The sequence below is a fragment of the Ascaphus truei genome, unplaced genomic scaffold (genome assembly GCF_040206685.1).
Source record: "Ascaphus truei isolate aAscTru1 unplaced genomic scaffold, aAscTru1.hap1 HAP1_SCAFFOLD_636, whole genome shotgun sequence".
Taxonomy (NCBI): Eukaryota; Metazoa; Chordata; class Amphibia; order Anura; family Ascaphidae; genus Ascaphus; species Ascaphus truei.
The window spans coordinates 1-103,538 of NW_027456969.1; the positions used below are offsets into that span (position 1 = coordinate 1).

The 103,538-nt window shown below is 58.7% G+C and overlaps 2 protein-coding genes across 4 annotated transcripts; both read left to right on the plus strand.

Moving 5' to 3' along the window:
• The first annotated feature begins 1,396 nt into the window (after window positions 1–1,396).
• Window positions 1,397–85,328, plus strand: HDAC6 (histone deacetylase 6). 3 transcript variants are annotated; one of them, XR_012798697.1, is made up of 16 exons: window positions 1,397–1,505; window positions 36,444–36,550; window positions 40,940–41,007; window positions 42,064–42,250; window positions 44,488–44,616; window positions 55,142–55,310; window positions 55,848–55,990; window positions 56,515–56,583; window positions 57,141–57,333; window positions 59,432–59,581; window positions 72,492–72,666; window positions 72,945–73,705; window positions 79,167–79,265; window positions 82,732–82,878; window positions 83,772–83,961; window positions 84,479–85,328. XR_012798697.1 is itself a non-coding variant. In XM_075584539.1 (16 exons), exons 1-16 carry the CDS (start codon window positions 1,422–1,424, stop codon window positions 84,542–84,544), a joined length of 2,676 nt encoding a protein of 891 aa, XP_075440654.1. In that variant the 5' UTR covers window positions 1,397–1,421; the 3' UTR covers window positions 84,545–85,328. The 3 variants fall into 3 exon arrangements, 2 of the variants coding, with proteins under 2 accessions (XP_075440654.1, XP_075440655.1); XM_075584539.1 differs by having other exon boundaries at window positions 83,833–83,961; XM_075584540.1 differs by having other exon boundaries at window positions 72,945–73,687; window positions 83,833–83,961.
• A 9,972-nt stretch (window positions 85,329–95,300) lies between these two features.
• LOC142485756 (LHFPL tetraspan subfamily member 3 protein-like) lies at window positions 95,301–101,933 on the plus strand. The gene is given in 4 exon segments (XM_075584541.1): window positions 95,301–95,440; window positions 99,309–99,561; window positions 99,564–99,704; window positions 101,591–101,933. Coding segments are annotated over 4 exon segments (648 nt in total). The 5' UTR covers window positions 95,301–95,431; the 3' UTR covers window positions 101,836–101,933.
• The last annotated feature ends 1,605 nt before the right edge of the window (window positions 101,934–103,538 follow it).

The following is a 103,538-nucleotide window of genomic DNA, read 5'->3' on the forward strand; positions in this document are numbered from 1 at the left end:
TGTATGTATGTGTGAGACACTGTGTGTGTGAGACACTGTGTGTGTGAGACACTGTGTGTGTGCAGTGACAGGAGGGGACAGGCTGCGTGTCCGTGTGTGTGTGTATGTATGTGTGAGACACTGTGTGTGTGAGACACTGTGTGTGTGAGACACTGTGTGTGTGCAGTGACAGGAGGGGACAGGCTGCGTGTCCGTGTGTGTGTATGTATGTGTGAGACACTGTGTGTGTGAGACACTGTGTGTGTGAGACACTGTGTGTGTGTGCAGTGACAGGAGGGGACAGGCTGCGTGTCCGTGTGTGTGTGTATGTATGTGTGAGACACTGTGTGTGTGAGACACTGTGTGTGTGCAGTGACAGGAGGGGACAGGCTGCGTGTCCGTGTGTGTGTGTACTGTATGTGTGAGACACTGTGTGTGTGAGACACTGTGTGTGTGTGCAGTGACAGGAGGGGACAGGCTGCGTGTCCTGTGTGTGTGTGTGTATGTGTGTGTGAGACACTGTGTGTGAGACACTGTGTGTGCAGTGACAGGAGGGGACAGGCTGCGTGTCCGTGTGTGTGTGTATGTATGTGTGAGACACTGTGTGTGTGAGACACTGTGTGTGTGAGACACTGTGTGTGTGCAGTGACAGGAGGGGACAGGCTGCGTGTCCGTGTGTGTGTGTATGTATGTGTGAGACACTGTGTGTGTGAGACACTGTGTGTGTGAGACACTGTGTGTGTGTGCAGTGACAGGAGGGGACAGGCTGCGTGTCCGTGTGTGTGTGTATGTACAGTATGTGTGAGACACTGTGTGTGTGAGACACTGTGTGTGTGAGACACTGTGTGTGTGCAGTGACAGGAGGGGACAGGCTGCGTGTCCGTGTGTGTGTGTATGTATGTGTGAGACACTGTGTGTGTGAGACACTGTGTGTGTGCAGTGACAGGAGGGGACAGGCTGCGTGTCCGTGTGTGTGTGTGTATGTATGTGTGAGACACTGTGTGTGTGAGACACTGTGTGTGTGAGACACTGTGTGTGTGCAATGACAGGAGGGGACAGGCTGCGTGTCCGTGTGTGTGTGTATGTATGTGTGAGACACTGTGTGTGTGAGACACTGTGTGTGTGAGACACTGTGTGTGTGAGACACTGTGTGTGTGTGCAGTGACAGGAGGGGACAGGCTGCGTGTCCGTGTGTGTGTGTATGTATGTGTGAGACACTGTGTGTGTGTGCAGTGACAGGAGGGGACAGGCTGCGTGTCCGTGTGTGTGTGTATGTATGTGTGAGACACTGTGTGTGTGAGACACTGTGTGTGTGAGACACTGTGTGTGTGAGACACTGTGTGTGTGTGTATGTGTGTGTGAGACACTGTGTGTGTGTGTGTGCAGTGACAGGAGGGGACAGGCTTGGTTTGTTAGTGCTCTTTTTTGCTCCATAGGGAGAGATGTCTGCTTCCCCAGCATGCTTTGCACACCTCACACATCTGCTGATGCCATTGGCTCAGGGGCGAATCGTACTGTCCCTTGAGGTAAGCTGGGTATATGGTCATAGTGGTTGAGCATTGCTATCTGTTGTCGCTTATTATAAATCAGCCTGAGGTTACATGCAGCCCCGGTGTGTGCGGCACTGTCCCGGGGTTACATGCAGCCCCTGGTGTGCGGCACTGTCCCGGGTTACATGCAGCCCCCGGTGTGCGGCACTGTCCCGGGTTACATGCAGCCCCGGTGTGTGCGGCACTGTCCCGGGTTACATGCAGCCCCCGGTGTGTGCGGCACTGTCGGGTTACATGCAGCCCCCGGTGTGTGCGGCACTGTCCGGGTTACATGCAGCCCCCAGTGTGTGCGGCACTGTCCCGGGTTACATGCAGCCCCCGGTGTGCGACACTGTCCCGGGTTACATGCAGCCCCGGTGTGCGGCACTGTCCCGGGTTACATGCAGCCCCCGGTGTGCGGCACTGTCCCGGGTTACATGCAGCCCCCGGTGTGCGACACTGTCCCGGGTTACATGCAGCCCCCGGTGTGCGGCACTGTCCCGGGTTACATGCAGCCCCTGTGTGCGCGGCACTGTCCCGGGTTACATGCAGCCCCCGGTGTGCGGCACTGTCCCGGGTTACATGCAGCCCCCGGTGTGTGCGGCACTGTCCCGGGTTACATGCAGCCCCCGGTGTGTGCGGCACTGTCCCGGGTTACATGCAGCCCCCGGTGTGTGCGGCACTGTCCCGGGTTACATGCAGCCCCCGGTGTGCGGCACTGTCCCGGGTTACATGCAGCCCCCGGTGTGCGGCACTGTCCCGGGTTACATGCAGCCCCCGGTGTGTGCGGCACTGTCCCGGGTTACATGCAGCCCCCGGTGTGCGGCTCTGTCCCGGGTTACATGCAGCCCCCGGTGTGTGCGGCACTGTCCCGGGTTACATGCAGCCCCCGGTGTGTGCGGCACTGTCCCGGGTTACATGCAGCCCCCGGTGTGCGGCTCTGTCCCGGGTTACATGCAGCCCCCGGTGTGCGGTACTGTCCCGGGTTACATGCAGCCCCCGGTGTGTGCGGCACTGTCCCGGGTTACATGCAGCCCCCGGTGTGTGCGGCACTGTCCCGGGTTACATGCAGCCCCCGGTGTGTGCGGCACTGTCCCGGGTTACATGCAGCCCCCGGTGTGCGGTACTGTCCCGGGTTACATGCAGCCCCCGGTGTGTGCGGCACTGTCCCGGGTTACATGCAGCCCCCGGTGTGTGCGGCACTGTCCCGGGTTACATGCAGCCCCCGGTGTGTGCGGCACTGTCCCGGTTACATGCAGCCCCCAGTGTGTGCGGCACTGTCCCGGGTTACATGCAGCCCCCGGTGTGTGCGGCACTGTCCGGGGTTACATGCAGCCCCCGGTGTGTGCGGCACTGTCCCGGGTTACATGCAGCCCCCGGTGTGTGCGGCACTGTCCGGGGTTACATGCAGCCCCCGGTGTGCGGCACTGTCCCGGGTTACATGCAGCCCCCGGTGTGTGCGGCACTGTCCGGGGTTACATGCAGCCCCGGTGTGTGCGGCACTGTCCGGGGTTACATGCAGCCCCCGGTGTGCGGCACTGTCCCGGGTTACATGCAGCCCCCGGTGTGCGGCACTGTCCCGGGTTACATGCAGCCCCCGGTGTGCGGCACTGTCCCGGGTTACATGCAGCCCCCGGTGTGCGCGGCACTGTCCCGGGTTACATGCAGCCCCCGGTGTGTGCGGCTCTGTCCCGGGTTACATGCAGCCCCCGGTGTGTGCGGCACTGTCCGGGGTTACATGCAGCCCCCGGTGTGTGCGGCACTGTCCCGGGTTACATGCAGCCCCCCCTGTGCGGCTCTGTCCGGGGTTACATGCAGCCCCCGGTGTGCGGCACTGTCCCGGGTTACATGCAGCCCCCGGTGTGTGCGGCACTGTCCCGGGTTACATGCAGCCCCCGGTGTGCGGCACTGTCCCGGGTTACATGCAGCCCCCGGTGTGCGGCACTGTCCCGGGTTACATGCAGCCCCCGGTGTGTGCGGCACTGTCCCGGGTTACATGCAGCCCCCGGTGTGCGGCTCTGTCCGGGTTACATGCAGCCCCCGGTTGTGTGCGGCACTGTCCCGGGTTACATGCAGCCCCCGGTGTGTGCGGCACTGTCCCGGGTTACATGCAGCCCCCGGTGTGCGGCTCTGTCCCGGGTTACATGCAGCCCCCGGTGTGCGGTACTGTCCCGGGTTACATGCAGCCCCCGTGTGTGCGGCACTGTCCCGGGTTACATGCAGCCCCCCGGTGTGTGCAGCACTGTCCCGGGTTACATGCAGCCCCCGGTGTGTGCGGCACTGTCCCGGGTTACATGCAGCCCCCGGTGTGCGGTACTGTCCCGGGTTACATGCAGCCCCCGGTGTGTGCGGCACTGTCCGGGGTTACATGCAGCCCCCGGTGTGTGCGGCACTGTCCGGGGTTACATGCAGCCCCCGGTGTGCGGCACTGTCCCGGGTTACATGCAGCCCCCGGTGTGCGGCACTGTCCCGGGTTACATGCAGCCCCCGGTGTGTGCGGCACTGTCCCGGGTTACATGCAGCCCCCGGTGTGCGCGGCACTGTCCCGGGTTACATGCAGCCCCCGGTGTGTGCGGCTCTGTCCCGGGTTACATGCAGCCCCCGGTGTGTGCGGCACTGTCCGGGGTTACATGCAGCCCCCGGTGTGTGCGGCACTGTCCCGGGTTACATGCAGCCCCCTGTGCGGCTCTGTCCGGGGTTACATGCAGCCCCCGGTGTGCGGCACTGTCCCGGGTTACATGCAGCCCCCGGTGTGTGCGGCACTGTCCCGGGTTACATGCAGCCCCCGGTGTGCGGCACTGTCCCGGGTTACATGCAGCCCCCGGTGTGCGGCACTGTCCCGGGTTACATGCAGCCCCCGGTGTGTGCGGCACTGTCCGGGTTACATGCAGCCCCCGGTGTGCGGCTCTGTCCCGGGTTACATGCAGCCCCGGTGTGTGCGGCACTGTCCGGGTTACATGCAGCCCCCGGTGTGCGGCTCTGTCCCGGGTTACATGCAGCCCCCGGTGTGCGGTACTGTCCCGGGTTACATGCAGCCCCCGGTGTGTGCGGCACTGTCCCGGGTTACATGCAGCCCCCGGTGTGTGCGGCACTGTCCCGGGTTACATGCAGCCCCCGGTGTGTGCGGCACTGTCCCGGGTTACATGCAGCCCCCGGTGTGCGGTACTGTCCCGGGTTACATGCAGCCCCCGGTGTGTGCGGCACTGTCCCGGGTTACATGCAGCCCCCGGTGTGTGCGGCACTGTCCCGGGTTACATGCAGCCCCCGGTGTGTGCGGCACTGTCCCGGGTTACATGCAGCCCCCGGTGTGTGCGGCACTGTCCCGGGTTACATGCAGCCCCCGGTGTGTGCGGCACTGTCCCGGGTTACATGCAGCCCCCGGTGTGTGCGGCACTGTCCGGGTTACATGCAGCCCCCGGTGTGTGCGGCACTGTCCGGGGTTACATGCAGCCCCCGGTGTGCGGCACTGTCCCGGGTTACATGCAGCCCCCGGTGTGTGCGGCACTGTCCCGGGTTACATGCAGCCCCCGGTGTGCGCGGCACTGTCCCGGGTTACATGCAGCCCCCGGTGTGTGCGGCTCTGTCCCGGGTTACATGCAGCCCCCGGTGTGTGCGGCACTCGTCCGGGGTTACATGCAGCCCCCGGTGTGTGCGGCACTGTCCCGGGTTACATGCAGCCCCCCCTGTGCGGCTCTGTCCGGGGTTACATGCAGCCCCCGGTGTGCGGCACTGTCCCGGGTTACATGCAGCCCCCGGTGTGTGCGGCACTGTCCCGGGTTACATGCAGCCCCCGGTGTGCGGCACTGTCCGGGGTTACATGCAGCCCCCGGTGTGCGGCACTGTCCCGGGTTACATGCAGCCCCCGGTGTGCGGCACTGTCCCGGGTTACATGCAGCCCCGGTGTGTGCGGCTCTGTCCCGGGTTACATGCAGCCCCCGGTGTGTGCGGCACTGTCCCGGGTTACATGCAGCCCCCGGTGTGTGCGGCACTGTCCGGGTTACATGCAGCCCCCGGTGTGTGCGGCACTGTCCCGGGTTACATGCAGCCCCCGGTGTGTGCGGCACTGTCCCGGGTTACATGCAGCCCCCGGTGTGTGCGGCACTGTCCCGGGTTACATGCAGCCCTCGGTGTGTGCGGCACTGTCCCGGGTTACATGCAGCCCCCGGTGTGTGCGGCACTGTCCCGGGTTACATGCAGCCCCCGGTGTGTGCGGCACTGTCCGGGGTTACATGCAGCCCCGGTGTGTGCGGCACTGTCCGGGGTTACATGCAGCCCCCGGTGTGCGGCACTGTCCCGGGTTACATGCAGCCCCCGGTGTGCGGCACTGTCCCGTGTTACATGCAGCCCCCGGTGTGTGCGGCACTGTCCCGGGTTACATGCAGCCCCCGGTGTGCGCGGCACTGTCCCGGGTTACATGCAGCCCCCGGTGTGTGCGGCTCTGTCCGGGTTACATGCAGCCCCCGGTGTGTGCGGCACTGTCCCGGGTTACATGCAGCCCCCGGTGTGTGCGGCACTGTCCGGGGTTACATGCAGCCCCCGGTGTGTGCGGCACTGTCCCGGGGTTACATGCAGCCCCCGGTGTGCGGCACTGTCCCGGGTTACATGCAGCCCCCGGTGTGTGTGCGGCACTGTCCGGGGTTACATGCAGCCCCCGGTGTGCGGCACTGTCCCGGGTTACATGCAGCCCCCGGTGTGCGGCACTGTCCCGGGTTACATGCAGCCCCGGTGTGTGCGGCTCTGTCCCGGGTTACATGCAGCCCCCGGTGTGTGCGGCACTGTCCCGGGTTACATGCAGCCCCCGGTGTGCGGCACTGTCCCGGGTTACATGCAGCCCCCGGTGTGCGGCACTGTCCCGGGTTACATGCAGCCCCCGGTGTGTGCGGCACTGTCCCGGGTTACATGCAGCCCCCGGTGTGTGCGGCACTGTCCCGGGTTACATGCAGCCCCCGGTGTGCGGCACTGTCCCGGGTTACATGCAGCCCCCGGTGTGCGGCACTGTCCCGGGTTACATGCAGCCCCCGGTGTGTGCGGCACTGTCCCGGGTTACATGCAGCCCCCGGTGTGTGCGGCACTGTCCCGGGTTACATGCAGCCCCCGGTGTGCGGCTCTGTCCCGGGTTACATGCAGCCCCCGGTGTGTGCGGCACTGTCCCGGTTACATGAAGCCCCCGGTGTGTGCGGCACTGTCCCGGGTTACATGCAGCCCCCGGTGTGTGCGGCACTGTCCCGGGTTACATGCAGCCCCCGGTGTGCGGCTCTGTCCCGGGTTACATGCAGCCCCCGGTGTGTGCGGCACTGTCCCGGGTTACATGCAGCCCCCGGTGTGCGGCACTGTCCCGGGTTACATGCAGCCCCCGGTGTGTGCGGCACCTGTCCCGGGGTTACATGCAGCCCCCGGTGTGTGCGGCTCTGTCCCGGGTTACATGCAGCCCCCGGTGTGTGCGGCACTGTCCCGGGTTACATGCAGCCCCCGGTGTGCGGCTCTGTCCCGGGTTACATGCAGCCCCCGGTGTGCGGCTCTGTCCCGGGTTACATGCAGCCCCCGGTGTGCGGCTCTGTCCCGGGGTTACATGCAGCCCCCGGTGTGCGGCACTGTCCCGGGTTACATGCAGCCCCCGGTGTGCGGTACTGTCCCGGGTTACATGCAGCCCCCGGTGTGTGCGGCACTGTCCCGGGTTACATGCAGCCCCCGGTGTGTGCGGCACTGTCCCGGGTTACATGCAGCCCCCGGTGTGTGCGGCACTGTCCCGGGTTACATGCAGCCCCCGGTGTGTGCGGCACTGTCCCGGGTTACATGCAGCCCCCGGTGTGCGGCACTGTCCCGGGTTACATGCAGCCCCCGGTGTGCGGCACTGTCCCGGGTTACATGCAGCCCCCGGTGTGTGCGGCACTGTCCCGGGTTACATGCAGCCCCCGGTGTGTGCGGCACTGTCCCAGGTTACATGCAGCCCCCGGTGTGCGGCACTGTCCCAGGTTACATGCAAGCCCCGGTGTGCGGCACTGTCCCGGGTTACATGCAGCCCCCGGTGTGTGCGGCACTGTCCGGGGTTACATGCAGCCCCCGGTGTGTGCGGCTCTGTCCCGGGTTACATGCAGCCCCCGGTGTGGCGGCACTGTCCCGGGTTACATGCAGCCCCCGGTGTGTGCGGCTCTGTCCCGGGTTACATGCAGCCCCCGGTGTGCGGCACTGTCCCGGGTTACATGCAGCCCCCGGTGTGTGCGGCACTGTCCCGGGTTACATGCAGCCCCCGGTGTGTGCGGCACTGTCCCGGGTTACATGCAGCCCCCGGTGTGCGGCTCTGTCCCGGGTTACATGCAGCCCCCGGTGTGTGCGGCACTGTCCCGGGTTACATGCAGCCCCCGGTGTGTGCGGCACTGTCCCGGGTTACATGCAGCCCCCGGTGTGCGGGCACTGTCCCGGGTTACATGCAGCCCCCGGTGTGTGCGGCACTGTCCCGGGGTTACATGCAGCCCCCGGTGTGCGGCACTGTCCCAGGTTACATGCAGCCCCCTGTGTGCGCGGCACTGTCCCGGGTTACATGCAGCCCCCTGGTGTGCGCGGCACTGTCCCGGGTTACATGCAGCCCCCGGTGTGTGCGGCACTGTCCCGGGTTACATGCAGCCCCGGTGTGTGCGAAACTGTCCCGGGTTACATGCAGCCCCCGGTGTGCGGCTCTGTCCCGGGTTACATGCAGCCCCCGGTGTGCGGCACTGTCCCGGGTTACATGCAGCCCCCGGTGTGTGCGGCACTGTCCCGGGTTACATGCAGCCCCCGGTGTGTGCGGCACTGTCCCGGGTTACATGCAGCCCCCGGTGTGTGCGGCACTGTCCCGGGTTACATGCAGCCCCCGGTGTGCGGTACTGTCCCGGGTTACATGCAGCCCCCGGTGTGTGCGGCACTGTCCCGGGTTACATGCAGCCCCCGGTGTGCGCGGCACTGTCCCGGGTTACATGCAGCCCCCGGTGTGTGCGGCTCTGTCCCGGGTTACATGCAGCCCCCGGTGTGCGGCACTGTCCCGGGTTACATGCAGCCCCCGGTGTGCGGCACTGTCCCGGGTTACATGCAGCCCCCGTGTGTGCGGCACTGTCCCGGGTAACATGCAGCCCCCGGTGTGTGCGGCACTGTCCCGGGTTACATGCAGCCCCCGGTGTGCGCGGCACTGTCCCGGGTTACATGCAGCCCCCGGTGTGCGGCACTGTCCCGGGTTACATGCAGCCCCCGGTGTGCGGCACTGTCCCGGGTTACATGCAGCCCCCGGTGTGTGCGGCACTGTCCCGGGTTACATGCAGCCCCCGGTGTGTGCGGCACTGTCCCGGGTTACATGCAGCCCCCGGTGTGTGCGGCACTGTCCCGGGTTACATGCAGCCCCCGGTGTGCGGCACTGTCCCGGGTTACATGCAGCCCCCGGTGTGTGCGGCACTGTCCCGGGTTACATGCAGCCCCCGGTGTGTGCGGCACTGTCCCGGGTTACATGCAGCCCCCGGTGTGTGCGGCACTGTCCCGGGTTACATGCAGCCCCCGGTGTGCGGCACTGTCCCGGGTTACATGCAGCCCCCGGTGTGCGGCACTGTCCCGGGTTACATGCAGCCCCCGGTGTGTGCGGCACTGTCCCGGGTTACATGCAGCCCCCGGTGTGTGCGGCACTGTCCCGGGTTACATGCAGCCCCCGGTGTGTGCGGCACTGTCCCGGGTTACATGCAGCCCCCGGTGTGTGCGGCACTGTCCGGGGTTACATGCAGCCCCCGGTGTGTGCGGCACTGTCCCGGGTTACATGCAGCCCCCGGTGTGTGCGGCACTGTCCCGGGTTACATGCAGCCCCGGTGTGTGCGGCACTGTCCCGGGTTACATGCAGCCCCCGGTGTGTGCGGCACTGTCCCGGGTTACATGCAGCCCCCGGTGTGTGCGGCACTGTCCGGGGTTACATGCAGCCCCGGTGTGTGCGGCACTGTCCCGGGTTACATGCAGCCCCCGGTGTGTGCGGCTCTGTCCCGGGTTACATGCAGCCCCCGGTGTGTGCGGCACTGTCCCGGGTTACATGCAGCCCCCGGTGTGCGGCACTGTCCCGGGTTACATGCAGCCCCCGGTGTGTGCGGCACTGTCCCGGGTTACATGCAGCCCCCGGTGTGTGCGGCTCTGTCCCGGGTTACATGCAGCCCCCGGTGTGTGCGGCTCTGTCCCGGGTTACATGCAGCCCCCGGTGTGTGCGGCACTGTCCCGGGTTACATGCAGCCCCCGGTGTGTGCGGCACTGTCCGGGGTTACATGCAGCCCCCGGTGTGCGGCACTGTCCCGGGTTACATGCAGCCCCCGGTGTGTGCGGCACTGTCCCGGGTTACATGCAGCCCCCGGTGTGTGCGGCACTGTCCGGGGTTACATGCAGCCCCCGGTGTGTGCGGCACTGTCCCGGGTTACATGCAGCCCCCGGTGTGTGCAGCACTGTCCGGGGTTACATGCAGCCCCGGTGTGTGCGGCACTGTCCGGGGTTACATGCAGCCCCCGGTGTGCGGCACTGTCCCGGGGTTACATGCAGCCCCCGGTGTGTGCGGCACTGTCCCGGGTTACATGCAGCCCCCGGTGTGCGGCACTGTCCCGGGTTACATACAGCCCCCGGTGTGCGCGGCACTGTCCCGGGTCACATGCAGCCCCCGGTGTGTGCGGCTCTGTCCCGGGTTACATGCAGCCCCCGGTGTGTGCGGCACTGTCCGGGGTTACATGCAGCCCCCGGTGTGTGCGGCACTGTCCCGGGTTACATGCAGCCCCCCTGTGCGGCTCTGTCCGGGGTTACATGCAGCCCCCGGTGTGTGCGGCACTGTCCGGGGTTACATGCAGCCCCCGGTGTGCGCGGCACTGTCCCGGGTTACATGCAGCCCCCGGTGTGCGGCACTGTCCCGGGTTACATGCAGCCCCCGGTGTGTGCGGCACTGTCCCGGGTTACATGCAGCCCCCGGTGTGTGCGGCACTGTCCCGGGTTACATGCAGCCCCCGGTGTGCGGCACTGTCCCGGGTTACATGCAGCCCCCGGTGTGTGCGGCACTGTCCCGAGTTACATGCAGCCCCCGGTGTGTGCGGCACTGTCCCGGGTTACATGCAGCCCCCGGTGTGCGGCACTGTCCGGGGTTACATGCAGCCCCCGGTGTGCGGCACTGTCCCGGGTTACATGCAGCCCCCGGTTTGCGGCACTGTCCCGGGTTACATGCAGCCCCCGGTGTGTGCGGCTCTGTCCCGGGTTACATGCAGCCCCCGGTGTGTGCGGCACTGTCCCGGGTTACATGCAGCCCCCGGTGTGCGGCACTGTCCCGGGTTACATGCAGCACCCGGTGTGCGGCACTGTCCCGGGTTACATGCAGCCCCCGGTGTGCGGCACTGTCCCGGGTTACATGCAGCCCCCGGTGTGTGCGGCACTGTCCCGGGTTACATGCAGCCCCCGGTGTGCGGCACTGTCCCGGGTTACATGCAGCCCCCAGTGTGCGGCACTGTCCCGGGTTACATGCAGCCCCCGGTGTGTGCGGCACTGTCCCGGGTTACATGCAGCCCCCGGTGTGTGCGGCACTGTCCCGGGTTTCATGCAGCCCCCGGTGTGCGCGGCACTGTCCCGGGTTACATGCAGCCCCCGGTGTGCGGCACTGTCCCGAGTTACATGCAGCCCCCGGTGTGCAGCACTGTCCCGGGTTACATGCAGCCCTCGGTGTGCGGCACTGTCCGGGGTTACATGCAGCCCCCGGTGTGCGGCACTGTCCCTGGTTACATGCAGCCCCGGTGTGCGGCACTGTCCCGGGTTACATGCAGCCCCCGGTGTGCGGCACTGTCCCGGGTTACATGCAGCCCCCGGTGTGTGCGGCTCTGTCCCGGGTTACATGCAGCCCCCGGTGTGTGCGGCACTGTCCCGGGTTACATGCAGCCCCCGGTGTGTGCGGCTCTGTCCCGGGTTACATGCAGCCCCCGTGTGTGCGGCTCTGTCCCGGGTTACATGCAGCCCCCGGTGTGTGCGGCACTGTGCGGGGTTACATGCAGCCCCCGGTGTGTGTGGCACTGTCCCGGGTTACATGCAGCCCCCGGTGTGCGGCACTGTCCCGGGTTACATGCAGCCCCCGGTGTGTGCGGCACTGTCCCGGGTTACATGCAGCCCCCGGTGTGCGCGGCACTGTCCGGGGTTACATGCAGCCCCCGGTGTGCGGCACTGTCCCGGGGTTACATGCAGCCCCCGGTGTGCGCGGCACTGTCCCGGGTTACATGCAGCCCCCGGTGTGCGGCACTGTCCGGGGTTACATGCAGCCCCCGGTGTGCGCGGCACTGTCCCGGGTTACATGCAGCCCCCGGTGCGCGGCACTGTCCGGGGTTACATGCAGCCCCCGGTGTGTGCGGCACTGTCCCGGGGTTACATGCAGCCCCCGGTGTGCGCGGCACTGTCCCAGGTTACATGCAGCCCCCGGTGTGCGGCACTGTCCGGGGTTACATGCAGCCCCCGGTGTGCGCGGCACTGTCCCGGGTTACATGCAGCCCCCGGTGTGCGCGGCACTGTCCCGGGTTACATGCAGCCCCCGGTGTGTGCGGCACTGTCCCGGGTTACATGCAGCCCCCGGTGTGCGGCACTGTCCCGGGTTACATGCAGCCCCCGGTGTGCGGCACTGTCCCGGGTTACATGCAGCCCCCGGTGTGTGCGGCACTGTCCCGGGGTTACATGCAGCCCCCGGTGTGCGGCTCTGTACCGGGTTACATGCAGCCCCCGGTGTGTGCGGCACTGTCCCGGGTTACATGCAGCCCCGGTGTGTGCGGCACTGTCCCGGGTTACATGCAGCCCCCGGTGTGCGGCTCTGTCCCGGGTTACATGCAGCCCCCGGTGTGTGCGGCACTGTCCCGGGTTACATGCAGCCCCCGGTGTGTGCGGCACTGTCCCGGGTTACATGCAGCCCCCGGTGTGCGCGGCACTGTCCCGGGTTACATGCAGCCCCGGTGTGCGGCACTGTCCCGGGTTACATGCAGCCCCCGGTGTGTGCGGCACTGTCCCGGGTTACATGCAGCCCCCGGTGTGTGCGGCACTGTCCCGGGTTACATGCAGCCCCGGTGTGTGCGGCACTGTCCCGGGTTACATGCAGCCCCCGGTGTGTGCGGCACTGTCCCGGGTTACATGCAGCCCCCGGTGTGTGCGGCACTGTCCCGGGTTACATGCAGCCCCCGGTGTGTGCGGCACTGTCCCGGGTTACATGCAGCCCCCGGTGTGTGCGGCACTGTCCCGGGTTACATACAGCCCCCGGTGTGCGGCACTGTCCCGGGTTACATGCAGCCCCCGGTGTGCGGCTCTGTCCCGGGTTACATGCAGCCCCCGGTGTGCGGCACTGTCCCGGGTTACATGCAGCCCCCGGTGTGCGGCACTGTCCCGGGTTACATGCAGCCCCCGGTGTGTGCGGCACTGTCCCGGGTTACATGCAGCCCCCGGTGTGCGGCACTGTCCCGGGTTACATGCAGCCCCCGGTGTGTGCGGCACTGTCCCGGGTTACATGCAGACCCCGGTGTGCGGCACTGTCCCGGGTTACATGCAGCCCCCGGTGTGTGCGGCACTGTCCCGGGTTACATGCAGCCCCCGGTGTGCGGCTCTGTCCCGGGTTACATGCAGCCCCCGGTGTGTGCGGCACTGTCCCGGGTTACATGCAGCCCCCGGTGTGTGCGGCACTGTCCGGGTTACATGCAGCCCCCGGTGTGCGCGGCACTGTCCCGGGTTACATGCAGCCCCCGGTGTGTGCGGCACTGTCCCGGGTTACATGCAGCCCCCGGTGTGTGCGGCACTGTCCCGGGTTACATGCAGCCCCCGGTGTGTGCGGCACTGTCCCGGGTTACATGCAGCCCCCGGTGTGCGGCACTGTCCCGGGTTACATGCAGCCCCCGGTGTGTGCGGCACTGTCCCGGGTTACATGCAGCCCCCGGTGTGTGCGGCTCTGTCCCGGGTTACATGCAGCCCCGGTGTGCGGCACTGTCCCGGGTTACATGCAGCCCCCGGGTGTGCGGCACTGTCCCGGGTTACATGCAGCCCCCGGTGTGCGGCACTGTCCCGGGTTATATGCAGCCCCCGGTGTGTGCGGCACTGTCCCGGGTTACATGCAGCCCCCGGTGTGTGCGGCACTGTCCCGGGTTACATGCAGCCCCCGGTGTGCGGCACTGTCCCGGGTTACATGCAGCCCCCGGTGTGCGGCACTGTCCCGGGTTACATGCAGCCCCCGGTGTGCGGCACTGTCCCGGGTTACATGCAGCCCCCGGTGTGCGGCACTGTCCCGGGTTACATGCAGCCCCCGGTGTGTGCGGCACTGTCCCGGGTTACATGCAGCCCCCGGTGTGTGCGGCACTGTCCCGGGTTACATGCAGCCCCCGGTGTGTGCGGCACTGTCCCGGGTTACATGCAGCCCCCGGTGTGTGCGGCTCTGTCCCGGGTTACATGCAGCCCCCGGTGTGTGCGGCTCTGTCCCGGGTTACATGCAGCCCCCGGTGTGCGGCACTGTCCCGGGTTACATGCAGCCCCCGGTGTGCGGCACTGTCCCGGGTTACATGCAGCCCCCGGTGTGCGCGGCACTGTCCCGGGTTACATGCAGCCCCCGGTGTGCGGCACTGTCCCGGGTTACATGCAGCCCCCGGTGTGCGGCACTGTCCCGGGTTACATGCAGCCCCCGGTGTGTGCGGCACTGTCCCGGGTTACATGCAGCCCCCGGTGTGCGCGGCACTGTCTGGGGTTACATGCAGCCCCCGGTGTGCGGCACTGTCCCGGGTTACATGCAGCCCCCGGTGTGCGGCACTGTCCCGAGTTACATGCAGCCCCCGGTGTGCGGCACTGTCCCGGGTTACATGCAGCCCTCGGTGTGCGGCACTGTCCGGGGTTACAGCCCCGGTGTGCGGCACTGTCCCGGGTTACATGCAGCCCCCGGTGTGCGGCACTGTCCCGGGTTACATGCAGCCCCCGGTGTGCGGCACTGTCCCGGGTTACATGCAGCCCCCGGTGTGCGGCACTGTCCCGGGTTACATGCAGCCCCCGGTGTGCGGCACTGTCCCGGGTTACATGCAGCCCCCGGTGTGCGGCACTGTCCCGGGTTACATGCAGCCCCCGGTGTGTGCGGCACTGTCCCGGGTTACATGCAGCCCCCGGTGTGTGCGGCACTGTCCCGGGTTACATGCAGCCCCCGGTGTGTGCGGCACTGTCCCGGGTTACATGCAGCCCCCGGTGTGTGCGGCTCTGTCCCGGGTTACATGCAGCCCCCGGTGTGTGCGGCTCTGTCCCGGGTTACATGCAGCCCCCGGTGTGCGGCACTGTCCCGGGTTACATGCAGCCCCCGGTGTGCGGCACTGTCCCGGGTTACATGCAGCCCCCGGTGTGCGCGGCACTGTCCCGGGTTACATGCAGCCCCCGGTGTGCGGCACTGTCCCGGGTTACATGCAGCCCCCGGTGTGCGGCACTGTCCCGGGTTACATGCAGCCCCCGGTGTGTGCGGCACTGTCCCGGGTTACATGCAGCCCCCGGTGTGCGCGGCACTGTCTGGGGTTACATGCAGCCCCCGGTGTGCGGCACTGTCCCGGGTTACATGCAGCCCCCGGTGTGCGGCACTGTCCCGAGTTACATGCAGCCCCCGGTGTGCAGCACTGTCCCGGGTTACATGCAGCCCTCGGTGTGCGGCACTGTCCGGGGTTACATGCAGCCCCCGGTGTGCGGCACTGTCCCTGGTTACATGCAGCCCCGGTGTGCGGCACTGTCCCGGGTTACATGCAGCCCCCGGTGTGCGGCACTGTCCCGGGTTACATGCAGCCCCCGGTGTGTGCGGCTCTGTCCCGGGTTACATGCAGCCCCCGGTGTGTGCGGCACTGTCCCGGGTTACATGCAGCCCCCGGTGTGTGCGGCTCTGTCCCGGGTTACATGCAGCCCCCGGTGTGTGCGGCTCTGTCCCGGGTTACATGCAGCCCCCGGTGTGTGCGGCACTGTGCGGGGTTACATGCAGCCCCCGGTGTGTGTGGCACTGTCCCGGGTTACATGCAGCCCCCGGTGTGCGGCACTGTCCCGGGTTACATGCAGCCCCCGGTGTGTGCGGCACTGTCCCGGGTTACATGCAGCCCCCGGTGTGCGCGGCACTGTCCGGGGTTACATGCAGCCCCCGGTGTGCGGCACTGTCCCGGGGTTACATGCAGCCCCCGGTGTGCGCGGCACTGTCCCGGGTTACATGCAGCCCCCGGTGTGCGGCACTGTCCGGGGTTACATGCAGCCCCCGGTGTGCGCGGCACTGTCCCGGGTTACATGCAGCCCCCGGTGCGCGGCACTGTCCGGGGTTACATGCAGCCCCCGGTGTGTGCGGCACTGTCCCGGGGTTACATGCAGCCCCCGGTGTGCGCGGCACTGTCCCAGGTTACATGCAGCCCCCGGTGTGCGGCACTGTCCGGGGTTACATGCAGCCCCCGGTGTGCGCGGCACTGTCCCGGGTTACATGCAGCCCCCGGTGTGCGCGGCACTGTCCCGGGTTACATGCAGCCCCCGGTGTGTGCGGCACTGTCCCGGGTTACATGCAGCCCCCGGTGTGCGGCACTGTCCCGGGTTACATGCAGCCCCCGGTGTGCGGCACTGTCCCGGGTTACATGCAGCCCCCGGTGTGTGCGGCACTGTCCCGGGGTTACATGCAGCCCCCGGTGTGCGGCTCTGTACCGGGTTACATGCAGCCCCCGGTGTGTGCGGCACTGTCCCGGGTTACATGCAGCCCCGGTGTGTGCGGCACTGTCCCGGGTTACATGCAGCCCCCGGTGTGCGGCTCTGTCCCGGGTTACATGCAGCCCCCGGTGTGTGCGGCACTGTCCCGGGTTACATGCAGCCCCCGGTGTGTGCGGCACTGTCCCGGGTTACATGCAGCCCCCGGTGTGCGCGGCACTGTCCCGGGTTACATGCAGCCCCGGTGTGCGGCACTGTCCCGGGTTACATGCAGCCCCCGGTGTGTGCGGCACTGTCCCGGGTTACATGCAGCCCCCGGTGTGTGCGGCACTGTCCCGGGTTACATGCAGCCCCGGTGTGTGCGGCACTGTCCCGGGTTACATGCAGCCCCCGGTGTGTGCGGCACTGTCCCGGGTTACATGCAGCCCCCGGTGTGTGCGGCACTGTCCCGGGTTACATGCAGCCCCCGGTGTGTGCGGCACTGTCCCGGGTTACATGCAGCCCCCGGTGTGTGCGGCACTGTCCCGGGTTACATACAGCCCCCGGTGTGCGGCACTGTCCCGGGTTACATGCAGCCCCCGGTGTGCGGCTCTGTCCCGGGTTACATGCAGCCCCCGGTGTGCGGCACTGTCCCGGGTTACATGCAGCCCCCGGTGTGCGGCACTGTCCCGGGTTACATGCAGCCCCCGGTGTGTGCGGCACTGTCCCGGGTTACATGCAGCCCCCGGTGTGCGGCACTGTCCCGGGTTACATGCAGCCCCCGGTGTGTGCGGCACTGTCCCGGGTTACATGCAGACCCCGGTGTGCGGCACTGTCCCGGGTTACATGCAGCCCCCGGTGTGTGCGGCACTGTCCCGGGTTACATGCAGCCCCCGGTGTGCGGCTCTGTCCCGGGTTACATGCAGCCCCCGGTGTGTGCGGCACTGTCCCGGGTTACATGCAGCCCCCGGTGTGTGCGGCACTGTCCGGGGTTACATGCAGCCCCCGGTGTGCGCGGCACTGTCCCGGGTTACATGCAGCCCCCGGTGTGTGCGGCACTGTCCCGGGTTACATGCAGCCCCCGGTGTGTGCGGCACTGTCCCGGGTTACATGCAGCCCCCGGTGTGTGCGGCACTGTCCCGGGTTACATGCAGCCCCCGGTGTGCGGCACTGTCCCGGGTTACATGCAGCCCCCGGTGTGTGCGGCACTGTCCCGGGTTACATGCAGCCCCCGGTGTGTGCGGCTCTGTCCCGGGTTACATGCAGCCCCGGTGTGCGGCACTGTCCCGGGTTACATGCAGCCCCCGGGGTGCGGCACTGTCCCGGGTTACATGCAGCCCCCGGTGTGCGGCACTGTCCCGGGTTATATGCAGCCCCCGGTGTGTGCGGCACTGTCCCGGGTTACATGCAGCCCCCGGTGTGTGCGGCACTGTCCCGGGTTACATGCAGCCCCCGGTGTGCGGCACTGTCCCGGGTTACATGCAGCCCCCGGTGTGCGGCACTGTCCCGGGTTACATGCAGCCCCCGGTGTGCGGCACTGTCCCGGGTTACATGCAGCCCCCGGTGTGCGGCACTGTCCCGGGTTACATGCAGCCCCCGGTGTGTGCGGCACTGTCCCGGGTTACATGCAGCCCCCGGTGTGTGCGGCACTGTCCCGGGTTACATGCAGCCCCCGGTGTGTGCGGCACTGTCCCGGGTTACATGCAGCCCCCGGTGTGTGCGGCTCTGTCCCGGGTTACATGCAGCCCCCGGTGTGTGCGGCTCTGTCCCGGGTTACATGCAGCCCCCGGTGTGCGGCACTGTCCCGGGTTACATGCAGCCCCCGGTGTGCGGCACTGTCCCGGGTTACATGCAGCCCCCGGTGTGCGCGGCACTGTCCCGGGTTACATGCAGCCCCCGGTGTGCGGCACTGTCCCGGGTTACATGCAGCCCCCGGTGTGCGGCACTGTCCCGGGTTACATGCAGCCCCCGGTGTGTGCGGCACTGTCCCGGGTTACATGCAGCCCCCGGTGTGTGCGGCACTGTCCCGGGTTACATGCAGCCCCCGGTGTGCGCGGCACTGTCTGGGGTTACATGCAGCCCCCGGTGTGCGCGGCACTGTCCCGGGTTACATGCAGCCCCCGGTGTGCGCGGCACTGTCCCGGGTTACATGCAGCCCCCGGTGTGCGGCACTGTCCGGGGTTACATGCAGCCCCCGGTGTGCGCGGCACTGTCCCGGGTTACATGCAGCCCCCGGTGCGCGGCACTGTCCGGGGTTACATGCAGCCCCCGGTGTGTGCGGCACTGTCCCGGGGTTACATGCAGCCCCCGGTGTGCGCGGCACTGTCCCAGGTTACATGCAGCCCCCGGTGTGCGGCACTGTCCGGGGTTACATGCAGCCCCCGGTGTGCGCGGCACTGTCCCGGGTTACATGCAGCCCCCGGTGTGCGCGGCACTGTCCCGGGTTACATGCAGCCCCCGGTGTGTGCGGCACTGTCCCGGGTTACATGCAGCCCCCGGTGTGCGGCACTGTCCCGGGTTACATGCAGCCCCCGGTGTGCGGCACTGTCCCGGGTTACATGCAGCCCCCGGTGTGTGCGGCACTGTCCCGGGGTTACATGCAGCCCCCGGTGTGCGGCTCTGTACCGGGTTACATGCAGCCCCCGGTGTGTGCGGCACTGTCCCGGGTTACATGCAGCCCCGGTGTGTGCGGCACTGTCCCGGGTTACATGCAGCCCCCGGTGTGCGGCTCTGTCCCGGGTTACATGCAGCCCCCGGTGTGTGCGGCACTGTCCCGGGTTACATGCAGCCCCCGGTGTGTGCGGCACTGTCCCGGGTTACATGCAGCCCCCGGTGTGCGCGGCACTGTCCCGGGTTACATGCAGCCCCGGTGTGCGGCACTGTCCCGGGTTACATGCAGCCCCCGGTGTGTGCGGCACTGTCCCGGGTTACATGCAGCCCCGGTGTGTGCGGCACTGTCCCGGGTTACATGCAGCCCCCGGTGTGTGCGGCACTGTCCCGGGTTACATGCAGCCCCCGGTGTGTGCGGCACTGTCCCGGGTTACATGCAGCCCCCGGTGTGTGCGGCACTGTCCCGGGTTACATGCAGCCCCCGGTGTGTGCGGCACTGTCCCGGGTTACATGCAGCCCCCGGTGTGTGCGGCACTGTCCCGGGTTACATACAGCCCCCGGTGTGCGGCACTGTCCCGGGTTACATGCAGCCCCCGGTGTGCGGCTCTGTCCCGGGTTACATGCAGCCCCCGGTGTGCGGCACTGTCCCGGGTTACATGCAGCCCCCGGTGTGCGGCACTGTCCCGGGTTACATGCAGCCCCCGGTGTGTGCGGCACTGTCCCGGGTTACATGCAGCCCCCGGTGTGCGGCACTGTCCCGGGTTACATGCAGCACCCGGTGTGTGCGGCACTGTCCCGGGTTACATGCAGACCCCGGTGTGCGGCACTGTCCCGGGTTACATGCAGCCCCCGGTGTGTGCGGCACTGTCCCGGGTTACATGCAGCCCCCGGTGTGCGGCTCTGTCCCGGGTTACATGCAGCCCCCGGTGTGTGCGGCACTGTCCCGGGTTACATGCAGCCCCCGGTGTGTGCGGCACTGTCCGGGGTTACATGCAGCCCCCGGTGTGCGCGGCACTGTCCCGGGTTACATGCAGCCCCCGGTGTGTGCGGCACTGTCCCGGGTTACATGCAGCCCCCGGTGTGTGCGGCACTGTCCCGGGTTACATGCAGCCCCCGGTGTGTGCGGCACTGTCCCGGGTTACATGCAGCCCCCGGTGTGTGCGGCACTGTCCCGGGTTACATGCAGCCCCCGGTGTGTGCGGCACTGTCCCGGGTTACATGCAGCCCCCGGTGTGCGCGGCACTGTCCCGGGTTACATGCAGCCCCGGTGTGCGGCACTGTCCCGGGTTACATGCAGCCCCCGGTGTGTGCGGCACTGTCCCGGGTTACATGCAGCCCCGGTGTGTGCGGCACTGTCCCGGGTTACATGCAGCCCCCGGTGTGTGCGGCACTGTCCCGGGTTACATGCAGCCCCCGGTGTGTGCGGCACTGTCCCGGGTTACATGCAGCCCCCGGTGTGTGCGGCACTGTCCCGGGTTACATGCAGCCCCCGGTGTGTGCGGCACTGTCCCGGGTTACATGCAGCCCCCGGTGTGTGCGGCACTGTCCCGGGTTACATACAGCCCCCGGTGTGCGGCACTGTCCCGGGTTACATGCAGCCCCCGGTGTGCGGCTCTGTCCCGGGTTACATGCAGCCCCCGGTGTGCGGCACTGTCCCGGGTTACATGCAGCCCCCGGTGTGCGGCACTGTCCCGGGTTACATGCAGCCCCCGGTGTGTGCGGCACTGTCCCGGGTTACATGCAGCCCCCGGTGTGCGGCACTGTCCCGGGTTACATGCAGCACCCGGTGTGTGCGGCACTGTCCCGGGTTACATGCAGACCCCGGTGTGCGGCACTGTCCCGGGTTACATGCAGCCCCCGGTGTGTGCGGCACTGTCCCGGGTTACATGCAGCCCCCGGTGTGCGGCTCTGTCCCGGGTTACATGCAGCCCCCGGTGTGTGCGGCACTGTCCCGGGTTACATGCAGCCCCCGGTGTGTGCGGCACTGTCCGGGGTTACATGCAGCCCCCGGTGTGCGCGGCACTGTCCCGGGTTACATGCAGCCCCCGGTGTGTGCGGCACTGTCCCGGGTTACATGCAGCCCCCGGTGTGTGCGGCACTGTCCCGGGTTACATGCAGCCCCCGGTGTGTGCGGCACTGTCCCGGGTTACATGCAGCCCCCGGTGTGCGGCACTGTCCCGGGTTACATGCAGCCCCCGGTGTGTGCGGCACTGTCCCGGGTTACATGCAGGCCCCGGTGTGTGCGGCTCTGTCCCGGGTTACATGCAGCCCCGGTGTGCGGCACTGTCCCGGGTTACATGCAGCCCCCGGGGTGCGGCACTGTCCCGGGTTACATGCAGCCCCCGGTGTGCGGCACTGTCCCGGGTTATATGCAGCCCCCGGTGTGTGCGGCACTGTCCCGGGTTACATGCAGCCCCCGGTGTGTGCGGCACTGTCCCGGGTTACATGCAGCCCCCGGTGTGCGGCACTGTCCCGGGTTACATGCAGCCCCCGGTGTGCGGCACTGTCCCGGGTTACATGCAGCCCCCGGTGTGCGGCACTGTCCCGGGTTACATGCAGCCCCCGGTGTGCGGCACTGTCCCGGGTTACATGCAGCCCCCGGTGTGTGCGGCACTGTCCCGGGTTACATGCAGCCCCCGGTGTGTGCGGCACTGTCCCGGGTTACATGCAGCCCCCGGTGTGCGGCACTGTCCCGGGTTACATGCAGCCCCCGGTGTGCGGCACTGTCCCGGGTTACATGCAGCCCCCGGTGTGCGGCACTGTCCCGGGTTACATGCAGCCCCCGGTGTGCGGCACTGTCCCGGGTTACATGCAGCCCCCGGTGTGTGCGGCACTGTCCCGGGTTACATGCAGCCCCCGGTGTGTGCGGCACTGTCCCGGGTTACATGCAGCCCCCGGTGTGCGGCACTGTCCCGGGTTACATGCAGCCCCCGGTGTGTGCGGCTCTGTCCCGGGTTACATGCAGCCCCCGGTGTGTGCGGCTCTGTCCCGGGTTACATGCAGCCCCCGGTGTGCGGCACTGTCCCGGGTTACATGCAGCCCCCGGTGTGCGGCACTGTCCCGGGTTACATGCAGCCCCCGGTGTGCGCGGCACTGTCCCGGGTTACATGCAGCCCCCGGTGTGCGGCACTGTCCCGGGTTACATGCAGCCCCCGGTGTGCGGCACTGTCCCGGGTTACATGCAGCCCCCGGTGTGTGCGGCACTGTCCCGGGTTACATGCAGCCCCCGGTGTGCGCGGCATTGTCTGGGGTTACATGCAGCCCCCGGTGTGCGGCACTGTCCCGGGGTTACATGCAGCCCCCGGTGTGCGCGGCACTGTCCCGGGTTACATGCAGCCCCCGGTGTGCGGCACTGTCCGGGGTTACATGCAGCCCCCGGTGTGCGCGGCACTGTCCCGGGTTACATGCAGCCCCCGGTGCGCGGCACTGTCCGGGGTTACATGCAGCCCCCGGTGTGTGCGGCACTGTCCCGGGGTTACATGCAGCCCCCGGTGTGCGCGGCACTGTCCCAGGTTACATGCAGCCCCCGGTGTGCGGCACTGTCCGGGGTTACATGCAGCCCCCGGTGTGCGCGGCACTGTCCCGGGTTACATGCAGCCCCCGGTGTGCGCGGCACTGTCCCGGGTTACATGCAGCCCCCGGTGTGTGCGGCACTGTCCCGGGTTACATGCAGCCCCCGGTGTGCGGCACTGTCCCGGGTTACATGCAGCCCCCGGTGTGCGGCACTGTCCCGGGTTACATGCAGCCCCCGGTGTGTGCGGCACTGTCCCGGGGTTACATGCAGCCCCCGGTGTGCGGCTCTGTACCGGGTTACATGCAGCCCCCGGTGTGTGCGGCACTGTCCCGGGTTACATGCAGCCCCGGTGTGTGCGGCACTGTCCCGGGTTACATGCAGCCCCCGGTGTGCGGCTCTGTCCCGGGTTACATGCAGCCCCCGGTGTGTGCGGCACTGTCCCGGGTTACATGCAGCCCCCGGTGTGTGCGGCACTGTCCCGGGTTACATGCAGCCCCCGGTGTGCGCGGCACTGTCCCGGGTTACATGCAGCCCCGGTGTGCGGCACTGTCCCGGGTTACATGCAGCCCCCGGTGTGTGCGGCACTGTCCCGGGTTACATGCAGCCCCGGTGTGTGCGGCACTGTCCCGGGTTACATGCAGCCCCCGGTGTGTGCGGCACTGTCCCGGGTTACATGCAGCCCCCGGTGTGTGCGGCACTGTCCCGGGTTACATGCAGCCCCCGGTGTGTGCGGCACTGCCCCGGGTTACATGCAGCCCCCGGTGTGTGCGGCTCTGTCCCGGGTTACATGCAGCCCCGGTGTGCGGCACTGTCCCGGGTTACATGCAGCCCCCGGGGTGCGGCACTGTCCCGGGTTACATGCAGCCCCCGGTGTGCGGCACTGTCCCGGGTTATATGCAGCCCCCGGTGTGTGCGGCACTGTCCCGGGTTACATGCAGCCCCCGGTGTGTGCGGCACTGTCCCGGGTTACATGCAGCCCCCGGTGTGCGGCACTGTCCCGGGTTACATGCAGCCCCCGGTGTGCGGCACTGTCCCGGGTAACATGCAGCCCCCGGTGTGCGGCACTGTCCCGGGTTACATGCAGCCCCCGGTGTGCGGCACTGTCCCGGGTTACATGCAGCCCCCGGTGTGTGCGGCACTGTCCCGGGTTACATGCAGCCCCCGGTGTGTGCGGCACTGTCCCGGGTTACATGCAGCCCCCGGTGTGTGCGGCACTGTCCCGGGTTACATGCAGCCCCCGGTGTGTGCGGCACTGTCCCGGGTTACATGCAGCCCCCGGTGTGCGGCACTGTCCCGGGTTACATGCAGCCCCCGGTGTGTGCGGCACTGTCCCGGGTTACATGCAGACCCCGGTGTGCGGCACTGTCCCGGGTTACATGCAGCCCCCGGTGTGTGCGGCACTGTCCCGGGTTACATGCAGCCCCCGGTGTGCGGCTCTGTCCCGGGTTACATGCAGCCCCCGGTGTGTGCGGCACTGTCCCGGGTTACATGCAGCCCCCGGTGTGTGCGGCACTGTCCGGGGTTACATGCAGCCCCCGGTGTGCGCGGCACTGTCCCGGGTTACATGCAGCCCCCGGTGTGTGCGGCACTGTCCCGGGTTACATGCAGCCCCCGGTGTGTGCGGCACTGTCCCGGGTTACATGCAGCCCCCGGTGTGTGCGGCACTGTCCCGGGTTACATGCAGCCCCCGGTGTGCGGCACTGTCCCGGGTTACATGCAGCCCCCGGTGTGTGCGGCACTGTCCCGGGTTACATGCAGGCCCCGGTGTGTGCGGCTCTGTCCCGGGTTACATGCAGCCCCGGTGTGCGGCACTGTCCCGGGTTACATGCAGCCCCCGGGGTGCGGCACTGTCCCGGGTTACATGCAGCCCCCGGTGTGCGGCACTGTCCCGGGTTATATGCAGCCCCCGGTGTGTGCGGCACTGTCCCGGGTTACATGCAGCCCCCGGTGTGTGCGGCACTGTCCCGGGTTACATGCAGCCCCCGGTGTGCGGCACTGTCCCGGGTTACATGCAGCCCCCGGTGTGCGGCACTGTCCCGGGTTACATGCAGCCCCCGGTGTGCGGCACTGTCCCGGGTTACATGCAGCCCCCGGTGTGCGGCACTGTCCCGGGTTACATGCAGCCCCCGGTGTGTGCGGCACTGTCCCGGGTTACATGCAGCCCCCGGTGTGTGCGGCACTGTCCCGGGTTACATGCAGCCCCCGGTGTGTGCGGCACTGTCCCGGGTTACATGCAGCCCCCGGTGTGTGCGGCTCTGTCCCGGGTTACATGCAGCCCCCGGTGTGTGCGGCTCTGTCCCGGGTTACATGCAGCCCCCGGTGTGCGGCACTGTCCCGGGTTACATGCAGCCCCCGGTGTGCGGCACTGTCCCGGGTTACATGCAGCCCCCGGTGTGCGCGGCACTGTCCCGGGTTACATGCAGCCCCCGGTGTGCGGCACTGTCCCGGGTTACATGCAGCCCCCGGTGTGCGGCACTGTCCCGGGTTACATGCAGCCCCCGGTGTGTGCGGCACTGTCCCGGGTTACATGCAGCCCCCGGTGTGCGCGGCACTGTCTGGGGTTACATGCAGCCCCCGGTGTGCGGCACTGTCCCGGAGTTACATGCAGCCCCCGGTGTGCGCGGCACTGTCCCGGGTTACATGCAGCCCCCGGTGTGCGGCACTGTCCGGGGTTACATGCAGCCCCCGGTGTGCGCGGCACTGTCCCGGGTTACATGCAGCCCCCGGTGCGCGGCACTGTCCGGGGTTACATGCAGCCCCCGGTGTGTGCGGCACTGTCCCGGGGTTACATGCAGCCCCCGGTGTGCGCGGCACTGTCCCAGGTTACATGCAGCCCCCGGTGTGCGGCACTGTCCGGGGTTACATGCAGCCCCCGGTGTGCGCGGCACTGTCCCGGGTTACATGCAGCCCCCGGTGTGCGCGGCACTGTCCCGGGTTACATGCAGCCCCCGGTGTGTGCGGCACTGTCCCGGGTTACATGCAGCCCCCGGTGTGCGGCACTGTCCCGGGTTACATGCAGCCCCCGGTGTGCGGCACTGTCCCGGGTTACATGCAGCCCCCGGTGTGTGCGGCACTGTCCCGGGGTTACATGCAGCCCCCGGTGTGCGGCTCTGTACCGGGTTACATGCAGCCCCCGGTGTGTGCGGCACTGTCCCGGGTTACATGCAGCCCCGGTGTGTGCGGCACTGTCCCGGGTTACATGCAGCCCCCGGTGTGCGGCTCTGTCCCGGGTTACATGCAGCCCCCGGTGTGTGCGGCACTGTCCCGGGTTACATGCAGCCCCCGGTGTGTGCGGCACTGTCCCGGGTTACATGCAGCCCCCGGTGTGCGCGGCACTGTCCCGGGTTACATGCAGCCCCGGTGTGCGGCACTGTCCCGGGTTACATGCAGCCCCCGGTGTGTGCGGCACTGTCCCGGGTTACATGCAGCCCCGGTGTGTGCGGCACTGTCCCGGGTTACATGCAGCCCCCGGTGTGTGCGGCACTGTCCCGGGTTACATGCAGCCCCCGGTGTGTGCGGCACTGTCCCGGGTTACATGCAGCCCCCGGTGTGTGCGGCACTGTCCCGGGTTACATGCAGCCCCCGGTGTGTGCGGCTCTGTCCCGGGTTACATGCAGCCCCGGTGTGCGGCACTGTCCCGGGTTACATGCAGCCCCCGGGGTGCGGCACTGTCCCGGGTTACATGCAGCCCCCGGTGTGCGGCACTGTCCCGGGTTATATGCAGCCCCCGGTGTGTGCGGCACTGTCCCGGGTTACATGCAGCCCCCGGTGTGTGCGGCACTGTCCCGGGTTACATGCAGCCCCCGGTGTGCGGCACTGTCCCAGGTTACATGCAGCCCCCGGTGTGCGGCACTGTCCCGGGTAACATGCAGCCCCCGGTGTGCGGCACTGTCCCGGGTTACATGCAGCCCCCGGTGTGCGGCACTGTCCCGGGTTACATGCAGCCCCCGGTGTGTGCGGCACTGTCCCGGGTTACATGCAGCCCCCGGTGTGTGCGGCACTGTCCCGGGTTACATGCAGCCCCCGGTGTGTGCGGCACTGTCCCGGGTTACATGCAGCCCCCGGTGTGTGCGGCTCTGTCCCGGGTTACATGCAGCCCCCGGTGTGTGCGGCTCTGTCCCGGGTTACATGCAGCCCCCGGTGTGCGGCACTGTCCCGGGTTACATGCAGCCCCCGGTGTGCGGCACTGTCCCGGGTTACATGCAGCCCCCGGTGTGCGCGGCACTGTCCCGGGTTACATGCAGCCCCCGGTGTGCGGCACTGTCCCGGGTTACATGCAGCCCCCGGTGTGTGCGGCTCTGTCCCGGGTTACATGCAGCCCCCGGTGTGCGGCACTGTCCCGGGTTACATGCAGCCCCCGGTGTGCGGCACTGTCCCGGGTTACATGCAGCCCCCGGTGTGCGCGGCTCTGTCCGGGGTTACATGCAGCCCCCGGTGTGTGCGGCACTGTCCCGGGTTACATGCAGCCCCCGGTGTGTGCGGCTCTGTCCCGGGTTACATGCAGCCCCCGGTGTGTGCGGCACTGTCCCGGGTTACATGCAGCCCCCGGTGTGCGGTACTGTCCTGGGTTACATGCAGCCCCCGGTGTGTGCGGCACTGTCCCGGGTTACATGCAGCCCCCGGTGTGCGGCACTGTCCCGGGTTACATGCAGCCCCCGGTGTGTGCGGCACTGTCCGGGGTTACATGCAGCCCCGGTGTGCGGCACTGTCCCGGGTTACATGCAGCCCCCGGTGTGCGCGGCACTGTCCCGGGTTACATGCAGCCCCCGGTGTGCGGCACTGTCCCGGGTTACATGCAGCCCCCGGTGTGTGCGGCTCTGTCCCGGGTTACATGCAGCCCCCGGTGTGTGCGGCTCTGTCCCGGGTTACATGCAGCCCCCGGTGTGTGCGGCACTGTCCCGGGTTACATGCAGCCCCCGGTGTGCGGTACTGTCCTGGGTTACATGCAGCCCCCGGTGTGTGCGGCACTGTCCCGGGTTACATGCAGCCCCCGGTGTGTTGCACTGTCCCGGGTTACATGCAGCCCCCGGTGTGTGCGGCACTGTCCCGGATTACATGCAGCCCCCTGTGTGTGCGGCACTGTCCCGGGTTACATGCAGCCCCCGGTGTGTGCGGCACTGTCCGGGGTTACATGCAGCCCCCGGTGTGTGCGGCACTGTCCCGGGTTACATGCAGCCCCGGTGTGCGGCACTGTCCCGGGTTACATGCAGCCCCCGGTGTGTGCGGCACTGTCCCGGGGTTACATGCAGCCCCCGGTGTGCGCGGCACTGTCCGGGGTTACATGCAGCCCCCGGTGTGCGCGGCACTGTCCCGGGTTACATGCAGCCCCCGGTGTGCGCGGCACTGTCCCGGGGTTACATGCAGCCCCGGTGTGCGGCACTGTCCCGGGTTACATGCAGCCCCCGGTGTGTGCGGCACTGTCCCGGGTTACTTGCAGCCCCCGGTGTGTGCGGCACTGTCCCGGGTTACATGCAGCCCCCGGTGTGTGCGGCACTGTCCCGGGTTACATGCAGCCCCCGGTGTGCGGCACTGTCCCGGGTTACATGCAGCCCCCGGTGTGTGCGGCACTGTCCCGGGTTACATGCAGCCCACGGTGTGCGCGGCACTGTCCCGGGTTACATGCAGCCCCCGGTGTGCGGCACTGTCCCGGGTTACATGCAGCCCCCGGTGTGTGCGGCACTGTCCCGGGTTACATGCAGCCCCCGGTGTGCGGCACTGTCCCGGGTTACATGCAGCCCCCGGTGCACGGCTCTGTCCCGGGTTACATGCAGCCCCCGGTGTGCGGCACTGTCCCGGGTTACATGCAGCCCCCGGTGTGCGGCACTGTCCCGGGTTACATGCAGCCCCCGGTGTGTGCGGCACTGTCCCGGGTTACATGCAGCCCCCGGTGTGCGGCACTGTCCCGGGTTACATGCAGCCCCCGGTGTGTGCGGCTCTGTCCCGGGTTACATGCAGCCCCCGGTGTGCGGCACTGTCCCGGGTTACATGCAGCCCCCGGTGTGTGCGGCACTGTCCCGGGTTACATGCAGCTCCCGGTGTGCGGCACTGTCCCGGGTTACATGCAGCCCCCGGTGTGTGCGGCACTGTCCCGGGTTACATGCAGCCCCCGGTGTGTGCGGCACTGTCCCGGGTTACATGCAGCCCCCGGTGTGTGCGGCACTGTCCCGGGTTACATGCAGCCCCCGTTGTGTGCGGCACTGTCCCGGGTTACATGCAGCCCCCGGTGTGTGCGGCACTGTCCCGGGTTACATGCAGCCCCCGGTGTGTGCGGCACTGTCCCGGGTTACATGCAGCCCCCGGTGTGCGGCTCTGTCCCGGGTTACATGCAGCCCCCGGTGTGTGCGGCACTGTCCGGGTTACATGCAGCCCCCGGTGTGCGGCACTGTCCCGGGTTACATGCAGCCCCCGGTGTGCGGCACTGTCCCGGGTTACATGCAGCCCCCGGTGTGCGGCACTGTCCCGGGGTTACATGCAGCCCCCGGTGTGTGCGGCACTGTCCCGGGTTACATGCAGCCCCCGGTGTGCGGCACTGTCCCGGGGTTACATGCAGCCCCCGGTGTGCGGCACTGTCCCGGGGTTACATGCAGCCCCCGGTGTGCGGCACTGTCCCGGGGTTACATGCAGCCCCCGGTGCACGGCTCTGTCCCGGGTTACATGCAGCCCCCGGTGTGCGGCACTGTCCCGGGTTACATGCAGCCCCCGGTGTGCGGCACTGTCCCGGGTTACATGCAGCCCCCGGTGTGTGCGGCACTGTCCCGGGTTACATGCAGCCCCCGGTGTGCGGCACTGTCCCGGGTTACATGCAGCCCCCGGTGTGTGCGGCTCTGTCCCGGGTTACATGCAGCCCCCGGTGTGCGGCACTGTCCCGGGTTACATGCAGCCCCGGTGTGCGGCACTGTCCCGGGTTACATGCAGCCCCCGGTGTGTGCGGCACTGTCCCGGGTTACTTGCAGCCCCCGGTGTGTGCGGCACTGTCCCGGGTTACATGCAGCCCCCGGTGTGTGCGGCACTGTCCCGGGTTACATGCAGCCCCCGGTGTGCGGCACTGTCCCGGGTTACATGCAGCCCCCGGTGTGTGCGGCACTGTCCCGGGTTACATGCAGCCCACGGTGTGCGCGGCACTGTCCCGGGTTACATGCAGCCCCCGGTGTGCGGCACTGTCCCGGGTTACATGCAGCCCCCGGTGTGTGCGGCACTGTCCCGGGTTACATGCAGCCCCCGGTGTGCGGCACTGTCCCGGGTTACATGCAGCCCCCGGTGCACGGCTCTGTCCCGGGTTACATGCAGCCCCCGGTGTGCGGCACTGTCCCGGGTTACATGCAGCCCCCGGTGTGCGGCACTGTCCCGGGTTACATGCAGCCCCCGGTGTGTGCGGCACTGTCCCGGGTTACATGCAGCCCCCGGTGTGCGGCACTGTCCCGGGTTACATGCAGCCCCCGGTGTGTGCGGCTCTGTCCCGGGTTACATGCAGCCCCCGGTGTGCGGCACTGTCCCGGGTTACATGCAGCCCCCGGTGTGTGCGGCACTGTCCCGGGTTACATGCAGCCCCCGGTGTGCGGCACTGTCCCGGGTTACATGCAGCCCCCGGTGTGTGCGGCACTGTCCCGGGTTACATGCAGCCCCCGGTGTGTGCGGCACTGTCCCGGGTTACATGCAGCCCCCGGTGTGTGCGGCACTGTCCCGGGTTACATGCAGCCCCCGGTGTGTGCGGCACTGTCCCGGGTTACATGCAGCCCCCGGTGTGTGCGGCACTGTCCCGGGTTACATGCAGCCCCCGGTGTGTGCGGCACTGTCCCGGGTTACATGCAGCCCCCGGTGTGCGGCTCTGTCCCGGGTTACATGCAGCCCCCGGTGTGTGCGGCACTGTCCGGGTTACATGCAGCCCCCGGTGTGCGGCACTGTCCCGGGTTACATGCAGCCCCCGGTGTGCGGCACTGTCCCGGGTTACATGCAGCCCCCGGTGTGCGGCACTGTCCCGGGGTTACATGCAGCCCCCGGTGTGTGCGGCACTGTCCCGGGTTACATGCAGCCCCCGGTGTGCGGCACTGTCCCGGGGTTACATGCAGCCCCCGGTGTGCGGCACTGTCCCGGGGTTACATGCAGCCCCCGGTGTGCGGCACTGTCCCGGGGTTACATGCAGCCCCCGGTGTGCGGCACTGTCCCGGGGTTACATGCAGCCCCCGGTGTGCGGCACTGTCCCGGGTTACATGCAGCCCCCGGTGTGCGGCACTGTCCCGGGTTACATGCAGCCCCCGGTGTGTGCGGCACTGTCCCGAGTTACATGCAGCCCCTGGTGTGCGGCACTGTCCCGGGTTACATGCAGCCCCCGGTGTGTGCGGCTCTGTCCCGGGTTACATGCATCCCCCGGTGTGTGCGGCACTGTCCCGGGTTACATGCAGCCCCCGGTGTGTGCGGCACTGTCCCGGGTTACATGCAGCCCCCGGTGTGCGGCACTGTCCCGGGTTACATGCAGCCCCCGGTGTGTGCGGCACTGTCCCGGGTTACATGCAGCCCCCGGTGTGTGCGGCACTGTCCGGGGTTACATGCAGCCCCGGTGTGCGGCACTGTCCCGGGTTACATGCAGCCCCCGGTGTGCGGCACTGTCCCGGGTTACATGCAGCCCCCGGTGTGTGCGGCACTGTCCCGGGTTACATGCAGCCCCCGGTGCGCGGCACTGTCCCGGGTTACATGCAGCCCCCGGTGTGTGCGGCACTGTCCCGGGTTACATGCAGCCCCCGGTGTGCGGCACTGTCCCGGGTTACATGCAGCCCCCGGTGTGTGCGGCACTGTCCGGGGTTACATGCAGCCCCCGGTGTGCGGCACTGTCCCGGGTTACATGCAGCCCCCGGTGTGCGGCACTGTCCCGGGTTACATGCAGCCCCCGGTGTGCGGCACTGTCCCGGGTTACATGCAGCCCCCGGTGTGCGGCACTGTCCCGGGTTACATGCAGCCCCCGGTGTGCGGCACTGTCCCGGGGTTACATGCAGCCCCCGGTTTGTGCGGCACTGTCCGGGTTACATGCAGCCCCCGGTGTGCGGCACTGTCCGGGGTTACATGCAGCCCCCGGTGTGTGCGGCACTGTCCAGGGTTACATGCAGCCCCCGGTGTGCGGCATTGTCCGGGGTTACATGCAGCCCCCGGTGTGCGGCACTGTCCGGAGTTACATGCAGCCCCCGGTGTGCGGCACTGTCCCGGGTTACATGCAGCCCCCGGTGTGCGGCACTGTCCCGGGTTACATGCAGCCCCCGGTGTGTGCGGCACTGTCCCGGGGTTACATGCAGCCCCCGGTGTGCGGCACTGTCCCGGGGTTACATGCAGCCCCCGGTGTGCGGCACTGTCCCGGGTTACATGCAGCCCCGGTGTGTGCGGCACTGTCCCGGGTTACATGCAGCCCCCGGTGTGCGGCACTGTCCCGGGTTACATGCAGCCCCCGGTGTGCGGCACTGTCCCGGGTTACATGCAGCCCCCGGTGTGTGCGGCACTGTCCCGGGTTACATGCAGCCCCCGGTGTGTGCGGCACTGTCCGGGGTTTCATGCAGCCCCTGGTGTGCGGCACTGTCCGGGGTTACATGCAGCCCCCGGTGTGTGCGGCACTGTCCGGGGTTACATGCAGCCCCCGGTGTGCGGCACTGTCCGGGGTTACATGCAGCCCCCGGTGTGCGGCACTGTCCGGGGTTGCATGCAGCCCCCGGTGTGTGCGGCACTGTCCGGGGTTACATGCAGCTCCCGGTGTGCGGCACTGTCCCGGGTTACATGCAGCCCCCGGTGTGCGGCACTGTCCGGAGTTACATGCAGCCCCCGGTGTGCGGCACTGTCCCGGGTTACATGCAGCCCCCGGTGTGCGGCACTGTCCCGGGTTACATGCAGCCCCCGGTGTGTGCGGCACTGTCCCGGGTTACATGCAGCCCCCGGTGTGCGCGGCACTGTCCGGGGTTACATGCAGCCCCCGGTGTGCGCGGCACTGTCCCGGGTTACATGCAGCCCCCGGTGTGTGCGGCACTGTCCGGGGTTACATGCAGCCCCCCGTGTGCGCGGCACTGTCCCGGGTTACATGCAGCCCCCGGTGTGTGCGGCACTGTCCGGGGTTACATGCAGCCCCCGGTGTGTGGCACTGTCCCGGGTTACATGCAGCCCCCGGTGTGCGGCTCTGTCCCGGGTTACATGCAGCCCCGGTGTGCGGCACTGTCCCGGGTTACATGCAGCCCCCTTTGTGCAGCACTGTCCCGGGTTACATGCAGCCCCCGGTGTGCGGTACTGTCCGGGGTTACATGCAGCCCCCGGTGTGCGGCACTGTCCCGGGTTACATGCAGCCCCCGGTGTGTGCGGCACTGTCCCGGGGTTACATGCAGCCCCCGGTGTGTGCGGCACTGTCCCGGGTTACATGCAGCCCCGGTGTGTGCGGCTCTGTCCCGGGTTACATGCAGCCCCCGGTGTGTGCGGCACTGTCCCGGGTTACATGCAGCCCCGGTGTGTGCGGCACTGTCCCGGGTTACATGCAGCCCCCGGTGTGCTGCACTGTCCGGGGTTACATGCAGCCCCCGGTGTGTGCGGCACTGTCCCGGGTTACATGCAGCCCCCGGTGTGTGCGGCACTGTCCCGGGTTACATGCAGCCCCCGGTGTGTGCTGTACTGTCCCGGGTTACATGCAGCCCCCGGTGTGTGCGGCACTGTCCGGGGTTACATGCAGCCCCCGGTGTGTGCGGCACTGTCCCGGGTTACATGCAGCCCCCGGTGTGCGGCACTGTCCCGGGTTACATGCAGCCCCCGGTGTGCGGCACTGTCCCGGGTTACATGCAACCCCCGGTGTGTGCGGCACTGTCCCGGGTTACATGCAGCCCCCGGTGTGCGCGGCACTGTCCCGGGTTACATGCAGCCCCCGGTGTGCTGCACTGTCCTTGGTTACATGCAGCCCCCGGTGTGCAGCACTGTCCCGGGTTACATGCAGCCCCGGTGTGTGCGGTACTGTCCCGGGTTACATGCAGCCCCCGGTGTGCGGCACTGTCCCGGGTTACATGCAGCCCCGGTGTGTGCGGCACTGTCCCGGGTTACATGCAGCCCCCGGTGTGTGCGGCACTGTCCCGGGTTACATGCAGCCCCCGGTGTGTGCGGCTCTGTCCCGGGTTACATGCAGCCCCCGGTGTGTGCGGCTCTGTCCCGGGTTACATGCAGCCCCCGGTGTGCGGCACTGTCCCGGGTTACATGCAGCCCCCGGTGTGTGCGGCACTGTCCCGGGTTACATGCAGCCCCCGGTGTGCGGCTCTGTCCCGGGTTACATGCAGCCCCCGGTGTGCGGCACTGTCCCGGGTTACATGCAGCCCCCGGTGTGCGGCACTGTCCCGGGTTACATGCAGCCCCCGGTGTGTGGCACTGTCCCGGGTTACATGCAGCCCCCGGTGTGTGCGGCACTGTCCCGGGTTACATGCAGCCCCCGGTGTGTGCGGCACTGTCCCGGGTTACATGCAGCCCCCGGTGTGCGGCACTGTCCCGGGTTACATGCAGCCCCCGGTGTGTGCGGCACTGTCCCGGGTTACATGCAGCCCCCGGTGTGTGCGGCACTGTCCCGGGTTACATGCAGCCCCCGGTGTGCGGCACTGTCCCGGGTTACATGCAGCCCCCGGTGTGTGCGGCTCTGTCCCGGGTTACATGCAGCCCCCGGTGTGTGCGGCACTGTCCCGGGTTACATGCAGCCCCCGGTGTGCGGCACTGTCCCGGGTTACATGCAGCCCCCGGTGTGTGCGGCACTGTCCCGGGTTACATGCAGCCCCCGGTGTGCGGCACTGTCCCGGGTTACATGCAGCCCCCGGTGTGCGGCACTGTCCCGGGTTACATGCAGCCCCCCGGTGTGCGGCACTGTCCCGGGGTTACATGCAGCCCCCGGTGTGTGCGGCACTGTCCGGGGTTACATGCAGCCCCCGGTGTGCGGCACTGTCCCGGGTTACATGCAGCCCCCGGTGTGCGGCACTGTCCCGGGTTACATGCAGCCCCCGGTGTGCGGCACTGTCCCGGGTTACATGCAGCCCCCGGTGTGCGGCACTGTCCCGGGTTACATGCAGCCCCCGGTGTGCGGCACTGTCCCGGGTTACATGCAGCCCCCGGTGTGCGGCACTGTCCCGGGTTACATGCAGCCCCCGGTGTGCGGCACTGTCCCGGGTTACATGCAGCCCCCGGTGTGTGCGGCTCTGTCCCGGGTTACATGCAGCCCCCGGTGTGTGCGGCTCTGTCCCGGGTTACATGCAGCCCCCGGTGTGTGCGGCTCTGTCCCGGGTTACATGCAGCCCCCGGTGTGTGCGGCACTGTCCCGGGTTACATGCAGCCCCCGGTGTGTGCGGCACTGTCCCGGGTTACATGCAGCCCCCGGTGTGTGCGGCACTGTCCCGGGTTACATGCAGCCCCCGGTGTGTGCGGCACTGTCCCGGGTTACATGCAGCCCCCGGTGTGTGCGGCACTGTCCCGGGTTACATGCAGCCCCCGGTGTGTGCGACACTGTCCCGGGTTACATGCAGCCCCCCGGTGTGCGGCACTGTCCCGGGGTTACATGCAGCCCCCGGTGTGTGCGGCACTGTCCGGGGTTACATGCAGCCCCCGGTGTGCGGCACTGTCCCGGGTTACATGCAGCCCCCGGTGTGCGGCACTGTCCCGGGTTACATGCAGCCCCCGGTGTGCGGCACTGTCCCGGGTTACATGCAGCCCCCGGTGTGCGGCACTGTCCCGGGTTACATGCAGCCCCCGGTGTGCGGCACTGTCCCGGGTTACATGCAGCCCCCGGTGTGCGGCACTGTCCCGGGTTACATGCAGCCCCCGGTGTGTGCGGCTCTGTCCCGGGTTACATGCAGCCCCCGGTGTGTGCGGCTCTGTCCCGGGTTACATGCAGCCCCCGGTGTGTGCGGCTCTGTCCCGGGTTACATGCAGCCCCCGGTGTGTGCGGCACTGTCCCGGGTTACATGCAGCCCCCGGTGTGTGCGGCACTGTCCCGGGTTACATGCAGCCCCCGGTGTGTGCGGCACTGTCCCGGGTTACATGCAGCCCCCGGTGTGTGCGGCACTGTCCCGGGTTACATGCAGCCCCCGGTGTGTGCGGCACTGTCCCGGGTTACATGCAGCCCCCGGTGTGTGCGACACTGTCCCGGGTTACATGCAGCCCCCGGTGTGTGCGGCACTGTCCCGGGTTACATGCAGCCCCCGGTGTGTGCGGCACTGTCCCGGGTTACATGCAGCCCCCGGTGTGCGGCACTGTCCCGGGTTACATGCAGCCCCCGGTGTGTGCGGCACTGTCCCGGGTTACATGCAGCCCCCGGTGTGTGCGGCACTGTCCCGGGTTACATGCAGCCCCCGGTGTGTGCGGCACTGTCCCGGGTTACATGCAGCCCCCGGTGTGTGCGGCACTGTCCCGGGTTACATGCAGCCCCCGGTGTGTGCGGCACTGTCCCGGGTTACATGCAGCCCCCGGTGTGTGCGGCACTGTCCCGGGTTACATGCAGCCCCCGGTGTGTGCGGCACTGTCCCGGGTTACATGCAGCCCCCGGTGTGTGCGGCACTGTCCCGGGTTACATGCAGCCCCCGGTGTGTGCGGCACTGTCCCGGGTTACATGCAGCCCCCGGTGTGTGCGACACTGTCTGGCTTTAAGCCCCATGGAGCTGTGAGTGTGACGGGGTTTCAGGCCTCGCACTGAGGCAGCTGTGGGGACAGGGATTGGTTCTGAGCTGTGAGTGTAATCACCGCCCCCTAATACCGCAGGCCCAGCGGCTGTTTTTGAATTTGTATTTATTTTCCCCCTTTAGTACGCGCATCAATACAATACGCACAATGATCAGTAATTATCTACGTTCTCCTGTGAACGATCGGTGAAGAACCGGCTCGGGGGCTCACTAAATGGCTGTCAGTGCAGCAGAAGAGGACCAAAGATGCAAAGTTCTGTGGGGAACATCATGTGACCAGGCAGTCTAAAAGGGATGTCTGAGCCTGTTTTAGAAGAGGAAGGGAATGTGACATTGTAAATGTTTGCTATAGAAACAAAAAATGCTTGTTACATTATAATACATTAAAAATGTCATTCAGAGTTGTTGTTGTTAAAAAAAATGCTACAAGTATTTTCTCATAGTACAGAACTAATTTATTAAAACACACACATGTGGGATATTGCTGAGTCTGCAGCTTTAATGTCTCTGCAGGGAGGGTACAACCACCGCTCACTGGCAGAAGGAGTCTGCGCCTCCCTGAAGACCCTTCTGGGGGACCCCTGCCCAAGGCTGACCCTGCCCTTCGCCCCCAGCCAAAGGTGAGAGGTCAGCAATATTGAAAGGGCTGCCGCTCTTGGTGGTGTGATGTCACGTGTCATTTCATGGTGCTTCATGATGACACTTGTCACTTGCTGCTTGTGACAGTGTGACGTCATTGTCACAGAAGACAAGATCAGGACACAATACAATATCACAAGCCGGGGGGTATAGGAGACGACTTCGTGGTCTTAGGTGCCCGGCTCCCCCGCTCCTGTGCGGTTCGGAGTGTCGGGGCAGCGCTGGGTGCCAGTCTCAAGGCAGCGCTGGGTGCCAGTCTCGGGGCAGCGCTGGGTGCCAGTCTCGGGGCAGCGCTGGGTGCCAGTCTCCGGGCTGCGCTGGGTGCCAGTCTCTGGGCAGCGCTGGGCGCCAGTCTCGGGGCAGCGCTGGGTGCCAGTCTCCGGGCAGCGCTGGGTGCCAGTCTCTGGGCAGCGCTGGGTGCCAGTCTCGGGGCCGCGCTGGGTGCCAGTCTCGGGGCAGCGCTGGGTGCCAGTCTCTGGGCAGCGCTGGGTGCCAGTCTCTGGGCAGCGCTGGGTGCCAGTCTCGGGGCAGCGCTGGGTGCCAGTCTCGGGGCAGCGCTGGGTGCCAGTCTCGGGGCAGCGCTGGGTGCCAGTCTCTGGGCCGTGCTGGGTGCCAGTCTCTGGGCAGCGCTGGGTGCCAGTCTCTGGGCAGCGCTGGGTGCCAGTCTCGGGGCAGCGCTGGGTGCCAGTCTCCGGGCTGCGCTGGGTGCCAGTCTCGGGGCAGCGCTGGGTGCCAGTCTCTGGGCAGCGCTGGGTGCCAGTCTCGGGGCAGCGCTGGGTGCCAGTCTCTGGGCCGTGCTGGGTGCCAGTCTCCGGGCAGCGCTGGGTGCCAGTCTCTGGGCAGCGCTGGGTGCCAGTCTCCGGGCAGCGCTGGGTGCCAGTCTCTGGGCCGTGCTGGGTGCCAGTCTCCGGGCAGCGCTGGGTGCCAGTCTCTGGGCAGCGCTGGGTGCCAGTCTCTGGGCCGTGCTGGGTGCCAGTCTCCGGGCAGCGCTGGGTGCCAGTCTCGGGGCAGCGCTGGGTGCCAGTCTCGGGGCAGCGCTGGGTGCCAGTCTCCGGGCCGCGCTGGGTGCCAGTCTCGGGGCAGCGCTGGGTGCCAGTCTCCGGGCAGCGCTGAGTGCCAGTCTCCGGGCAGCGCTGGGTGCCAGTCTCGGGGCAGCGCTGGGTGCCAGTCTCGGGGCAGCGCTGGGTGCCAGTCTCTGGGCAGCGCTGGGTGCCAGTCTCCGGGCAGCTCTGGGTGCCAGTCTCGGGGCAGCACTTGGTGCCAGTCTCAGGGCAGCGCTGGGTGCCAGTCTCTGGGCAGCGCTGGGTGCCAGTCTCTGGGCCGTGCTGGGTGCCAGTCTCTGGGCAGCGCTGGGTGCCAGTCTCTGGGCAGCGCTGGGTGCCAGTCTCCGGGCAGTGCTGGGTGCCAGTCTCTGGGCAGCGCTGGGTGCCAGTCTCCGAGCAGCTCTGGGTGCCAGTCTCGGGGCAGCACTTGGTGCCAGTCTCAGGGCAGCGCTGGGTGCCAGTCTCGGGGCAGCGCTGGGTGCCAGTCTCGGGGCAGCGCTGGGTGCCAGTCTCTGGGCAGCGCTGGGTGCCAGTCTCGGGGCAGCATTGGGTGCCAGTCTCCGGCAGCGCTGGGTGCCAGTCTCGGGGCAGCGCTGGGTGCCAGTCTCGGGGCAGCGCTGGGTGCCAGTCTCCGGGCAGCGCTGGGTGCCAGTCTCGGGGCAGCGCTGGGTGCCAGTCTCTGGGCAGTGCTGGGTGCCAGTCTCTGGGCAGCGCTGGGTGCCAGTCTCTGGGCAACGCTGGGTGCCAGTCTCTGGGCAGCGCTGGGTGCCAGTCTCTGGGCAGCGCTGGGTTCGGGGTCTCACACTTTGTGTTGCCCCCGCAGTGCTCTGGATTCGGGGTCTCACACTTTGTGTTGCCCCGCAGTGCTCTGGATTCGGAGTCTCACACTGTGTTGCCCCCGCAGTGCTCTGGATTCGGGGTCTCACACTTTGTGTTGCCCCCGCAGTGCTCTGGATTCGGGGTCTCACACTTTGTGTTGCCCCCGCAGTGCTCTTGATTCGGAGTCTCACACTGTATTGCCCCCGCAGTGCTCTGGATTCGGGGTCTCACACTTTGTGTTGCCCCCGCAGTGCTCTGGATTCGGGGTCTCACACTTTCTGTTGCCCCCGCAGTGCTCTGGATTCGGGGTCTCACACTTTGTGTTGTCCCCGCAGTGCTCTGGATTCGGGGTCTCACACTTTGTGTTGCCCCCGCAGTGCTCTTGATTCGGAGTCTCACACTGTGTTGCCCCCGCAGTGCTCTGGATTCGGGGTCTCACACTTTGTGTTGCCCCCGCAGTGCTCTGGATTCGGGGTCTCACACTTTCTGTTGCCCCCGCAGTGCTCTGGATTCGGGGTCTCACACGTTGTGTTGCCCCCGCAGTGCTTTGGATTCGGGGTCTCACACTTTGTGTTTCCCCGCAGTGCTCTGGATTCGGGGTCTCACACTTTGTGTTGCCCCCGCAGTGCTCTGGATTCGGGGTCTCACACTTTGTGTTGCCCCGCAGTGCTCTGGATTCGGGGTCTCACACTTTGTGTTTCCCCGCAGTGCTCTGGATTCGGGGTCTCACACTTTGTGTTGTCCCCGCAGTGCTCTGGATTCGGGGTTCCACACTTTGTGTTGCCCCCGCAGTGCTCTGGATTCGGGGTCTCACACTTTGTGTTGTCCCCGCAGTGCTCTGGATTCGGGGTCTCACACTTTGTGTTGCCCCGCAGTGCTCTGGATTCGGAGTCTCACACTTTGTGTTGCCCCCGCAGTGCTCTGGATTCGGAGTCTCACACTTTGTGTTGCCCCCGCAGTGCTCTGGATTCGGGGTCTCACACTTTGTGTTGCCCCCGCAGTTCTCTGGGTTCGGAGTCTCACACTTTGTGTTGCCCCCGCAGTGCTCTGGATTCGGGGTCTCACACTTTGTGTTGCCCCCGCAGTGCTCTGGATTCAGAGTCTCAAACTTTGTGTTGCCCCCGCAGTGCTCTGAGTTCGGAGTCTCACACGTTGTGTTGCCCCCGCAGTGCTCTGGGTTCGGAGTCTCACACTTTGTGTTGTCCCCGCAGTGCTCTGGATTCTGGGTCTCACACTTTGTGTTGTCCCCGCAGTGCTCTGGATTCGGGGTCTCACACTTTGTGTTGTCCCCGCAGTGCTCTGGATTCGGGGTCTCACACTTTGTGTTGCCCCCGCAGTGCTCTGGATTCTGGGTCTCACACTTTGTGTTGCCCCCGCAGTGCTCTGGATTCTGGGTCTCACACTTTGTGTTGTCCCCGCAGTGCTCTGGATTCGGGGTCTCACACTTTGTGTTGTCCCCGCAGTGCTCTGGATTCGGGATCTCACACTTTGTGTTGCCCCCGCAGTGCTCTGGATTCGGGGTCTCACACGTTGTGTTGCCCCCGCAGTGCTTTGGATTCGGGGTCTCACACTTTGTGTTTCCCCGCAGTGCTCTGGATTCGGGGTCTCACACTTTGTGTTGTCCCCGCAGTGCTCTGGATTCGGGGTTCCACACTTTGTGTTGCCCCCGCAGTGCTCTGGATTCGGGGTCTCACACTTTGTGTTGTCCCCGCAGTGCTCTGGATTCGGGGTCTCACACTTTGTGTTGCCCCGCAGTGCTCTGGATTCGGAGTCTCACACGTTGTGTTGCCCCCGCAGTGCTCTGGATTCGGAGTCTCACACTTTGTGTTGCCCCCGCAGTGCTCTGGATTCGGAGTCTCACACGTTGTGTTGCCCCCGCAGTGCTCTGGGTTCGGAGTCTCACACTTTGTGTTGTCCCCGCAGTGCTCTGGATTCGGGGTCTCACACTTTGTGTTGCCCCGCAGTGCTCTGGATTCGGGGTCTCACACTTTGTGTTGTCCCCGCAGTGCTCTGGATTTGGGGTCTCACACTTTGTGTTGTCCCCGCAGTGCTCTGGGTTCGGAGTCTCACACTTTGTGTTGTCCCCGCAGTGCTCTGGATTCGGAGTCTCACACGTTGTGTTGCCCCCGCAGTGCTCTGGGTTCGGAGTCTCACACTTTGTGTTGTCCCCGCAGTGCTCTGGATTCGGGGTCTCACACTTTGTGTTGCCCCGCAGTGCTCTGGATTCGGGGTCTCACACTTTGTGTTGTCCCCGCAGTGCTCTGGATTCGGGGTCTCACACTTTGTGTTGTCCCCGCAGTGCTCTGGATTCGGGGTCTCACACTTTGTGTTGCCCCGCAGTGCTCTGGATTCGGGGTCTCACACTTTGTGTTGTCCCCGCAGTGCTCTGGATTCGGGGTCTCACACTTTGTGTTGTCCCCGCAGTGCTCTGGATTCGGGGTCTCACACTTTGTGTTGCCCCCGCAGTGCTCTGGATTCTGGGTCTCACACTTTGTGTTGTCCCCGCAGTGCTCTGGATTCGGTGTCCGACGCTATCGCTGCACATTCCAAGTTCTGGAGGATACTGCAGGATCGTGGTGAGTGACTAGATATCCCTCCTTCCGTGTTGTCTGTCTGTAACTACACATAGACGGGGCGAGCATGGCGTCCGAGCATGAGGTGAGGAGCTTGGGTGTTAGAGCGTGGCGTGTCGTCATCGGGGTGGGGGAGTGTGGGGTCCAGGCATGACTTTGAAGAGTGTGGGGTGCGTATGGTCCAGGCGTGGCGTTGGGGAGTGTGGGTTCCAGGCGTGGCATTGGGGAGCGTGGGGTCCAGGCGTGGGGAGAGTGAGGTCCAGGTGTAGCATGGGGAGCGTGGGGTCCAGGCGTGGTGTGGGGTCTAGGCGTGGCTTGGGTAGCATGGGGTCCAGGCGGGGCGTGGGGAGCATGGGTTCCAGGTGTGGTGTGGGGAGCGTGGGTTCCAGGTGTGGTGTGGGGAGCGTGGGTTCCAGGTGTGGTGAGCGTTGGTTCCAGGCGTGGTGTGGGGAGCGTGGGTTCCAGGTGTGGTGTGGGGTCCAGGTGTGGTGTGGGGAGCGTGGGTTCCAGGTGTGGTGTGGGGTCCAGGTGTGGTGTGGGGAGCGTGGGTTCCAGGTGTGGTGTGGGGTCCAGGTGTGGTGTGGGGAGCGTGGGTTCCAGGTGTGGTGTGGGCAGCGTGGGTTCCAGGTGTGGTGTGGGGAGCGTGGGTTCCAGGTGTGGTGTGGGGTCCAGGTGTGGTGTGGGGAGCGTGGGGTCCAGGTGTGGTGTGGGGTCCAGGTGTGGTGTGGGGAGCGTGGGGTCCAGGTGTGGTGTGGGGTCCAGGTGTGGTGTGGGGAGCGTGGGGTCCAGGTGTGGTGTGGGGAGCGTGGGGTCCAGGCGTGGTGTGGGGTCCAGGTGTGGTGTGGGGAGCGTGGGTTCCAGGTGTGGTGTGGGGAGCGTGGGTTCCAGGTGTGGTGTGGGGAGCGTGGGGTCCAGGTGTGGTGTGGGGAGCGTGGGTTCCAGGTGTGGTGTGGGGAGCGTGGGTTCCAGGTGTGGTGTGGAGTCCAGGCGTCGCTTGGGGAGTGTTTAATCAATTCGTTGGGACCGACCGGGGTCCTGAGGTTTGGTTTCTTATCTCAGAGGGTGGTGGAGACCCCCCTGAAGAGTCGGAAAACAGGGGAGACCCCCCCACAGAGATGGTGGGAGAGCCTGGTCTGGACGCAGCGCTGGACGCAGTGATGGAGGAAGTGATGCGGTTGGTACCGGAGCAGCGCACAGGCCTGGTGTATGATGAACGCATGAAGGAGCATTATAACTTATGGGACAGGTGAAGGGAGAACAGCACAGACCCTGCCTCAAACACATCGCCTCTCGCTCTCTTGTTCTCGCCTCTCTCTCTTGTTCTCGTCTCTCTCCCTCGTTCTCTCCTCTCTCTCCCTCGTTCTCTCCTCTCTCTCTTGTTCTCTCCTCTCTCTCTTGTTCTCGCCTCTCTCTTGTTCTCGCCTCTCTCTCTTGTTCTCGCCTCTCTCTCTCTTATTCTCGCCTCTCTCTTGTTCTCGCCTCTCTCTCATGTTCTCGCCTCTCTCTCTTGTTCTCGCCTCTCTCTTGTTCTCGCCTCTCTCTCTTGTTCTCCCCTCTCTCTCTTGTTCTCTCCCCTCTCTCTTGTTCTCGCCTCTCTCTCTTGTTCCCGCCTCTCTCCCTCGTTCTCGCCTCTCTCTCTTGTTCTCGCCCCTCTCTCTCTTGTTCTCGCCCCTCTCTCTCTTGTTCTCGCCCCTCTCTCTCTTTTTCTCGCCTCTCTCTCTTGTTCTCGCCTCTCTCTTGTTCTCGCCTCTCTCTCTTGTTCTCGCCCATCCCTCTTGTTCTCGCCCCTCTCTCTCTTGTTCTCGCCTCTCTCTCTTGTTCTCGCCTCTCTCTCTTGTTCTCGCCTCTCTCTCTTGTTCTCGCCTCTCTCTTGTTCTCGCCTCTCTCTCTTGTTCTCGCCTCTCTCTCTTGTTCTCGCCTCTCTCTCTTGTTCTCGCCTCTCTCTCTTGTTCTCGCCTCTCTCTCTTGTTCTCGCCTCTCTCTCTTGTTCTCGCCTCTCTCTCTTGTTCTCCCCTCTCTCTCTTGTTCTCGCCTCTCTCTTGTTCTCGCCCCTCTCTCTCTTGTTCCCGCCTCTCTCCCTCGTTCTCGCCTCTCTCTCTTGTTCTCGCCCCTCTCTCTCTTGTTCTCGCCTCTCTCTTGTTCTCGCCTCTCTCATGTTCTCGCCTCTCTCTCTTGTTCTCGCCTCTCTCATGTTCTCGCCTCTCTCTCTTGTTCTCGCCTCTCTCTTGTTCTCGCCTCTCTCTCTTGTTCTCCCCTCTCTCTCTTGTTCTCTCCCCTCTCTCTTGTTCTCGCCTCTCTCTCTTGTTCCCGCCTCTCTCCCTCGTTCTCGCCTCTCTCTCTTGTTCTCGCCCCTCTCTCTCTTGTTCTCGCCCCTCTCTCTCTTTTTCTCGCCTCTCTCTCTTGTTCTCGCCTCTCTCTTGTTCTCGCCTCTCTCTCTTGTTCTCGCCCCTCCCTCTTGTTCTCGCCCCTCTCTCTCTTGTTCTCGCCTCTCTCTCTTGTTCTCGCCTCTCTCTCTTGTTCTCGCCTCTCTCTCTTGTTCTCGCCTCTCTCTCTTGTTCTCGCCCCTCTCTCTCTTGTTCTCGCCTCTCTCTCTTGTTCTCGCCTCTCTCTCTTGTTCTCGCCTCTCTCTTGTTCTCGCCTCTCTCTCTTGTTCTCGCCTCTCTCTCTTGTTCTCGCCTCTCTCTCTTGTTCTCGCCTCTCTCTCTTGTTCTCGCCTCTCTTTCTTGTTCTCGCCTCTCTCTCTTGTTCTCCCCTCTCTCTCTTGTTCTCGCCTCTCTCTTGTTCTCGCCCCTCTCTCTCTTGTTCCCGCCTCTCTCCCTCGTTCTCGCCTCTCTCTCTTGTTCTCGCCTCTCTCCCTCGTTCTCGCCTCTCTCTCTTGTTCTCGCCTCTCTCTCTTGTTCTCGCCTCTCTCTCTTGTTCTCGCCCCTCCCTCTTGTTCTCGCCCCTCTCTCTTGTTCTCGCCCCTCTCTCTCTTGTTCTCGCCTCTCTCTCTTGTTCTCGCCTCTCTCTTGTTCTCGCCTCTCTCTCTCTTGTTCTCGCCTCTCTCTTTCTTGTTCTCGCCTCTCTCTCTCTTGTTCTCGCCTCTCTCTCTTGTTCTCGCCTCTCTCTCTTGTTCTCGCCTCTCTCTCTTGTTCTCGCCTCTCTCTCTTGGTCTCGCCTCTCTCTCTCTTGTTCTCGCCTCTCTCTCCCTCGTTCTCGCCTCTCTCTCCCTCGTTCTCGCCTGTCTCTCCCTCGTTCTCGCCTCTCTCTCTCTCCCCCTCGTTCTCGCCTCTCCCTCTCTTTCTCTCGCCTCTCTCTCTCTCGTCTCTCTCGCCTCTCTCTCTCTCGTCTCTCTCGCTTCTCTCTCTCTCTCGATCTCGCTTCTCTCTCTCGATCTCGCCTCTCTCTCGTCTCCCGCTCTCTCTCGCCTCTCTCTCGTCTCCCGCTCTCTCTCGCCTCCCGCTCCCCCCTCCCTTTCACATACTCCCTGTCTCTCGCGTGCAGTCATCACCCTGAGCTGCCTCAGCGGATCTCCCGGATATATCAGCGTCACGACGAGCTGCGGATATTACAGCGCTGCAGTCGCCTGCACCCCCGCCTGGCAACTCAGGAGGAACTGCACATGTGCCATGGGTGAGTAACAGAACCAGAACCTCCCAGGGGATCCAGCAACAGCCTAGGTACATATAGCTCTGTGTGTGTGTGTGTGTGTATATATATATATAGATATGTGTGTGTGTGGTAGTGTGTATATATATATATAGATGTGTGTGTGTGTGTGTGTGTGTGTGTGTGTGTGTGTATATATATATATTAGAAATAGCCGTGTCAGTCCAGTTGCGATAGTGCAGAATAAATGAGTTCTTCAGTATTAGGCAATATATATATATATATAGCTGTGTGTGTGTATGTATATATAATGTATATATAGCTGTATGTGTGTGTGTATGTGTATATATATATATATATATATATATATATATATACACACACACACAGCTATATAGCTACACACACACATATATATACACATAACTATATAACTACATTACAGTTGTGTGAAAAAGAAAGTACACCCTCTTTGAATTCTATGGTTTTACATATCAGGACATAATAACAATAATCTGTTCCTTAGCAGGTCTAAAAATGAGGTAAATACAACCTCAAATGAACAACAACACATGACATATTACACCGTGTCATGATTTATTTAACAAAAATAAAGCCAAAATGGAGAAGCTATGTGTGAAAAACTAAGTACACCCTTCCTGCTTCCATAGGAATAAGATGCTAAGTAGCAGACAGGCGCTGCTAAGGATCTCTGTTGTTCTAACAGCAGCCCACTGCGCTATAAATGTACCATCAAAACAAACACTCATTAAAAGAGTCAATTAAATTAATGGAAAAGCTTTCAGCTCAACTGAATCAAAAATGAGATCAATGTTATCGGGTCTGGGAAGTACGGCCTCCGTTCTGCAGAGAAAACCCCACCTCGGGCGCTTATTATCCCTGATCTCCTTTACCTTTTAGCCTTTAAACATACACATAGTTCTAAACTAACGTTTCCATCCCCCCCCCCACCCCCACACTTTCCACTCCTTTCCTCTCCGGACCCGTCTTTATCCTTTTTCTTTATCTTTTCTATGTTATAAAATAAAAAATAAGAATAATTGGTAATTAAAAGAATCAAAAAAGATTTAAATATATAGTTTGGATATGGAACATATAGAAAACTGTAAAGAAATCATATAGCGAAGATAATTGTATTTGCTAAGATAGATATATATAAACATATATTAAAAATGTAAAGGGATAAATATTGTTCTATTATCAAAATTGTATATGTCAGTAAGATGTTAATATATTCATATAAAAAATAATGAAACAAAACAACAAGAGAGCTGTGCATAAACAAATGCCCACAAACCTCAAACCTCAGTGAACTGAAGCAACGTTGTGAAGAAGAGTGGGCCAAAATTCCTCCAACGATGTGAGAGACTGATAAAGTCATACAGAAAACGATTACCTCAAGTTATTGCTGCTAAAGGTGGTTCTACAAGCTATTGAATCATAAGCTGTACTTACTTTTTTTTAGACTGCATGTGCTGCCGTGCTGTGAGAGAGAGAGACTGCATGTGCTGCCGTGCTGTGAGAGAGAGAGACTGCATGTGCTGCCGTGCTGTGAGAGAGAGACTGCATGTGAGGCCGTGCTGTGAGAGAGAGACTGCATGTGCTGCCGTGCTGTGTGAGAGAGACTGCATGTGCTGCCATGCTGTGAGAGAGAGACTGCATGTGCTGCCGTGCTGTGAGAGAGAGAGAGACTGCATGTGCTGCCGTGCTGTGAGAGAGAGACTGCATGTGCTGCCGTGCTGTGAGAGAGAGACTGCATGTGCTGCCGTGCTGTGTGAGAGAGAGACTGCATGTGATGCCGTGCTGTGTGAGAGAGACTGCATGTGTTGCCGTGCTGTGTGAGAGAGACTGCATGTGCTGCCGTGCTGTGAGAGAGAGACTGCATGTGCTGCCGTGCTGTGAGAGAGAGAGACTGCATGTGCTGCCGTGCTGTGTGAGAGAGACTTCATGTGGTGCTGTGTGAGAGAGACTGCATGTGCTGCCGTGCTGTGAGAGAGAGACTGCATGTGCTGCCGTGCTGTGAGAGAGAGAGACTGCATGTGCTGCCGTGCTGTGAGAGAGAGACTGCATGTGCTGCCGTGCTGTGAGAGAGAGACTGCATGTGCTGCCGTGCTGTGTGAGAGAGAGACTGCATGTGATGCCGTGCTGTGTGAGAGAGACTGCATGTGTTGCCGTGCTGTGTGAGAGAGACTGCATGTGCTGCCGTGCTGTGAGAGAGAGACTGCATGTGCTGCCATGCTGTGAGAGAGAGACTGCATGTGCTGCCATGCTGTGAGAGAGAGACTGCATGTGCTGCCGTGCTGTGTGAGAGAGAGACTGCATGTGCTGCCGTGCTGTGTGAGAGAGACTGCATGTGTTGCCGTGCTGTGTAAGAGAGACTGCATGTGCTGCCATGCTGTGAGAGAGAGACTGCATGTGCTGCCGTGCTGTGAGAGAGAGTGACTGCATGTGCTGCCGTGCTGTGTGAGAGAGACTGCATGTGTTGCCGTGCTGTGTGAGAGAGACTGCATGTGCTGCCATGCTGTGAGAGAGAGACTGCATGTGCTGCCGTGCTGTGAGAGAGAGAGACTGCATATGCTGCGGTGCTGTGAGAGAGAGACTGCATGTGCTGCCGTGCTGTGAGAGAGAGAGACTGCATGTGCTGCCGTGCTGTGAGAGAGAGACTGCATGTGCTGCCGTGCTGTGAGAGAGAGACTGCATGTGCTGCCGTGCTGTGTGAGAGAGAGACTGCATGTGATGCCGTGCTGTGTGAGAGAGACTGCATGTGTTGCCGTGCTGTGTGAGAGAGACTGCATGTGCTGCCGTGCTGTGAGAGAGAGACTGCATGTGCTGCCATGCTGTGAGAGAGAGACTGCATGTGCTGCCATGCTGTGAGAGAGAGACTGCATGTGCTGCCGTGCTGTGTGAGAGAGAGACTGCATGTGCTGCCGTGCTGTGTGAGAGAGACTGCATGTGTTGCCGTGCTGTGTAAGAGAGACTGCATGTGCTGCCATGCTGTGAGAGAGAGACTGCATGTGCTGCCGTGCTGTGAGAGAGAGTGACTGCATGTGCTGCCGTGCTGTGTGAGAGAGACTGCATGTGTTGCCGTGCTGTGTGAGAGAGACTGCATGTGCTGCCATGCTGTGAGAGAGAGACTGCATGTGCTGCCGTGCTGTGAGAGAGAGAGACTGCATATGCTGCGGTGCTGTGAGAGAGAGACTGCATGTGCTGCCGTGCTGTGAGAGAGAGAGACTGCATGTGCTGCCGTGATGTGTGAGAGAGACTGCATGTGCTGCCGTGCTGTGAGAGAGAGACTGCATGTGCTGCCGTGCTGTGAGAGAGAGACTGCATGTGCTGCCGTGCTGTGAGAGAGAGAGACTGCATGTGCTGCCGTGCTGTGAGAGAGAGAGACTGCATGTGCTGCCGTGCTGAGTGAGAGAGAGACTGCATGTGCTGCCGTGCTGTGAGAGTGACTGCATGTGCGGCCGTGCTGTGTGAGAGAGACTGCGTGTGCTGCCGTGCTGTGAGAGAGACTGCATGTGCTGCCGTGCTGTGAGAGAGAGACTGCATGTGCTGCCGTGCTGTGTGAGAGAGAGACTGCATGTGCTGCCGTGCTGTGTGAGAGAGAGACTGCATGTGCTGCCGTGCTGTGAGAGAGAGACTGCATGTGCTGCCGTGCTGTGTGAGAGAGACTGCATGTGCTGCCGTGCTGTGTGAGAGAGACTGCATGTGCTGCCGTGCTGTGAGAGAGAGACTGCATGTGCTGCCGTGCTGTGTGAGAGAGAGACTGCATGTGCTGCCGTGCTGTGTGCGAGAGACTGCATGTGCTGCCGTGCTGTGAGAGAGAGACTGCATGTGCGGCCGTGCTGTGAGAGAGAGAGACTGCATGTGCTGCCGTGCTGTGTGAGAGAGAGACTGCATGTGCTGCCGTGCTGTGAGAGTGACTGCATGTGCGGCCGTGCTGTGTGAGAGAGACTGCATGTGCTGCCGTGCTGTGAGAGAGAGACTGCATGTGCTGCCGTGCTGTGAGAGAGAGAGACTGCATGTGCTGCCATGCTGTGAGAGAGAGAGACTGCATGTGCTGCCGTGCTGTGAGAGTGACTGCATGTGTGGCCGTGCTGTGTGAGAGAGACTTCATGTGGTGCTGTGAGAGAGAGACTGCATGTGCTGCCGTGCTGTGAGAGAGAGACTGCATGTGCTGCCGTGCTGTGAGAGAGAGAGACGGCATGTGCTGCTGTGCTGTGAGAGAGAGAGACTGCATGTGCTGCCGTGCTGTGAGATAGAGAGACTGCATGTGCTGCCGTGCTGTGAGAGAGACGGCATGTGCTGCCGTGCTGTGTGAGAGAGAGACTGCATGTGCTGCCGTGCTGTGTGAGAGAGACTGCATGTGCTGCTGTGTGAGAGAAACTGCATGTGCTGCTGTGCTGTGAGATAGAGAGACTGCATGTGCTGCCGTGCTGTGTGAGAGAGACTGCATGTGCTGCCGTGCTGTGAGAGAGAGACTGCATGTGCTGCCGTGCTGTGAGAGAGAGAGACTGCATGTGCTGCCGTGCTGTGAGAGAGAGAGACTGCATGTGCTGCCATGCTGAGAGAGAGAGAGACTGCATGTGCTGCCGTGCTGTGAGAGAGAGACTGCATGTGCTGCCGTGCTGTGTGAGAGAGAGACTGCATGTGCTGCCGTGCTGTGTGAGAGAGACTGCATGTGCTGGCGTGCTGTGAGAGAGAGACTGCATGTGCTGCCGTGCTGTGAGAGAGAGACTGCATGTGCTGCCGTGCTGTGAGAGAGAGAGACTGCATGTGCTGCCGTGCTGTGAGATAGAGAGACTGTATGTGCTGCCGTGCTGTGAGAGTGACTGCATGTGCGGCCGTGCTGTGTGAGAGAGACTGCATGTGCTGCCGTGCTGTGAGAGAGAGACTGCATGTGCTGCCGTGCTGTGTGAGAGTGACTGCATGTGCTGCCGTGCTGTGAGAGAGAGAGACTGCATGTGCTGCCGTGCTGTGAGAGAGAGACTGCATGTGCTGCCGTGCTGTGTGAGAGAGAGACTGCATGTGCTGCCGTGCTGTGTGAGAGAGACTGCATGTGCTGCCGTGCTGTGTGAGAGAGACTGCATGTGCTGCCGTGCTGTGAGAGAGAGACTGCATGTGCTGCCGTGCTGTGAGAGAGAGAGAGACTGCATGTGCTGCCGTGCTGTGTGAGAGAGACTGCATGTGCTGCCGTGCTGTGAGAGAGAGAGACTGCATGTGCTGCCGTGCTGTGAGAGAGAGAGACTGCATGTGCTGCCGTGCTGTGAGAGAGAGACTGCATGTGCTGCCGTGCTGTGAGAGAGAGACACTGCATGTGCTGCCGTGCTGTGAGAGAGAGACTGCATGTGCTGCCGTGCTGTGTGAGAGAGACTGCATGTGCTGCCGTGCTGTGAGAGAGAGAGACTGCATGTGCTGCCGTGCTGTGAGAGAGAGAGAGACTGCATGTGCTGCCGTGCTGTGTGAGAGAGACTGCATGTGCTGCCGTGCTGTGAGAGAGAGACTGCATGTGCTGCCGTGCTGTGTGAGAGAGACTGCATGTGCTGCCGTGCTGTGAGAGAGAGACTGCATGTGCTGCCGTGCTGTGAGAGAGAGAGACCGCATGTGCTGCCGTGCTGTGAGAGAGAGAGAGACTGCATGTGCTGCCGTGCTGTGTGAGAGAGACTGCATGTGCTGCCGTGCTGTGAGAGAGAGACTGCATGTGCTGCCGTGCTGTGTGAGAGAGACTGCATGTGCTGCCGTGCTGTGAGAGAGAGACTGCATGTGCTGCCGTGCTGTGAGAGAGAGAGACCGCATGTGCTGCCGTGCTGTGAGAGAGAGACAGTTTTTTATTTCAAATTCTCAGCGCTCCCGCTGCATCTCTGAAAAGGGAATTGGCAAATTGCCAAAAATTCCAAATGCTAACCAATCAGATTGCAGGGATTTCAGTAATGCCCGCAAATTTACTGCTTTAGCCTATACTGAATAATCTCAATTATTAGGGGGTGTTACTCCTGTATCTCAGCTATTGGGGGGCTGCTCTTTATCTCAATTATTATTGGGGGCTGCTCCTGTATGTGTTATTAGGGGGGGTGCTCCTGTTTCTCAGTTATTTTGGGGTGCTCCTGTATCTCAGTTATTAGTGGGGTGCTCCGTATCTCAGTTATTGGGGGGTGCTCCTGTATCTCAGTTATTGGGGGGTGCTCCGTATCTCAGTTATTAGGGGGTGCTCCGTATCTCAGTTATTAGGGGGTGCTCCGTATCTCAGTTATTAGGGGGTGCTCCGTATCTCAGTTATTGGGGCGTGCTCCTGTATCCCAGTTATTGGGGGGTGCTCCGGTATCTCAGTTATTGGGGGGTGCTCCTGTATCCCAGTTATTGCTGGGGGGGCTCCTGTATCTCAGTTATTGGGGGGTGCTCCTGTATCTCAGTTATTGAGGGTGCTCCTGTATCTCAGTTATTGGGGGGTGCTCCTGTATCTCAGTTATTAGGGCGTCCTCCTGTATCCCAGTTATTTGGGGGTGCTCTGTATCCCAGTTATTGGGGCGTGCTCCTGTATCCCAGTTATTGGGGGGGGTGCTCCTGTATCTCAGTTATTGGGGCGTGCTCCTGTTTCTCAGTTATTGGGGGGTGCTCCTGTATCTCAGTTATTGGGGGGTGCTCCTGTATCCCAGTTATTGGGGGGGGCTCCTGTATCCCAGTTATTAGGGGGGGGGGGCTCCTGTATCTCAGTTATTGGGGGGTGCTCCTGTATCTCAGTTATTGGGGGGTACTCCTGTATCTCAGTTATTGGGGGGTGCTATTGTTTCTCAGTTATTAGGGGGTGCTCCTGTATCTTAGTTATTAGGAGGTGCTCCGTATCTCAGTTATTAGGGGGTGCTCCGTATCTCAGTTATTAGGGGGTGCTCTGTATCCCAGTTATTGGGGCGTGCTCCTGTATCTCAGTTATTGGGGAGTGCTCCTGTATCTCAGTTATTGGGGGGTGCTCCTGTTACTCAGTTATTGGGGGGTGCTCCTGTATCTCAGTTATTGGGGGGTGCTCCTGTATCTCAGTTATTGGGGGGTGCTCCTGTATCCCAGTTATTTGGGGGTGCTCCTGTATCTCAGTTATTGGGGGGTGCCTGTCTCTCAGTTATTGGGGGGTGCTCCTGTATCTCAGTTATTAGGGGGTGCTCCTGTATCTTAGTTATTAGGGGGTGCTCCGTATCTCAGTTATTAGGGGGTGCTCTGTATCTCAGTTATTGGGGGGTGCTCCGTATCTCAGTTATTGGGGCGTGCTCCTGTATCCCAGTTATTGGGGGGGGGGCTCCTGTATCTCAGTTAGTGGGGGGTGCTCCTGTATCTCAGTTATTGGGGGGTGCTCCTGTATTTCAGTTATTGGGGGGTGCTCCTGTTCCTCAGTTATTGGGGGGTGCTCCTGTATCTCAGTTATTAGGGGGTCCTCCTGTATCCCAGTTATTAGGGGGTGCTCCGTATCCCAGTTATTGGGGCATGCTCCTGTATCCCAGTTATTGGGGGGTGCTCCGGTACCTCAGTTATTGGGGTGTGCTCCTGTATCCCAGTTATTAGGGGGGGGCTCCTGTATCTCAGTTATTGGGGGGTGCTCCTGTATCTCAGTTATTGGGGGGTGCTCCTGTATCTCAGTTATTGGGGGGTGCTCCTGTATCTCAGTTATTGGGGGGTGCTCCTGTTTCTCAGTTATTAGGGGGTGCTCCTGTATTTTAGTTATTAGGGGGTGCTCCGTATCTCAGTTATTAGGGGGTGCTCCGTATCTCAGTTATTGGGGGGTGCTCCGTATCTCAGTTATTGGGGCGTGCTCCTGTATCTCAGTTATTGGGGGGTGCTCCTGTATCCCAGTTATTGGGGGGTGCTCCTGTATCTCAGTTATATGGGGGTGCTCCTGTATCCCAGTTATTGGGGGGTGCTCCGGTATCTCAGTTATTGGGGGGTGCGCCGTATCTCAGTTATTAGGGGGGGGCTCCTGTATCTCAGTTATTGGGGGGTGCTCCTGTATCCCAGTTATTGGGGGGTGCTCCTGTATCCCAGTTATTGGGGGGTGCTCCTGTATCTCAGTTATTGGGGCGTGCTCCTGTATCTCAGTTATTGGGGGGTGCCTATTTCTCAGTTATTGGGGGGTGCTCCTTTATCCCAGTTATTGGGGGGTGCTCCTGTCTCCCAGTTATTGGGGTGTGAAAGTGAAGAAATAAAATCAATGAGTCAAGGGTTCAAAGTAACAAGTGAGTTTATCAGCACCAAGGTACAATTTGAGAGAAAAGAATTCCAAAAAAGAACTCAGGCCTCTGCCAACATATTGATTGGTATCACATTTTTATACATTTCAAAAATGAGTAATACGCCCTTTAAGGGGGCTGGCTTAGAGATAAAAACAATATGATGACATACAAAAATACATATTGATATATCAATATGCTTTACATTGCTATATTCTTATCCTATATATCACCATAATGTGGGCCGCCCTTAACCTGCTGACTTTAAGGTTTAGCCCTGTGTGTTACTGTATCTGTCAGATAACAGAACCTAAGGTCAGCAGAAATATATAAGACAGAAAAAACCTCTTACGAATGCTATTTCAATTTATTACATGAGTCGTAGGAATTACACAAGGGCGAGTTACATCTAGAAGCGATACACAGCAGAATCAAACAAACATTCACAGATCATACACGAATAAAACAGAAGCAAACACTCAAAATGGCGGTTAGGCCAAAATGGAGGTGGGTGATAGTCTGTCTTCATATAGCCTGAGCCACACACATTATCTCAATCTTCACAGTCCTCTTTTTATTCTTAAAACATAGTCTTTTAAGAATAATTCAGATAAAACTCAGAAGCGTTGCACTGGCCTGGAGGGTCCAAATTTGCATGGCTTTGATAGTTCTGGAAACTCACAGAGCTGCTGGCTATCATATCAGCCAGGTTGGTCTTTCTGCCATCATCTTCATCTGTATTCCATTGAGGAGGACTGACTTTTCCTTCTGAGATGGCATCTTCTGTGGAGTCGTCTGTGATCAGTGGCATGGCCTGGGTAGAGGGTGTTACACACCTTTGCAGTATGGATTTACTGCACATGACACAGACATACAAAACAATCAGAACTGCAAGCACACAGACAAATTCATTCATCAGTTTCGCTTCTAGGAAACCAACCAACTTGGTAATTCCTAACAAATCCCACCTCTTATCTCCGCCTTTCCTTAATCTCTCCTGTATCTCTGCGATCTGCTCTAGCTCATGCTCAATCTTACCACTTTGATCGTTAATAAAAACACAACATTGCTCTTTAACTAGGGCACATACGCTAAAATATAGCCCAGAGCCATTCTATTCTGTAGGGCCATTAATCTAATCTGTACCTGTTCTTAAGTAAATTAATGGATAAAATTAAGGCCCTTTCCTCCCTATACATTTTTAGTTCAGGGCTGTAAATACATTTTCATACAAGTTTCATTGGTTGGTGGAGACACCTGACCCATAAATTGATTTGTTGTTCCAGTGTAAAATCCACCTACAGGAATCTCATTCACCAGTGGAATTCGGTTTAGAAGTTTAGAAAAGTTCCCTGTAAACAAATTCAAATTAACATTTCATTTTTTAAATTTGGCATTAGTGTAAGGTATCACTACTCAAGGGGTTAAATGTAATTCTCTCTTACGTCATTGGGGGCCACTAGAGTATGGCAGGGATTCATTGTATATATTCCCATGTGACCCATTAACCTGTGTAGCATTGTGCAAGATTGTATGATTGTCTGCAAAATGATGTGACCACAAAACATTAAACATTACAAATATTTCAAAACTGATCATCCCTTGTCATCATCTGGATGGCGTAGGCTGATCTTGCCTATGGGGCATACATCTTAAAAACACACTCTAAAGCATAAAAAAATAATATTGAGTCCTGAAAAAACAAATTGTTCGTTTAAGTCCGGGCCTTGCCTGAAGTCTTAATTCCTCGGTGGTTAAATGTTCTAGGATTATTGTGCCTAGATACACTAACAGTTGGTAAAAAACGCTGGCTTGATGAATTTTTGTCTTTGTTAACTGTTTACGGTGGTGCCGGCACTTTTTTCTTGCGATGATGCTGCTTTGTATTCCCAGTTATTGGGGGGTGCTCCTGTATCCCAGTTATTGGGGGGTGCTCCTGTATCTCAGTTATTGGGGGGTGCTCCTGTATCCCAGTTATTGGGGGGTGCTCCTGTATCCCAGTTATTGGGGGGTGCTCCTGTTTCCCAGTTATTGGGGGGGGCTCCTGTATCCCAGTTATTGGGGGGTGCTCCTGTATCTCAGTTATTGGGGGGTGCTCCTGTCTCTCAGTTATTGGGGGGTGCACCTGTTTCCCAGTTATTGGGGGGGGGGCTCCTGTATCCCAGTTATTGGGGGGTGCTCCTGTATCCCAGTTATTGGGGGGTGCTCCTGTATCCCAGTTATTGGGGGGGGGCTCCTGTACCCCAGTTATTGGGGGGTGCTCCTGTTTCCCAGTTATTGGGGGGTGCTGCTGCATGATCCCCCCTCTTGCTTCCCAGGCTGGCGTACATTAAGAAGATGGCGGCCTCTGTGTGTATGAAGCCGCGGGAGCTGCACAGACTCGGCTCAGAGTTTAACTCCATTTACATGAACTCCAAGTCTTACAGCAGCGCCTGCCTGGCCGCCGGCTCCACGCTCAGTGTGGTGGAGGCCGTGATAATGGGGAAGGTGAGAGGGGCCGGTCTCCTACCTCTCTCTTCCCCTTTCCCTCCCTTATCTTCCCTCTGTCACTGCCCCCTTCTCAGTGCCACGTTTGCTCCCTATCTGTCTCCCCCCTCTCTCTGTCTCACTTTATCACATATTCCTTCTTTCCCTCTCTCTCGCTCCCCTTCTCCCTCTCCCCCTTCTCATTCTCTCCTCCCCTTCTCTCCATCTCCCCCCTTCTCTCCCTCTCCCCCTTCTCATTCTCTCCCCCCTTCTCATTCTCTCCTCCCCTTCTCTCCCTCTCCCCCCTTCTCTCCCTCTCCCCCCTTCTCTCCCTCTCCCCCTTCTCTCTCTCCCCCTTCTCATTCTCTCCTCCCCTTCTCTCCCTCTCCCCCCTTCTCTCCCTCTCCCCCCTTCTCATTCTCTCCTCCCCTTCTCTCCCTCTCCCCCCTTCTCTCCCTCTCCCTCTTACTACCCTTCTCTCCCCTTCCCTCCATTCCCTCCCCCCATTCCTTCTCCCCCTTTCCCCCCTCTCACTGCCCTTGTTCTCTGTGCCTACAGGTGCAGAATGGGGTGAGTATAGTACGCCCGCCGGGTCACCACGCGGAGCCGGATGCTGCCTGCGGTTTCTGTTTTTTCAACAGCGTGGCACTGGCTGCCCGCTACGCCCAGACTCTGACGGGCCCCTCTGAGCAGCCAATGAGGTACTGTACAGCTACCCCAAACATGTCTCACTCCCTCCTCCACCCACCCCAGGTCTCTCTCCATGGCCCTCCTCACTCAACCCTCCTACGCTCCCAAAAGTGGTCTCTACCCCCGGTGCACCCACTCCCCCCCGCACTCTCTGTGGCCTCTCCTACCCCCCCTGCGCGCAATCTCCGTGACCCCAACCAGCGATCTCCGTTACCCCCTCCACCCGCGATCTCCGTGACCCCGTCCAACCCCCCCACCCCTCCCCCCCACCCGCGATCTCCGTGGCCCCACCCACCCCCCCCCCACCCGCAATCTCCGTTACCCCACCCACCCCCCCACCACCCGCGATCTCCGTTAACCCACCCACCCCCCCCCCCACCACCCACGATCTCCGTGACCCTTTGCTCTCCGTGACCCTCCCCCTGCGCTCTCCGTGACCTCCCCCCTCACACTCCGTGGCTCCCCCCTCCCGCGCTCTCCGTGACCCTCCCCCTGCGCTCTCCGTGGCCTCCCCTGACTGCCGTTCTGCTCTCAGGGTACTGATTGTGGATTGGGACGTGCACCACGGAAATGGGACCCAGCATATCTTCCAGGACGACGCCAGGTCAGTGCTCAGGAGCACGGATGTCTGCATGCGTGTGTGTATGTGCGTGTGTGTGTGCGTGTGTGTGTGCGTGTGTGCATGTGCGTGTGTGCATGTGCGTGTGTGTGCTGATAGTTACATAGTTACATAGTAAATGAGGTTGAAAAAACACGTACGTCCATCAAGTTTAACCTATGCTAAATTTAGACAACAGATACTTTATCCTATATCTATACTTACTTATTGATCCAGAGGAAGGCAAACGACAAACCCCAGTGTCATATCATCCAATGATATCTCATAAGTGGAAAAATAAATTCCTTCCCGACTCCAAGAATTGGTAATCAGATTACTCCCTGGATCAACATCCTTCCCATGTATACTTATTTGGTATATCCCTGTATACCTTTCCCATCTAAAAAGATGTCCAACCTTTTTTTGAACAAATCTATTGTATCTGCCATCACTCTCTCCATGGGTAATGAATCCCACACTGTAACTGCCCTTACTGTACAGAACCCTTTCCTCTGTTGCTGGTGAAATCTCCTTTCCTCCTGATACTTTATGTCCCGTGTTAGCGTACTGTACGTGTCCCTTCATCGATATGATGACGGCCTCTTCTTCCCGTGTTCGGAGGACGCGTCACATGACCAGGTTGGGCGCGGTGACGGGGAGGGGTTTAATGTGAACATCCCATGGAACGGCGGGAAGATGGGGGACGCGGAGTATCTGATGGCGTTTCACGGTGTGGTGATGCCTATCGCCTATGAGGTGAGAGTCCAGGGGGCTTGGGGGAGGGGAGAGGAGAGAACAGGGGTATTGGGAGAGGGGGGAGGAGAGGGCAGCGGGATTGGGAGAGGGGGGATGAGAGAGCAGGGGGAGAGGGAGAGCAGGGGGAGGGGGAGGCGAGAGCAGTGGGAGGGGGGGAGGAGAGAGCTGGGGGATTGGGAGAGGGGGGAGGAGAGGAGTGGGGGAGGAGAGAGCAGGGGGAGGGGGGAGGAGAGAACCGGGGGATTGGGAGAGGGGGGAGGAGAGGGCAGGGGGAGAGGGAGAGCAGGGGGAGGCGAGAGCAGTGGGAAGGGGGGAGGAGAGAGCTGGGGGATTGGGAGAGGGGGGAGGAGAGGAGGGGGGAGGAGAGAGCTGGGGGATTGGGAGAGGGGGGAGAAGAGGGTAGCGGGATTGGGAGAGGGGGGTAGGAAGACGGGGGGTAGGAGAAAAGACTTGGGGCGTGGGAGAGAGCGCTGAGTTAGAGTGAACGCACAGGGAGGGAGAGAGCGCACAGGGAGGGAGAGAGCGCTGGGTTAGGGAGAGCACACAGGGAGGGAGGAGGGAGAGAGCGCACAGGGAGGGAGGAGGGAGAGAGCGCACAGGGAGGGAGAGAGCGCTGGGTTAGGGAGAGCACACAGGGAGGGAGGAGGGAGAGAGCGCACAGGGAGGGAGGAGGGAGAGAGCGCACAGGGAGGGCGGAGGGAGAGAGCGCACAGGGAGGGAGGAGGGAGAGAGCGCACAGGGAGGGAGAGAGCGCTGGGTTAGGGAGAGCACACAGGGAGGGAGGAGGGAGAGAGCGCACAGGGAGGGAGGAGGGAGAGAGTGCACAGGGAGGGAGGAGGGAGAGAGCGCACAGGGAGGGAGGAGGGAGAGAGCGCACAGGGAGGGAGGAGGGAGAGAGCGCACAGGGAGGGAGGAGGGAGAGAGCGCTGGGTTAGAGTGAGCGCACAGGGAGGGAGGAGGGAGAGAGCGCTGGGTTAGAGTGAGCACACAGGGAGGGAGAGAGCGCTGGGTTAGAGTGAGCGCACAGGGAGGGAGGAGGGAGAGAGCGCACAGGGAGGGAGAGAGCGCTGGGTTAGGGAGAGCACACAGGGAGGGAGGAGGGAGAGAGCACACAGGGAGGGAGGAGGGAGAGAGCGCACAGGGAGGGAGGAGGGAGAGAGCGCACAGGGAGGGAGGAGGGAGAGAGTGCACAGGGAGGGAGGAGGGAGAGAGCGCTGGGTTAGAGTGAGCGCACAGGGAGGGAGGAGGGAGAGAGCGCTGGGTTAGAGTGAGCACACAGGGAGGGAGGAGGGAGAGAGCGCTGGGTTAGAGTGAGCGCACAGGGAGGGAGGAGGGAGAGAGCGCTGGGTTAGAGTGAGCACACAGGGAGGGAGAGAGCGCTGGGTTAGAGTGAGCGCACAGGGAGGGAGAGAGCGCTGGGTTAGGGAGAGCACACAGAGAGGGAGGAGGGAGAGAGCGCACAGGGAGGGAGGAGGGAGAGAGCGCTGGGTTAGAGTGAGCGCACAGGGAGGGAGGAGGGATAGAGCGCACAGGGAGGGAGAGAGCGCTGGGTTAGAGTGAGCACACGAAGGGAGGAGGGAGAGAGCGCTGGGTTAGAGTGAGCACACGGAGGGAGGAGGGAGAGAGCGCTGGGTTAGAGTGAGCGCACAGGGAGGGAGAGAGCGCTGGGTTAGAGTGAGCGCACAGGGAGGGAGGAGGGAGAGCGCTGGGTTAAAGAGCACACAGGGAGGGAGGAGGGAGAGAGCGCTGGGTTAGAGTGAGCGCACAGGGAGGGAGAGAGTGCTGGGTTAGAGTGAGCACACAGGGAGGGAGGAGGGAGAGAGCGCTGGGTTAGAGTGAGCGCACAGGGAGGGAGGAGGGAGAGAACGCTGGGTTAGAGTGAGCACACGGGGAGGGAGGAGGGAGAGAGCGCTGGGTTAGAGTGAGCGCACAGGGAGGGAGGAGGGAGAGAGCGCTGGGTTAGAGTGAGCGCACAGGGAGGGAGGAGGGAGAGAGCGCTGGGTTAGAGTGAGCGCACAGGGAGGGAGGAGAGAGAGAGCGCACAGGGAGGGAGAGAGCGCTCAGTTAGAGTGAGTCCTGAGCCCCTGTGTCTCTGCAGTTTAACCCGCAGCTGGTTCTGGTCTCCGCTGGTTTCGATGCCGCCCGTGGTGACCCTCTCGGGGGCTGCCAGGTGACCCCTGAAGGTTATGCTCACATGACTCACCTCCTTATGGGGCTGGCGGGGGGCCGAGTGGTGTTGGTGCTCGAGGTAAGTGACTGAACACCCAGCTAACTGTGTCCCCAGTCACGTCATTGTGTACGGCCAAAGTTCTGGGAGAAACAAACATGGCCGCTGCCCAGCGGGATATGTAGGAATATGAAATAGGACAATCAATTGTACAAGCCCACACTCTTTTGAAATCCTAGTTGGCAAAATCTGCCTCCCCTTTTCTAAGCCCATCTTGCTCGCTGGCATCTACCGCCCCCCTAAAGCCCCTCTCCAGTCCCTGACTGATATCACCCAGTTTCTTGGCTCCATTTCCTCTCTGAATGAGAAGAGTGAGCTGCTAGTTCTTGGGGATTTCAACTTCAACCCTAAAAACTACAAAATCCAGATACAACTCAAGTCATTTAATCTAACGCAACTCATCTCCCAACCCACACGGACAAACCTGAAATCGCACAACCATTCCCTGCTAGACTGGATTCTCTCCTCAAACCCCAGCAGAATCCAACCCTTAAGTTCCCGGTACGCCCGGTACGCCCGGTACGCCCGGTACGCCCGGTACGCCCGGTGTGGAGGCGCCACTGCTCACGTAAAATCACCGTCCTGCTCTCCTGCTAGTTTGTGGGAAACGCTGCCTGCTGCGTGGATCCTCCAACAGTCCCGGAGGCGTCTCTTCCATTGCTCCAAATAGGTCCAATCTCTGGAATGCCCGTCCCCTCAGTACCCGACTAGCACCCTCTCTATCCCCCTTTAAGACCCACCTTAAGACACACTTGCTTAAAGAAGCATACGAATAGCACTGTGGCTATTCTGAACACATGATACATAAAGCTTGGCCCCCTGCAGACGCACTTACCAGAACTCCCTCCTCCTGTCTCTGTACGTTCTCCCTACCTACCAATTAGACTGTAAGCTCCTCGGGGCAGGGACTCCTCTTCCGAAATGTTACGTTTATGTCTAAAGCACTTATTCCCATGATCTGTTATTTATATTATCTGTTAGTTATTTGATTACCACGTGTATTACTGCTGTGAAGCGCTATGTACATTAATGGCGCTATATAAATAAAGACATACATAGTTACATAGTTACATAGTAGATGAGGTTGAAAAAAGACGTAGGTCCATCAAGTTCAACCTATGGTAAATTTAGACAACAGATACTTTATCCTAGATCTATACTTACTTATTGATCCAGAGGAAGGCAAACAAAAAACCCCATTAAGGGGATCTATTAATTCCTTCCTGACTCCAAGAATTGGCAATCGGATTAATCCCTGGATCAACATCCTTCCCATGTATACTTATTTGGTATATCCCTGTATACCTTTCCTATCTAAAAAGATGTCCAACCTTTTTTTGAACAAATCTATTGTATCTGCCATCACAGTCTCCATGGGTAATGAATTCCACATTGTAACTGCCCTTACTGTAAAGAACATACAATACAATAGGTAACACAAAAATAGATTGAGGTAACTGCCACTCCAGAGGAAAAGGAGAAAACTCACCTGCCGAAAAAAGTTAAAAACGATTTCATGCACTACATAAAAAACATGTGTGAACACATAGAACACCTCCCCCTCCCCACGCGTTTCACGCCGACTGTGGCGCTTTCTCAAAGATTAAATCATTGGGGGAGGTGAATGGTGACGATTCATCCCACCACCAGTAATCAGACAACGGATTTCAAATTAATGGTAAAGTGCGAAAAAAAAAAAAGAATGACGAGAATAAGAAAGAAAGGAGGGAGGGGGGAAAGAAAGGAGGGAGGGGGGAAAGAAAGGAGGGAGGGGGGAAAGAAAGAAAATAAATTAGAAAAAAACAAGAACAAAACATAAATTAGAACATGAGCAGAAAAAGAAAAGAAAAAAATAAATACACAAGGAGGGAAAACAAATGAGAAACGGAGACCAGAATACAATACTATAGTGTCCTGAAAAGAAAAACCGAAATTGGATAATTCTCTGCAGTAATCCACAGATATGTGTGAATACAATAATAACTGCCAGCATCTTACTGTTATATCCAAGAGAGAGACTGCCAGTGACCATACATTAGTCACTATGCCATCTTGTACTCCTAATGGATCACATTCACATTCAGGACAAGACATGTGGAGATATATCAACCAGCAAATATTATCCACGATAACATAGATCATAGTAAGATAGAGATCATATCTATGAGGAGGAAATAGGGATTCTGTCAACATGGACATATAAACCACAATGCTCAGTATAGTATACAGCTGCAAGTTCTGCACAGAAAATGCATATAACCGATTGCCATAGACAATATAAACACATAAGAACATGTCAAAACCCATTTACGAGGCGGCGATCGATCCGAGGCTTTATATAAAATAGAAGCCTATTGGATTTTCACGCTAGATACTTTAATACCAAACAGTTTAAATTCCGAATGGGATTTGAAGTATTTTCTATAGGTTTAAAACTGACCATTTCTAAGATCATACATTATCCTACTCCCCAAAGTGTCCATAATAAGCACATTGTAGATAAATACATCAAGACACATGCCAAGTATTATTATTTGGTTAGTGTTACATGGCTGTTAATATGTTTCCAGTACAATGTGCGTGTCTGCAATGTTCTGTATGGGATGCAATGCGTGGGATAGGTTGCTGCAATGTTCTGTATGGGATGCAGTGCGTGTGAGAGGTTGCTGCAATGTTCTGTATGGGATGCAATGCGTGGGATAGGTTGCTGCAATGTTCTGTATGGGATGCAATGCGTGTGATAGGTTGCTGCAATGTTCTGTATGGGATGCAATGCGTGTGAGAGGTTGCTGCAATGTTCTGTATGGGATGCAATGCGTGGGATAGGTTGCTGCAATGTTCTGTATGGGATGCAATGCGTGTGGGAGGTTGCTGCAATGTTCTGTATGGGATGCAATGCGTGGGATAGGTTGCTGCAATGTTCTGTATGGGATGCAATGCGTGGGATAGGTTGCTGCAATGTTCTGTATGGGATGCAATGCGTGTGGGAGGTTGCTGCAATGTTCTGTATGGGATGCAATGCGTGGGATAGGTTGCTGCAATGTTCTGTATGGGATGCAATGCGTGTGAGAGGTTGCTGCAATGTTCTGTATGGGATGCAATGCGTGTGATAGGTTGCTGCAATGTTCTGTATGGGATGCAATGCGTGTGAGAGGTTGCTGCAATGTTCTGTATGGGATGCAATGTGTGTGGGAGGTTGCTGCAATGCTCTGTATGGGATGCAATGCGTGTGAGAGGTTGCTGCAATGTTCTGTATGGGATGCAATGCGTGGGATAGGTTGCTGCAATGTTCTGTATGGGATGCAATACGTGGGATAGGTTGCTGCAATGTTCTGTATGGGATGCAATGCGTGTGGGAGGTTGCTGCAATGTTCTGTATGGGATGCAATGCGTGGGATAGGTTGCTGCAATGTTCTGTATGGGATGCAATGCGTGGGATAGGTTGCTGCAATGTTCTGTATGGGATGCAATACGTGGGATAGGTTGCTGCAATGTTCTGTATGGGATGCAATGCGTGTGGGAGGTTGCTGCAATGTTTTGTATGGGATGCAATGCGTGGGATTGGTTGCTGCAATGTTCTGTATGGGATGCAATGCGTGGGATAGGTTGCTGCAATGTTCTGTATGGGATGCAATGCGTGGGATAGGTTGCTGCAATGTTCTGTATGGGATGCAATGTGTGTGGGAGGTTGCTGCAATGTTCTGTATGGGGTGCAATGCGTGGGATAGGTTGCTGCAATGTTCTGTATGGGATGCAATGCGTGGGAGAGGTTGCTGCAATGTTCTGTATGGGATGCAATGCGTGTGATAGGTTGGTGCAATGTTCTGTATGGGATGCAATGCGTGTGAGAGGTTGCTGCAATGTTCTGTATGGGATGCAATGCGTGGGATAGGTTGCTGCAATGTTCTGTATGGGATGCAATGCGTGTGAGAGGTTGCTGCAATGTTCTGTATGGGATGCAATGCATGTGGGAGGTTGCTGCAATGTTCTGTATGGGATGCAATGCGTGGGATAGGTTGCTGCAATGTTCTGTATGGGATGCAATGCGTGGGATAGGTTGCTGCAATGTTCTGTATGGGATGCAATGCGTGTGAGAGGTTGCTGCAATGTTCTGTATGGGATGCAATGCTTGTGAGAGGTGCTGCAATTTTCTGTATGGGATGCAATGCGTGTGAGAGGTTGCTGCAATGTTCTGTATGGGATGCAATGCGTGTGAGAGGTTGCTGCAATGTTCTGTATGGAATGCAATGCGTGTGAGAGGTTGCTGCAATGTTCTGTATGGGATGCAATGCGTGTGATAGGTTGCTGCAATGTTCTGTATGGGATGCAATGCGTGTGATAGGTTGCTGCAATGTTCTGTATGGGATGCAATGCGTGTGATAGGTTGCTGCAATGTTCTGTATGGGATGCAATGCGTGTGATAGGTTGCTGCAATGTTCTGTATGGGATGCAATGCGTGTGAGAGGTTGCTGCAATGTTCTGTATGGGATGCAATGCGTGTGAGAGGTTGCTGCAATGTTCTGTATGGGATGCAATGCGTGGGATAGGTTGCTGCAATGTTCTGTATGGGATGCAATGCGTGTGAGAGGTTGCTGCAATGTTCTGTATGGGATGCAATGCGTGTGATAGGTTGCTGCAATGTTCTGTATGGGATGCAATGCGTGTGAGAGGTTGCTGCAATGTTCTGTATGGGATGCAATGCGTGTGATAGGTTGCTGCAATGTTCTGTATGGGATGCAATGCGTGTGATAGGTTGCTGCAATGTTCTGTATGGGATGCAATGCGTGTGAGAGGTTGCTGCAATGTTCTGTATGGGATGCAATGCGTGTGAGAGGTTGCTGCAATGTTCTGTATGGGATGCAATGCGTGGGATAGGTTGCTGCAATGTTCTGTATGGGATGCAATGCGTGTGAGAGGTTGCTGCAATGTTCTGTATGGGATGCAATGCGTGTGATAGGTTGCTGCAATGTTCTGTATGGGATGCAATGCGTGTGAGAGGTTGCTGCAATGTTCTATATGGGATGCAATGCGTGGGATAGGTTGCTGCAATGTTCTGTATGGGATGCAATGCGTGTGAGAGGTTGCTGCAATGTTCTGTATGGGATGCAATGCGTGTGATAGGTTGCTGCAATGTTCTGTATGGGATGCAATGCGTGGGATAGGTTGCTGCAATGTTCTGTATGGGATGCAATGCGTGGGATAGGTTGCTGCAATGTTCTGTATGGGATGCAATGCGTGTGGGAGGTTGCTGCAATGTTCTGTATGGGATGCAATGCGTGGGAGAGGTTGCTGCAATGTTCTGTATGGGATGCAATGCGTGGGATAGGTTGCTGCAATGTTCTGTATGGGATGCAATGCGTGTGAGAGGTTGCTGCAATGTTCTGTATGGGATGCAATGTGTGTGGGAGGTTGCTGCAATGTTCTGTATGGGATGTAATGCGTGGGATAGGTTGCTGCAATGTTCTGTATGGGATGCAATGCGTGGGATAAGTTGCTGCAATGTTCTGTATGGGATGCAATGTGTGTGGGAGGTTGCTGCAATGTTCTGTATGGGATGCAATGCGTGGGATAGGTTTCTGCAATGTTCTGTATGGGATGCAATGTGTGTGGGAGGTTGCTGCAATGTTCTGTATGGGATGCAATGCATGTGATAGGTTGCTGCAATGTTCTGTATGGGATGCAATGCATGGGATAGGTTGCTGCAATGTTCTGTATGGGATGCAATGCGTGTGAGAGGTTGCTGCAATGTTCTGTATGGGATGCAATGCGTGGGATAGGTTGCTGCAATGTTCTGTATGGGATGCAATGCGTGTGAGAGGTTGCGGCAATGTTCTGTATGGGATGCAATGCGTGTGGGTGGTTGCTGCAATGTTCTGTATGGGATGCAATGCGTGTGAGAGGTTGCTGCAATGTTCTGTATGGGATGCAATGTGTGGGATAGGTTGCTGCAATGTTCTGTATGGGATGCAATGCGTGGGATAGGTTGCTGCAATGTTTTGTATGGGATGCAATGCGTGTGATAGGTTGCTGCAATGTTCTGTATGGGATGCAATGCGTGTGAGAGGTTGCTGCAATGTTCTGTATGGGATGCAATGCGTGTGAGAGGTTGCTGCAATGTTCTGTATGGGATGCAATGCATGTGAGAGGTTGCTGCAATGTTCTGTATGGGATGCAATGCGTGTGAGAGGTTGCTGCAATGTTCTGTATGGGATGCAATGCGTGGGATAGGTTGCTGCAATGTTCTGTATGGGATGCAATGCGTGTGAGAGGTTGCTGCAATGTTCTGTATGGGATGCAATGCGTATGATAGGTTGCTGCAATGTTCTGTATGGGATGCAATGCGTGTGAGAGGTTGCTGCAATGTTCTGTATGGGATGCAATGCGTGGGATAGGTTGCTGCAATGTTCTGTATGGGATGCAATGCGTGTGAGAGGTTGCTGCAATGTTCTGTATGGGATGCAATGCGTGTGATAGGTTGCTGCAATGTTCTGTATGGGATGCAATGCGTGTGAGAGGTTGCTGCAATGTTCTGTATGGGATGCAATGCGTGGGATAGGTTGCTGCAATGTTCTGTATGGGATGCAATGCGTGTGAGAGGTTGCTGCAATGTTCTGTATGGGATGCAATGCGTGTGATAGGTTGCTGCAATGTTCTGTATGGGATGCAATGCGTGTGAGAGGTTGCTGCAATGTTCTGTATGGGATGCAATGCGTGTGATAGGTTGCTGCAATGTTCTGTATGGGATGCAATGCGTGGGATAGGTTGCTGCAATGTTCTGTATGGGATGCAATGCGTGTGAGAGGTTGCTGCAATGTTCTGTATGGGATGCAATGCGTGGGATAGGTTGCTGCAATGTTCTGTATGGGATGCAATGCGTGTGAGAGGTTGCTGCAATGTTCTGTATGGGATGCAATGCGTGTGATAGGTTGCTGCAATGTTCTGTATGGGATGCAATGCGTGTGAGAGGTTGCTGCAATGTTCTGTATGGGATGCAATGCGTGGGATAGGTTGCTGCAATGTTCTGTATGGGATGCAATGCGTGGGATAGGTTGCTGCAATGTTCTGTATGGGATGCAATGCGTGTGATAGGTTGCTGTTTTGAAATGTCTTTTTATATTGTCTATGGCAATATATCGTATCTCCACATGTCTTGTCCTGAATGTGAATGTGATCCATTAGGAGTACAAGATGGCATAGTGACTAATGTATGGTCACTGGCAGTCTCTCTCTTGGATATAACAGTAAGATGCTGGCAGTTATTATTGTATTCACACATATCTGTGGATTACTGCAGAGAATTATCCAATTTTGGTTTTTCTTTTCAGGACACTATAGTATTGTATTCTGGTCTCCGTTTCTCATTTGTTTTCCCTCCTTGTGTGTTTATTTTCTAATTTTCTTTTTCTGCTCATGTTCTAATTTATGTTTTGTTCTTGTTTTTTTCTAATTTATTTTCTTTCTTTCCCCCCTCCCTCCTTTCTTTCCCCCCTCCCTCGTTTCTTTCCCCCCTCCCTCCTTTCTTTCCCCCCTCCCTCCTTTCTTTCCCCCCTCCCTCCTTTCTTTCTTATTCTCGTCATTTTTTTGTTTTTTTAATTTTTTCGCAGTTTACCATTAATTTGAAATCCGTTGTCTGATTACTGGTGGTGGGATGTATGGACACCATTCACCTCCCCCAATGATTTACTCCTTGAGAAAGCGCCACAGTTGGCGTGAAACGCGTAGGGGGGGTGTTATAGGTGATTGCACATGTTTTTTATGTAGTGCAATAAATGGTTTTTTAATTTATTTTTTTTGGCTGGTGAGTTTTCTCCTGAGCGGCAGTTACCTCAATCTATTTTTGAGTTATCTATTTAGAAACTTTAACCCACAACAGTTTCTGGCTGACGTTACCAGCTGCCCATGGTACAGAATCGATTTAATTCCTGACCCTGATTCTGCGCTCGACTATTTCCAATCCGAGTTCTTAAAACTCTGTGATACCCATGCTCCACTACGCAAAATAAGGGTACGGGGGGCCCACCTTCCATGGGTTACATCTGACCTTATAGCACTCTACCAGTTCAGGGATACCTTGTGGAAAAGCTACAAAGTAACTGGCACTACCAAGGATCTCAATCACTACAGATGCCTGCGGAACATGTGCACAAGGCAAACAAGACACGCAAAAGCACAATATTACTCTGACAATCTCCTCCAGAACACATCAAACCCAGCTAACTTCTGGAAGGTTATCAACAATATATTCCAGCCTCCTAACCATCAACAACCAAGTAATATCACTAAGTGGGATACTACTCTGACAAACCCCACTGACACTGCAAATGCATTCAATGATTACTTTGTGGGGTGTGCTACTAATTTATTAGCGAAACGCAGCCCAAACCACAAACATGAACCTCATTCTGAGAGTACCCCTATAGCCCCACCCTCTCCCAACACTGCCCACACAGCCGCACCCCCTCCCAACACTGCCCACACAGTCCCACCCCCTCCCAACACTGCTCACAGTTTTCAATTTGGCCCAGTATCTGAAGAGGAGATTACACAAGCGCTCCTCAAATTAAAACTAACCAGCCAACGTGGACCTGACTTACTGCAATCTAGGTTCCTAAGACTTGCTGCCCCAGCCATTGCCAAACCAATTGCTTCCATAGTCCACTCTATCCTGTCTGCAGGCCATATCCCTAAGACCTGGAAAACTGCCAGAGTTGTCCCAATCTTCAAAAGTGGGGACAAAAACACTGTCTCAAACTACAGGCCAATCTCTCTTCTCCCAATTCTATCCAAAGTCATGGAAAAATGTGTCCACTCCCAATTAAGCGATTTCTACACCAAGACAAATTTCCCTAGCCAATTCCAATCTGGCTTTCGTCCCAAACACTCCACTGTAACTACCCTGCTAAAAGTTTGCAATGAAATCCAGTGTGGAATGGAACGGGGACAACTCACTGGTGCAGTATTCCTAGATTTTGCAAAGGCTTTTGATACTGTTGATCATGCTATCCTGCTTAACAAACTCCAGAGCTCTGGAATAGGGAAACATGCTTTAAACTGGTTTCATTCCTACCTATCAGGAAGATCCCAACATGTGTCCATCTCGGGCTCTAACTCCAACCCCTTGGATACCACCTGTGGTGTCCCGCAAGGCTCTGTTCTGGGGCCCCTACTCTTCTCAGTGTTCATTAATGATCTTCCCACAGCTTGTAAGGAAGCCTCAATACACATGTATGCAGATGACACAATCCTGTATGCACACAGCCATAGCCTCTCTGACCTTCAACACATACTTCAATCTGACTTTTTGAGATTTAAAAATTGGATTTTCCAAATCAAACTGTTTTTAAACACTGACAAGACTGTAACAATGGTATTTGGGACCAAGGCTACATTTTTAAGCTTCCAATGACTAACTCAAGATCAGAACTAACGCTAACACCACCCTAGCCCCTGTTACTAGTTTTAAATACCTGGGCATGTGGTTTGACTCCCACTTATCATTCGGGATGCACATTGATATCCTGACATACAAAACCTATGCCAAACTAGGTGTACTCTACAGGAACACAGTTCCCACAATGGAGGCTGCGCTCGTCCGTTGGCTTCTAAATATCTCTCAGAGCTTCTTTCTCCCGCGGCTTGTCTCTCTTCGGTGTTCAGCCGGGGCAACAGTCATCCGAAAATTACAAAAAAAGTTGGAGCGCAGAGAGAAAAAAGTATTAAACAATCATTCACTTTTAATAATACACTGTACAATTTAAAACTTACAATCAAGTATAGCTGCATGCACGATGAGGATCCCGCGCCCGTCCGTCACTCGCCGTCACTACCCCTGCCCAGACCTTCTCTTTTCCACCGCGGATCACCGCTGAGTTCCGAAACCGGAAGTCAACCCGATACTGGATGGTGGGCGGGCTCTCTCGCGAGAGTGCACTGCCTGGCAATGCGAGACGTACAGGGAACCTGGCCGGATACCTCTATCGGGCAGGTGTCACACTCTAGGAAAGACGTGTGTACCTGAAACCTTAGCAACCCCTCAACGCGTTTCGCGCTCACTAGCGCTTCATCAGGAGGTAATGAGGCATGTCAGGAGGCTGCCTTATATAGGCCACCACCCCCTAATTGCCCCTAACACTAAAAACATGTGTATACATGCTGAAGGCATTTTCTAATGATATTGTGACGAAAACAAACATAAACACATTAAAAACCATAGAAATCACGCTCATCAAGTACTCAACCCTTGAAATAATTCTTAAAAGTTCTAAAAAAATTTTTTTAAAATGTTCTAAAAAAGTAGCTTATTTACAGTACAACTATTTGAATTAACATGTACTATTAAAAACCTAATTTAAAAATGCTATTCAACTAGAACCTCATTACCTAACTTGATAGTTATCCTTATGGGATATATGTATGTATATACAGTATAAGTCATCTCTTCTAACTTTAGATGGGATTCACCAAAAATTAATAATAGTATTAATAACATTAGCAATAACAATTGATTTACCCCTAACCCTTACCATAACATAAATCTGTACATATACAACGTTCTTATTAATAAAATACATACATACACATATAAATAACAATAAAATATTGACTTTGCCCCATTAATACCATATTAAAACAAATGATCTATTATTTGTAATGTTCATTAATTAATTATCAAATGTGAATTAAAGTCACGTATCTATCTAAGGAAGGGGTTAAGCTCTATCATATCATTTAACCCACCCGGTATTTTACTTCTTAATGTATATATCCAGTATTGTTCTCTATGAAGTAATTTAAGTTCTCTATTACCTTTCCTAATATCCCTTTGTACAACCTCAAGGCCTCTAAAACGTAAACCTTCTGTTACCCCATTATGGTGCTCCAAAAAATGTTGTGCTAGATTATGTACTTTCTTACCTTGTTCTACAAGGCGTTTGGCGTTTTTATACCCTTCACATGTTCACCAATTCGCACTTTTAGGGGCCGAATGGTCTTCCCAACATAACATTTTTTGCATGGGCAGTCAATGACATAAACTATAACATGTGTTTGGCATGTGATAAAATGTTTAATTTAGGGGCTAAAATACTTTTTATATTTTGTGCCTTCCTAAAAACTACCTTGGGTCTATCGGCTAACTTACTTCGTAAAATGGGGTCCATTAATAATACATCCCAGTGCTTATAAATTAATTTTCTTATCTTAGATTTCTGTTTGCAGAAATCAGCAATAAACATTGGTGTAGGATTGTCATTGGTGGGTACAACTTTCGTTTGAGGTATTAGCAGAGTATTCCTTGGTCTATTCTGACTTTTATTAAAGGATTTTTGAATCACATCTTTGTCATATCCTTTGTCCAAAAATCTCTGCCTTAAAACCTCAGATTGGTCATCACAAGCCTTTGGCTCAGAGCAATTTCTTCGAACCCTCAGAAATTGCCCATATGGTATATTGTTGAGGCAATTGGCAGAGTGATTACTTGTATAATCTAGGTAGGAATTAGCATCCACCTTTTTGAAGAAGGTTTTTGTGACAATACGATGATCCACTGCTTTTAAATTTAAATCCAAGAAATTAATTTCTACAGGATCAATTTCCCCACTTAGAACTATGTTTCGATCATTTCTGTTAAGAAATGCAATAAATTCTTCCAATAGTTCTTTGGGTCCAGACCAAATAATCAGGATATCATCTATGTATCTGCCATAATAGATCAAATATTGACGAAATCCATTATTAATCCACACATAATCCTCTTCCCATTGACCCATAAACAGCCCCGCATAATTGGGGGCAAAGCAGGTGCCCATCACTGTACCATTGATTTGAATGAAATACTCGCCCTCAAACTTTTAAGAATTATTTCAAGGGTTGAGTACTTGATGAGCGTGATTTCTATGGTTTTTAATGTGTTTATGTTTGTTTTCGTCACAATATCATTAGAAAATGCCTTCAGCATGTATACACATGTTTTTAGTGTTAGGGGCAATTAGGGGGTGGTGGCCTATATAAGGCAGCCTCCTGACATGCCTCATTACCTCCTGATGAAGCGCTAGTGAGCGCGAAACGCGTTGAGGGGTTGCTAAGGTTTCAGGTACACACGTCTTTCCTAGAGTGTGACACCTGCCCGATAGAGGTATGCGGCCAGGTTCCCTGTACGTCTCGCATTGCCAGGCAGTGCACTCTCGCGAGAGAGCCCGCCCACCATCCAGTATCGGGTTGACTTCCGGTTTTGGAACTCAGCGGTGATCCGCGGTGGAAAAGAGAAGGTCTGGGCAGGGGTAGTGACGGCGAGTGACAGACGGGCGCGGGATCCTCATCGTGCATGCAGCTATACTTGATTGTAAGTTTTAAATTGTACAGTGTATTATTAAAAGTGAATGATTGTTTGATACTTTTTTCTCTCTGCGCTCCAACTTTTTTTGTACTTTACAGGAGCAAATCCTCCCTAAGTCTCCTGGTCAGAAAGCGTATCGCACAGCAGATGCTAATGCCAATTATTGACTATGGAGACATAGTATATAGCTCGGCTCCTCAAACCCACCTTAGCAAACTTAACACCCTCTACAACTCAATTTGTCGTTTTGTTCTCCAATGCAACTACAACACACATCACTGCGAAATGCTCAAAGAACTAGATAGGGCATCACTCGAGTCTAGGCGCAAAGTTCACCTTTCCTGTCTCACCCTCAAATACTTTCTGGGCAAGCTCCCCAGCTACCTGAACAAGCTCCTAACCCCTACCAAATGCAGCACCTATCACCTGAGATCAGACTCCAAAAGACTATTCATGGTCCCAAGGCTCAACAAAGTATCCGGACGTTCCTCCTTCTCTGCGCTCTGCACAGGTACAGCCCGCCTGTGCTCAGTCCTAATGTATATTCCCGCTCACAGTGTACAGCGGCCTGCACTCACTGCTCTGTGTCTCCCGCAGGGCGGGTATAACCTGACATCCATCTCCGAGTCCATGACTATGTGCAGCCGGACCCTCCTAGGTGACCCCCCTCCCTCTCTGACGGACCTGCGCCCCCCCCGGGCAGCGGCCCTATGCTCGCTCCGCAGTGTGGTGCGGACACATCGCAGATACTGGCGCAGCCTGCGTCTGAAGAGTAAGTGTTCTGTGTGTGTGGGGGGCACGGCGGGGGGGAACATGAGGGAATGGGGGAACGCAGCAGGAGGGGTGGGCACAGGAAGGTGCTGGGGAGGAGGCGGGGGAAGGGAGCGCACAGGAGGGGATGGGGCGAAGGGCACAGGAGGGGCGGGGGGAGGGTGCGCACAGGAGGGGATGAAGGGCAAAGGAGGGGTGAGGGGGCACAGGAGAAGGCCGGAGGGGAGAGAACAAGAGGGCGCTGGAGGTTCCTTCTCATTACTCTTGTCATTCTCTCAGTGACTGCGCCCCACCATCCCGCTGCGGGAGCGAGAGACCCTGCGCTGTCCCCTCACACCACCAGCACGAGCGCACCTCCACCCCAGCACCCAGAGAACTCTCCCGAGGACCGCACCCTTAGATTGGTATCTCACCAGGGAGACGTTGGGGACCCCATCACGCGGCTTCAGGACAGTGACCCAGGAGCTATGGCTCAAAATTGCCCTCTGTGGGGGCCAGAATCTGAGGAGCGGGGGCACACGGACCCAACGCACCAGCACCCCGGGGCAGGGGACAGAGAGGGACCCTCCGGGCCAGAGGAGAAGAGCCCGGTATCCCTATTAGAGGAGGAGAGAGGAGGGGGCTCGGTGCATGGCCCTCACACAGGTCTGGGGAAGGAGGGGGAGATTGTAGAGGAAAGCAGAGAATGTGAGGAGAGAGGACCGCACACCCACCTCGAGGAGCCCAGTGGGGAGAGCCCAGAGGAGCCCGGGGGGGAGAGCCCAGAGGAGCCCGGGGGGGAGAGCCCCGGGGGGGAGAGCCCCGAGGAGCCCAGGGGGGAGAGCCCCGAGGAGCCCGGGGGGGAGAGCCTCGAGGAGCCCAGGGGGGAGAGCCCCGAGGAGCCCAGGGGGGAGAGCCTCGAGGAGCCCAGGGTGGAGAGCCCCACACAGCAGCTTGTGCATCTCCGAGACTTGCAGCTGACCGGTGGAGGAGGAAGCAGCCCATGTGTCACCGGGGCTTCTGGGAGTGACAAGGGACCCGGGGTATGTGAAGGAGTGCCGGTAAGGGGGTGCAGGTGAGAGTGTGAGGGGGTTTGGAGGAGTGCCGGTAGGGGGTACAGGTAAGAGCGAGGGGGGTTATGGAGGGGTGCCGGTAGGGGGGTACAGGTAAGAATGTGAGGGGATTTGGAGGGGTGCTGGGAGGGGGGTACAAGTAAGAGTTTGAGGGAGTTTGGAGGGGTGCCGGTTGGAGGGGTACAGGTAGAAGTGTGAGGGGGTTTGGAGGGGTGTCGGTAGGGGGTACAGGTGGAAGTGTGAGTGGGTTTGGAGGGGTGCCGGTAAGGGGTACAGGTGGAAGTGTGAGTGGGTTTGGAGGGGTGTCGGTAGGGGTGTACAGGTGAGAATGTGAGGGGGTTTGGAGGGGTGCCGGTAGGGTGTACAGGTGAGAATGTGAGGGGGTTTGGAGGGGTGTCGGTAGGGGGTACAGGTGGAAGTGTGAGTGGGTTTGGAGGGGTGTCGGTAGGGGGGTACAGGTGAGAGTGTGAGGGGGTTTGGAGGGGTGCCGGTAGGGGGTACAGGTGAGAATGTGAGGGGGTTTGGAGGGGTGTCGGTAGGGGGTACAGGTGGAAGTGTGAGGGTGTTTGGAGGGGTGCCAGTAGGGGGGTACAGGTAGAAGTGTGAGGGGGTTTGGAGGGGTGCCGGTAGGGGGTACAGGTAGAAGTGTGAGGGGGTTTGGAGGGGTGCCGGTAGGGGGGCTACAAGTGAGAGTGTGAGTGTGTTTGGAGGGGTGCCGGTAGGGGGTACAGGTAGAAGTGTGAGGGGGTTTGGAGGGGTGCCGGTAGGGGGGTAGAGGTAAAGTGTGAGGGTGTTTGGAGGGGTGCCAGTAGGGGGGTACAGGCAGAAGTGTGAGGGGGTTTGGAGGGGTGCCGGTAGGGGGTACAGGTAGAAGTGTGAGGGGGTTTGGAGGGGTGCCGGTAGGGGGGTACAGGTAGAAGTGTGAGGGGATTTGGAGGGGTGCCGGTAGGGGGATACAGGTGAGAATGTGAGGGGGTTTGGAGTGGTGCCGGTAGGGGGGTACAGGTAGAAGTGTGAGGGGGTTTGGAGGGGTGTCGGTAGGGGGTACAGGTAGAAGTGTGAGGGGGTTTGGAGGGGTGCCGGTAGGGGGGTACAGGTGAGAATGTGAAGGGGTTTGGAGGGGTGCCGGTAGGGGGTACAGGTAGAAGTGTGAGAGGGTTTGGAGGTGTGCCGGTAGGGGGGTACAGGTGAGAATGTGAGGGGGTTTGGAGGGGTGCCGGTAGGGGGGTACAGGTGAGAGTGTGAGTGGGTGTGGAGGGGTGCCGGTAGGGGGGTACAGGTAGAAGTGTGAGGGGGTTTGGAGGGGTGCCGGTAGGGGGGTACAGGTGAGAATGTGAGGGGATTTGGAGGGGTGCCGGTAGGGGGGTGCAGGTAGAAGTGTGAGGGGGTTTGGAGGGGAGCCGGTAGGGGGTACAGGTGAGAATGTGAGGGGGTTTGAAGGGGTGCCGGTAGGGGGGTACAGGTAGAAGTGCGAGGGGGTTTGGAGGGGTGCCGGTAGGGGGTACAGGTAGAAGTGTGAGGGGGTTTGGAGGGGTGCCGGTAGGGGGTACAGGTAGAAGTGTGAGGGGGTTTGGAGGGGTGCCGGTAGGGGGGTACAGGTAGAAGTGTGAGGGGGTTTGGAGGGGTGCCGGTAGGGGGTACAGGTAGAAGTGTGAGGGGGTTTGGAGGAGTGCCGGTAGGGGGTACAGGTGAGAATGTGAGGGGGTTTGGAGGGGTGCCGGTAGGGGGTACAGGTAGAAGTGTGAGGGGGTTTGGAGGGGTGCCGGTAGGGGGGTACAGGTAGAAGTGTGAGGGGGTTTGGAGGGGTGCCGGTAGGGGGTACAGGTAGAAGTGTGAGGGGGTTTGGAGGGGTGTCGGTAGGGGGGTACAGGTAGAAGTGTGAGGGGGTTTGGAGGGGTGCCGGTAGGGGGTACAGGTAGAAGTGTGAGGGGGTTTGGAGGGGTGCCGGTAGGGGGGTACAGGTAGAAGTGTGAGTGGGTTTGGAGGGGTGCCAGTAGGGGGTACAGGTAAAAGTGTGAGGATGTTTGGAGGGGTGCCGGTAGGGGGTACAGGTGAGAATGTGAGTGGGTTTGGAGGGGTGCCGGTAGGGGGTACAGGTAGAAGTGTGAGGGGGTTTGGAGGGGTGCCGGTAGGGGGGTACAGGTAGAAGTGTGGGGGTTTGGAGGGGTGCCGGTAGGGGGGTACAGGTAGAAGTGTGAGGGGGTTTGGAGGGGTGTCAGTAGGGGGGTACAGGTAGAAGTGTGAGGGGGTTTGGAGGTGTGCCGGTAGGGGGGTACAGGTAGAAGTGTGAGAGGGTTTGGAGGGGTGCCGGTAGGGGGTACAGGTAGAAGTGTGAGGGGGTTTGGAGGGGTGCCGGTAGGGGGGTACAGGTGAGAATGTGAGGGGGTTTGGAGGGGTGCCGGTAGGGGGTACAGGTAGAAGTGTGAGAGGGTTTGGAGGGGTGCCGGTAGGGGGGTACAGGTGAGAATGTGAGGGGGTTTGGAGGGGTGCCGGTAGGGGGTTACAGGTATAAGTGTGAGTGGGTTTCGAGGGGTGCCGGTAGGGGCGTACAGGTAGAAGTGCGAGGGGGTTTGGAGGGGTGCCGGTAGGGGGGTACAGGTGAGTGTGAGGGGGTTTGGAGGGGTGTCGGTAGGGGGGGTACAGGTAGAAGTGCGAGGGGGTTTGGAGGGGTGCCGGTAGGGGGGTAAAGGTAGAAGTGTGAGGGGGTTTGGAGGGGTGCCGGTAGGGGGGTACAGGTAGAAGTGTGAGGGGGTTTGGAGGGGTGCCGGTAGGGGGTACAGGTAGAAGTGTGAGAGGGTTTGGAGGGGTGCCGGTAGGTGGGTACAGGTGAGAATGTGAGGGTGTTTGGAGGTGTGCCGGTAGGGGGTACAGGTAGAAGTGTGAGGGGATTTGGAGGGGTGCCGGTAGGGGGTACAGGTAGAAGTGTGAGGGGGTTTGGAGGGGTGCCGGTAGGGGGGTACAGGTGAGAGTGTGAGGGGGTTTGGAGGGGTGTCGGTAGGGGGGTACAGGTAGAAGTGTGAAGAGGTTTGGAGGTGTCGGTAGGGGGTTACAGGTAGAAGTGTGAGGGGGTTTGGAGGGGTGTCGGTAGGGGGTGCAGGTAGAAGTGTGAGGGGGTTTGGAGGGGTACAGGTAGAAGTGTGAGGGGGTTTGGAGGGGTGCCAGTAGGGGGTACAGGTAGAAGTGTGAGGGGGTTTGGAGGGGTGCCGGTAGGGGGTACAGGTAGAAGTGTGAGAGGGTTTGGAGGGGTGCCGGTAGGGGGGTACAGGTGAGAATGTGAGGGGGTTTGGAGGTGTGCCGGTAGGGGGTACAGGTAGAAGTGTGAGGGGATTTGGAGGGGTGCCGGTAGGGGGTACAGGTAGAAGTGTGAGGGGATTTGGAGGGGTGCCGGTAGGGGGTACAGGTAGAAGTGTGAGGGGGTTTGGAGGGGTGCCGGTAGGTGGGTACAGGTAGAAGTGTGAAGGGGTTTGGAGGTGTCGGTAGGGGGTTACAGGTAGAAGTGTGAGGGGGTTTGGAGGGGTGTCGGTAGGGGGTACAGGTAGAAGTGTGAGGGGGTTTGGAGGGGTGCCGGTAGGGGGGTACAGATAGAAGTGTGAGGGGATTTGGAGGGGTGCCGGTAGGGGGGCACAGGTGAGAGTGTGAGTGGGTTTGGAGGGGTGCCGGTAGGGGGGTACAGGTAGAAGTGTGAGGGGGTTTGGAGGGGTGTCGGTAGGGGGTACAGGTAGAAGTGTGAGGGGGTTTGGAGGGGTGCCGGTAGGGGGGTACAGGTTGAAGTGTGAGGGGGTTTGGAGGGGTGCCGGTAGGGGGGTACAGGTGAGAATGTGAGGGGGTTTGGAGGTGTGCCGGTAGGGGGTACAGGTAGAAGTGTGAGGGGATTTGGAGGGGTGCCGGTAGGGGGTACAGGTAGAAGTGTGAGGGGATTTGGAGGGGTGCCGGTAGGGGGTACAGGTAGAAGTGTGAGGGGGTTTGGAGGGGTGCCGGTAGGTGGGTACAGGTAGAAGTGTGAAGGGGTTTGGAGGTGTCGGTAGGGGGTTACAGGTAGAAGTGTGAGGGGGTTTGGAGGGGTGTCGGTAGGGGGTACAGGTAGAAGTGTGAGGGGGTTTGGAGGGGTGCCGGTAGGGGGGTACAGATAGAAGTGTGAGGGGATTTGGAGGGGTGCCGGTAGGGGGGCACAGGTGAGAGTGTGAGTGGGTTTGGAGGGGTGCCGGTAGGGGGGTACAGGTAGAAGTGTGAGGGGGTTTGGAGGGGTGTCGGTAGGGGGTACAGGTAGAAGTGTGAGGGGGTTTGGAGGGGTGCCGGTAGGGGGGTACAGGTTGAAGTGTGAGGGGGTTTGGAGGGGTGCCGGTAGGGGGTACAGGTAGAAGTGTGAGGAGGTTTGGAGGGGTGCCGGTAGGGGGGTACAGGTGAGAATGTGAGGGGATTTGGAGGGGTGCCGGTAGGAGGTACAGGTAGAAGTGTGAGGAGGTTTGGAGGGGTGCCGGTAGGGGGTACAGGTAGAAGTGTGAGGGGGTTTGGAGCGGTGCCGGTAGGGGGGTACAGGTAGAAGTGTGAGGGGGTTTGGAGGGGTGCCGGTAGGGGGGTACAGGTAGAAGTGTGAGTGTGTTTGGAGGGGTGCCGGTAGGGGGGTACAGGTAGAAGTGCGAGGGGGTTTGGAGGGGTGTCAGTAGGGGGGTACAGGTAGAAGTGTGAGGGGGTTTGGATGGGTGTCGGTAGGGGGGTACAGGTAGAAGTGTGAGTGTGTTTGGAGGGGTGCCGGTAGGGGGGTAGAGGTGAGAGTGTGAGGGGATTTGGAGGGGTGCCGGTAGGGGGTACAGGTAGAAGTGTGAGGGGGTTTGGATGGGTGTCGGTAGGGGGTTACAGGTTGAAGTGTGAGGGGGTTTGGAGGGGTGCCGGTAGGGGGGTACAGGTGAGAGTGTGAGGGGATTTGGAGGGGTGCCGGTAGGGGGTACAAGTGAGAGTGTGAGGGGATTTGGAGGGGTGCCGGTAGGGGGATACAGGTATAAGTGTGAGGGGGTTTGGAGGGGTGCCGGTAGCGGGGTACAGGTAGAAGTGTGAGGGGGTTTGGAGGGGTGCCGGAAGGGGGTACAGGTGAGAGTGTGAGTGTGTTTGGAGGGGTGCCGGTAGGGGGTACAGGTAGAAGTGTGAGGGGGTTTGGAGGGGTGCCGGTAGGGGGTACAAGTAGAAGTGTGAGGGGGTTTGGAGGGGTGCCGGTAGGGGGGTACAGGTAGAAGTGTGAGGGGGTTTGGAGGGGTGCCGGTAGGGGGTACAGGTGAGAGTGTGAGTGTGTTTGGAGGGGTGCCGGTAGGGGGGTACAGGTAGAAGTGTGAGGGGGTTTGGAGGGGTGCCCGTAGGGGGGTACAGGTAGAAGTGTGAGGGGGTTTGGAGGGGTGCCGGTAGTGGGGTACAGGTAAGAGAGGTGAGCGGCTCCCTTAGATCTCACTTCCCCCTGTAGGCTCCTAACACCCAGGTACAGTGCCAGCTGCTATCAGAGGCCGCCGGGGGCTGTGACACTGGAACGTCGCACACTCTGTGCCAGCTGCTGGGAGACTCGGTGAGTTAGGCCCCGTGACAGGGCGCACACAGTGCCACTGCTTACTTACTGATTGCTTCTCTTTACAAAAGAAAAACGTGATATTAATTGTGTGTAATAGTAGCAGAGCTGTTTGTATGTGTGTTAGTAGCAGAGCTGTGTGTGTGTGTTAGTAGCAGAGCTGTGTGTGTGTTAGTAGCAGAGCTGTGTGTGTATTAGTAGCAGAGCTGTGTGTGTGTTAGTAGCAGAGCTGTGTGTGTGTGTTAGTAGCAGAGCTGTGTGTGTGTGTTAGTAGCAGAGCTGTGTGTGTGTGTTAGGACCAGCTGTGTGTGTGTTAGTAGCAGAGCTGTGTGTGTGTGTGTTAGGACCAGCTGTGTGTGTGTTAGTAGCAGAGCTGTGTGTGTGTTAGTAGCAGAGCTGTGTGTGTGTGTTAGTAGCAGAGCTGTGTGTGTGTTAGTAGCAGAGCTGTGTGTGTGTTAGTAGCAGAGCTGTGTGTGTGTTAGTAGCAGATCTGTGTCTGTGTTAGTAGCAGAGCTGTGTGTGTGTTAGTAGCAGAGCTGTGTGTGTATTAGTAGCAGAGCTGTGTGTGTTAGTAGCAGAGCTGTGTGTGTGTTAGTAGCAGAGCTGTGTGTGTGTGTTAGTAGCAGAGCTGTGTGTGTGTTAGTAGCAGAGCTGTGTGTGTGTTAGTAGCAGAGCTGTGTCTGTGTTAGTAGCAGAGCTGTGTGTGTGTTAGTAGCAGAGCTGTGTGTGTGTTAGTAGCAGAGCTGTGTGTGTGTTAGTAGCAGAGCTGTGTGTGTGTTAGTAGCAGAGCTGTGTGTGTTAGTAGCAGAGCTGTGTGTGTGTTAGTAGCAGAGCTGTGTGTGTGTTAGTAGCAGAGCTGTGTGTGTGTTCGTAGCAGAGCTGTGTGTGTATTAGTAGCAGAGCTGTGTGTGTTAGTAGCAGAGCTGTGTGTGTGTTAGTAGCAGATCTGTGTCTGTGTTAGTAGCAGAGCTGTGTGTGTGTTAGTAGCAGAGCTGTGTGTGTTAGTAGCAGAGCTGTGTGTGTGTTAGTAGCAGAGCTGTGTGTGTGTTAGTAGCAGATCTGTGTCTGTGTTAGTAGCAGAGCTGTGTGTGTGTTAGTAGCAGAGCTGTGTGTGTGTTAGTAGCAGAGCTGTGTGTGTTAGTAGCAGAGCTGTGTGTTAGTAGCAGAGCTGTGTGTCTGTTAGTAGCAGAGCTGTGTGTGTGTTAGTAGCAGAGCTGTGTGTGTGTTAGTAGCAGAGCTGTGTGTGTGTTAGTAGCAGAGCTGTGTGTGTGTTAGTAGCAGAGCTGTGTGTGTGTTAGTAGCAGAGCTGTGTGTGTGTGTTAGTAGCAGAGCTGTGTCTGTGTTAGTAGCAGAGCTGTGTGTGTGTTAGTAGCAGATCTGTGTCTGTTAGTAGCAGAGCTGTGTGTGTGTTAGTAGCAGATCTGTGTCTGTGTTAGTAGCAGAGCTGTGTGTGTGTTAGTAGCAGAGCTGTGTGTGTTAGTAGCAGAGCTGTGTGTGTGTTAGTAGCAGAGCTGTGTGTGTGTTAGTAGCAGAGCTGTCTGTGTAAGTAGCAGAGCTGTGTGTGTGTTAGTAGCAGAGCTGTGTGTGTTAGTAGCAGAGCTGTGTGTGTGTTAGTAGCAGAGCTGTGTGTGTGTTAGTAGCAGAGCTGTGTGTGTGTTCGTAGCAGAGCTGTGTGTGTATTAGTAGCAGAGCTGTGTGTGTTAGTAGCAGAGCTGTGTGTGTGTTAGTAGCAGAGCTGTGTGTGTGTTAGTAGCAGAGCTGTGTGTGTGTTAGTAGCAGAGCTGTGTGTGTTAGTAGCAGAGCTGTGTGTGTATTAGTAGCAGAGCTGTGTGTGTTAGTAGCAGAGCTGTGTGTGTGTTAGTAGCAGAGCTGTGTGTGTGTTAGTAGCAGAGCTGTGTCTGTGTGTTAGTAGCAGAGCTGTGTGTGTGTGTTAGTAGCAGAGCTGTGTCTGTGTTAGTAGCAGAGCTGTGTGTGTGTTAGTAGCAGAGCTGTGTCTGTGTTAGTAGCAGAGCTGTGTGTGTGTTAGTAGCAGAGCTGTGTGTGTGTTAGTAGCAGAGCTGTGTGTGTGTTAGTAGCAGAGCTGTGTGTGTGTTAGTAGCAGAGCTGTGTGTGTGTGTTAGTAGCAGAGCTGTGTCTGTGTTAGTAGCAGAGCTGTGTGTGTGTTAGTAGCAGAGCTGTGTCTGTGTTAGTAGCAGAGCTGTGTGTGTGTTAGTAGCAGAGCTGTGTGTTAGTAGCAGAGCTGTGTGTGTTAGTAGCAGAGCTGTGTGTGTGTGTTAGGACCAGCTGTGTGTGTGTTAGTAGCAGAGCTGTGTGTGTGTGTTAGGACCAGCTGTGTGTGTGTTAGTAGCAGAGCTGTGTGTGTGTTAGTAGCAGAGCTGTGTGTGTGTGTTAGTAGCAGAGCTGTGTCTGTGTTAGTAGCAGAGCTGTGTGTGTGTTAGTAGCAGATCTGTGTCTGTTAGTAGCAGAGCTGTGTGTGTGTTAGTAGCAGATCTGTGTCTGTGTTAGTAGCAGAGCTGTGTGTGTGTTAGTAGCAGAGCTGTGTGTGTTAGTAGCAGAGCTGTGTGTGTGTTAGTAGCAGAGCTGTGTGTGTGTTAGTAGCAGAGCTGTCTGTGTAAGTAGCAGAGCTGTGTGTGTGTTAGTAGCAGAGCTGTGTGTGTTAGTAGCAGAGCTGTGTGTGTGTTAGTAGCAGAGCTGTGTGTGTGTTAGTAGCAGAGCTGTGTGTGTGTTCGTAGCAGAGCTGTGTGTGTATTAGTAGCAGAGCTGTGTGTGTTAGTAGCAGAGCTGTGTGTGTGTTAGTAGCAGAGCTGTGTGTGTGTTAGTAGCAGAGCTGTGTGTGTGTTAGTAGCAGAGCTGTGTGTGTTAGTAGCAGAGCTGTGTGTGTATTAGTAGCAGAGCTGTGTGTGTTAGTAGCAGAGCTGTGTGTGTGTTAGTAGCAGAGCTGTGTGTGTGTTAGTAGCAGAGCTGTGTCTGTGTGTTAGTAGCAGAGCTGTGTGTGTGTGTTAGTAGCAGAGCTGTGTCTGTGTTAGTAGCAGAGCTGTGTGTGTGTTAGTAGCAGAGCTGTGTCTGTGTTAGTAGCAGAGCTGTGTGTGTGTTAGTAGCAGAGCTGTGTGTGTGTTAGTAGCAGAGCTGTGTGTGTTAGTAGCAGAGCTGTGTGTGTGTGTGTTAGGACCAGCTGTGTGTGTGTTAGTAGCAGAGCTGTGTGTGTGTGTTAGGACCAGCTGTGTGTGTGTTAGTAGCAGAGCTGTGTGTGTGTTAGTAGCAGAGCTGTGTGTGTGTTAGTAGCAGAGCTGTGTGTGTGTTAGTAGCAGAGCTGTGTCTGTGTTAGTAGCAGAGCTGTGTGTGTTAGTAGCAGAGCTGTGTCTGTGTTAGTAGCAGAGCTGTGTGTGTTAGTAGCAGAGCTGTGTGTGTGTTAGTAGCAGAGCTGTGTGTGTGTTGCACTGTCATGCATTGCTGTTCTTGTTCGCAGGGGGCAGGGTTTGCAGTGACTCCGTTGTCCTGGTGCCCGCATTTGGCGTCTGTGTGCGCAGTTCCGTCCTGCGGTCTGGACGTGACACAGCCGTGTGCAGAGTGCGGCAGTGACCAGGAGAACTGGGTCTGTCTGACATGTTATCAGGTAACACACTACTCTCACAGCCTCAGCAACACGCCATACACTCTACACACGTGCTGTACCTCTCTCTCGCTCTCTCAGGTGCTGTGGGAGGTGTCGTTGTTCGCAAACTCACAAACACAGGTCGTAGATAATGAGTAGTTTATTGCATAGTAAAGCACAGAGTTTGATCATACACATTCAAAAGTCAATGAGACTCTGCCAGGGGTGTGCAAGCAGACTCTATATACATGTTATATTCCTTTGTTTAAAATAGGTTACTAGACAGAATATAACCACTCCTTAATTCTTAAACCAATCATCTTACAGATCATTAAAACCTGGTTAAAACTGGATTAAAACAGCTCTGTATAGGAATCAGGTACTTCTTGATACCAGGAATGTGGGCGTTACTTCAGGCACAGTCGTAAATCTACTGTGAGCGAATCTCACTCGCACCACACACACACACACACACACACAGTCACACACACACACACACACACACACACACACACACACACACACACACACACACACACACACACACACACACACACACACACACACACACACACACACACACACACACACACACAGTCACACACACACACAGTCACACACACACACAGTCACACACACACACACACACACACACACACACACACACACACACACACACACACACACACACACACACACACACACACACACACACACACACACATTCTTACACATAAAATGGACACTAAAAAACAGAACAGACAAAATGGAAACAGAACATCGCCTGTACTCCTTCTCCAGAGACCCCCCAGTCCATTTCAGTAATATCAACAGTATTTTAATTTCAGCAATATTATCTCATCAGAGGTATGTCTCTCAGCACAGAGTACACGCGCTCTCTCTCCCTCTCTCAGGTGCTGTGTGGAAGGTATGTCTCTCAGCACAGAGTACACGCGCTCTCTCTCCCTCTCTCAGGTGCTGTGTGGAAGGTATGTCTCTCACCACATGGTGTCACACGGAGTCACGTCTGGTCATGATCTTGTGCTCAGTTTCTCAGACCTATCAGTTTGGTGCTACAGCTGCGAGACCTACGTACACCATCAGGTGACAACTGTCTCTTAGTGTCTCTGGCTGTCTCTGTGTGTGCTTCTCTCTCTCTCTCTTTGCTGTCTCTGGGTCTGCTTCTCTCCGACTGTCTCTGTGTCTGTGCTTCTCTCTCTTACTGTCTCTCTTTGCATCTCTCTCTGACTGTCTCTCTGTCTGTCTCTCTGTGCTTCTCTCTCTGACTGTCTCTCTGTCTGTCTCTCTGTACTTCTCTCTCTTACTGTCTCTCTGTGCTTCTCTCTCTGACTGTCTCTCTGTCTGTCTCTCTGTACTTCTCTCTCTTACTGTCTCTCTGTGCTTCTCTCTCTGACTGTCTCTCTGTCTGTCTCTCTGTGCTTCTCTCTCTGACTGTCTCTCTGTCTGTCTCTCAGTGCTTCTCTCTCTGTGCTTATCTCTCTGACTGTCTCTGTGTCTGTGCTTCTCTCTCTTACTGTCTCTCTGTGCTTCTCTCTCCGACTGTCTCTGTGTCTGTGCTTCTCTCTCTGACTGTCTCTCTGTCTGTCTCTCTCTCTCTCAGGCATTACACGCAGCGAAGCGCTCTGCATACTACGCCAAATTTGGGGAGGAAATGGCAATGATATAAGTCCTGTTCCAGAATCCTCTGTATACACACACGGTGCCTCCCTCTGTATACACACACGGTGCCTCCCTCTGTATACACACGGTGCCTCCCTCTGTATACACACGGTGCCTCCCTCTGTATACACACACGGTGCCTCCCTCTGTATACACACACGGTGCCTCCCTCTGTATACACACGGTGCCTCCCTCTGTATACACACACGGTGCTGCGCCCTCTGTATACACACACGGTGCCTCCCTCTGTATACACACACGGTGCCGCTCCCTCTGTATACACACACGGTGCCTCCCTCTGTATACACACGGTGCCTCCCTCTGTATACACACGGTGCCTCCCTCTGTATACACACACGGTGCCTCCCTCTGTATACACACACGGTGCCTCCCTCTGTATACACACGGTGCCTCCCTCTGTATACACACACGGTGCCGCGCCCTCTGTATACACACACGGTGCCTCCCTCTGTATACACACACGGTGCCGCTCCCTCTGTATACACACACGGTGCCGCTCCCTCTGTATACACACACGGTGCCGCTCCCTCTGTATACACACACGGTGCCGCTCCCTCTGTATACACACACGGTGCCGCTCCCTCTGTATACACACGGTGCCGCTCCCTCTGTATACATACACGGTGCCTCCCTCTGTATACACACACGGTGCCGCGCCCTCTGTATACACACACGGTGCCGCGCCCTCTGTATACACACACGGTGCCTCCCTATTAAACATGACTTTTATATTGTTTGTTTTTCTGATATACAAATATTTTATCATCAAACTGGCGTCAACTTGTCACTACTTTCTTCTAATGTATCTGGCAGGGGAGGGGTTAAGTGATGCTCTGGCAGGGGAGGGGTTAAGTGATGCTAGGGGAGGGGATAAGCGACGCTCTGGCAGGGGAGGGGTTAAGCGACGCTCTGGCAGGGGAGGGGTTAAGCGACGCTCTGGCAGGGGAGGGGTTAAGCGATGCTCTGGCAGGGGAGGGGTTAAGCGATGCTCTGGCAGGGGAGGGGTTAAGCGATGCTCCGGCAGGGGAGGGGTTAAGCGATGCTCTGGCAGGGGAGGGGTTAAGCGATGCTCTGGCAGGGGAGGGGTTAAGTGATGCTCTGGCAGGGGAGGGGTTAAGCGATGCTCTGGCAGGGGAGGGGTTAAGCGATGCTCTGGCAGGGGAAGGGTTAAGTGATGCTCTGGCAGGGGAGGGGTTAAGCGATGCTCTGGCAGGGGAGGGGTTAAGCGATGCTCTGGCAGGGGAGGGGTTACGCGATGCTCTGGCAGGGGAGGGGTTAAGCGATGCTAGGAGAGGGGATAAGCGATGCTCTGGCCGGGGAGGGGTTAAGCGATGCTAGGGGAGGGGATAAGTGATGCTCTGGCAGGGGAGGGGTTAAGCGACGCTCTGGCAGGGGAGGGGTTAAGCGATGCTAGGGGAGGGGTTAAGCGACGCTCTGGCAGGGGAGGGGTTAAGCGACGCTCTGGCAGGGGAGTGGTTAAGCGACGCTCTGGCAGGGGAGGGGTTAAGCGACGCTCTGGCAGGGGAGGGGTTAAGTGATGCTCTGGCAGGGGAGGGGTTTAGTGATGCTCTGGCAGGGGAGGGGTTAAGCGATGCTCTGGCAGGGGAGGGGTTAAGCGACGCTCTGACAGGGGAGGGGTTAAGCGATGCTCTGGCAGGAGAGGGGATAAGCGATGCTCTGGCACGGGAGGGGTTAAGCGATGCTCTGGCAGGGGAGGGGTTAAGCGATGCTAGGGAGGGGATAAGCGATGCTCTGGCAGGGGAGGGGTTAAGTGATGCTCTGGCAGGGGAGGGGTTAAGCGATGCTCTGGCAGGGGAGGGGTTAAGCGATGCTAGGGGAGGGGATGCTCTGGCAGGGGAGGGGTTAAGCGATGCTAGGCGAGGGGATAAGCGATGCTCTGGCAGGGGAGGGGATAAGCGATGCTAGGGGAGGGGTTAAGCGATGCTCTGGCAGGGGAGGGGTTAAGCGATGCTCTGGCAGGGGAGGGGTTAAGTGATGCTCTGGCAGGGGAGGGGTTAAGCGATGCTCTGGCAGGGGAAGGGTTAAGTGATGCTAGGGGAGGGGATAGGCGATGCTCTGGCAGGGGAGGGGTTAAGTGATGCTCTGGCAGGGGAGGGGTTAAGCGATGCTAGGGGAGGGGATAAGCGATGCTCTGGCAGTGGAGGGGTTAAGCGACGCTCTGGCAGGGGAGGGGTTAAGTGATGCTAGGGGAGGGGATAAGCGACGCTCTGGCAGGGGAGGGGTTAAGCGACGCTCTGGCAGGGGAGGGGTTAAGCGACGCTCTGGCAGGGGAGGGGTTAAGCGATGCTCTGGCAGGGGAGGGGTTAAGTGATGCTCTGGCAGGGGAGGGGTTAAGCGATGCTCTGGCAGGGGAGGGGTTAAGCGATGCTCTGGCAGGGGAGGGGTTAAGCGATGCTCTGTCAGGGGAGGGGTTACGCGATGCTCTGGCAGGGGAGGGGTTAAGCGATGCTAGGGGAGGGGATAAGCGATGCTCTGGCCGGGGAGGGGTTAAGCGATGCTAGGGGAGGGGATAAGTGATGCTCTGGCAGGGGAGGGGTTAAGCGACGCTCTGGCAGGGGAGGGGTTAAGCGATGCTAGGGGAGGGGTTAAGCGACGCTCTGGCAGGGGAGGGGTTAAGCGACGCTCTGGCAGGGGAGGGGTTAAGCGACGCTCTGGCAGGGGAGGGGTTAAGCGATGCTCTGGCAGGGGAGGGGTTAAGTGATGCTCTGGCAGGGGAGGGGTTTAGTGATGCTCTGGCAGGGGAGGGGTTAAGCGATGCTCTGGCAGGGGAGGGGTTAAGCGACGCTCTGACGGGAGGGGTTAAGCGATGCTCTGGCAGGAGAGGGGATAAGCGATGCTCTGGCACGGGAGGGGTTAAGCGATGCTAGGGAGGGGATAAGCGATGCTCTCGCAGGGGAGGGGTTAAGTGATGCTCTGGCAGGGGAGGGGTTAAGCGATGCTCTGGCAGGGGAGGGGTTAAGCGATGCTAGGGAGGGGATAAGCGATGCTCTGGCAGGGGAGGGGTTAAGTGATGCTCTGGCAGGGGAGGGGTTAAGCGATGCTCTGGCAGGGGAGGGGTTAAGCGATGCTAGGGGAGGGGATAAGCGATGCTCTGGCAGGGGAGGGGTTAAGTGATGCTCTGGCAGGGGAGGGGTTAAGCGATGCTAGGGGAGGGGATAAGCGATGCTCTGGCAGAGGAGGGTTTAAGCGATGCTCTGGCAGGTGAGGGGTTAAGCGATGCTAGGCGAGGGGATAAGCGATGCTCTGGCAGGTGAGGGGTTAAGCGATGCTAGGCGAGGGGATAAGCGATGCTCTGGCAGGGGAGGGTTTAAGTGATGCTCTGGCAGGGGAGGGGATAAGCGATGCTCTGGCAGGGGAGGGGATAAGCGATGCTCTGGCAGGGGAGGGGTTAAGTGATGCTCTGGCAGGGGAGGGGTTAAGTGATGCTCTGGCAGGGGAGGGGTTAAGCGATGCTCTGGCAGGGGAAGGGTTAAGCGATGCTAGGGGAGGGGATAGGCGATGCTCTGGCAGGGGAGGGGTTAAGCGATGCTCTGGCAGGGGAGGGGTTAAGCGATGCTAGGGGAGGGGATAAGTGATGCTCTGGCAGGGGAGGGGATAAGTGATGCTATGGGAGGGGATAAGCGATGCTCTGGCAGGGGAGGGGTTAAGCGATGCTCTGGCAGGGGAGGGGTTTAGTGATGCTCTGGCAGGGGAGGGGTTAAGCGATGCTCTGGAAGGGGAGGGGTTAAGCGATGCTCTGGCAGGGGAGGGGTTAAGTGATGCTCTGGCAGGGGAGGGGTTTAGTGATGCTCTGGCAGGGGAGGGGTTTAGTGATGCTCTGGCAGGGGAGGGGATAAGCGGTGCTCTGGCAGGGGAGGGGTTAAGCAAGGCTCTGGCAGGGGAGAGGATAAGCAATGCTCTGGCAGGGGAGGGGTTAAGCGATGCTCTGGCAGGGGAGGGGTTAAGTGACGCCCTGGCATGGGAGGGGTTAAGCGATACTCTGGCAGGGGAGGGGTTAAGCGATGCTCTGGCAGGGGAGGGGAGGAGCGATGCTCTGGCAGGGGAGGGGTTAAGCGATGCTCTGGGAGGGGAGGAGCGATGCTCTGGCAGGGGAGGGGTTAAGCGATGCTCTGGCAGGGGAGGGGATAAGCGGTGCTCTGGCAGGGGAGGGGTTAAGCAAGGCTCTGGCAGGGGAGAGGATAAGCGATGCTCTGGCAGGGGAGGGGTTAAGCGATGCTCTGGCAGGGGAGGGGTTAAGTGACGCCCTGGCATGGGAGGGGTTAAGCGATACTCTGGCAGGGGAGGGGTTAAGCGATGCTCTGGCAGGGGAGGGGAGGAGCGATGCTCTGGCAGGGGAGGGGTTAAGCGATGCTCTGGGAGGGGAGGAGCAATGCTCTGGCAGGGGAGGGGTTAAGCGATGCTCTGGCAGGGGAGGGGAGGAGCGATGCTCTGGCAGGGGAGGGGTTAAGCGATGCTCTGGCAGGGGAGGGTTTAAGCTATGCTCTGGCAGGGGAGGGGTTAAGCGATGCTCTGGCAGGGGAGGGGTTTAGTGATGCTCTGGCAGGGGAGGGGTTTAGTGATGCTCTGGCAGGGGAGGGGTTTAGTGATGCCCTGGCATGGGAGGGGTTAAGCGATACTCTGGCAGGGGAGGGGTTAAGCGATGCTCTGGCAGGGGAGGGGAGGAGCGATGCTCTGGCAGGGGAGGGGTTAAGCGATGCTCTGGGAGGGGAGGAGCAATGCTCTGGCAGGGGAGGGGTTAAGCGATGCTCTGGCAGGGGAGGGGAGGAGCGATGCTCTGGCAGGGGAGGGGTTAAGCGATGCTCTGGCAGGGGAGGGTTTAAGCTATGCTCTGGCAGGGGAGGGGTTAAGCGATGCTCTGGCAGGGGAGGGGAGGAGCGATGCTCTGGCAGGGGAGGGGATAAGCGATGCTCTGGCAGGGGAGGGTTTAAGTGATGCTCTGGCAGGGGAGGGGAGAAGCGATGCTCTGGCAGGGGAGGGGATTAGCGATGCTCTGGCAGGGGAGGGGTTAAGCGATGCTCTGGCAGGGGAGGGGATAAGCGATGCTCTGGCAGGGGAGGGGTTAAGCGATGCTCTGGCAGGGGAGAGGATAAGCGATGCTCTGGCAGGGGAGGGGTTAAGTGATGCCCTGGCAGGGGAGCGGTTAAGCGATGCTCTGGCAGGGGAGGGGTTAAGCGATGCTCTGGCAGGGGAGGGGTTAAGTGATGCCCTGGCAGGGGAGGGGATAAGCGATGCTCTGGCAGGGGAGGGGTTAAGTGATGCCCTGGCAGGGGAGAGGTTAAGCGATGCTCTGGCAGGGGAGGGGTTAAGCGATGCTCTGGCAGGGGAGGGGTTAAGCGATGCTCTGGCAGGGGAGGGGTTAAGCGATGCTCTGGCAGGGGAGGGGTTAAGCGATGCTCTGGCAGGGGAGGGCTTAAGCGATGCTCGGGGAGGGGAGGGGTTAAGTGATGCTCTGGCAGGGGAGGGGATAAGTGATGCATTGGCAGGGGAGGGGTTAAGCGATGCTCTGGCAGGGGAGAGGATAAGCTATGCTCTGGCAGGGGAGGGGTTAAGTGATGCTCTGGCAGGGGAGGGGATAAGCGATGCTCTGGCAGGGGAGGGGTTAAGCGATGCTCTGGCAGGGGAGAGGTTAAGAGATGCTCTGGCAGGGGAGGGGTTAAGCGATGCTAGGGGAGGGGAGGAGCGATGCTCTGGCAGGGGAGGGGTTAAGCGATGCTCTGGCAGGGGAGGGGTTAAGTGATGCTCTGGCAGGGGAGGGGTTAAGTGACGCTGTGGCAGGGGAGGGGTTAAGCGATGCTCTGGCAGGGGAGGGGTTAAGCGATGCTCTGGCAGGGGAGGGGTTAAGCTATGCTCTGGCAGGGGAGGGGTTAAGCGATGCTCTGGCAGGGGAGGGGTTTAGTGATGCTCTGGCAGGGGAGGGGTTTAGTGATGCTCTGGCAGGGGAGGGGTTAAGCGATGCTCTGGCAGGGGAGGGGTTAAGCGATGCTCTGGCAGGGGAGGGGATTAGCGATGCTCTGGCAGGGGAGGGGTTAAGCGATGCTCTGGCAGGGGAGGGGATAAGCGATGCTCTGGCAGGGGAGGGGTTAAGCGATGCTCTGGCAGGGGAGGGGATTAGCGATGCTCTGGCAGGGGAGGGGTTAAGCGATGCTCTGGCAGGGGAGGGGATAAGCGATGCTCTGGCAGGGGAGGGGTTAAGCGATGCTCTGGCAGGGGAGAGGATAAGCGATGCTCTGGCAGGGGAGGGGTTAAGTGATGCTCTGGCAGGGGAGGGGTTAAGTGATGCTCTGGCAGGGGAGGGGTTAAGCGATGCTCTGGCAAGGGAAGGGTTAAGCGATGCTAGGGGAGGGGATAGGCGATGCTCTGGCAGGGGAGGGGTTAAGCGATGCTCTGGCAGGGGAGGGGTTAAGCGATGCTAGGGGAGGGGATAAGTGATGCTCTGGCAGGGGAGGGGATAAGTGATGCTATGGGAGGGGATAAGCGATGCTCTGGCAGGGGAGGGGTTAAGCGATGCTCTGGCAGGGGAGGGGTTTAGTGATGCTCTGGCAGGGGAGGGGTTAAGCGATGCTCTGGAAGGGGAGGGGTTAAGCGATGCTCTGGCAGGGGAGGGGTTAAGTGATGCTCTGGCAGGGGAGGGGTTTAGTGATACTCTGGCAGGGGAGGGGTTTAGTGATGCTCTGGCAGGGGAGGGGATAAGCGGTGCTCTGGCAGGGGAGGGGTTAAGCAAGGCTCTGGCAGGGGAGAGGATAAGCGATGCTCTGGCAGGGGAGGGGTTAAGCGATGCTCTGGCAGGGGAGGGGTTAAGTGACGCCCTGGCATGGGAGGGGTTAAGCGATACTCTGGCAGGGGAGGGGTTAAGCGATGCTCTGGCAGGGGAGGGGAGGAGCGATGCTCTGGCAGGGGAGGGGTTAAGCGATGCTCTGGGAGGGGAGGAGCGATGCTCTGGCAGGGGAGGGGTTAAGCGATGCTCTGGCAGGGGAGGGGATAAGCGGTGCTCTGGCAGGGGAGGGGTTAAGCAAGGCTCTGGCAGGGGAGAGGATAAGCGATGCTCTGGCAGGGGAGGGGTTAAGCGATGCTCTGGCAGGGGAGGGGTTAAGTGACGCCCTGGCATGGGAGGGGTTAAGCGATACTCTGGCAGGGGAGGGGTTAAGCGATGCTCTGGCAGGGGAGGGGAGGAGCGATGCTCTGGCAGGGGAGGGGTTAAGCGATGCTCTGGGAGGGGAGGAGCAATGCTCTGGCAGGGGAGGGGTTAAGCGATGCTCTGGCAGGGGAGGGGAGGAGCGATGCTCTGGCAGGGGAGGGGTTAAGCGATGCTCTGGCAGGGGAGGGTTTAAGCTATGCTCTGGCAGGGGAGGGGTTAAGCGATGCTCTGGCAGGGGAGGGGTTTAGTGATGCTCTGGCAGGGGAGGGGTTTAGTGATGCTCTGGCAGGGGAGGGGTTTAGTGATGCCCTGGCATGGGAGGGGTTAAGCGATACTCTGGCAGGGGAGGGGTTAAGCGATGCTCTGGCAGGGGAGGGGAGGAGCGATGCTCTGGCAGGGGAGGGGTTAAGCGATGCTCTGGGAGGGGAGGAGCAATGCTCTGGCAGGGGAGGGGTTAAGCGATGCTCTGGCAGGGGAGGGGAGGAGCGATGCTCTGGCAGGGGAGGGGTTAAGCGATGCTCTGGCAGGGGAGGGTTTAAGCTATGCTCTGGCAGGGGAGGGGTTAAGCGATGCTCTGGCAGGGGAGGGGAGGAGCGATGCTCTGGCAGGGGAGGGGATAAGCGATGCTCTGGCAGGGGAGGGGAGAAGCGATGCTCTGGCAGGGGAGGGGATTAGCGATGCTCTGGCAGGGGAGGGGATTAGCGATGCTCTGGCAGGGGAGGGGTTAAGCGATGCTCTGGCAGGGGAGGGGATAAGCGATGCTCTGGCAGGGGAGGGGTTAAGCGATGCTCTGGCAGGGGAGAGGATAAGCGATGCTCTGGCAGGGGAGGGGTTAAGTGATGCCCTGGCAGGGGAGCGGTTAAGCGATGCTCTGGCAGGGGAGGGGTTAAGCGATGCTCTGGCAGGGGAGGGGTTAAGTGATGCCCTGGCAGGGGAGGGGATAAGCGATGCTCTGGCAGGGGAGGCGTTAAGTGATGCCCTGGCAGGGGAGAGGTTAAGCGATGCTCTGGCAGGGGAGGGGTTAAGCGATGCTCTGGCAGGGGAGGGGTTAAGCGATGCTCTGGCAGGGGAGGGGTTAAGCGATGCTCTGGCAGGGGAGGGGTTAAGCGATGCTCTGGCAGGGGAGGGCTTAAGCGATGCTCGGGGAGGGGAGGGGTTAAGTGATGCTCTGGCAGGGGAGGGGATAAGTGATGCATTGGCAGGGGAGGGGTTAAGCGATGCTCTGGCAGGGGAGAGGATAAGCTATGCTCTGGCAGGGGAGGGGTTAAGTGATGCTCTGGCAGGGGAGGGGATAAGCGATGCTCTGGCAGGGGAGGGGTTAAGCGATGCTCTGGCAGGGGAGAGGTTAAGAGATGCTCTGGCAGGGGAGGGGTTAAGCGATGCTAGGGGAGGGGAGGAGCGATGCTCTGGCAGGGGAGGGGTTAAGCGATGCTCTGGCAGGGGAGGGGTTAAGTGATGCTCTGGCAGGGGAGGGGTTAAGTGACGCTGTGGCAGGGGAGGGGTTAAGCGATGCTCTGGCAGGGGAGGGGTTAAGCGATGCTCTGGCAGGGGAGGGGTTAAGCTATGCTCTGGCAGGGGAGGGGTTAAGCGATGCTCTGGCAGGGGAGGGGTTTAGTGATGCTCTGGCAGGGGAGGGGTTTAGTGATGCTCTGGCAGGGGAGGGGTTAAGCGATGCTCTGGCAGGGGAGGGGTTAAGCGATGCTCTGGCAGGGGAGGGGATTAGCGATGCTCTGGCAGGGGAGGGGTTAAGCGATGCTCTGGCAGGGGAGGGGATAAGCGATGCTCTGGCAGGGGAGGGGTTAAGCGATGCTCTGGCAGGGGAGGGGATTAGCGATGCTCTGGCAGGGGAGGGGTTAAGCGATGCTCTGGCAGGGGAGGGGATAAGCGATGCTCTGGCAGGGGAGGGGTTAAGCGATGCTCTGGCAGGGGAGAGGATAAGCGATGCTCTGGCAGGGGAGGGGTTAAGTGATGCCCTGGCAGGGGAGGGGTTAAGCGATGCTCTGGCAGGGGAGGGATTAAGTGATGCCCTGGCAGGGGAGGGGATAAGCGATGCTCTGGCAGGGGAGGGGATAAGCGATGCTCTGGCAGGGGAGGGGTTAAGTGATGCTCTGGCAGGGGAGAGGATAAGCGATGCTCTGGCAGGGGAGGGGTTAAGTGATGCCCTGGCAGGGGAGCGGTTAAGCGATGCTCTGGCAGGGGAGGGATTAAGTGATGCCCTGGCAGGGGAGGGGATAAGCGATGCTCTGGCAGGGGAGGGGTTAAGTGATGCCCTGGCAGGGGAGGGGTTAAGCGATGCTCTGGCAAGGGAGGGGTTAAGCGATGCTCTGGCAGGGGAGAGGAGGAGCGATGCTCTGGCAGGGGAGGGGTTAAGCGATGCTCTGGCAGGGGAGGGGAGGAGCGATGCTCTGGCAGGGGAGGGGATAAGCGATGCTCTGGCAGGGGAGGGCTTAAGCGATGCTCGGGGAGGGGAGGGGTTAAGTGATGCTCTGGCAGGGGAGGGGATAAGTGATGCTCTGGCAGGGGAGGGGATAAGTGATGCTCGGGGAGGGGAGGGGTTAAGTGACGCTCTGGCAGGGGAGGGGATAAGTGATGCCCTGGCAGGGGAGGGGATAAGTGATGCTCTGGCAGGGGAGGGGTTAAGCGATGCTCTGGCAGGGGAGGGGTTAAGCGATGCTCTGGCAGGGGAGGGGTTAAGCGATGCTCTGGCAGGGGAGGGGTTAAGCGATGCTCTGGCAGGGGAGAGGATAAGCTATGCTCTGGCAGGGGAGGGGTTAAGTGATGCTCTGGCAGGGGAGGGGATAAGCGATGCTCTGGCAGGGGAGGGGTTAAGCGATGCTCTGGCAGGGGAGAGGTTAAGAGATGCTCTGGCAGGGGAGGGGTTAAGCGATGCTAGGGGAGGGGAGGAGCGATGCTCTGGCAGGGGAGGGGTTAAGCGATGCTCGAGGAGGGGAGGGGTTAAGTGATGCTCTGGCAGGGGAGGTGATAAGCGACACTCTGGCAGGGGAGGGGAGGAGCGATGCTCTGGCAGGGGAGGGGAGGAGCAATGCTCTGGCAGGGGAGGGGTTAAGTGATGCTCTGGCAGGGGAGGGGTTAAGTGATGCTCTGGCAGGGGACGGGATAAGCGATGCTCTGGCAGGGGAGGGGATAAGCGATGCTCTGGCAGGGGAGGGGTTAAGCGATGCTCTGGCAGGGGAGGGGATAAGCGATGCTCTGGCAGGGGAGGGGATAAGCGATGCTCTGGCAGGGGAGGGGATAAGTGATGCTCTGGCAGGGGAGGGGATAAGTGATGCTCTGGCAGGGGAGGGGTTAAGCGATGCTCGGGGAGGGGTTAAGTGATGCTAGGGGAGGGGATAAGCAATGCTCTGGCAGGGGAGGGGTTAAGCGATGCTCTGGCAGGGGAGGGGATAAGCGATGCTCTGGCAGGGGAGAGGTTAAGCGATGCTCGGGGAGGGGTTAAGTGATGCTAGGGGAGGGGTTAAGCGATGCTCTGGCAGGGGAGGGGATAAGCGATGCTCTGGCAGGGGAGGGGATAAGCGATGCTCTGGCAGGGGAGGGGATAAGTGATGCTCTGGCAGGGGAGGGGATATATGAGTGAGGGCGATGGATGGAGACGCAGAGGTGACTGTCACAGAGGAGACGCTGCGCTGTGTGATGGATCAATCCGGTGACCAGCGGTTACGCAGGAGACAGACAGTGTAGGGGACAGTGTGACACACAATGCTTTATGTAAGTAAGTTCCAGGAGCCAGAGACAAAACCAAGCATGACCGAGGACAAGAATGGAAACGTCATCTGTCCTTGTTAGTTTGGAGGGGACAGGCTGTGTGTCCCTCTGTGTGTGTGTGTGTGTGTGTGTGTGTGTGTGTGTGTGTGTGTGTGTGTGTGTGTGTGTGTGTGTGTGTGTGTGTGCAGTGACAGGAGGGGACAGGCTGCGTGTCCCTGTGTGTGTGTGTGCAGTGACAGGAGGGGACAGGCTGCGTGTCCCTGTGTGTGTGTGAGTGTGTGCGCAGTGACAGGAGGGGACAGGCTGCGTGTCCCTGTGTGTGTGTGCAGTGACTGGAGGGGACAGGCTGCGTGTCCCTGTGTGTGTGCAGTGACAGGAGGGGACAGGCTGCGTGTCCCTGTGTGTGTGTGTGCAGTGACAGGAGGGGACAGACTGCGGGTCCCTGTGTGTGTGCAGTGTCAGGAGGGGACAAGCTGCGTGTCCCTGTGTGTGTGCAGTGACAGGAGGGGACAGGCTGCGTGTGTGTGTGTGTGTGTGTGTGTGTGTGTGTGTGTGTGTGTGTGTGTGTGTGTGTGTGTGTGTGTGTGTGTGTGTGTGTGTGTGTGTGCAGGGACAGGCTGCATGTTCCTGTGTGTGTGCAGTGACATGAGGGGACAGGCTGCATGTTCCTGTGTGTGTGCACAGTGACAGGAGGGGACAGGCTGCGTGTGTGTGTGTGTGTGTGTGTGTGTGTGTGTGTGTGTGTGTGTGTGTGTGTGTGCGCAGTGACAGGAGGGGACAGGCTACGTGTCCCTGTGTGTGCGCGCAGTGACAGGAGGGGACAGGCTGCGTGTCCCTGTGTGTGTGTGCAGTGATAGGAGGGGACAGGCTGCATGTTCCTGTGTGTGTGCGCAGTGACAGGAGGGGACAGGCTGCGTGTGTGTGTGTGTGTGTGTGTGTGTGTGTGTGTGTGTGTGTGTGTGTGTGTGTGTGTGTGTGTGTGTGTGTGTGTGTGTGTGTGTGTGTGTGTGTGCGCGCGCAGTGACAGGAGGGGACAGGCTACGTGTCCCTGTGTGTGCGCGCAGTGACAGGAGGGGACAGGCTGCGTGACCCTGTGTGTGTGTGCAGTGATAGGAGGGGACAGGCTGCATGTTCCTTTTTGTGTGCGCAGTGACAGGAGGGGACAGGCTGCGTGTCCCTGTGTGTGCAGTGATAGGAGGGGACAGGCTGCGTGTCCGTGTGTGTGTGTGTGTGTGTGTGTGTGTGTGTGTGTGTGTGTGTGTGTGTGTGTGTGTGTGTGTGTGTGTGTGTGTGCGCAGTGACAGGAGGGGACAGGCTACGTGTCCCTGTGTGTGCAGTGACAGGAGGAGACAGGCTGCGTGTTCCTGTGTGTGTGTGTGCAGTGACAGGAGGGGACAGGCTGCGTGTCCCTGTGTGTGTGCAGTGACAGGAGGGGACAGGCTGCGTGTTCCTGTGTGTGTGTGTGTGCAGTGACAGGAGGGGACAGGCTGCATGTCCCTGTGTGTGCGCAGTGATAGGAGGGGACAGGCTGCGTGTTCCTGTGTGTGTGTGTGTGTGTGTGTGTGCAGTGACAGGAGGGGACAGGCTGTGTGTCCTTCTGTGTGTGTGCAGTGACAGGAGGGAACAGGCTGTGTGACCCTGTGTGTTTGTGTGTGCAGTGACAGGAGTGGACAGGCTGTGTGTCCCTGTGTGCAGTGACAGGAGGGGACAGGCTGTGTGTCCTTCTGTGTGTGTGCAGTGACTGGAGGGGACAGGCTGCGTGTCCTGTGTGTGTGTGCAGTGACTGCAGGGGACAGGCTGCGTGTCGTGTGTGTGTGTGTGTGTGTGTGTGTGTGTGTGTGTGTGTGTGTGTGTGTGTGTGTGTGTGTGTGTGTGTGTGTGTGTGTGTGTGGTGACAGGAGGGGACAGGCTGCGTGTCCCTGTGAGTGTGTGCAGTGACAGGAGGGGACAGGGTGTGTGTGTGTGTGTGTGTGTGTGAGTATGTGCAGTGACTGGAGGGGACAGGCTGCGTGTCCCTGTAACTGTGTGCAGTGACAGGAGGGGACAGGATGTGTGTGTGTGTGTGTGTGCAGTGACTGGAGGGGACATGCTACGTGTCCTGTGTGTGTGCAGTGACAGGAGGGGACAGGCTGTGTGTCCCTGTGAGTGTGTGCAGTGACAGGAGGGGACAGGATGTGTGTGTGTGTGTGTGTGTGTGTGTGTGTGCAGTGACTGGAGGGGACATGCTACGTGTCCTGTGTGTGTGCAGTGACAGGAGGGGACAGGCTGTGTGTCCCTGTGAGTGTGTGCAGGGACAGGAGGGGACAGGGTGTGTGTGTGTGTGCAGTGACAAGAGGGAAAGAGGGTTGTGCACACACTCGGATATACAGGTGATAGCGGGGTACTTCGCTGCCAGTGTGCTGGTTCTGGGTAGCTCCTGAAGTCCCAAAAAGGGTCCAGTAGAGAAGAAGAAGCCGGCACACGGTCTTATTCATCAGTGGAAGGGTTTAATGTGCCAAGAAATCCAACGTTTCGGCAGTAATACTGCCTTTCTCAGGTGTAGGCTCAGTATTACTGTCTTTCTCAAGGTGTAGGCTCAGCATTACTGCCTTTCTCAGGTGTAGGCTCAGTAATACTGCCTTTCTCAATGTGTAGGCTCAGTAATACTGCCTTTCTCAAGGTGTAGGCTCAGTATTACTGCCTTTCTCAAGGTGTAGGCTCAGTATTACTGCCTTTCTCAAGGTGTAGGCTCAGTATTACTGCCTTTCTCAAGGTGTAGGCTCAGTATTACTGCCTTTCTCAGGTGTAGGCTCAGTATTACTGCCTTTCTCAGGTGTAGGCTCAGTAATACTGCCTTTCTCAAGGTGTAGGGTCAGTATTACTGCCTTTCTCAAGGTGTAGGCTCAGTATTACTGCCTTTCTCAGGTGTAGGCTCAGTATTACTGCCTTTCTCAGGTGTAGGCTCAGTATTACTGCCTTTCTCAGGTGTAGGCTCAGTATCACTCCCTTTCTCAGGTGTAGGCTCAGTATCACTGCCTTTCTCAAGGTGTAGGCTCAGTATTACTGCCTTTCTCAAGGTGTAGGCTCAGTATTACTGCCTTTCTCAGGTGTAGGCTCAGTATTACTGCCTTTCTCAGGTGTAGGCTCAGTATCACTGCCTTTCTCAAGGTGTAGGCTCAGTATTACTGCCTTTCTCAAGGTGTAGGCTCAGTATTACTGCCTTTCTCAAGGTGTAGGCTCAGTAATACTGCCTTTCTCAAGGTGTAGGCGCAGTATTACTGCCTTTCTCAGGTGTAGGATCAGTATTACTGCCATTCTCAAGGTGTAGGCTCAGTATTACTGCCTCTCTCAAGGTGTAGGCTCAGTATTACTGCCTTTCTCAAGGTGTAGGCTCAGTATTACTGCCTTTCTCAAGGTGTAGGCTCAGTATTACTGCCTTTCTGAGGTGTGGGCTCAGTATTACTGCCTTTCTCAGGTATAGGCTCAGTAATATTGCCTTTCTCAAGGTGTAGGCTCAGTATTACTGCATTTCTCAAGGTGTAGGCTCAGTAATACTGCCTTTCTCAAGGTGTAGGCTCAGTATTACTGCCTTTCTCAAGGTGTAGGCTCAGTGTTACTGCCTTTCTCAGGTGTAGGCTCAGTATTACTGCCTTTCTCAAGGTGTAGGCTCAGTATTACTGCCTTTCTCAAGGTGTTGGCTAAGTATTACTACCGAAACGTTGGATTTCTTGGCACATTAAACCCTTTCACTGCTGATTAAGACCGTGTGCCCGTTTCTTCTTCTCTACCAGTGACAGGAGGGGACAGAGTGTGTGAGTGTGTGAGTGTGTGAGTGTGTGAGTGTGTGCAGTGACAGTAGGGGACAGGCTGTGATTCACTGTTTTCCCTCTAGGTTACACCTGCGTCCATGGATGCTCCCGGTCACTCTTCGCTGTATGACACGGGCTTTGTCCGGAGTGGCCGCGCGGTGACAGCGCTGTGGGGCTGCTGTACCCTCTTCCTGTGCGTCCTGGAGATTGTGGTTCTCCTGCAGCCGTCCTGGGTGTTGGGGGGGGAGGGCAGGGGGCAGTTTGGCCTGTATCAGGTGTGTGAGGAGTTTGAGTGGGGGTCTGTGAAGTGCCTGGGCTCCCCCGGCCCCTTTGAAGCTCTCCCCCTTTCCAGACGGTGGCTGGTTTCATGCTGGGGGCGCTGCTGTTGGTCCTGCTCAGTCTGTTCTGCATCACGCTCCTGTGGTTCTGTCACTCGGGGACTGTCTTCAAACTATGCGCCTGGCTGCAACTGAGTGCCGGTAACTGGGGAGGGGGTGTCCCAGAGGGGAGAAGGGGTCACTCTGCAATATATGAGTGACCCGCTCCTATATAATGTGTGACCCGCTCCTATATAATGTGTGACACTGCCCTATATAATGAGTGACATGGCTCTATATAATGAGTGACACTGCCCTATATAATGAGTGACACTGCCCTATATAATGAGTGACACTGCCCTATATATTGTGTGACCCGGTCCTATATAATGTGTGACACTGCCCTATATAATATGTGACCCGGTCCTATATAATGAGTGACGCTGCCCTATATAATGTGTGACACTGCCCTATATAATGTGTGACTCGATCCTATATAATGAGTGACACTGCCCTATATAATATGTGACCCGATCCTATATAATGAGTGACACTGCCCTATATAATATGTGTCCCGATCCTATATAATGAGTGACACTGCCCTATATAATGTGTGACTCGATCCTATATAATGAGTGACACTGCCCTATATAATGTGTGACTGGATCCTATATAATGAGTGACACTGCCCTATATAATATGTGACCCGATCCTATATGACACTGCCCTATATAATGTGTGACACTGCTCTATATAATGTGTTACACTGCCCTATATAATGTGTGACACTGCCCTATATAATGTGTGACACTGCCCTATATAATGAGTGGCACTGCCCTATATAATGTGTGACACTGTCCTATATAATGTGTGACACTGCTCTATATAATGTGTGACACTGCCCTATATAATGTGTGACACTGCCCTATATAATGTGTGACACTGCCCTATATAATGTGTGACACTGCCCTATATAATGTGTGACACTGCCCTATATAATGAGTGGCACTGCCCTATATAATGTGTGACACTGCCCTATATAATGAGTGACACAGCCCTATATAATGAGTGACACTGCCCTATATAATGTGTGACACTGCTCTATATAATGTGTGACACTGCCCTATATAATGTGTGACCCGGTCCTATATAATGAGTGACACTGCCCTATATAATGTGTGACCTGGTCCTATATAATGTGTGACACTGCCCTATATAATGTGTGATCCGGTCCTATATAATGAGTGACACTGCCCTATATAATGTGTGACCTGGTCCTATATAATGTGTGACACTGCCCTATATAATGTGTGACCCGATCCTATATAATGAGTGACACTGCCCTATATAATGTGTGACCTGGTCCTATATAATGTGTGACACTGCCCTATATAATGTATGACCCGATCCTATATAATGAGTGACACTGCCCTACATAATGTGTGACACTGCCCTATATAATGTGTGACCTGGTCCTATATAATGAGTGAAACTGCCCTAAATAATCAGTGACCCGCTCCTATATAATGAGTGACCTGGTCCTATATAATGAGTGACACTGCCCTATATAATGTGTGACACTGCCCTATATAATGTGTGACACTGCCCTATATAATGTGTGACCTGGTCCTATATAATGAGTGACACTGCCCTATATAATGAGTGACACTGCCCTATATAATGTGTTACACTGCCCTATATAATGTGTGACCCGATCCTATATAATGAGTGACACTACCCTATATATTGTGTGACCCGGTCCTATATAATGTGTGACACTGCCCTATATAATGAGTGACCCGCTCCTATATAATGTGTGACACTGCCCTATATAATGTGTGACCCGATCCTATATAATCAGTGACACTGTTCTGTATAAATAGTGACTCTACCCTATTTAAAGAGTGACCCTGTCCTAGATAATGTGACACTACCCTATATAATGAGTCACCCTGCCGTATATAAGGAGTATGTACTAATATCAGAGCTGTCACGCTGGGGGGAGGTCTCTCTCTCTCAGCCCCCATTCCTCTATCTCTCTCTCTCAGCCTCCTGTCAGACCCTCGCCTGTCTACTTTTCCCAGATGGGTGGGATTCGCCCGCTGTCCAACCCCTGTGTGGGTATCGCTCGGATAGATACCACCTGGGGGGCTGCTCTATCCACTGGGGCTTCATACTGGCCATACTGGGAATCTTCGATGCTTTGGTCCTGTCCATACTTGGGTTCACTCTCGGGAAACGTCAGGACGCTCTGCACCCCGATGACATCAAACCGAGCAACAGAGGTGATTAGGAATCCATCTCACCCCCCCTGCCATGACCCTGCAGGTGTCACCCCCCCCCATAAACACACAGGCCCTGCAGGGGTTCCTCCCCCCCATACACACACTGGCCCTGCAGGGATCAGTCAACTCTACCCCCCCCCCCCATACACACTGGCCTTGCAGGGGTCACTCCCCCCCCATACACACTAGCCCTGCAGGGGTCACTCCCCCCCATACACACACTGGCCCTGCAGGGGTCATTCTCTCCACCATACACACACTGGCCCTGCAGGGGTCACTCCCCCCCCATACACACACTGGCCCTGCAGGGGTCACTCTCCACCCTCATACACACACTAGCCCTGCAGGGGTCTCTCCCCCCCCCATACACACACTAGCCCTGCAGGGGTCTCTCCCCCCACCATACAAACACTGGCCCTGCAGGGGTCACTCTCCTCTCTCATACACACACTGGCCCTGCAGGGGTCACTCTCCTCTCTCATACACACACTGGCCCTGCAGGGGTCACTCTCCTCTCTCATACACACACTGGCCGTGCAGGTGGTCACTCCCCCTATACACACACTGGCCCTGCAGGGGTCAGTCACCCCCCATATACACACGCTGGCCCGGCAGAGGTCACTCCCTTACCACACACTGGCCCTGCAGGTATAACACTTCCAGGTTTGCATTGATACGCTGACAATGGAAAAGGCATTGCCAGGTTTACAGAGGTTCACATAGATGTGTTCTATGCATATCTATCTCTCACCTCTGTTCTCCATTGTCTCCCCATAGGACACGCCGCTATCTCTCAGTATACATAGTGCAGCTCTCAGGGTGTAAGGTTCAGCACCTTGGACAGTGTCCCCGAGATGCTGATCTCTCAGTATACATAGTGCAGCTCTCAGGGTGTAAGGTTCAGCACCTTGGACAGTGTCACCGAGATGCTGATCTCTCAGTATACATAGTGCAGATCTCAGGGTGTAAGGTTCAGCACCTTGGACAGTGTCACTGAGATGCTGATCTCTCAGTATACATAGTGCAGATCTGAGGGTGTAAGGTTCAGCACCTTGGACAGTGTCCCCGAGATGCTGATCTCTCAGTATACATAGTGCAGATCTCAGGGTGTAAGGTTCAGCACCTTGGACAGTGTCCCCGAGATGCTGATCTCTCAGTATACATAGTGCAGCTCTCAGGGTGTAAGGTTCAGCACCTTGGACAGTGTCACCGAGATGCTGATCTCTCAGTATACATAGTGCAGCTCTCAGGGTGTAAGGTTCAGCACCTTGGACTGTGTCCCCGAGATGCTGATCTCTCAGTATACATAGTGCAGATCTCAGGGTGTAAGGTTCAGCACCTTGGACAGTGTCACCGAGATGCTGATCTCAGTATACATAGTGCAGCTCTCAGGGTGTAAGGTTCAGCACCTTGGACAGTGTCACTGAGATGCTGATCTCTCAGTATACATAGTGCAGAATCTCAGGGTGTAAGGTTCAGCACCTTGGACAGTGTCCCCGAGATGCTGATCTCTCAGTATACATAGTGCAGATCTCAGGGTGTAAGGTTCAGCACCTTGGACAGTGTCCCCGAGATGCTGATCTCTCAGTATACATAGTGCAGATCTCAGGGTGTAAGGTTCAGCACCTTGGACAGTGTCACCGAGATGCTGATCTCTCAGTATACATAGTGCAGATCTCAGGGTGTAAGGTTCAGCACCTTGGACAGTGTC

Excerpts from the sequence above, each read along its gene's own strand:
- HDAC6 (XM_075584539.1), top strand. The coding sequence starts at position 1,422 with ATGTCTGCTTCCCCAGCATGCTTTGCACACCTCACACATCTGCTGATG. Across the intron at positions 36,551-40,939 it reads CCCTTCGCCCCCAGCCAAAG|TGCTCTGGATTCGGTGTCCG; the intron begins GTGAGAGGTCAG and ends TTGTCCCCGCAG. Across the intron at positions 44,617-55,141 it reads GAACTGCACATGTGCCATGG|GCTGGCGTACATTAAGAAGA; the intron begins GTGAGTAACAGA and ends CTTGCTTCCCAG.